This window comes from Nansenia antarctica, assembly GCF_963989245.1.
Source record: "Nansenia antarctica genome assembly, chromosome: 4".
NCBI lineage: Eukaryota > Metazoa > Chordata > Actinopteri > Argentiniformes > Microstomatidae > Nansenia > Nansenia antarctica.
The window spans coordinates 48,301,446-48,445,624 of record NC_137689.1 but is presented as its reverse complement, the minus strand read 5'-3'; the positions used below and the strand labels follow the sequence as shown (position 1 = coordinate 48,445,624).

Sequence of the window (144,179 nt, the reverse complement as noted above, 5' to 3'; positions counted from 1 at the left end):
GATCATCTGAGGCTGGCCTTTTAACTGTTCCAAGAGTGAGCACCAAAAGTGGCATTCACTCACTACACTTTTTTTTTTTTTTACAAACTGTCACATGCCATTAGGTCAGCCCCATCATCTTTATCAATAGGCTGAAGACTGCTATGTTCTGTTCAGACTTTAATTGACTGTATTTTAAACAGTTTAGTTTCAGTTTTTTTTTAACTTTTTAATTGTTATTTTATTGCCCTTTTTTATTTCTTTAATGTATTTATCCTTCTGTAAAGCTGAATTAGCATTCAGTTGAATGAATATGTGCTATACAAATACATTTGCCTTGCCTTTATTGTAGTCATCATGTGTGTTTCTAACCGTAGGAGAATCCTGTGGCTGTATCGATGTAAGACCACCCAGTGTCCATTTAGACCCCGTAAATACTGATACAAAAATAACAACCAGCTCATCTCCTCTGGCACAAAACAACACAGTTGCACAGTGGATGCCAAATAGTCCCCACCACCACCACCACCAACACCACCAATATCTAAGAATCCATCTGCTGTGTTACTTTTGACAAGCTACTACTACTAATATTCACCGCTTTCTGCAATTTTCCATGAGTGTGAGGAGAAAACAGCCTGAGGCTGGGATAAACATTTTACAAAAAAAACAGAGTGTGAATGGTACCACCAATGGTACCACCAATGGTACCACCAAGTTCATTGATTTTGAGATATTAAGTGAAATTCAAATCTCAAAGAAATGTCTCCTATGGAATGTGCAGGAGATGTAAACATTTACTAATGATATCAGTTTCAACACGACGGTTTGGCAGAGACTTTTGGCTGTAGTTTTTAATAGCAAAGCAAAAGCATATCTAATATTGATAATCTGACTCCAATGTAATTATCCCTATATGCAAAGAATTGTTTGCCTGTGCTGATTTAGTGCAAGAAAGGTCAAATAGAATCAATCAAACAAGTCTTTAATAATACTGTATACTTATACAACTACTACAAGGCAAATACTCGATAGAGAGAGTAGAAAGAGAGAGAGAAAGACAGAGAGAGAGAGGTGACCGCAGGTCATTCAAAACAATGCTACTCACAACATGTTGAGAACCTTACAAGAGGACAAAGGAAAAGAGAAACAATGCATCCCTTTGCCCTTGTTATATAGATTTATATAGGTTTTTATATAATCCTCTTGTTATATGGATTGTATTTAAAAGTATTTAAATTAGGAGCTGTTGCGCAAGGAGACCAATCGGAATTCAGTTTGACACAGAGCGATCGTAGCCATTTGTTATATTGAGGGAAGGACAACTGAAGAAGATAGTGGCAGAACTGAAATTCTCCCACTTCAGAGAGATACAGGGCTGCAGTGGCTGTGGCTCTCTGACTGCAGTGTGCACTGCACAGGTCATTGGTTGAGGAGCAAAGTACACAAGATGCTGATAGAGCATCTCTGAGCACACAACACGTCGAACCTTGAAGCAGATAGGCAACAGCAGCAGAAGACCACTCCTGTCAGCTGAGAATAGGAAACTGAGACTACAATTTGCACAGGCCCACTGAAATTGGACGATAGAATATTGGAAAAACGTTGCCTGGTCTGATGAGTCTTGATTTCTGCTGCAACATTCAGATAGTAGGGTAGGGTCAGTATTTGGCGTAAACAACATGAAAGCATGGATCCATCCTGCCTTGGCACACTTTGGGTCCCGTAGTATTGAGGATTGTTTAAACGCAACAGCCTACCTGAGTATTGCTGCTGACGCATGAATGATCGAGTACCTCAGGTGTGTTTTCCATGTGTCCTTCGGGCCATACTGTACCATCTATGTCATTCCCTTTATGACCATAGTGTGCCCATCTTCTAATGGCTACTTCCAGCAGGATAATGCGCCATGTCACAAAGCTCACATCATCTCAAACTGGTTTCTTGAACATGACAATGAGTTCACTGTACTCAAATGGCCTCCACAGTCACCAGATCTCAATCCAATAGAGCACCTTTGGGATGTGGCGGAACGGGAGATTCGCATTATGGATGTGCAGCCGACAAATCTGCAGCAACTGCGTGATGCTATAATGTCAATATGGACCAAGATCCCTGAGGAAAGTTTCCAGCACCTTGTTGAATCTAGGCCACGAAGAATTCAGGCATTTCTGAAGGCAAAAGGGGGTCCAACCCGGTACTAGCAAGATGTACCTAATGAAGTGTATAATACAGTATAATTGCAACACTGATTATTTCACACATTTACTGAATGTTAGCATTACATTTTTTATGATCTAATCAATGCAATGTTGTTCCTTTCATCTTGGTGTAAGACAGATCGACGAGAGCCATGCCTTTCTAATGGTTTGGTCCGTTTATGTGTGTATATTCTCTTTTATCTGCTCTCCGCAATGGAGGGTGGGAGGCAATTGAGGTAATTACTGTACTGAACGCCTATATCTGTCCTCATTAGTCATTGCACAGCAGTGGATGAGTGATTTGCAACTCAAATGCAGCCAGTTGTGAAAAAGACAATAGCCATCTGTGGCCTGTGGTGTTGGGGACTGCAGAAACCCCATGAATTAAACTAAGACAGATCACAGTAGGGCATTGGGAAAAAAAGAATGGAACCCCAAACCAAATCAATAAAAAGCACCGTTAGTTTTGTCGTCTTGCTTGCTCTTAACGTTTTTGAAGGTAAACAGTAGGTTTAGTCTCTTCAACAGAAAGCTTCTGTGCCCTGTCCTTGGGTCCTCTCTACTGAGGGCTTATAGTTGTCAGGCCCTCTCAGCTCCTATACTTGCAGGCTTTGAGCCAGTGGTCAGAGGGAATATCTTCAGTTTTAAGACAGGGGATTTAGGGACATAAACCCTGGGATGCTATTGGGGGATTCATCTGATTACATAAGAAACTCAAAGAACTCAAAGAAACTCAACGATCTTAAGTCTAACAACACTGAGTGTGCAGTCAGTGTATGCGGTTACAGTACACAACCAGAAATATGTGTTCAGATGAATCTCAAATGTTTGTCATATTTGTCAATCTGTATGACTGCATAACTATACAACCTAATTGCATTTTGCCCTTTTCCTTTCGGTCTGCCATGTTAGAAATCATTGACAATGTGATGACAAAGAATAGGTTGAACATCTGGTTTGCATCAGAAGGCCTTTCTCCAGGACCTTTTTTTATAAAAAGGTCAGACTGGTCCAGATGGTGGTGACAAATATAGTCCAGGCTTGCTTGGCTAAACATGTGTGCCTCAACACATGAGCAGGTATCCCGCATGAATGATCGAGTACCTCAGGTGTGTTTTCCATGTGTCCTTCGGGCCATACTGTACCATCTAGGCTTCATTACCTCACGTTGGACCAGAGAAGGTTAACCCTGAGTTTCTAGGGCACATTTAGGGAGACAGAGATGACAGTAATTATCATGTCACCCTCCTCAGAACAAAAGACTACCTGTGTCACCACACGTCACTCCAGCTCTGTAAAGGCACGACTGTAGTCTTATTTGCAACAAGTTTGGATTTCAACAGTCATTTACAACAACGTAACATCACAGGACAAGCATAAGTACACAGAAAGCTTTTGAAGTTGCCTGCTGCTGAGTGTTCTAGTATGTGTACAGTAGGACTAAAAATTATTCTAATGAGCTTCTTAGTCATGCTCACACAGCATGGCTAGACCAGGAAGCAATTTAGCACAGCATGAAGCAGGAAGGGGTTTTATTTGGATTTTTTTTCTTTTTATATCTTTTTTATTATTATTATTAACTGCAGCATGCGTTTTTTCTTTCACAGTTAATTGGATTCAGGTTGCAACATGGAGAAGTAACTTGTTGATTTATGTTCGAACCTGAATAACATGTATCTGCATGACATGAATGAATGAGTGATTATTCACTCACAGAGCCACGTTGTTGACATCAGTTTACCATGTTTCATTCTGTGTGGATCTATCCCCTACCTACTCACAGCCAGACTTGACCTGAGGGCATAAAAAATATTATACTTTATATATAATATTCTTCATAAATATGTTGAATGTGTCTGTTGTTTATTCCGTGTGCATAAAGGGGAAAGAAAGGGAAGACAAGAAAAAGAACACAGCGTCCGACCCAACTGGGTGGGAGAATGATTCACCATCTAAAACACCTGTCCTGCACAGAGGTGGAGACTGATGGATGTGAAGAGGCGCAGAGAGAAACTATTATACGTAAAGAGATGGGAAAGGTACATATAAAACGTAGCGATTTTCAAGTCCCATGTCATCCTGACGCTACACGGTTGGTCGGGGTCTAGGTGAGTGGTGAGAGTGAATGTTAGTCCCACGGATGACTAACAACATTCTTAATCTTAACATGTCAGCTTGGCCGTCCTAGATCATATTGATGACAGACCTTTTCCAGACTCTGGACTGCATCACTGAGCTGTGTAAACCAAGCCTTGACATGTGAGGGGCCAGCATGGAGTGTGAAGCAACAGGGCTGTTAGTCGTTGCCTGGAGCTCCAAGTAGACAGTACCTTTCACTTGCACCTGTGTGTGTGTGTGTGTGTGTGTGTGTGTGTGTGTGTGTGTGTGTGTGTGTGTGTGCGTGCGCGTGTCCTCCTACTATGAGTATTAGATCTAAACTGTTTTACAAGCTGCATTTCTGAATGTTTCTTTATTTTAAAGCACAGATATTACCTGTTGTTTTTGGTAAATGACATGGTAAAAATAATGGTAATTATACACAATGACATGCTACAAATGACTTGTTTGTGATTCATTATACAGCAACAAGCTCCACATGGTACCAAGTAGTTAATTATAGGATTATTTGAAGTACGGTAAGTAAGTTTTCCTAAATATCATGTAAATATCAGTAGAAACAGTAATGTAAAATAGAGTGTTATGGAGGTTTCTCTATTGAGCGCGGCATGAGAAGAGGATCTTCAACGAGAAGGATGGCTTGTACACTACCCCGCACTTCTTCCACTGTAGGACAGAGGGAAACTGAATGGAATAGTGGAGAAAATGTTGATGTGATCAGACAGAGAATGGCTTAAAAGGCTTTCTGCTGCATGCGCAGCGCATAGATGCTGTTCTTACGTAATGCACAACAAAAGCAGAGAGGAGAGCTGTTGTACATTTGCCAGCAGACTGCTCTCACTGCTATTTGCCACAAAGACATTTTTCCCAATGAAAGGAATAATAATAAATAAGAAAAGTTCCTCTGCCTCTGGAGGTTGTTCCATTGAGGTACATACTAGACTGTTCCATTGAGGTGTCACATACACATGTACATTCAGACTGTTCCATTGAGGTGTCACATACACATGTACATACTAGACTTTGTCCTCTCTTCTCTCTATTCCCCTCATTCCATCCATCTCATCGGTTCTCTCTCTCTGTTCCTCTTTATCGACTCTCAAAACTCTCAAATCAACTGATGAGTCCATGATATTGCCTGGCCTGCAGACCGTTACCTAGAGTGAATGTTATTACCTGTGTCCTCCGTTCTCCTGTTTGTGTTTGGGGTTCGTCTCCATTCTTTCACAAGCTCCAACGGGAGCCGGCGGCCTGCGGAACAATCAGATGTGATCAGGTGCAGGAGCGGAGAGAACAGGAAGACAGCAGGCCAGACATCAGAGAGCTGATCCTCATCACGCCACTAAACGGACAGGCTAATGAACCAATAAACAGGACCTGCCTGCAGAGTAATAGTGGTGTGACAATGCTTCTAATCCATCCATTCAGACGGGAGAATGTTTTTTCCCTCGCAATTAACTTCAGTGTGGTGAACATGTACTGTGTACAGACAGCTAAGTTAGAGGGGGCAAACATGGTGCACAACTGTATTGGATTCCATGTATTATTTAGGTTTACTGGCCTAGGAGTGATGCCAGCAGTGGTGGTGTCTACACCTCATACTGTCCCCTGTGTGTCATAGGTTATAGTTATCAGTGAGCAGAATGGGATATTCTCTGACAAGATACAGAAATTGAGGGAATCTGGAGACAGCGATAATTAGAGAGAAAGTGGGAGAGGAGGAGATAGGGAAGGAGGGGGGGGGGGAAATAGAGGGAGGGAGGGAGAAAGAGAGAGAGAGTGAGCGAGAGACAGAGAGAGGAGAGAGAGAGAGACAGAGAGAGGAGAGAGAAAGAGAGAGGGGGGGGGGGTTATCTCACACTCCAGCTGCAGTGTGCTCCATCTGAGGAGACACACTCCTCCTCCTTAATGAATCCTCAGGTGGACGTCTGTGTGACTGATCTGTCCCAGTCAGCTGCGTGCGTAAAAACAAGGCAATGAACAGCCAGAAGCAGGTCCCAGGCCAGTAGTTGTCGTCCTCCATCTAACCATGGAATGTCATTTTGTTCACTGTTTCATTCATATTGAATTGTCAGTGATTGTGTACTAATGAAACCTGTTGTGAATACGAGAGATTGATTTCATATAGGTCAGGACTGAGGATTTAGTCCATTGGACAACGCTTTGATGAATTAGAATTAGACTCCTCATTGACTTAACATAGGAAGACGATTTTGAAGAATTGCAAAAGATTAACTTTAATGAAAACTGCTGCACATTCAAACTTCTAGACATTCCAATGCACTGCTTCATGTTTTCGACAACATTTTCTAGGGGCCTCTCTGGTAAGCAAAAATATATTTTTGTCTTTGCTGTGGCGCAAAACATTTGCACCAAATAGAGGCGAGGACTTGGGTATATCAGCTTTTGTATGCAAGCATGCTAACATCGTCTCTGGAGGTAAAGGTCAAGCCCCATTTGACGTTCCATGCAGAAACAGACTGGGAGGGCTATTTATTCAGTAACCACACGTGCAACTGTTCACGTTTCTGGTTTAGCAGCAGGTCACATGACTGTGCTGACGGGTACGACACAGAACACTTAATCCTATTTATATCAAGGTCTCTCAAACACAGAAAGCTTTAATTGAGTGAGCAACCATTTACTATAGAATGTGGGAGCCATCTTAAAATGTCAATGCCAATTACCTTATAATCACTGCAGGGTATAGTAATATTACCGTTTTTTACGATTGCTAACTCACCATGTTCAATACTGAAACCACAGTTTCACAACTCTTCATACAGTCTGCATTCGTAACACTCATGTTGGCCAATGACTTCATTCATGTCTCAAAAGAAGCTCGTTCAACCACACACTGTCAACAATGTTCACTCAGAAGCATACACTGTCATTCATAACATTCTGACTTACAAAATACTAACAACAGGGAGCATTACATAGTTTGAATGATTTTCACAAGAATGAATATTTCATTATAAAAATGGTTTGATTTATAGTAATCATAGACAGAATAGTTCACTGTAAAACTGTAAAGTATTAGGCAACAAGAATGAATCAGAAATGCCACAATTTGCTTTTATCCTTTATCCTATCTTTTGCTTCTATCCTTTCTGTATTCTATCGTTTATCCTTTTTTTTCAGTATCTTTGCAGAAAGTAAGTTACGGTACATTTACTTCAAAGTACACTACATTTACTTGTGTAAAATGAAAAGTGAAAGATAAAGTGGAAGATGCAAAGTTCAAACAAAAAAGAAAAACTGAAATTCCAGGGCTACAATACAATAGCAATCACACCAAAAATGTCTCACTCCTGAGGGTTTTGGTCCACCCTCTGGTCTGCATATGGTCACATCTAATGTCTTCCCTGGCAATGCATCTAGTCTATTTCATTTCATTGTATATATTCTGCTACTGTAATATTTTCTAGACATTTCAATATGATTACTGCAAATAGTGAAAATACCACCGCTCATCCCTTATCAGACTTTGCTGAGGTGCTGGAACTGAAGAGTATCAATAGAGTGCAAAATAACAGCATCTGCACACTCAAACACTGTGCAAAAAAACAGTTTATTGCGAGCTTTCTGTCATATATGATAGGAATATGATTACTGCAAAATTGCACCAAATAATTCCGTTTTGAACGTGTTCTTCAGAGTTTTGAACACAGTATGTTAGCAATGAAAACATGTGTTGCAAATACATAGTATTTTGCAAGTGGGGGAGTTTGAATGAGAGAAGTGTTATGGCATTTGGAGAACGTAGTCATTGAATGCATTCTGTATGAAAGCAATGCACAAATCACAGAGAAAGAGTCACAGTTTTGTTCACATGGGTTTCTGCTCTGCTGACTGTATGAAGAGTTGTGAAACTGTGGTTTCAGTATTGAACATGGTGAGTTAGCAATCGTAAAAAACGGTATAATTATTAATAATAATACTCACAATGGAGTACTTCCTCTAGCCGACTAAAACATGCCTGTCTTCACCCGCTGATGCTTCCATTCACTGTGGTAATTTAACAAATAACAGTCGATCCATATTGCTCCATGCAATTATTGTTCCTGACTGACAGAAATACTATTACATGGGTATTGTTCCTTCAAACTAAAAACCAATCTGATTTTGAACAAAAAACAGTTTTTAACTACATAGGTAAATGGATTGCATTGACATTTGCAGTGAGTCACAAGCTTGCATCCCAGGGACTCACAATTGCGATTTGACAATAAAATAAGGAGTATTTACTACATAAGAAAGTAAGTACAGGGCAGGATGTACAGTACTGTACTTCTGTAGCAGTGTTAAGGAATCATCTCGGTCACTGACTCATGCTAAAGGTCTTTCATGAGAGCAAATAGAAAGAGTCATGAGTGATCCTTGTGATCCTTGTTCTGATCATTAATCCCTCTGTGTGTGTGTGTGTGTGTGTGTGTGTGTGTGTGTGTGTGTGTGTGTGTGTGTGTGTGTGTGTGTGTATCCTCAGGCACTAAAAAAGCAAGACCCTACAGCCCTCCTCACCTTTAGCCTAGCAACAAAAAAACACACAAATTGTTCCATTTCATAATACCAAGGTCGATAACATGTCACTGACAGCTCTCAGGGAGCAGACGTCTGATGGGAAATAAACACTATTATTGGAGGTTTGACCTGCTGTCCCTCTCAGACAGCCAATAATGACCTGTTTTCATCTATCTTGGGAGCAGCAGTTACACACAATGCCCTCCTTACAGGAGGGGTTAATTGTTTTGTTACAAGTGAATTGGGATCTAGCACAGGGAATAAAAGGTACACAGGGATAATAAGTGAGTTATTTCAAAATAACAGGCAACAGTTAGAAGAATGCAAGGGCTTGAAGTGGGTTAAAAAACCTGATGGGTAGAGAGCTTATGCTGTTCATGGTATCAAAGGCTAACGGTTTGGCATATGTGTGTGAGTGTGTGTGTGGGTGGGTGAAGGGGTTGGTTGGGAGGATGGGTGTGTGTGTGTGTGTGTGTGTGCAACCTGGTCTCACACGGCAGACGTCAGGATTCGACGTCTGTCGTTCGCATCCAAACGTCGAATTCCGACGTGACGTTTTCGTTCTGAAAGCGCAGGGGTGCGCCTGTTATGTGCGCCTGTCGGGCTGGCATGGGTGGCACAATTTTGAATTTAACACTTAATTCCCTGCATTCTGGTCAATTTGTATGCACCATTTTGTGCTTTTTATTACCATTTCTGTCTCCACTACCCATTGAATACTTTAATTAGGCTACTAACATTACAATCCCTGTTTAAAAGTCCCAGTGCTACCAATCACAACACAACAGAGTGGCACCATACAAATGTAATATTAAACTCCCATATTTATTCTTTAAACAAACAAATCTGGGGGAGTGGTCGGAGTTAACGAGATATTGTTCCAATCCATTACCTGGCCATTACCTGCCTGTGAAAAGTATGAAAAGTTTGCATTGCCTAGCGTGTGAGAGCATATAAATCACTAGATGCCTACAACTACGCAATCTGTGGTCATGTACAGTACATCAAATACCATGACATAGATTCAGACTTTTATGTCTTGAAATCAGAAGTCCTCCCAAGCCAAAGACAAGATAGGTTGTCTTACAATCCGTGCGTTTAATTGCAAACTTCCACATACAAAACCGCCAGTTCACCGAAGCTCTCCTTTCCTCAACGCAACACCCGCCCGCCCCGTGACCTCCACCAATCACAGGAATGCATTGGCACACAACACAGCTCACAGTAACAGTGCTAACATTGAATTTCTGAGCATTAATTGCAACATTAATGAACATATTATTACACGGTTGCTACAATACTTTACCTGATATAAAATGGGCGGCACATGCACAAGCATTTTTTTTAATCTTGTCCTCAGTCCAGTTGACGCCGCCGGTTGCTCTGAAATGGTCTGATCCTGATGGAATTCGGTAGAACTTGAGTCCGATAGTCGTGGAATATCGATTCTGACAACCGAACACGCAACAAGCAGACATTTCTTTATGCTAGTAGCCGTTGTAAGCTATTTTAAGCGTACCTAACTCTGGATCAAGAATGTTGTTTTTGTCCACGCTTCCGTTGTCTAAACACGCGCGACTGTAAAAGGGGCGGGGGCATCATTCACCGGGGTTCTTCTCTGGTGAAGATCAAGTGAGAAAGATTGCTTTACCTTCATCAGATCCACTTGCCTTTGGCTTACCTGTATATTTTGGTCTATACCAGGACTTGAGAAACGAGATGCCCAACATTGGATTTGACAAACTCTGGCCCATGTTGCGCAACAAGTGGAAGAGTTTGAAGCAGCGGAGACAGGGTTGCCAGATGGGCTGGTTTTTTGTGGATTTAGCTGTTTTTAGACTGGTTAGGCTCGAAATTGTCAATCCCATCTGGCAACCCTGAGCGGAGAGTCTACAGATAGTATGTTTACAGATATCGCACTGCTGGAGATGCACTCCACACGTTCTTAAAAGAAATAAAGCTTTATTGTACTTAAAACAATATTTTGTATGTGTTTTTTGAGAGTTCTTTACATCAAAGAGAGAGCGAGAGAGAGAGAGAAACAAAACATTGTACTAACGGTAGACTACACTATAACATTTCTTTATTATTTATTTTCAGTTCATCATGGCATTATTATTTTAGAGGGTAAGCCCTATTCACACGGGACTAGTATTATCTGGGGACCTCTAGTAATTTGTAATAATTGCGGAGGGCGCCTGTCATCTTAATCCTAATTTAGAAATCCCCCCCCCCCCCCCCCCCGACTTCTGTGTTTCGCGTGGCACATTTGCGCAGGAAGCAACAAGCGCAACAGGCATTGGTTAGTTCTCGAACACGCAGCAAAAAAAAGGGGCAGAGAAAACAAACTCACCCCAAATTACCGAAATGGCGATCCGCGCTAGACTATTATTATCCTATTATCCCATGACCTCCAGAATCATCGAAATAGGGTAGATCATTTGCGGTGGAATTTTTACTGACATTTTTACGGACATGGCAGATTCACATGGGATTAAGTACACAGACTATTATCCAGAATTATTACAAATTATGGACGTCACCACATGATACTAGTACCGTGCGAATAGGGCTTTAGTTGACTTGAGGTGTACCAACATTCAAATTTGCATATCTTCTAAAATAAATAATGACCGTGCGTCTTTTTTTTACCAGACCCTGCCACATATTTTGCCAAACACAGAGGTCCTGTGATAATATTATTCCCCTGCGAATTGGTATCTGTGATTTGGGGTCGTTTGCAATGTTTTTTGTTTTCTCTGCGTCTTTTTTCTGCTGTGGTTTTCCTGCTGCGGTCGAAATTACAAATTAAAGTTTTGACAGCAATTTGGGTGCAAATTTAGGAGGTATGAAGATAGATATGGGACTTTAATCGTGAGGTTGTAGGTTCGTTTTGTGCACTTGTATCTTGAAATTTGCACTTGTAAAATAAATATTTGCACTTGTATCTTGAAAGTTGCACTTGTAAAATAAATATTTGCACTTGCAGATTCGATTTGAGAACTTGTACAATAAATATTTGCAGTTGTATCGCAGTTGTATCTTGAAAGTTGCACTTGCAGATTCGATTTGAGAACATGTACAATAAATATTTGCAGTTGTATCTTGAAAGTTGCACTGGCAGATTCGCGACTTTCGCTGCTCGAGTTAAGTCCCATTTCTTGCAGTCGGCTTGGGACAAAACAAATCTGTAATTTGTAAAGCTGGATGTGAGAGCGCAGGGAAGGGCGGGCATGCAATGATTGATTGACCAATCACAAGAGAGCATTTTCGAGTGGGCATTGAGTGATTGACCAATCACAGAACATTTTCGAGAAGCTTTTGACGTAAAGATCAGTCCAGTGGTCTCACCTACAAAGGCATGATCTCACACTCCTCAGGTAAGTGTAGCTCTAGCTAGCTATATATATATATATATATATATATATATATATATATATTATTATTTTCTTTTTTCTTTTAAATGTAACTCTCTAAACCATATCAGTATTGTGCCTCGCTTGTTTTTTTTCTTTCATCGAAATACACGTGGAAGCTCATGACCTTCATGTAAGCTAGCTAGCTAGCTATGATTGTTGATAGTGTCGTGTTTTGTCCGTTAGAGTAACTTGCTCGTCTGATGTGCGTGGGTATAATGACTCACACGACAAGGAATTCTCTGTTTCTTGTTCTTTAGTGAACCTAGGTAACAAGCTATATCTCTCTCTGGGTGATCATGTGACATACAGTAACCAATCAACAATAACGGTAACATAAACAACAACAACAACAACAACAACAACAACAGGGAAAGCCATCCATGGTGGACTGTCTCACACTATCCCCCTCCAAGAGTACTGAGTCCCTTCAGTACAGGTGACTTAACATTAACATGTCTAGGAATAGAACAGTTGACTCAAATGAACATGTCTAAATTATTAGATTACTTACATCACAGTCTTTGCAAACTCGTAGGCCCTATAGCTAAACAGCAGTGAAACAATTAAAACACTTAACTACTTGGCAGTAAAACATTTTTCTTTTCTTTTTTCTTTTTATAATGCAAAACTTAGACTTCTTGGATGAAGTAACCAATCTGCAGATAAACTAAACAGTCTCTCTTTCAATAACTAGTTCCTGAATCTCTCTGGCTTATTAACCATGCGTCCCTTAGATGTTTTAACAGTATTTTTTGGAGTGTCCTCTTGTCTTTTTTCCTGCTGACACCTTGGAGCTTTGAGATGAGGTTTCTCCTCTTGATCACATGACTCTCGAGAAGCTCCTTCCCCTGCTGGATCTTTATCATTGTCTTTCTGTAGTGGCAGCTCTGGTACCAACGGGACATCCTCTTCAGGTAGCTGTGTAGCTGGGTCTTGGCACTGCTGCAGCACTTGACTCCTTTGACGTTTTATCCCAGCAGGGATCACCTCACTATTGTATGGTTTAAGCCGATCATGGTGCATTATCTTTCTGCGCTTCAACCCTTGAATATCGTAGAGGACAGGACCACGGCATCCAGCCACAATCAAGGGGCCCTTCCAAGGTGCTTGAAGCTTGGGGCTTAGTCCCATCTTTTTCTTTACATACACCAAATCTCCAACGCTGTAAGAATGTTCTCATGCTCAGACATCATACATCTTCTGATGTTCTTGTGCAGTGCGGAGGTGCTCCCTCGCTGTGCTTTGTGCCTCCTTAAGTCCTTTCCCCAGGTTATGAAGGAAATCTGCTACCTCCATTCGGTCAGATTTGAGTTCTGCAGCCCCAGACTGGATATCCTGTGGTTGATGAACTTCTTGGCCAAACATGAGCCTGTTAGGTGTGAACCCTGTGATTGCATGGCGTGAGCTGCGGTAGGCTGAGGTGAGTAGTGACAGATGCTCATCCCAGTTCTTTTGGTTCTGGTCCATGTAGCACCGGATCATCTGGAGTAAAGTTCTGTTGAACCTTTCCACCTGTCCGTTAGAGGCAGGGTGGTAGGGGGTGGTCCTTGTCTTTGTGATCTGTAGAGGCTTGCATACATTCTGGAACAGGGAACTCTCAAAATTGCGACCTTGGTCAGTGTGCAACTCGAGGGGGGCTCCAAATCGGGCGATAAAGTCATACACAAGCCTCCTTGCTGTTGTTTCCGCCCCTTGGTCAGGAACAGCAAAGGCTTCGACCCATCGAGTAAACTGGTCAATTATGACGAGAATGTACTTGTTTCCAGAGCTGGATACAGGGAATGGTCCGAGGATGTCTACATGGAGACGGTCCAAAGGTGCTCCAGCTTGGTAGCTTTGCAACTTGGCTCGTTTCACTGGTCCCGTAGTTTTGCATGCATTGCAGTGCTGGCATCTCTTCACAAACAGATGGACTTCTTCACCCATTCCATACCAGTGATAGCTCTGGCGCTCCAGTGTTTTTGCTTCCCCAAGATGACCAGATTGAGGAGGATTATGGCAAGCCTGCAGGACCTCTCTTTGCATGGAAGCTGGAACTAGTAGCAACACGGTTGGGTGTTGGGCTCCTACTCTCTCCCAGGAGTAGTAGAGAACTCCTTGCTGCAGCATGACCTGAGGCCAGCAGAGCCAGAACTTCCTCACTGCAGGGCTCTCAAGCATCACCTGATCTTTAGTAGGGAGTGTCCCTGATTCTTTCCATGTGTGGAGGGTGGAGAGGACAGGATCAGCTTTCTGAAGTTTGGCAAGCTCTTCCAATCTGACTGACTGCAGCCAGGCGTTGCAGAGCCCAAATGGCATGCGGGTGTATTCATAGAGGCCCCATTTGGTGATGAATGCTGTCTTCCCGCGGTCTTGGTCATCCACTGCTATCTGCCAATAGCCAGACTGAAGGTCAAGTGTTGAGAACATTGTAGCTTCCCCAAGAACATCAAGACACTCTTCAATCTTGGGCAAAGGATATGCGTCCTTTACCGTCAGACTGTTCAAGCCGCGGTAATCTACGCACCACCGTACTCCTCCATCCTTCTTGCGTACTAAGACGACCGGAGAGGCCCACTCCGATGATGATGGTGTAACGACACCGGCTTTAAGCATGGCTTGAAGATGTGTTTCCTCTTCACTTTGAAATCCAAGAGGTGCCCTTCTCACTCGCTGGCGCACAGGCTTAGCCGATCCTGTGTCAATCTTGTGAGTGACAGCAGACATGTAACCCAGGTCGGAATCACTTTTGGCAAAGAGGGATTGGTAGGTCACTAGCAGTTGGATAAATTGTTCTTGTTGCTCCTCACTGAGTGCCTCACTAGTAGCACCAACCAGGCTTTGGAGATGTTCAGGTAGTTCAGAGATTGCTGCTACTCTTCCAACCACCAGTGATCGCACACTCTCTGACTCTCCCTCTATGATGGGCTCTACACTTTGCTCAGGTGAACATGATGGCTCCTCAGGATAAGCTTCAACTAAGAGTCCAAGGCATGCTCCTCTTGGCAGGGCCGCTTTGCTGGTCGAGAAGTTGCATAGCCGGACTGGCACCCGCTTCTCCATAGTGGTAACAACACTCCCGGAGACTACATTTTCTGTGATGTTCAAAGGCTTAATACATGCTTACACTCAAATGAGGATTTTGTTAACTTTGTTAACAGCAAATGTACCCTTTTGTGAATTTAACCAAAACACCTGACATGTCTGCTTCAGTGCTATGGGAGAGTTTAAAGGCATATATCAGGGGGGAGATAATCTCCTACACAGGATATGAGAGAATACTTGGAAAAGAAAAACTCTCTACATTAGCGCAACGCATATCTCAACTTGATAACATGTATGCTACCTCCCATTCCCCAGAGACATACTGTATAAGGAACGTTTTTTAGGCAGAATTTTCTTACTACACATCGTACTACCGAACTTCTGCCCCAAACAAGGTCCACATTTTATGAACATGGTGATAAGGCCAGCAAACAACTAGCACACCAGTTCACAACATCAGAAATCATCATCCCATCAAATCCCCCAGATCCAAACAAATTCACGTATAACTATTGACCCTTTGGAAATTAATAATGCACTTATAGGTCCCTTTACTCATCTGATCAAGGTTCTATTCCCCCTAATTTCGATAGCTTCTTTGACAAATTAGATATTCCCTCCATTGAGCAGCCGGTTGCAGAAGAACTAGAGAAGCCTATCACCAGGGTGGAACTCCATACAGCCGCTTTAACCCTACAATGTGGTAAGTATCCAGGACCAGATGGCTTCTCCTCCGAGTTTTAATTTAAAAATTGGCACATTAATAGACATGTTTAATAAATCATTTGATTTTGGTTGTCTTCCTCAAACTCTAACTCAAGCCTCCATGTCCCTCCTCTTGAAAAGGCAAGGATCCCTTGGCCTGCAACTCCTACCGGCCAATAAGTTTGCTGAACGTCGACTTTAGATATTTACAGATCCATAACACAGTCCCTGTTTTAAACATACTATTTTAGATGGATTCCTGACACCAATCCTAACTCTGAAAGGCTCAATTTAAACTATTTATGATTATTTTACGTCCAGAGTTATTAAACTCTATAAATACTCTATGGGAGGTGGATCTGGGGGAGGCAATACCAGAGGAGGTTTGGGCGGAGATTCTGAAGCATGTACACAGGTCTTCTTTGTGAAAGACATTATTCAATGTAAATTGGTATATCGTACCTACTACTGCCTGATGTCTGCATGTTGTAGCATTTCTCTATTGTTTTTTGTCCTGTTATTTGTATATACTGTATATATTTGACATATTTTGGTGTTTCTCATCTCAATGAACACTTGTATATGTGGCTTTTGTAGTCCACTAAATCTAGGACTACAATTCCCTTGATGTCTAGCCACTAGGTGCAATATTTGACACAGGTGTTGTGCAACAAGTGATGTTGTTTGAACCTTGAATACTACTGCATTCACTTGTCACAAGAAGATCTATAATAATAATAATAATAATAATAATAATAATAATAATAATAATAATAATAATAATAATAATAAATTTATATAGTGCCTTTCACAAACCCAAGGACGCTGTACAAGGGGATGAAAACGGACAGACAAAACAGAAAACAAACAAACAAAGCAAAAACTAAAACAATGACTGGGGGCCAAATGCCTTGGAGAACAGATGGGTTTTGAGGGTTAGTTTGAAGGAGTCCAGGGTGGGGGCGTTGCGGATCACTGAGGGGAGGGAGTTCCAGAGCGTAAGTGCAGCCACGCTGAATGCTCTGTCCCCAAAGGTCCGTAGGTTTGGCTGATGTGTTGATTATTACGATGTAACAAATGTGATACAATGAGTATTTAAACCATCCTTGGCTGTTGTGTGATTGTCTAATGCTGATCTCAGATGCCAGAAGACGTTCATTCCGTATGCAGTTCCTTCTGTTTAATAAATCTGAGTGTTTATCACGACCCGTGTTTTGAATATCCTTGTCACTTCGTGTTTGCTGCACACCTGATCTATCCAGAGATGACACAACGCATTTAAGATCACTACTATCCCCTATAGATTGATTCATAACATCGTTATCGACAAGAAGATCCTTCACTGGAAATAATTCAGGTCTGAAGGGGTTAGGATCTCTTGTCAACAGCACAGCCATACAACTAGATCTTCCATTATGTATAGTAACAGGGTAACCACTGGGTCTCTGTTACTGTAACAATCCTCATGCCACTCTCGCTCCAGTGTTCCCAAGGTAGAAATAGATTGCTGGGAACAGGCAATTTTCTTAGATCAGTCTATTGCTCTTAAACGTTGTCTGTCAAGTCTGAAAAGCGACTCACAGCTGTTTCCATTTAGGAGAAACTCCCTGGAGTGAAGTGAAAGACCCCAAAATGGCATGCACTTAATGGCAGGTAGACAGAGAGAGAGAAGACAAATCAGCTTGACGAGAATCCGATCTGAAATGCCATGTAATCCTAATGCTAGTGTGGGGAGAGTGACATAATGGGTTGTGTAAGAGGAGAGGGTCCGTAGAGTACCTGTAACCTTACCTGAGTAGTACATCTTGGTTCTGCTGTCCCCATAGTAACAAAGTAAAGTGGCATTACTATTATTTGGCTCGAATCCAAGCACAACAGTTGCTAAGGGACCCTTTCATGCAGCAGTTCTTTCGAATCCATTGTCTCTGTGCTCAGTGGTGTATATCATGTTCAAATGTTAATTAGATTCTCGCTCAACGCCTTTTACAACAAAAGAGAGTGTCACAAACAATATGGGGCTATTGCTCTGACAGCTAGCTTAGCATGCTAAACACAACAGAGACGCACATACAGAATGTTAAACTCACAGCTGCTTAAATTGTATTTCTGTGTTCTCTGGTGTGTGGTTTAGAGCACACGTAAGTTTAACCTTGATGCAATGTACTGCAAATGTCCCATCTGTCTCAGTGTGGCTGATGATGAGAGCAAATGAGCAGAATTTCTTCATTAGACCTGGATCTCTTCTTGACCAACTGTCAACCTTCCACATCAGCCCAGGTGCAGGACAACATGTCTCCATGAGTCATATTACGTAGATTGATTTGTGCTCAAAACATCTGCAGTAGTTGCTCCCCCTGCTGCCTCCTGATTGCAATTATACATAGACAGTGAAATGTTAGCAACGTATTTCTTTTTTAAAATACAAAACACAAATAGAACATACAACTTCAAGGAGATTCATAAACAATTACATTTATTGTATTTTTCATATTTACACACAAATCTATATAAGCATACCGATACATACATTATCAACAATTGTTTCTGTAACATAAGTCGTCCTCAATGGTAATATTGTTATGTTATAAAGCAGCATATCAGATACTGCAGCCTAGATACTACGAACCAATGAGTTAATCGAACATGTAACCACATAGACTTGGTGTCATCTACTTGAGAGAACAATAAAACAAGTGCTATTCTTTTTTCTTTTCTTTTTTTTTATTAAAAAGCTAATACAAATAAGTCTAAAAGACAGGGGGGGGAAAGGAGGCGGTCAAAGGTTTGATATTGCCTGTATTAATGGTAATCATCTTTCAGCAAACAGGTCCATCTTACTGTAAGTTTCCCCATCATATATTTAGCAACATATTTCAAAGACCAATTATCATAATATAATAAATAATAAGATATACAGGTATACACAGCCCTTCCACAACATCATTTGAGTGTTGTTGTGGTAAAATGTCACACGCATGTGGTTTCCTAGGAGATGGGTATACAGTGTATACAGAGTGTTCTCAGATCTCAGATGTCATTGTGAAGGCAGTTGCGACCATTTACATTTTCATAGGATAAGATAAGAAAAAAAACATTATTTTCTATTCCATATTCTTTGGTACATTGACACAATAAAAAGGTAAAAACAGAAAAGGTAAAAACTCAAAATATATCATAGTACATCATTCAAGATATAGAAAATGTGGAAAGAAAATATACTTGAACTATATATATATACGTATATAACTATATATATGTATGACTTGCTCCACTTCCTGTCCTCTCTGGTTTTAGTGACTTTGAGGGAAATAAAACTATCATCAAACCATGCGAATCTAAATGGAATCAAATGAAAGAAAATAATGTTATTTTGCAACCTGCACGCCGCTGGTTCAAATCACTCAAAGTGAATGCCTAATACTGCTCAATGCAATTGAAAGTTCATAAAGATTAACTTCTGTAACACTTTCTGTTATGGGTACATACATTGACATGTATTTATTTAACCTTTACCAGGAAGTCCCATTGAGATACAATCTCTTTCCAAGAGAGACCTAGAGGTATGGGAGGGCCCGGGGGGGAGTCTAGGTGGCAAGGCTACCGCCGGCATTTTGAGTTCAGCAGCTTAACAGCTGCAGGGAAGAAGCTGTTCACAAGCCTTCTGGTGCGGGAGCCTAGACTCCTGTACAGCCTCCCATGTGGGAGGAGGGCAAACAGTCTGTGACTGGGGTGAGAGGTATCTACAATGAGGCCTCACGCCCTCCGCAGACACAGCTTTTATTGAAGGCCCTCGATGGCAGGGAGTTGGGCACCGGTGATGTACTGATGTAACAAACATTAATAAAGAATTCATAAGAATAATGTTTATTTATTTATTATTATATTATTATGCTCATATGCTATGTCAGATCACCATGAATGGATTGGTTATGTAGAATGGGGTTACTGTTACAGTCAACTGAGATATGAGTGATGCATATGACAATATATTCATTCATTCATTCAAACCTTTATTTATTCTCGAAAGGACAATTGAGGTCACCCTCATTTCCAATGTTGCAGAGACAGATTATTCAACAAGTTGATAATAAACATTGATAAATCAAAGAAGCAGTTTACACAGTAAACATAACACATAATAAAATATAAAGACATAGATAAAGTACAGAATAATGGGGAAAAATACTAAAAACTGTTCTAAGCCAGTCATTTGAGCGTGTCAAATAGGGTCCATAGTTACAATCTAGTAATGATGTAAGATAAGGAGGTAACTTTATGGTAATGGCCTTAAAGATGAATAGATACCAATGTTTATTTCGCCTATCTGCCAGAGAAGACCAACTCACTTTCTCATATAAGCTGCAGTTTTGCCTGCATTGAGTACAAGCTTAAGGTCAATGAGCTCATCTTGCACAGCATTAAATGAGAGTTGTAGGTTGTCAATAGCTGATTGTACTGAGTCCGCAATGCCGGCGTAGATAATTGTGTCATCCGCGTACAGATGAGCTTGACAGCCACTCAGGGATAAAATAATCTAGCTAGCTAGCTCAGAGGTGATTAGATGAGCTAGTCTGCTTGCCCTCTTGCCAGCTAAAGAGCTAACTAGATGCACTTTGTTATTTTAGTTAAAGTAGATATACAAATGTCTTATTCTGCTAGAATTGGGCTTTATGGTAATACCATGATGGTATATTTACAGTACATGGACAGTGGATTGAAGCATTGGAACAAACCCTCACACATTGGAAATGTCTGTTTTTCAGGTGAGAGAGTGAGAGAATAAGGTCAAAATGACATTATCTGACTGCATTGCCCACAGCAACCCAATATTCAATTAGAATGGATTATAAATTGACATGGATCCATTAATACCTCTTATTAGATTATAAATACTCTGGTTGTTAGGTTTGCCTTTTGGTTGACAGCAAAAGAGGGAAAGAGGAGGATAGAGAGGGAGAGAAGGAGGGAGAGCAGGATGGAGTCGGCACACACAGACACAGAGAGAGCAAGAACCAGGTGAGAAAGTGGACAAGTAGTCAAGACCTTATAAATAAGTAGCCTTGAGAACCGATGATTCTGGAGCCTAACGGCCCTTAGGGGGCAGGAGCCTATCTCCTGTTTCCGTAGCATGAGGCGGCTTGATGTAAAAGTACACCCCCTGGACATTGAGTGTGTTGTTGACAATCGTTAATGTCCTTCATTAAACGTTTAGCTTTGTCATTTGATACGCCGTCTACGACTTCCGTCTCTTGGCACTACAATACCCTCCTTAAAGCACATATTTTATATTCTCGCAATGTAGTTGGCATCTTGGTGACGACGGTCCCAATCTCTCCCAGATCCACGTCAATATCCTGTCTGTTCACCCTGAATTAAGTTGTCTGGAGCGGTCCTCCTGTACACTACACCCTAAACTGTTGTACCAAGTTGAACTCTTCTTTCATTGTGAGACTGCTAAATATCGTAGACCCACAACCAACCGCCTCCTTTTTAGGTTATGGAAAATTAGTTGATGCTCAGCAAGCTAGCTGTCTATGACCGAAAGACGCATGTAAAATGTATGCTCCAGTCTCTCTCCCCGTTATGGGTGACTCAATTAATTTAGATAGATACACCGGTTGAAGTTTCCCAATTTTCCCATTGTGACGTGAACCGTCGCACGGCAAAATTCGATATTTAGCAGTGCGACAGAATGTCCAGTGTGACTCGTCGCACGCCGTGTGCATTGTCTCATTCAAAACAATGGAAGCGCTAACATTTTGTCTGTCGCGCGACCCCAAAAAATCCATTGCACGACAAAATCGCACGCCGTGTGCATTGGGCTTAAAGCTATGTCAAAAAAGGTTGCCATCCAAAATGCTTCTGCAAATTGAAAACATTATTTAGATTGCTCTTGTGTGCTGCTCCAAACAATATTACAGTATGACACACGCAGATACATTACAGCAGTGGTGGGCCGAACTTTTCAAGAAAAGCTAGACATCGTGAGAAGAGAACGGCCAACCCCGACGCTAGTGAGGCACAGCCGGGAAAAGAGTTTGTCCGACGCTTTCAAATCACGGCTTTCAGCATTAGCATGTCTATAGAAGAGGACTTATTGGTGGGACTGAAACGCACAGATAAACTGTACAACAGAGTCATTGAAGTCTTCTTGAGGAAAGAAAGGAGGATGGATTTTGTGTTCAAATCATCCGTTTTTGTGAGTACAAAGCATTTTATTTATATAGAGAGCCGCTATAACAAAAATTGCAACGCCCGGTTATACTGCGTTTCTGTCTAAATGTATAGTTTCTAGGGCCATGGCGTCATAATGATGGAATTAAGAGGTGGAATAATTCAGGTAGGACTGTGTAGGACATCACTGAAGGCCTAGGTGTGAAATGCACGGCCCGCCACTGCATTACAGTACACTTTTACAATAATGTTCCTAGGTAGAAGTTCAGTTGATGCAGCCTTAGTCCTTTAAGCCCTGATTCTGATATGGAAATTATTCTTGGCATACATGTAGGTGCGTGGGGAGGGCGTTATGCAAGTTTAAAACACCCAGGGAAATGTGAGCATCCGCTTTGGACGCAGGCTCACAGTTTGATGTGATGTTCATTAAATCAATATGTTCTAATATGCTATTCCTCAGAGTTGTTGCCACTTCAGAAACTAAAGCATTCAACACATCCCCTTATTATCTGCTCTACCTGGCCCTGAGACTGCACAATAAAACACCTACTATTATTGTGCTGAGCATGTTTCTCTCACACAGTGCTAAAATCGTTTAATGAGTTCCGTCTTCTCAGGTGTCTCACTGTGGTAAAATCATTCATTCAACTGCAGTCCACTTCAACAAGTGCTGCACTCAAATGCAGGCAAAAGCTCTCCCATCTGTCACAATCTCAACAGTGTCGTCAAATAAATCACCTATAATAGCCACATAGCATGGTGGAGAAGATGGATTCTTGCTGTAAACTTTCCCTGAGTGGTTTGCTCCAGTACACCGGTACACTCATGTAGGTATCTATTGAGTATGTACACAGCTAGACAGCCTAATGCCTTGGGTATTTATTGAGCATGTAGACAGCTAGACAGCCAAATGCCTTGGGTAATTTCCTTCCGATCCGAAAAAGCCTTCGGGGGTTTTGGTATGTCCAAAATAAATGCTACTCAAAACAAACTTTTATGACAGTGGACTGGGCTGAGATTTCACACGCGGCGTGTGTGTGTGTGTGTGTGTGTGTGTGTGTGTGTGTGTGTGTGTGTGTGTGAGTGTATGTGTGTGTTTGGTTGTGTAAGGCGATCAACTTCTCCAGAATTGATTTAATTGAGTCGTCACTTACAAGCGAGTTCGTTTAATCTCAACGAGACGTCCTTGATATAACTTCTTAAGATAAAATGATCCAATCAAATATTAGGCACCACTACTGAACTGTTCATTAAGAGAATATTTATTCAAGCACATCAGCAAGCAATAATAATTCATTTCCATGGAAAAGTGGTCCCATCTAGTTTCACCTCCGCAGGCCAGTATCAGCTAGCCGTCAATAGGTTAACTGCAGAAGCTTCACCAGACAAGCACCCAGTTTCGCCTTGGTACATAGTACTTGTACATTTGATTTAACATTTGGGGCTGGGCTGTCCCTCCTCCCCATATCTGGTAGTTTTTAATTGTCAGCATTAAATCTGTTGCAGCTGTGACCATTTTGATTTGTAGCAAGTGTTTTAGTTAGTTATGTGGCCTTCAACTCCTTGTGTGGGTGCGAGTGTACTGTGTGTTATCTTCTTCTTCTGGCCCCCCCGGCCGTTAGTCATGGTGAGAGTAGTTGCACACTTTGTCGGCTGTATCCACCTGTGAGAGCAGCCTTAATCTTGCGCAATGTTAGACACATACACATTCTGTTATGTTTTTAAGAAAACAGTAAGCTTTAAGAAATCAGTAAACATATGCACACAGTTATATTTTTAGGATGAACAGACATTTTTATACAGTTAATTCTACGTGCGTTCTAAAGCACTAATTGGCCAGTTATTTGATCTTCAAACCCATTCCCTCATGACTAGGTCAGTGTGTCCTTTATCAGAATAGCTTGTGAAAACATAACTGTTGAAGTTACATAGTCCCATGACTTGGGATTCGATTAACAAGTTAAAATATAGTATAGAAGAATAGACTTATCATTAATCATTAGTTATGAAAGTATAAAATCAGTACAGGAAAATAGAATATCATAACAGCAGGTGTAAAATTATTGCGTGACCTTCCTATTTTTCTCAACTGACCTCAGTCACATATTATTTAAATGAGCACATAGTACATGATTTATCACTTCTAGTTATTTTAATACAAATTCCCAACAGTTGCGTGGTTCCATGCATGTGTGCAATCATAGCGTGAAGCAATATTGTGTAATACTGACAGGCAAAAACTAAACATACACAAATACACATTCAATGCTCTCCCTTTTCGCTGTCGGTTATCCTAAGAGGCAGGCTGTGCTGTGAACTGCAGTACCTCCTTTTCCTCTCATACTTTCTTGCGTTTCTTGTATTCACCCATTACTACACTAACCAGGGTTCCCACACCTTCTGAAACATCAAATTCAAGCACCTTTCAAGCACCTTTCAAGGACTTTCAAGACTCAATTCCCTCAAATTCAAGGACCCAACACGGCATAGTTTGAGACAGAACTAGTTGACGAGCTAAGAAAAACATTTTTGAATTATTTATTTTTGGGGGGAGAGAGAGAGAGGGGAATTCAAGCACTTTCAATGACTCATGTCTATTTTCAAAAACTTTTAAGACCTTGATTTCTTTTTCTCAAATTCACAAACTTTTGAGGATTTCAAGGACCCGTGGGAACCCTGACTAACTGCGTGGGTGCGTGCACATACTGGCTTCACCACAGTTGAATGCCTGAGTGTGATGAGATGGATATGATGCATGAAGCTCTTTCTCTCTGTGAAGATGAAAGAATATCTCTGCAATCACACTTGGAGCAAGGTGTCAATTTCCATGCACTATTAAAATCATTCCAACCCTTCAGACCTTCTGGGAACTCTTATTTGATGATGTTTAACGCAGAGGATCAGAGTACATTAAGCATGCTAGGAGTTGAATGACTTGAATCAGCTGTCATCATTCAGAAAGTGTTTGGCTTTTTATTAACCCCCAACGTTGAAACCGGAGACGGTAAATGGTCAAATGGACTGCACTTATATAGCGCCTTATTCCAAAGCTCTTTACCAGGGCCGTCCTAGGCATAAGCGAAATAGGCGGTCGCCTAGGCCAGTGTTTCCCAACCCTCTCCTCGGGTACCCCCTGCCGCTCCACATATTTGATCTGTTCCACCACCAGCACACCTGATTCAACTAATCAAAGCAATTATGGTTTGTACTTGATCAGTTGAATCAGGTGTGCTGGTGGTGGAACAGATCAAATGTGGAGCGGCTGGGGCGCCCAGAGGAGAGGGTTGGGAAACACTGGCCTAGGCCGCCAAATGCCTGACCAAGGAACACCCCCCCCCCCCCCCCAAAAAAAGCGTTTCTTTAAAAAAAAAAGTTTTTAATAATTTAATTCCATAATCCCTATTCTCTCTATTACGCTTTGCGATTGGTCACACTCGCCTCTTGCGTGAACCCCCCCGCCCCTAACGTGCCCTCTCTCCAACGGTGCCGCATCAATATGCCGACGGACCGTTGTGCCGACAGCCCTCCCTGCATGTGAATGCTCTCCGCTTCTCTGTTACGGTACATGTGGGGAAACTACGGTTAGGGTTAGGTGCTACGTCGACTTGGTACATGCTGGCATGTCTAACCCTAACCCTAATCCTATCCCTAAACCTAACCCCAACCTTAACCTTAACCGTAGCAGCCTAGCACCTAACCCTAACCCTAGTTTTTCCACATGTACCGTCTTGTCAGCTCTCGCAGAAATCCGCTAATAAACTGTCGGCATTGTGGTCCGTCGGCATCGTGGTCCGTCGGCACAGCGGTCCGTCGGCACACGTCCAACATACAGAATTACAAGCTAGATAAAAGCAGGGGAAGTTGATAAAACAGTAAAAAGAAGGTAAAGATAAAATACAATAAAAGAAGAGAAACAAATGTAAGGTTCAAGTGAGGTTCTATCCCCTAAACCGAAATGTAGGTTCCACTGCCTTAATAAAATGCTTAAGGACTTTGTACCACTGAGTCCGTTGCCTTGACAATATTTAAGAATTCACTTGCCTTGAAAATATTGAAGACTTGACGAAAATATTAACACTTGACTTGAACATATTTAATCTATAGATAGATAAACCTCACAGGTTGGTGAGAAAATATAACATAAATAGGATAAATGTATCCTTTTTGTCTTCAACTGCCCTAAGCACTAGTAGGCTTTCAGTATTTCTTAAAAATGTAAACATACAACACCAGTGCCCCGTTTGCCAGGTAAATCACAGGTGCTGCTTCTAGTGAGGTAAATGTCACCTGTAACTTATCCGTTTCCGCTTCCTACGACGTGGACGAGGGGTTGGATTTTAGGAGGCAACATTTTTTAGGCATACAGTATATTTACAAAAACATACAATACAATATACAATTACATCAATATAGTTACAAAAACATACAATATACAAAAACAATAAGAATATTACAATATACAATATTTACAACTCATATACACGCCATATACGCCAAGCCTGTCATGCTGGATGATGTTGCAGGTAGCATAACGTTCGCCACTGCATCACCAGACTCTTTCACGTCTGTCACGTGTGCTCAGCATGAACCTGCTTTCTTCTGTGAAAAGAACGGGGCGCCAATGACGAACCTGCAAATCCTGATATTCTCTGGCAAATGCCATTTGAGCTGCACGATTGTACTAGGACCCTTACTGTTCTCCCTCTATGCCAAGTCTCTTGGCTCGGTAATCTCCTCACATGGGTTCTCTTACCACAGCTAGGCAGGCGATACTCAACTCTTCCTGTCTCCCCCCCCCCCTCTGACCTACATGTGGCAACATGTGTCTCTGCGTTTCTCGCTGACATCTCTGCATGGATGTCAGCCCACCACCTCAAGCTCAACCTTAAACAAGACTGATCTCTTCCTCCCTGGGAAAGCCAAGACCTCTCCATCACACTTGAGAACTACTGTAACCTCCTCCCAGACAGCCAAGAACCTTGGATTGATCCTGGGCAACTGCCTATCCTGTGCGGAGAACATCGCAGCGACAGCACGCTCCTGCAGATTCTTTCTCTACAACATCAGAAGGATACGTCCATCCCTCACCAGAGAAGCAGCTCAAGTCTTTGTCCAGTCACTGGTCATCTCCCGCCTTGACTACTGCAACGCACTCCTGGCCGGGCTCCCTGCCTCCACCATCAGATCTCTGCAGTTCATCCAGAATGCTGCCGCCCGTTAGGTGCATGGTGCATGGTGCTGGGCTGTGAGCACAAGTCCCACTAGAAGATGTTGGGCCCTCATGCAACCCTCGTGGAGTCTGTTTCTGACAGTTTGGTCAGAAAGATGCACACAAATAAGCAGCTGGAGGTCATTTTGTAGGGCTCTGGCAGTGCTCCTCCTGTTCCTCCTCGCACAAAGGAGCAGATACCGGTCCTGCTGCTGGGTTGTTGCCCTTCTACGGCCCTGTCCAGCTCTCCTCATGTAATGGCCCATGTCCCGGTATCTCCCCTATGATGTTGAGACTGTGATCAGAGAGTCACGTGGGACGACGTCCGAAATGGCTGCATAGCTAAAGAGCTCCGCAGAGCTGAACATAATACATCTCTAAAAAATGATATCATATATTTATAAGTACCAGATTATAAGCCTGATAGTGCCATAAACAACTTGAGAACATGCCAGGTGACAGTATACGTGGAGGGAAGAAAATAAGGAAAAGAGATGGCAACGACTGAGGAGGTCAAGTTTGACACAGGTGCGGAGCTAGCTAGCATCAAGACCATGCTACAGGGCATCGTGACAAATATAGGTGGAATGAGAAGAAGCCTTGATTCCCTTCAGACAACGGTTCAACAGCTCGGAGGTACTATTACTGAATTCAGTCTCCAACGGAAGATGGGGAGTGACTGCAGTACTGACAGCGGTGGGAAGCTCATTCCACCAGCGGGGAGCGAGTGTAGTGAAGAGACGTGACCGGGCAGAGTGACTGCCGCATTGGCGTAGAGGTGGAGGAGTGGAGTGAACGGGCTTAAGTTTGAGGGGTGACTTCAACCCGTTCACACCTCTGCTGGCAGACTGGCCCCACCACCTCTACGCCAATGCGGCAGTCACGCTGCCTGGTCACGTCTCTTCACTATACTCGCTCCCCGCTGGTGGAACGAGCTTCCCACGGCTGTCAGAACTGCAGTCACTCCCCATCTTCTGTCGGAGAATAAAGACTCATGATAAGATAATAAGTTCTCTCTGAATCCATGCAGGTAATATTTTGAGATATTATTGTAAATACACTTTTCTGGTTGACTGTGTGTGGGATAAACTATCTGATAACAATGAAGTCTGTCATTTGTTGTTGCAGCGTGAATTATTATATTACGGTAAAATGATCCATGTTTTTATCTATAACAGCTCTAATTATCTCTAGAGATCTTACTGTGATCCTTTCATGGAAATGCTTTTAGGAAAGGCTTTACTGCTCTAATCTGTTATACCGGATTTCAGACACTCACAACTGAACCACTGGGATGAGGGTTTTCACCATGGAGCACTTAACCAGCTAATTGTTCCCACCCATTACCTCTGTGAAAAAACTCTGTGAAGACTTTGAGCCTGGTTTTCTCAAAACAGTCATTTGGAGGGTATCAACATTCAAATATGCATGACGTCTTCAACTTGTTTCAGATTTCAATGTATGACACATCATTTTAAAGCTAACAATCTACCCTTTCATAATCTGGAAAAAACAGAAAAATTATTTTGCCATACTTGCGGACTTTTTAACCCTGCCCTGTCACATATGGTGTGTGAGATTGCAGTGTAAAATGACACATTTGCAAACACATTTAGCCTATATTTGCAGCGAATTTATAGAGCTTGGATTATGGATCATAAAACTCATAACTGCTGCAGGTATAAGAAGTAAAAAGATGAAACAATATATATATATATTTTTAAAGATAATAGTAATGGATAGAAGGCATAGATAGAGTGTTAGTATTTAACCATAACTGCTGCAGAACATAGGCCTAAAGGTTTTTAGCTTAGTTTTAAATATTTGTAGGGTTTAGGCCTGTTTGTGTTCTTCAGGGAGTTTGTTCCAGGAGCATGCAGCAGAGTGACTGAATGCTGCTTTACTGTGTTTTGTTTGTTGTTATTTTTGTTTTGTCAAATGCACACCTTCCTCATCTACTGTCTAATGCACACCTTCCTCATTTACTGTCTAAAGCCCAATTTATGCTTCTGCGTCGAATTTACTCGCGGCTACGCCGTAGCATACGCAAGGGCTCTCCTAATTTATACTTCTGCGTCGCGTTGATCCGCTCCGTTGGAACGGTGTACTCATAGTGACATAATCGCGATTTTTCTTGTTATGCTTGTTGTAAAGAAAATGTCCATAATGCATTGAAATGACATTAAACTAAGATAATACGATGGTTATCATATAAAATCAAATCTTTATTAATAAGTAATTACAGAAAAGGTCAATTACATTTCTGTCATGGCTTCCGCATTCCTACGAGAGAGTCGGAATGTGACGCAACTAAGCGGACCAATCATAGTTCTTATAGATAACTTCCCATTAAATATGTCTATCATAAATATAATTTAAACCCAACGAACAGCCATGGGGCTCCCTGTAACTAATCATTTATTTCTAAATAAACAGGATTGTACATCTCGTAAATGTGAATCGTGCTCCTTATAGGAAGGCTGTGCCTGACGCTTCCATAGGGCGCTCCGTTGGAACGGTGTACTCAAAGCGGCATAATAGCGATTTTTTTGTTTGTTATGCTTGTCATAAATAAAAGTTCTATGATGCATTGAAATGACATTAAACTAAGATAATACGATGGTCATCATAATTTTTCTAATCTTTATTAATAAGTAATTACAGAAAAAGTAAATGACATTTCTGTCATGGCTTCCGCATTTTGGCCTACGAGAGAGTCGGAATCATATCGGAATCATGTGCTACCAAGCTGACCAATCACAGTGCTTAAGGTTGCGTAGGCACTGCCGCGTAGTTACATTTTTGGAGAGGTGCGCGTCAACCGACGGCGTAGGCTGCGGGCCTACGCAAGCAACGTAGCCTACGCCGTCGATTTTACGCAGAAGCATAAATTGGGCTTTATGCACACCGTCCTCATTTAGGAGATACAAGATACAAGCGTGAGATTAAGAGAGTTTGCAAAAGCAGGACTTCAGACGGGACTAGTATTATCTGGTGACCTCTGGTAGTAAGTAAGCCTTGAGAACCGATGGAGCCTAATGGCCCTTAGGCAGCAGGAGCCGATCTCCTGTTTCCGTAGCGTGAGGCGGCTTGATGTACATAAGTAAAGTGCATATACTTGTAATGTACAACCCCTGGACATGACGCTGGTATGTCGCAGGGTCTTACCCCCAATCCAACCCTTAATGCTGAGTGCCAAGACTTTTTATAGTCTTTGGTATGACTTAGCCGGGGATCAAACTCACAACCTCCCAATCTCAGGGCGGACACTCTAACCGCAAAGCCACTGAGCTGGTACTGACCTATGGTCATTTGTAATAATTACGGAGAACGTCTGTGTTTCCTACCATATTTGGCTGATTACGGAGGTCCTGTGATAATAGTAATCCTGTGCGAATTGGCATGTCTGTAATGTCCCTTTTTTGACGGAACGTGAGCTACCATATGGTTCATAGAGCTACCATACGGCGATGCTTGAAAGTATGTTACACCCCTTGTGCAATTACTGTATAGATTTGTTTTGTTTTTACCATAAAATCTTTATTTAATCAGAACCAATTGACATAACAGTTTATATTTACTAATTCCATATTTTAGTTTAGAGGGAATCATGCGTGTAGTAGGACAACTAAATTATAAAGAAATTAGTGCAGGTGCAAAAATAAGTGAACCCCAAATTGCCTTGGTTAAATCAAGTAGGTAAATAGAATCAGGCAGCTGTGGCACAGGAGGTAGAGCCGCCGTCTAATGATCGCTAGGTTGGCAGAACAGCGGTTGGCAGATGAGCGGTTCGAGCGCATCCCTGGCATGGTAGCTTGCCGCCATTGGTGTGTGAATATGTATGTGTGTGAATGGGTGAATGAGAGGCTGTTGTAGAGCGCTTTGGATAAAGGCACTATATAAGTGCAGTCCATTTAAATAATTGGGTACCAAATGAACCTGTTGAAGGAGAGATCTTTAGGAAAGAGTTCAGGTGCCTAAATAGAGATAAGAAACCTGGTCAGTTTTGTGTTATCCATACAGGTGAATGCAAAACACACCATGCAGAGAGGAAAGGAGATCTGAGGACATCTAGAAAGAGGTTAGTGAGAGCACATCAGTCTGCGGAAGGCTATGTACGATTTGAACTCCATTAGTCTACTATGAGGCAAATCATTTACAAATGGAGAGCATTTAACATGACAGAAACTCTGCCTAGAAGTGGACACCCTTCCAAAATATCCCCAAGAGCCACAAGAAAAAGAACAAATCAGATAAAAACCAACCCAAACATAATATTTAGAGATTTGCATACCTCCCTTGCTGCATCTCAGGTAACTGTGCATGCTTCAACAATAAGAAGAACACTGAATCAAAAGGGCATTCGTGGGAGGGTTTCTAGGAAGAAGCCTCTGCTGTCAAAAGAATAACCAAACTGCCCTTCTTTAACTTTGCTGCAGACCATCTGGACATGCCTGAAGTTTTCTGGGAGTACACTATGTTTGGTGAAAACCCAAAACTGCCTACCACCAAAATAACCTTATCCCAACAGTCAAGCATGGTGGTGGGAATAATAATAATAATAATTAATTCAATTTATATAGCGCTTTTCCGAGGCTCAAAGACGCTGGTCTGGGGCTGCTTTTCCTCCTCTATGACCCTGTAATAAACTACTTAAATAAAGTATTGCATTATACAGCCCTCGTTGCACTGTTGAGTTGAAGGTCATCTCGTCTACGCTCCCTCTCACATAACCTGCCTCTGGCCTTCATTTCCATATAGAAGGGCGTTGAATTGGATTCAAATATTTATACGTTTATCAAATGAAAATCTACCCATGATAAGTAATGTGTTTCTTATATTCACAAACACACACACTCAGTTATGTTTTTCATAGGAATAACAGGTTTTTGTTTATTTTGAAACTCTGTTCTCCATCATCAGTAATGGTCAAGGCAACACAGCATACAAATCAGTTACACAGAAGCCCAATAACACTTGAACGACATAGCACAGTCTCTGACATCATCAACAATTTTGTTTACACATAGACTTAGCAGCACAATGGGGTTGTATAGGTCAAAATTCAAAGGATTGTACAATCTTAGTAAATCTAATCTAATAAATGTGTTTTTTTCCCCCACACATTTCTTTAAACCAACACAGTTACCAAAAGTGTTGGTAAAACACTTAATCAAGAATGATACCTGTTTCCTTAGTGTTTGTGTATGTCAGTGGGCTTACTGTACATGATTGCTCTTAACTTACTACTGACTTTACAAAGACAGCATTGTGTGGGTGTATGTGGGTCGCATGCAGCGTCTGGCCTGTAGAGGGCGCCACAGGACTGTGGTGGAGCGTGGGCGGTGGGATAATTGGACACCGGCTGATGCCAATTATGCCATCACTATTGACATTAGGTTGTGTGTTTGCTCTTTTCCGGGGCAGTGACCTAGGAGCGAGTATAAGGAGTGAAGACACTATGCACAGCGAGCGACGTCTGAGTAAAGAACAGAAAGGGTTGGGAACCGGATGCGCCGCTGTGCTTTGAACTATTATTATTAATATTATTTGTACGCATTATATTCCAGCACACCTGGCGGGGGTGTGCTGAGGTTGCTTTTAGTTGACTGTAATACAGTTTTTTACGGTCGCTAAGTCACAGTGTTCAATAGCTCTGGCAGAGCTAACACCGTACTATGAAGAGAACCACCTACGTGCAAACCCATCTAAGACACAGGTGTGTGCCTTCCACCTGAGAAACCGTGAAGCCAAGCGCCAACTGAAGGTCAACTGGTCAGGAACCTCCCTTGAACACTGTGAGCACCCAGTCTACCTAGGGGTAACCCTGGACAGATGCCTCTCTTTTAAGACCCACACTGAGAAGACCAAGTGTAAAGTGAGTGCGAGGAACAACATCATCCGCAAGCTCACTGGCACAACCTGGGGTGCTAACCGACAGACTCTGAAGTCAACCGCACTAGCTCTCTGCTACTCAGTTGCCGAGTATGCCTGCCCAGTATGGGAGCGAGCTGCCCATGCCAAGAAGCTGGATCCCGCCCTCAATGCTAGCTGCCGCCTTATCACAGGCTGTATGAAATCAACACCAACATAGCATAGCCCCACCAGAGATACGACGAAATGCAGCAGGCAAAAAAGAGCGCCAACAACAGTCTACTGACCAAAGACATCCTCTCTTTGGCCATGTGCCAGCCAAAAGCCGCCTTAAATCAAGGAAAAGTTTCCTGAAGAGCGTCCCGTCCCTCGGAACACCGAGCACAAGCAGTGAAAGAGTCACTCGGTGGGAAGAAAGGCTGGACAAACTCCCACCAGCAACAACAATGGAGCTAAAGGCGAGCGAGGCACTGCCCCCTGGAGCAGACACCAACTACGCAGTGTGGAAATGCCTAAACAGGATGAGATCTGGTGTTGGACGTACAAAAGCCAATCTCGCCAAATGGGGATACCTAAATGACGGGGACGTTGTGTGTGACTGTGGCACTGAACCACAGACCATGCAGCACCTCCTGATATGCCCCCTGCTGGAGCAGCCCTGCACATCATCGGACTTGGCAGAGTTCAATGAGAAGGGACAGCAATGTGTTCAGCTGTGGTTGAACCACATCTAGCCAAGCCTTGTAACTGACTCTCTTGTGGACACGAAAAGAGGAAGTGTTCAATACTGAAGCCACAGATTCACAACTCTTCATACAGTCAGCAGAGCAGAAACGCATGTGAACAAAACTGTGACTCTTTCTCTGTGATTTGTGCATTGCTTTCATACAAAATGCATTCAATGACTACGTTCTCCAAAATCCATAACACTTCTCTCATTCAAACTCCCCCACCTGCAAAATGCTATGTATTGGCAACAATTTTTTTCATTGTTAAACCACTGTGTTCAAAACTGAATTATTTGGTGCAATTTTGCAGTAATCATATTCCTATCATATATGACAGAAAGCTCGCAATAAACTGTTTATTTGCACATTGTTTAAGTGTACAGATGCTGTTATTTTGCACTCTATTGATACTCTTCAGTTCCAGCACCTCAGCAAAGTCTGATAACGGATGAGCGGTGGTATTTTCACTATTTGCAGTAATCATATTGAAATGTCTAGAAAATATTAGCAGAATATATACAATCAAATGAAATAGACTAGATGCATTGCCAGGGAAGACATTAGATGTGACCAGATGCAGACCAGAGGGTGGACCAAAACCCTCAGGAGTGAGACTTTTTTGGTGTGATTGCTATTGTACTGCCCTGGAATTTCTCTTTTTCTTTTTTATTTGAACTTTGCATCTTCCACTTTATTTTACACAAGTAAATGTAGTGTACTTTGAAGTAAATGTACCGCAAAGATACTGCAAAAAAGGATAAAACATAGAATAAAGGATAGAAGCAAAGGATAGAATAAAGGATAGAAGCAAATTGCGGCATTTCTGATTCATTCTTGTTGCCTAATACTTTACAGTTGTACAGTCAACTATTCTGTCTATGATTACTATAAATCAAACCATTTTTATAATGAAATATTCATTCTTGTGAAAATCATTAAAACTATGTAATGCTCCCTGTTGTTAGTGTTTTGTAAGTCAGAATGTTATGAATGACTGTGTATGTTTCTGAGTGAACATTGTTGCCAGGGTACGGTTGAACGAGCTTCTTTTGAGACATGAATGAAGTGATTGGCCAACATGAGTGTTACTAATGCAGACTGTATGAAGAGTTGTGAATCTGTGGCTTCAGTATTGAACACTGTGACTTAGCGACCGTAAAAAACTGTAAATGGGTGACGTCCCAACTGAGACCGTGTTCCGACCTCCCTCTGTGTCTAAACCTGTTAGAGTATAATAATAGGCTGCCCAAAGAAAAATGTCTGCACTTTACCAACAGACCATTAGAGAGGAAAGCATGCATGAATACACCAAAATCAACAACCACTGACATGACAGATACTGTTGATTCTTACCTCCAATGACAAAGCAACGTGTCACCTTGAAGTTCATAACTGTCTTGTTAATAACAATAATAGCTTTGAGGTAATGACAAGGGACAACTCCTGTGGCCTGGCTCCAGATCTGTATGTGCTTTGTCCAACTCCTGCTATGGCAAACATGTAAGGCTTGACAACGATAGTTAGAATGGCTAGAGCCAGGCTAGAGGAGAATATTTTGGATGAAAATTAACCAAGCCTTGAGTCTTGTTCATTTTGGGCTTAAAATAAGCATGACACTCAATACTGAAAATAAACAAAGATTATTTTAGTCATTCAAACAGTCACTATTAAAATATCCCCCAAAAACACATGAAGTGAAAACAACAACACCAAGGTTATTCTTGATTTCATTCCATTTCCTTACATTCTGTTTGTCAAGTGCACAGCATGACACAACCCTCAAGTAGAAGATCCTCAAAGACCCTCTTTTCATCATCTGAAACCAGTCTCAAGGTGGTTTAATACTAGGCGCATGTCACTGTCACACTGCTCTCCCCTTGGTGTCACCTGACATTACAATACATCCACTCTGGATGGAAGAAAGGCTGTCCTCCACCCCTCGCTGCAGCCCAGCCTTTATGGATGAGAAACAGGAAGAGTCAAATGGTTCAAGTACTCTCCTTCAGAGAGCATATCTGTTTGGTGACAATGACATGCCCTTCAGTGACATACCCTTCAGTGACTTGTCGTTTCATTCTTCTCATATGTCACTCACCAGTCATGACCAAGAGTCAAGAGGTGAACGTCCACTGCACTCCCGATAAAAGGTTGATTGCACCTTTTTTGTGTGACATTCAGTGAGTCTCATAGGTCATAAATAACCTGTGAAAGAGAAATGAGAAATGGTTTGTCCCATAACCATAATTTAAAGATGTAAATTGGTGTGCAATGCATATTTTTGTCCTGCATGAGTCACATATGGCAGAAGCAGATAATAACTTGCACATATGAGATTCAAGAAAGCAAATTGTCTTCCTGTACTTTACAATCAGTATTTTTTACGCATTCCCCCATGGTTCACTAAACACAGAACCATCATGAAAATATATTCATGAAAACATGAATGCCTGACTATGTATCTATACATATATGTGTATAGGTAATCATACAAATAATATATAACTGTGTGCCCCTCGGATGTATTCTAGTATTCCCAGAGAGACAATTTCTAATCAAGTTCGAGCCTGCGTGGTTAGAGAATCTCTGCTAAACCCTATGTGGTGGCTAGGTGGTGAATGCTCAGGGTAGTGCCTGCGTGTACAGGTTTCTATGGCACAAAAACAGTTACATTTGGGATACCTTCTCAAGGTCCTCCATGATCAGGTCCTGCTCCTTGTGGTCGCTTGACGACCGGCCACCTTCCTGACTCTGCTCTTTCCTGTTCCCAACGACCAATCCCGATCTGACCAGCAGCCCTGATCCCGATCCGCCCCTAGAGGCGAGCTGCAGATTGGCCGGGAGTACGGCGTTCCCCTGGATCCTGTGCGAGTACGTTTTCTGGCGCTCCATGACGGCGGAGCACAGCTGGAACTTGAACGCGGCCTGGAAACCCCTGCGGAAGTTCTCGTTGAAGAAACCGTAGATGATGGGGTTCACACTGCTGTTGAAGAAGGCCAGCCAGTGGGCCATGGGGTAGACGTAGATGTTGATGACCCGGTGCTGGCGCGCCGTCAGGCTGGCGTAGTCGCTCAGCATCATCAGCGTCCACAGAGGCAGCCAGGACAGGATGAAGAGCAGCGCCACCACCAGGAGCATCTTGATCACCCTCTGCTTCTTCTTTGAGATCGTAAGGCGGTTCTCCAGGCCCGGCTTCCCCCCACCACTGCCACTCCCACCCCCGCTGCCGCCGCACGCCGGCACGGATGTCTTGAAGAGTGTGAAGCCGATGCGGGCGTACATGATGACGATGAGACTGAGCGGGGCCAGGTAGATGTTGGCGAAGAGAACGGTGGTGTAGATCTTACGCATCTCCTGATTGGGCCAGTCCTCCCTGCACCAGTAGAAGGGGCGTGTGTGGTTGCCGTCGCCTAGGAAGATCCAGACCCGCTCTTCTTTAGTGACCTGGAGCATGACCCCAGAAGGACACATGATGGAGATAGCCAGGACCCAGATGATGACAATGATCAGGGTGGAGGTGGAGATGGTCAACTTCTGCTTGAAAGGGTAGACAATGCAGCGGAACCTGCCAAGCAGAGAGGAAGGAGAAGGTATGAGAGTGTATTCTACTTTTGTGCTTGTTGTTATCAATATCTACTGCAACTGATGACTATTCAATCCACAGATAAGCATGAACAACCACGCACAGACAAGGACATCATGATGTAATCACTCAACCTTACCTGTCCACGGCTATTGCCACTAGAGTGAAGACTGATGCTGACACTGATATCCCTTGAACCATCCCACTCAGCTTACATACTAAACTTCCAAAAGGCCAACCTGTCAAAGGAGACAAGAAAATGCCTTGTTCAGATCTGATGTAATATTCAAGAAAAGTAAATGCGGACAAAATGGTTAGAAATAAAAGTATTTTTAATTGTGAGTTTATTGAATCAGTAACAAAAACAAAAGAGAATGCTTGGATAGATGGGTAGAGTAAATTAAAAGTGTAATAGATATTGAGTAAATTAGGTGGGAAAAGATCCTGCCTGAAACACCACCACTAGTGTGCTCTTGAGTAAGGCACTTAGCCCTCAGTTACTCCAGGGGGAATGTCCCTGTAATCTGTAATTGTCAAAAGTCACTTTGGATTAAAAGCGTCTGCTAAATGGCAAATTCTAAATTCTAAAAGATTATTTACCACTTAAATATTAAATATCTATTCATTGGGTAATGGAATCATAAAGAAAGTGTTTTAAGATACAAACGCAGAGCAGAGCAGGGGATTACCAATACAGCTCAAAAAGGACCTGTGGGATTGTTATCCCTTTGATATATTTTAGATTTACTAATTTATCCTTTATTTATCCAGGTCCCAGTGCCATAGAGATAGTAATATTGTTATGAGGAAGTCCTTCAGTGACATACCCCAAAATCCCAAGGCCCCCTTCCCCCAAACAACAATACAAATGTATTAGACTCCCTTATCAGATTTCTCGTGCTTCTACAACCCAAATAAGAGATTAACACAACAACCCACCACTGTATAAAAATCATTAACCAATGCTACCTCATTAGCATACCCAAATGTGGATTAAAATTAAATAATGGATTTTTTTCTTACCAATTAAACTTTTAGTTCGCAGAGCCAGCGGCTTGTTGACAGGCTACTATTGCAAAGTTAGACTGTGCTAGAAATGCCCTATTCATACGAGACTAGTATTATCTGGTGACGTCTGTCATTTAGAAATTCTCCGTCGTTGTCTGTGTTTTGTGTGCCGCTTTCGCGTGGGATAAGTGAAGTGTTTTACTGGAATTTACGCAGGGTTCGAGTTATAAGCTGAGCTTTGTGGGGGTCTCCAAAATAACAGTGCGAAATGTTCTCATGCACGCGCGCGAATCATGCCCACACAGCGTTGGGACTTACAAGCTTTAATTAGCCATAGGCTACTCATTTCACCACATCAACAGCACCACATGAAACAACAGCTATAAGCGATAGTCACGGGTATCTCGGCCAATAATTTGTTGTTTTTGCTATACAGTCCATTCACTTTCACTGTTAGCACGACACATTGTCCACATCTCCATTTCCAGTGACATCGCACCTGACATAAATAATCATGTATGCTCGTCCATGAATTGTGCTTTCATCTAATGTTATGCTACTACGGGAATCAAGTGATTTGACATTAGAAAGGAATTTGTTTCATCTCTTGTGCAATGTGCTCTACAATCTGGGCACATGAATGATCGGATCGGTGAGCAGGGGCCAACTGTCGCGCCATTCATCTCATGACTAGTCAAAACTGAATTACAGATATCTCTAACTGTCGTTTTGACTAGTCAGAATGACGTTATAGATATCTTGAATACAAATTTCAGAACCATAGTAAAAATCGAATTACGACTAGTCAAATTTAGCTAATAAATGTTAAAACGGCTTGCCATACGAAATATGTTAGGTAATTTGCGGTGGAATTTTTACGAACATGGCCTGGTATCGCATGGGATTAAGAACACAGACAACCATAATTATTACAAATTACCAGAGATCACAAGATAATATTAGTCCCGTGCGAATTCAGGAAGACTTGAGGGCGAAACATTGCCCTCTAGCTCTCTGATTTGTAAAGGTTAAACCCTTTGGTGTGCACCCACACAGCACTAGTCAGGGAGAACGGAGGGGGAGGAAAGAGGACTTTTGTGTGCGTGTGTGTGTGTGTGTGTGTGTGTGTGTGTGTGTGTGTGTGTGTGTGTGTGTGTGTGCGTGCGTGTATGTGTGTGTGTGTGTGTGTGTGTGCGTGCGTGCGTGTGTGTGTGTGTGTGTGTGTGTGTGTGTGCGTGTATGTGTGTGTGTGCGTGTGCGTGCGCACACGCGTGTGATCAGCTCAGCATACGCTAGGTTCTGGCCACTGACCTGTTATGATGTTATCCACCAGGGTGGTTGGCATGCAGAAGATGCCTACCAGGAGGTCACTAATGGCCAGATTCAGGATAAAAAGGTTGGTGACTGTGCGCATGTTCTTGCTCCGCAGCACGATGAAGCACACCACGCCATTGCCCACCATACACACTAGGAAGATGAGTAGGTAAGAGACCATGAAGACCGCTACCACGGAGGGCTCGTGCAGGTAGAAATCGACATAAGTGATGTTCTGTTGGGGGAAGGGGTTCCATGGAAGGGAGTCCACAGAGGAGTTTAAGAAGCTCCAGTTTGCCAAGGTGGTGTTGGGCTCCAGTCTTTGTGTCATGGTGAAATCTGTGGACATAGAGGGGTGGGGGGTCAGTTATCTTGACTATGACCTGACTGTGGCCTGGTTGGGGAAAAGTCCTCCTAGTTAAACCTTTTAATGATGTGTTATCACCAGAAGAGCCAGAGCACAGACACACATAGAGGCTCACTGTTTACTGGTCCTTATTGATTCTTTAGGAGGGTATTGATGGGTAATTAATTGCATATAATTGAAACCTCAATAAATCAACGAGGCCCATTTCCTTGGTGAGTGGTGTGTGCTTCAAAAAGCAGCAATTTCTCCACAAATATTTAACTGAAGGAATGACTATTGACTTTGGCTCTTTTTCATCATCCTGTGTGATTGATTTATCCTCTCCTTTAAGGCAAAGAGAAACTTTGAGAGAAGTCATTTTCAAAGAAAAAGGTTATACTGTCTCTGCTCCATCCACTTATCATAAGAACTCATATCAGTTTACTTCAGGGGGTAGGTTTAATTACTGTAAATCAAGTGCAATCACGTGCAAATCCACATGGGAAATCAACAGCAGCTTTAAAAAAAAAAATATATAGAAAATACCCTAACCCCTAAGTCATGTAGCCATCCATGATGGTAGGTAACTGTAATTGCTTGAATTTGAGTGAGCAATCAGGGATTTAAATAACAACAAAACGGTTACCCCGACCCGCTGCTTTTTTGGGTCAACAGCTGAGGGATGGAGCTGGCGAAATGTAACCACGCTCCAATTCATAGACACAGCTATGTATGCAAGGACTGACCATCCATGAGATCAAAACGATAGTTTTTAACCATGTTTTGAGTAAAATCATTTTGAGTTTTGATGGGGTAAGACAGTTGAATTTAGCTCATGAGGTAAAGTTATATTCTTCAAGAATGAATGGCTTTATCATTAATTTAAGAGTCCAATCCCTGTGTGTGTGTGTGTGTGTGTGTGTGTGTGTGTGTGTGTGTGTGTGTGTGTGTGTGTGTGTGTGTGTGTGTGTGTGCACGCATGTGTGTGTGTGTGTGTGTGCACGCATGTGTGTGTGTTTAAACAAAATACTTTAGTATTTAATCTGCTCAGGAGGGTCATCCTTGGCTAAACCCTAGGAAGATCATGTTCTCTTTAAACACTTACATCAACAGCTGGAGAATTATATATACATGTATATATATCCCTGTGATACAAAGTTCAAGAACTCTGTGCAGGACACAGCTCAAGCAAAACTGCCTAAATACCTGCCAGTATTACCTCTCTACACACACATACTGTAGCATTCTGATGATCTCTGATTGGATAATAATGTTCAAGGACAAGAGGATTGAAAAATAGCGGTCAGAATACAATTCAAAAGTGTTTTTCAAAAACACTTGATGTCTTCATAATTGAGTGCAGCAGGTTTTAGGTGGGCAATGTCATTTAATCTCCAGCCAATTATAAGTCTAATGAGAAGAGATGCAACTCATGTAATGAAATGCTATTAAGAATATGTTATGGGGAAACGCCATTAGTAGCTCCCTCTTATTAATTGCAGCCAAATAAAGCCTTATAAATGTATTAATATCAGATGCATTCACTAAGCTTGAACATATAAACTCTTATGAAGGAAAAGGTTCAGTATAATGAGGCGGGAACTGGGTTATCACATACATGATCACATACATTATAGAGTATAAGGCTAGGCTACTATAATGCTTCATATGAGGATAATTACCATGGTTACCATTGCTGATGGTTTCATGTCAGCTGCAAGCAAATGTAGTATTCCAATAGTATAAGGTACACAGCATAAACTAAAGTTTATGCACAAATAAATTCAATGTACAGGTACAGCAGGTAAACAAGATAATACTTGGTCAGTAGGCACTGTACTTGAGAATACATTCAATACAACATGGCAAACTCTTTGTCAATACAAAATTGCGTCCAAAAATACAATATTGATTTATTTATTTATAGTGAACAATTAATATGATGTCTTATGGTGTCGAGTCGACTTGTACCATAGCCTACAAACAGACAAAAGTCCATGGGATGAGAGTAAATCCATGAGATAATAGATGTGTCAATAAAAAGACAAAGACAGCATTCAAGAAAAACCTTACCTTTAGAAACAACTTGATATGTATGCCTCCCTGTCTACAACGCCCTGATATGTCCAAGGAAACTGAAATAGAGATCTCCACTGCAATAGGAACCCGCCACTTGTCATAAAAGCACTGTTGGAAAAGAGTGGTGTCGCCGTGCGCTCTGGCACCGAACTACTCGCCAGCGCAAGAGACGCACGAACGGAACGGTTGGCGCGTGTGGCGGACTGGTGGTCTCCCTCCCGACGGGCTGAACCAGAGGGGTAGTTTATAAAGGCGGGGCGTCGTTACACTCTCCTATGTGGTTTGAGTTGTTGACTAATCAAATTAAACGTGTTCTATAATACAATGTAATACTACCTATCACGTGCCAGAGAGAGACAGCGATCAAATAGAATTTGTTATGAGTCCGTAGGAATAACTAACCTATTTGGCTAGATGAGGTTTACATCGCGTTTTTTTTTCTCCTTTTATCTTGAAAGCAATTCTCTTCAAAGACACAGTGAAAACACAGTGACTATTTGCCCTTGGTGTTATTGCCTCATAACAGGCCTAGGGTATTTTTTGTACTGCTTCAGATATAGGCTATTTGAATGCAAGTCAAGCTTGTGGCTTGCACGTTTGAAGCCGACTTTCTCTCTTTGTCCCAGCCATCACATACACATGTGGAAGGAGCTTTTGTAATGTGATGACCTCCTGCTTGGATTTATAACGACTTGCATTGGCATGTTGATTAGATTAGATTTACCCTTTTTGTCATTGTACATTTTTTTTCTCTAGGCACAGCGTCAGCCATATAGTCAGCGCCCCTGGAGCAATTAGCGGTTAAGTGCCTTGCTTAACCCTTGTGTGATGTTCACTTTTTGGACCCTTTCGTAGTGTTCGGGTCCAGTTGACCCGGGACATCATTGGGGTTTTAAAAGCACTTGTCTTGACACGGTGCTCCTAGTCCCAAGGGTGACCCATACAAGGGGGTATACTCAGGGCGCAAGAAAGCCCCAAAATAGCCCATAATATTAAAGGGCACAAACAGGTACTGTACCCAATAATGCACAATAGGTACTGTGTACACATTCAAAAGTGCATATCTTTTGTTCTAGTGGATCTAGGGGGCTGCCCTTTGGAGAGGCTGGAGCAGAGGATGCTTAGTAACAACCCACAACGTGTCAGACCCCTGGGAATAGGTGGGGCCGAACGACAGCATGATGAGTAGAAGCGTTTTTACGCACATGATGCCCCTAACTTTGAAAATGCAAAATCCACTATAATAAAGACCTGGGTGTCATAAATCATACTTATCTAGGAAAAATGTTAATGAAACAATGTTTTCATTGCTGTTTATTATTTTGAATTTATATTCTCAATTGAATTTCACATTTATCTAATTATAATCAAAGCTGTAAAGAAAATACAGTTGATGAACAAGAATAGAAATGAAAGAACCAAACTAAGATTAGCTATGAAATACATCTTTAAAAAATGTCTGCAAATGCTGAATCACAAAACACGAACGGAATGTACACTGTTTTCACTGTCACTGTCGAAATACAGTATTATGTCTGAAAAATCCCAAATAATTCTGAAATACCACTGGCTACAATTGTGTGTGCATGGGTATGCCTGTCTACACAACACATGAAGCACAGAATGTGACAGTGTGTGTACCTCAAATGTACTTTTTGCAGTTGCTGCATACGTTCTGTACAGTGCAAGAAAATGTAAAAATGTTTACAATGTTGCACTTCAAAGGGTAAAAAGTGCGAGAGCAGATGGCTTCTTGGCACGGGAAAGCTAGAGCAGAGGTGTGTGAGTGAGTGAGTGAGTGTCAGTGTGAGTGTGTGTATGTTTCTGTGTGTCTCTGTGCATCGGGCCTAAATGACCCGAAGATCTTATCAAGGACATAAATGTGTTGGGGTATTGTAGGATGTGTAAAACATTTTTTTTTCTTCACTTTTACATGTTTTTCATAGAAAATAAGCCAAGGCCATGGAGTTTCATATTGATCAAATGTATTCTTGTACCATTTCTCACCAAGTAAAAATGTAAAACGGGTCCGGTTGACCCGAACACCACACAAGGGTTAAGGGCACAATGGCAGTGGTAAGCATCCTTAGATATGGTGCCAGCAACCCTCCAGTCACCAGCAGCTCCCTCCCGAGGCGGGGATCGAACCAGCAACCTTCCAATTGCTAGCTGGCCTCTCTAACCTCTAGGGTAGGCTACTGTCGCCGTTTGTGTCTGGAACTGGAACATTGGAATGTACTTAACCATAACATCTGGTTTCTCTGAAGATCACACATGCATCCAGCTAGCTACTAAAAGGTTACACTTGGACTCACTTGTAGGATCAGGCACATACAGTAAATGATCAAGCATTATCAATCTGATCCATCCTCCCCAGAGGCTGCTTATCCCTGAGGCTTTTCAGGCCATGTGCAAACCATGAAGATCCTTTTGTTATTGTTAGGTGTATGTCACCGTCTAGACTCGAGACAATTATGGCTTGTTCATTCCATTCTTTCCACTAGAGTGGCTTCATTTGTGGAGAAAGTGTACCAAAAAATATAACAGACTCGAAGCAAGCTCTACATGTAGTAATATAATGATGCCACATTTGCATATGACATTAAACCAGAGCCAAAACTCAGAGGCTAACCAACAGCTACTTCCCCCAGGCAATCAGGCTCATGAACAAGCCTACTGGAGACAATTGACTATCATCCCCAAGCACATCCCATGCATACAAACGACCTAAACCTTAAGCTCACAGTCACTTTACTACTGTCACTCATGTCCTGTACTATTGACACTTTTTTATTGAATTATGCCTAGTGCCTTATTGTCTGCAAATTGTCTGGATACCGCTAATTGTAGCCTGTCTTATTTGTCACTTATGTCTTGTACTATTGTCACTTTTTCTTTTGAATTATGCCTATTGCCTTATTGTCTTGTGCTGCAATGTCAGGAACCGAAGCCTAAGAATTTTATTCTCTTACACTTGTGTCATGTGACGTAACAATAAACTTGAAACTTGAAACAAACAGTGATGAAGTCATACTGGTTAACAAATAAGCCATCTCTCTCTGTGGTGTTGATGTGTCACAAATGAAAAGGGAGACATTGTTATCAAATCAAGTCCAACAAATGGCTCACAGACACATTCTATTATCCAAACCACAGTCTGTTTACTTAGATGTGCTGTCATGGATGAGGCAGAGATTGAGTCATCTGCGTCAGTTCATATTCTAAGGGCACCCATTTCTATATTTATTTTCCTTTTCCGCCACTAAAATATGATTCATCATCTGTTCAAAGTGAGGAACCTCTTCACCTCCCCCCACTACCCCTATGTACCACCCACTACCCCTCTGTACCCCCACTACCCCTCTGTACCCCCCACTACCCCTCTGTACCCCCCCCACTACCCCTCTGTACCCCCCACTACCCCTCTGTACCCCCCCCACTACCCCTCTGTACCCCCACTACCCCTCTGTACCCCCCCACTACCCCTCTGTACCCACCACTACCCCTCTGTACCCCCACTACCCCTCTGTACCCCCACTACCCCTCTGTACCCCCCACTACCCCTATGTACCACCCACTACCCCTCTGTACCCCCACTACCCCTCTGTACCCCCCACTACCCCTCTGTACCCCCCCCACTACCCCTCTGTACCCCCCACTACCCCTCTGTACCCCCACTACCCCTCTGTACCCCCCCCCACTACCCCTCTGTACCCCCCACTACCCCTCTGTACCCCCCCCACTACCCCTCTGTACCCCCCACTACCCCTCTGTACCCCCCACTACCCCTCTGTACCCCCCCCCACTACCCCTCTGTACCCCCCACTACCCCTCTGTACCCCCCACTACCCCTCTGTACCCCCACTACCCCTCTGTACCCCCACTACCCCTCTGTACCCCCACTACCCCTCTGTACCCCCCCCCACTACCCCTCTGTACCCCCCACTACCCCTCTGTACCCCCCCCACTACCCCTCTGTACCCCCCACTACCCCTCTGTACCCCCCCCACTACCCCTCTGTACCCCCCACTACCCCTCTGTACCCCCACTACCCCTCTGTACCCCCACTACCCCTCTGTACCCCCCACTACCCCTCTGTACCCCCCCACTACCCCTCTGTACCCCCACTACCCCTCTGTACCCCCCACTACCCCTCTGTACCCCCCCACTACCCCTCTGTACCCCCCCCCACTACCCCTCTGTACCCCCACTACCCCTCTGTACCCCCACTACCCCTCTGTACCCCCCCCCACTACCCCTCTGTACCCCCACTACCCCTCTGTACCCCCACTACCCCTCTGTACCCCCACTACCCCTCTGTACCCCCCACTACCCCTCTGTACCCCCACTACCCCTCTGTACCCCCCACTACCCCTCTGTACCCTCCACTACCCCTCTGTACCCCCACTACCCCTCTGTACCCCCACTACCCCTCTGTACCCCCACTACCCCTCTGTACCCCCACTACCCCTCTGTACCCCCACTACCCCTCTGTACCCCTCTGTACCCCCCACTACCCCTCTGTACCCCTCTGTACCCCCCACTACCCCTCTGTACCCCCACTACCCCTCTGTACCCCCCCACTACTCCTCTGTACCCCCACTACCCCTCTGTACCCCCCCACTACCCCTCTGTACCCCCACTACCCCTCTGTACCCCCCCCCACTACCCCTCTGTACCCCCACTACCCCTCTGTACCCCCACTACCCCTCTGTACCCCTCTGTACCCCCCACTACCCCTCTGTACCCCTCTGTACCCCCCACTACCCCTCTGTACCCCCACTACCCCTCTGTACCCCCCCACTACTCCTCTGTACCCCCACTACCCCTCTGTACCCCCCCACTACCCCTCTGTACCCCCACTACCCCTCTGTACCCCCACTACCCCTCTGTACCCCCACTACCCCTCTGTACCCCCACTACCCCTCTGTACCCCCCACTACCCCTCTGTACCCCCCACTACCCCTCTGTACCCCCACTACCCCTCTGTACCCCCCCCACTACTCCTCTGTACCCCCCCACTACCCCTCTGTACCCCCACTACCCCTCTGTACCCCCACTACCCCTCTGTACCCCCCCCACTACCCCTCTGTACCCCCCACTACCCCTCTGTACCCCCCACTACCCCTCTGTACCCCCCACTACCCCTCTGTACCCCCCACTACCCCTCTGTACCCTCCACTACCCCTCTGTACCCCCCACTACCCCTCTGTACCCCCCACTACCCCTCTGTACCCCCCCACTACCCCTCTGTACCCCCACTACCCCTCTGTACCCTCCACTACCCCTCTGTACCCCCACTACCCCTCTGTACCCCCACTACCCCTCTGTACCCCCCACTACCCCTCTGTACCCCCACTACCCCTCTGTACCCCCACTACCCCTCTGTACCCCCCACTCCCCCTCTCTACACTTCCTCTACTATACGCTAGACTGCAGTTGGTTCATAGATTGTTTCGTTATGATGATACTGTAGATCTACAGATGATTCACTTACGTTAGACAAATGTAATGTAATGTGTGTGTGTGTGTGTGTACACACATGTACATGTGTGTACATAATTATGTACTCTTCATAATTGTTTTGCTTCACTATTGCATTGACCTCATTTAACCGCTTCAGCTGTATTTAGATTCAGGTACTTTTAGTCCAAGAAGGTCTCCTAGTGTGATGGCCTTTATTTAATGCAATCATCTATTGGGCTAAAGGTCAGGGTTTTCCTATGTATACACACATATGAATAATTCATAGCATAATCCTCCATGCTCTTTCAATCATTTCTTTCCTTAATTAGATTTGTTTTATTTATTTAATCAACCTTTTTTGCAAGTGAGCTCTGGCCAAGAAAGCAGCTCACACAAGATACAAAAGACACAACACAGTATGTAACATATAGTATAGACATTGCTTGGTAAAAACCATTGCTTGGTAAAAACAGTGTCAAACACCGTTCATTTTTAAATGAAAAGAGTTGGCTTCCTAGTGATGATGGGTTAAAAAGATGGGTTAACAGCATGTGCACTCCATGTTCAACAGCCCTTCAATCTGGGATTTAAAATCATCAATCGAAATAAAATAGTCCAGTATAGTAACATTTTCCATGATGGTGGGGCAGCACAGCTAAAAGCACTCTCGTCAAATTCAGTTTGTGTTTTTGGGATGTTCTATAAGATCCATGTCTTGGTAGGCTGAGACAGGTCCTCATGTAAGACGGCAACAGTCCAATAATGACCTATACCTGAATATGACCTGAAATCACAGAGGAGTGCACAAGTTCTACATTCTTAACTCATCACTTTATACTTTATCAGACAGCGGGGTGGCTATCTTTAACTATAAGATGACAATAAGAAGTCAATCTCTGAGGATATTTCAAAACATATTTTATTGTTATGCCACTGATTATGTCTGCCTCTGGAGACATTGATTCAAAATGAATCTTGATTAAAGCGGAAATTTGTGATTGTGGCTCAGGAGGTCGAGCCGAGGTAGAGCCGGCGCCTAATGATCGCAAGGTTGGCGGTTCGATCCTCGGCTCCTGCTGTCCATGTGTCGAGGTGTCCTTGGGCAAGACACCGAACCCCAATCACCGAATCCCAATCAGCGGGCCGGCGCCTTGCATGGTATCATGCTGCCATTGGTGTGTGTGTGAATGAGAGGCGATTGTAAAGCACTTTGGATAAAGGCGCTATATACTGTAAGTGCAGTCCATTTACCACTTTTTTTGGTAGGAATAAGAAGGTGAGCAGAAGCTGGAGAAATGTAGCCGCTCTCAAATTCCCTCCAATTTAGTATTCTGATGATGTCAGATTGTTGAACTAAGCTCATGACGCAGTTAAATTCTTCAAGAATTAATGGCTGTACAACATTCTGCAAAGTGACCAACCAGATGGAAGCCACAAACATGAACTGTTTTGATGTGTTTCTAATGTGCAACCCTGTCTATGCCTGTTTGTGTTTTATGTTGTGCTGGTTGCCTTCTGGCTTCTTGTGTTGATTGTTCTGTTTGGTGAGCCGAAGACAATTTTCCACCTTGGTGGACAATAAAGTTATATTCAATTCAATCATTTAAATGTACAAATGGATGTAGCAATCCCTGACAGTATTCACAAGCTATTTATAAAGATACAAATATTTGATGATCAATTTGCCCCAGTTTCATATGATACGCATAATCATAATGTCAAAGTAGCTACTAGTGGAATTGCTACTCTACAAGGACAAGGCCCAGATTAGATAAACAACCACATCCACGCTCGCACAATGCTCTCGCCATGCAAAGTAGTACAACGGTCTGTGGGAATAACTCAAACGCACATAATAACTGCTCAAGTGAAACACAGAGAAGAACGTTGGCTCCTATGCATGACTGGTTATCCTCTGTAAGACAGAGTTTGTAAATCAACTGTCCATGACAACGTTGGTACTTCTGCGGATGTGCTATAGGCCCACAATTAAACAGCATGCACACAAGCCCATAAGGCCCAACATAATAATTTGCTGCTTCAGTTTCAAAGAGTCTCAATGGAAATGATGGGCTTGCATCCTTGACTTCTGCCAACTCTCAGTTTAGACAAAGAACAATAATTATATGTTTCTCTATTCCCAAGGAATCGCTAGATGCTTGCAGTTCCTGTGGTTTATTATTATTAGCATGTCTTAAGACCCCACAATCCAGTCACTATTGCTTTGCATAATATGTAGATGTCTGTCTATTATTTGCCAAAATAATGACTCACATCACGACTCACAAAATCAGACACAATACAAATGTATTTTGGGTGTGAGAGGAGGAAGGGGCAATTAAGTTACTTTTGTTTTGTTTCAGATGGGAAAGGCTTCCTCTTTGCAAGGACCTCGGGGAAGAAAGTTGGATTCACTGCAGCCATTTTCCAGTAGATGTTAGTCTATTCTGCCACCTAGTGTCTATCAAATGAATGCCAGGTAGGGCAGTGTAAGGCAAGGCAAGGCAAGTTTATTTGTATAGCACATATACAGGGGTAATTCAAAGTCCTTTAAATACATTATTAAAAAATACAGCAAGAGGAGGATAGTAAGAAAATAAAAATTACAATGAATAAAAGCAAATGTAAGAAGTAAATACCGGTAGATAAAACATTTAATAAGACAATAGTTAATGGATAAAAGACATTGATAGAAGTGTTTGTGTTTAATTATAACTGCTGCAAAACATTAAGGTTTTTAGCTTAGATTTATATATTTTAAGGGTGTGGGCCTGTTTGATTTCTTCAGGGAGTTTGTTCCAGGAGCATGCAGCAGTGTGACTGAATGCTGCTGCACCGTGTTTACTCGTCTACCTTGCCTGTCTGAAGACTGAAAATCAAAAATCATCAATCAATGTCAAGACTAAAGCAACACCTTTGCCATAAGTCTGTGCATTACTTTCCAGGGCAATCCTCAGTGTAGTTCAACCTCAGTTGAGATGGCTCTGATGGACCACAATCGCCTTTCATGATCTTTGATGTTTTTGTCAATATATATGAAATATTTAGACTTATTCAATGAGTGTACCAGGTGTTTCTTTTCATCACAATGAGCATCAAGCACATGTTTTATACCATTCCATGGATTGGAACACCTTACAGTCAGCCTGTCCTCCGATTTCCCCCTTCACCAGCCTCCCCTGTCCTCCCCTCTCGTGCCAGCGGTTCTCTGTATAAACTCAGTCACCTGAAGTAAGTTAATGGAGCTAGAATACACTATGTGCACTTTATCTGTCATGAGGAATAAAGAACATGTCCCTTTTTCAACTTATGGACAAATTGTTCTCACAATGAAAAATGCAGAGTGAATCAGAGGTAAGTGTGATAACCCATATTGTTGTCAAATAACACAGTATGATGGTAGTCACAGGATAAACATGTGAGCTTAGCTGCAATGTATACAACATGAAGTTCAAAACTTAAATTGGTCCTTTTGTGCCTCAGTTGGAAGACCATGGAGCCGACAACGCTGTGGGTTCGATTCCCGCTGGGACTATAGCCTACTGAAACATGCACTCACTGCTTTCACTAAGTCGAAAGCGTCAGCTAAATAGCATATATAAATGAAGTGCTTCTCTCTCTCACCCAACTCCACATATGCCCTGTTTACATATAGCCTACTGCTAGACACGGTTGTGAGTCCTAATTTTAGAGCTTCTGCTTACACACAGGCTGCTTGGCATTGACACTAGCGTGCTATTGGCCAATCACTTTCGGAGCGTGCAAGTTGCAACGTTCGTTCAAGAGATACCTGTGGGAACGACGTCTGTGGGAAAACATTAATGGCCTCCACGATCAAAGCAACGTTCAACTTTTTTTCGAAAAAATAATTGTCTTTTCCCTGGCAATGACAGGAGTGTACAGCGCATGCATGATCATGAGCGATTTGGTCTCATGCTCTGGTGATTCCGTCCCCGTGATCACCGGCCAGTGGGCAGGGTGCGAAATAAGGGGGAGCTCGGGGAGCTATAGCTCCCCTAGTGGTGACATGAGCTCCCCTGGAAACATGGTTTGTGAAATTTTGGGGGAGCTCTAAAATATTCCAAATTGCGATGGATTTATTCCAAGTTGTGACGGATTTTACCTGGTGTAATATGATTTGTAGAGGCATACAATCTATTTTGATGTTGGTATTAGGTATATGATATATTATAGCCTACATATAGGCCTTTATTGGCTACAACTATGCCTGACAGTAACAGAGCGGGGTGCACTGACGCTGAACCCCTCATAGTGATAAGTAAGTGGACAACGCGTGGTGCTGAAATAGCCGACATGCGGTGTGTGGTTTGAAAAAAGTAACGCCAGCTCAGTAAATAATTCAAACTTAATGTTTACTTATAGGCTATGTGACTGCACCACACATGTGAACAGTAACAAAGCAAATGCAGTTTAATTTTATGAAAAACATTGACAACTAAATCGGCGCAAAAAAAAAAAAAACTGAATCCGCTTAGCCTATATGCTCTTGAAATGACAGAGCAAACACGCTACATTACTAGGGATAATAATTACAATGAGCCATTCATTAAAAATAGAAAAAATTATATTAGGCTATTAAATCTCACTTAATGAGAAAACTGGCATCTCCCATCGGTCACTATTTGTTGGCTATCTGGTGATATGGACGTCTTTGAGTGTCTAGAAAAGCGCTATAAGTCTAATGTATTATTATTATTTATTATTATTATGGACGTCACTTTAACGTCCGGCAGTTATTATGGACGTCCGGCAGTTCTCAAGGTTTTTATGCACCAATCAATTCCTCTCGTGCGTCTTTATCACATTCATTGACGAAAAGGACGACTCGCATGGTGGAAGGGAACATTCATTGTGAGCACGGAAAATGTGAGTCTCACAACGGCTTTGCATTGATGAAACCAGGTAGGATGAACGCATAGTTCGCTGTCCATTCCTCTTTAAATGCCCTGTTTTCACCTTCAACTTTCCTCTTTAGACCTTTGGAGAGTGACATTATGTTTCTCTTGCTAGCTAGCAGGTTAAATGTTTAGCTAACTTCACCCGGCACGCAAACAACCAATCCAATAATAATGTGACCATGTAAGTCTGGGAGGAGGGGGAATAATTATCAGAATGAAACTATGTTAAATAATTATTAGAATAAGTTAGGCTGCGCTACATCGTCAGTCCACACATTTATTATTCAAAACTATTGAAAAGGGTGAAACTACGTTTCAACGTTGTTGAGAATCACAACACAAACTCGCTAGTCAAGCCAAAATACAGCAGCGAAATGGATTGGACTGCTACCTAGTTAACTATAACACTACTTTACATTGTTACCTAGTTAACTAGAACACTACTTTACATTGTTAGCAGGCTCACAAAACAAGCCGTGTTAGTTGACTAGCGATGTGTCATTGATTTTCGACAACGCGGAAATGTGTTCACATTTTTCGAAAGAAAAGTCAAAGCATTAGAACGTAGAACGGAAAATCGCACGCGCGCTTTGCGCACGGAAAGCCACCGGCCCCGATTTGGCCTGATTTTTTTTTTCCATCAGGAGATTTTTTGTTTGTTGCTTTAATCCCTGGGCTCCCCCGCACACCGTGATTTAATTCGCACACTGCCAGTGGGCTCGTGCAACGGAAACTATGCAGCCTTCACTAGCACTTATCTTAGCGGTCAGACTGTGTGATAGGAGGTCCTTTTGATTGGGCCCCATTAGTCCGCCGTAAACCGCACACAAACACGGCTTATCCGTGTAAAACACGTGTGGAAAGGGACCTTGCGTGCCTTTTCACCTCACTAGTCTTCATATCTCTCAACCCATTTAACCCGTTGTTGTCACCAACTGTGCGCTTATTCAAGACCGCTCAGTCGGGGAATAAGAGAATTGTAGTGATTTCAGCAAGGGGCCTGAATGGGATTCGAACCGGGTAACTTGAAACCATTTAGGCATCAATTCAGAAAAAAATGCTGTCAAACAACAGACTGACGCAACGCATTTTATATGAGTTTATTGTTGTCAATATACATTTCATTTGAAACATATACAGTAATGCCAAATAAATCATGTTCTGAGTGTCATACCCATTCAAAAGAGTTATGTTACACACAGTTGGAAATACCTTAAGATACGTATAACGTCAACTGTAGTTGTATTGCTTGCGTCACAAAGTGCTGTACCATTAAGGTACCAGATTCACTAATTGTTGACACCAGTAGCTCAGAGTGGCTTGTGCTTGTTCAATATCTACCGTGTTTGTAGAAAAGAGATCCAACACATCTATGAATACATTTGGATAAATCCTAAACTCATAAAAGTATATTTCCAAGAGACAGACAATGTATTGACTGGCATAATTTAGGTTAGATTTGTATATCTATGCATATAATAGAATAAGGAATAATAGAAAGAATCAAACAGTGAACCGGATTAGGGTGTGCCATCATTTTGAATCCACAATAATCTAATTTAATATTCCACTTACACATGGTAGGCTACATACAATCCAATCCTGTGTTTGACATTATCGCTAAACATTACAAATGTATATCTCTGCAGTATTGCAGTCTTGTTTGCGTTCAAATATCCCTGTATATGCATCTGCACAATAATATATAGTACACCTGTGTGGCGATAATGGCAAACAGAAACAGCATCCATATCATAGTGCATGTTTTACCATAATGATAATAGCTGAGATTAGACACTGGCAGATTTCAAATGTTTGACCTGCACAATTATAGTGAATAAACTACATAAGCAATAGCTCCGAATTCAATTAGAATCATTTCAAGCAACTTAGGTTGTGTAATTAATCAAAATCTCTTATTTTTTAAAATCCAAATGCATCATTTAGACCTCAAAGTGTACACGGTATAATAGGAACATGTCATGGAAGTTTTGAAGGTTGACTAGTTGAATAAGTGACACTTGCTCTTGGCATGGAAACTAAAGAAAGACGACACAAGAGTGAATTCAACATTGTCTCACAGTGATTATTGAATGATTTATGTCAGTTAGAAAAACAACCCTAATACTAAAATCATCACTTCATTTAAAAAAGGTCATAATAAAAATCTTTCTCACAGACAACTGTAAAATCATAGTCATCTCATTAACGGCTTAATAAGTAAATACACCTTATTATTACACTTAGCCATATCTCGTCACCATTATTGCTTTTTCGATTCACAAGAATAAAAATCTCTTTAAGTTGATTGTTACAGAGCAAAAGGAACTCAGAAAGTGACAGATTGAATGCCCCTATGCTGTGCCCTTTCAGAAAACAAATCAGTGTTGAGCACAAATCATTGCACAATAAATGCAAATCCCTGGCACCTACATAAAAGAAGAGGTAGAGCTACAAATACAGGTACATGTATATTTCCCTACTACAGGAAAATGTAGTTCGAGTCCTGTCTTGTATAAAGCTTGGGAAAGATACAGACATGAGATAACAGTTCAATCAGAGAGGTCAATCAGATTCACACACCCTGGGAAATAAAAATGGTTAAACCACCATTTTGGTTCAACGGCAAAAACATTTTGCATAGAGATTAAATAAATATGATAATACATTTGGGAAGGGTTGAGAGAGGAAAGGAAGAACAGAACAGAACCTATGATATGCTGGACGGTGGAACAGAAAAACAAAACTAGATGGTAGAATGGGTTTGATCTGGTCTGGCCGACATAACAGTCCCTCCTACTTCACAGCTCCAAAAGGTTTGCATTGAGTATTTCTAAATGACCCGATAAGCTTGAATTATGAATAAATTAAGCATAGCATTAGTCTGTGAATGCCTTATAAATGATTCATATCTTGGCCATGAATTAGCAATGTATGGGTCACACAGAGACAGAGTTCACCTTGATGCAGAGTGTGACGTCACTTTGTTCTGTACTTCTTGTTCTGTATTACAGAAGATGAATAATGACCAAATATATACCCCCCCTCCCTCCCTCACACACACACCTCTCCTTCCAAAGGGAGATGTTAGTCTCTCCTCTACATCTCTCTCATAACCAAGAATTCCATCAGACCATAAAAAAAAGATGTCCTAATTTGTGCAGGACATTCAAAAGAGTGCTCTAGAACAGTGCTACCGTAGAGGCTGATGAAGGGTTGTGGTGTAGTGCCGGTATTGCCGGTTCTGTTGGGTCATTAGGCGGGTGGGTTAGAGGGATGTTTCGGACTCCGGGGCTTTCCGGAAGAGACCATTGTCCTCTGTCTCCAGGTCTATTCGAACCTGAGACACAGCTTTCTTAAATGGATTTCTGTCCAGACTGAAAGAGAGAGGATAGTGTGTTAGCACTGTCATGTGATGACACACACACACACACGCAAAAACACACACACACACACACACACACGCACATGCACACACACACACACACACACTTACCTTGCCACATTCGGAGGCTCAAAGTAGGGCTTAGCACTGGGAGTGTGGGTGTGGGTTAAGGGTAGTGGAGAATTGACCTATGACAGAAGACCAAATGTACAACATTACAATCATTCACTGACAGAAAAATGCATCCAAAGTCAGAAGTGTTAGAGCAAGCCCTGCACTGCAAAGCCGTGATTTTCCCCAGAGTAACAGTTGTAAAACGAGAGGGCTCTAATTGAGCGTGTGCAAGAAGCTGAAAATAAAGAAGTAAGGAAAATAAGTATTAGAGAAATAAACAATTAAAGAGCATGTGTGTTAGTTGGCAGAATCATGCTCTTTGTCTGCAGAGTCCTAGGAAAGCATGAGACCTTATGACGTTAGTATTCCATGCAGAAGGAACAGAGAGAGAAGGTGAAAGAGAGAGAGGGAGGAGAAAGAGAGGGAGGGAGGGTACGGAGGGGGACACTTAAGACACACCAAAGACCCGATCCACTCTCATAAATATGAATTTATAGTGATGCCTCAGAATCACATAGTGTGTTGTGCACTTAAGTTCTTAAACAGTAGGTAGGTCAGAGTGAAACCTGCGAGACTGGAGACGGGTTTTTAAAAAGGGTAGCACTCAGCAGCTCTGAACCCCTCTGACATCCTGGGTCGGAGACTGCAGCCCGGTACTTACTGTCTGGGGACTTATCCTCTATCAACATAGGTTCCTGCTCCATCATATCCAGAGAGATTTTAATGCTGGGGATATTTTCATGGTAGGGGTATTCAGACTGTGGGAGGGAGAGGGAGAGATGATTCTTATTCTGGGAACATGGTTATGGAATGGATAGACTTGACGGAAAGAGACTAAAACACTGGAGATATTCTCATGATCTCAACACTTGGACTGTTGGAGAGATGAGGACACATGAGTCATGTATGCTTGTATTCTAAACCAAAAAAACTAAACAAGGATTAACCCTGAATATACTATGGTCGGGGTACAATAGTGGTACTACCGTTGCACATTGCACATACCTATTTTGATATAGCCACTATTTATACATGCCATACTGTACATAGCTCATAACTGTATATACCTTTAAACTACCGTGCTTGCCATACTGTAACTATCACTATCATTGTCATTTTTTTATACCACTATTTGCACTTCTGGTTAGATGCAAAACTGCATTTCGTTGTCCGGTACTTGCACTCTGCAATGACAATACATTTTAATCTAATCTAGTGGGGGGAAACAACTGGAATGACTAGATGGAATGATCGATTCCAGTCTGAAAACAACGTCAAAAGAAATGCTCACAAAATCAATGTCGCTGTCTATGCTGCCTTTCTTGTGTTTCTTCTTCTTCTCATCCTCCTTCTTCTTCTTGTCTTTCTCTGGGATGACGTCGTCCAGGTAGCTGAGGTCGTGCTGGGAGAAGACGTAGTCCATGGCCTTCCTGACCGCAACCAGAGCCAAGATCTGGAGCCACAGGAAATCACAGGGAAATGTCAACGGGTTTCAGTCTCCTGGGCCCTGTTGTTCCAAACTTTTCATCTGGATCAGAATGATCCCGATTCTTTTTTTTTGCTATCCAGGGTCAGATCTACCCGGCTGATTTTGAGTCATATTGGGGAAATCAGCCAGCCCGATCTGATCCTGGATAGCAAAAAAAGGAATCCGAATCGTTCTGATCCAGATTAAACGTTTTGAACAACTGGGCCCTGGTACAGCATGTTTAACACTTGTCTTCGGTGAGTATGTACTACCCATACGCATGGTACAGAGTGTGTGTGTGTGTGTGTGTGTGTCTTCATTGAACACTTGTCTCGGTGAGTATGTACTACTACTCATACAGAGTGTGTGTGTGCGTGTGCGTACTCGTGTTTGTGTGCGCGCACGCGTCTCACCATGACAGGGAAGACGATGGCTGCGACGGTGGACTTGAGGATCCACAGCAGGGCCAGACAGAGCGCCTGGATGAAGGTGAACAGGTGGATGCGGCGCTGGGGCACGTGGCGCAGGTAGATCAGGTCCGGCTGGTGCTTGGCTGGCATCAGGAGCAGCTGCAGGCGGTCCATGAACTAAACACACACGGCGGCACAGACGTGAGCCCCAAAATACAGGGGTGGGATGTGACTAGCAAAACAGCCATTTACATCCATCCACCGCAACCCAAAATAAGTGTTTATTTTAATTGTTTTAAATGATGTTCAGATATGTAATTCAGTGACAGGAAGTAGCACCGATGTGAGCACCAAAATACAGGGGTGGGACGTGACTAGCAAAACATCCATTACTGGTCGGAACGGGCAATTCTAGGAGCCCAAAATAAGTGGCTTTTTAAAAAATGATGTTCAGATATAATAGTAATTCAGTGACAGGACGGGTTACTGCAGGGTGTTAGCTGGTCTACGAGCAGTCTGAGACGAACGGTTAGGCCCAGGATAACTCACCTGGACGCCGTTAAGAGACGCGACGCCCATGTAGAGGAACACACCGTAGAGCACAGGCATGGGGATGAACTGGGGGAGAGAGCGAGGAGGACAAAACAGAGGCCGCATGAGACACACAGCCACACAAATGAAGTGTCTTCCTTTTGTCCCATTTCACAAAGAAAGAGTTTAAGAGTTCATCGATTAAGATGATGGTTTACCACAGTCACCACATCAGTGTGTTTATTATCTGCACTGGTTTGAAATAATGTTAAGAAATTGCATTAGCAACTTATCTAACATTACTCAAATGTACAGTCACCTACTCCATCCCCTTTCACTTTTCTCTCTCTCTCTCTCTCTGTGTCACACACAGGCTCCCTGATAAGTCTTCTCCTAGTAGTCTCGGCTCCCTGATAATAGTGTAGAGCTGTCACTACCTCAACTGTCCACTAGGGGAAGACCATTCACAACCATCAGATGTCAATGACTTAGCATTTACTGTACGACGGGCACCTTAACAAGAGGATGGAAACTTGAGAAGTCACTGAGCTGCAACCTGAGCCTAAGCCCCAATGAACATGCTTATTTCACATCACATCACTTCAATTACTTACTAATTGGATTTAAAGTAAAAGATTTTGAATTATTTTGAATTTGAAACAAGTAATAGGATCCGTCCCTAAAAGAGGAGGACAGTAATCCTTTTTCTCCACGAAATGATATTTGCAGAATTAAGAGGTGTTCAAAAACTACCTTGAGGATCGGAGCCATGAACACAGAGAGGCCAGTCAGGAGGAACACACACACACCAGTGACTCTTTGCTCCCTGCGATGAAATAAAAAGATGAAAAAAAAGAAACAACATATCACATAAACGCCATGCTGTTCACACACTCGCACACACGGTTTGACAACACGCACACCGCACACACACCGCACATGTTTAAACGTATTCAGTTCAAATACTCTGTTCTGATGAGTTATTTAACCCAAGTGAAGCACCCTGTCAGTAGCATACTGTGCTTGAGTGGGAATGACAAACAGTGAATGTCCAGGCCATTGTACAGTACATATGAAGCAGCTAATCTTTCAGAGGACATGTCTCACATGGTCTCTACGGTAGCCAACCCTGACACTCACCTGACACCCAGGAACTTGGGCTGTTCGCCTGGGGCAGAGCACTGGGTCTCCATCTTCAAACTGTCGATGTGGGCGATGGAGATGACAGTGGCGGCCACGTACCAGGGCAGGCCCATGAAGGAACACACCACCAACAGTATGGCCACCCAGAAAAGGTCCAAATGGTAACCTGCCCCTTTCTGTGGCGATAGGATAGGGGAGGGGAGGGGAGGAGACGAGAGGGGAGAGGAGGGGAGAGGAGAGGAGAGGAGAGGGGAGGAGGGAGGAGAGGAGAGGAGGAGAGGAGAGGACTGTTATTCTCAAATATGGGCCTGATATCAGTATCTAACCACATAGATGTGGCTTGGCTAGAGAGGCATGTTACACGTTGTTAGAGCCTCTCACCTTGAGTTTGTGCTCCTTTCTGTTGACGATGACAGCTGTGATCTGCTGGTCCATGAACACCAGGATGGTGACGAGGAGAGCAGGGAGCGCTGACGCCAGGTACACCCACCAGGGGTTGCCCCCGAAGGGTGGCACGAACCAGGCTCTGTCGGGGCTAGTTGGCTGGAGACAAACACCCACATTTAGCCAGTTAGATACAAGCACAGCGGTAGACTTTTAACTCAAACGGCACACGTGCACACACCCACACTTTACACAGCGCTGTACTTGTACAAGAGAAAAAGTGGTAACTATTGGAATATCATGCTGCTAATAACGTTGTTAGAACCAACAATATGAGCCTGAAGTTCAATACGTGTACGTGACTTCATAAACGCACGTACGCCAGACAACCACTTAGAAACCCTTTGTGTGTGGAAATACAAAGTCTTCCCCTCTGCTACTCTCTTAATAAAAGAGGCTGTGCGATAAGCTGAGACTAAAAGTATTGGTGCATCGATACGTGGCACAAAAGAAAAACCTCTGAATTAGCCTCTGTAGCCACACAAAGCTGAGTCTGTACTGGCCGTCATAAGGCCCCAGTGTTCTCCCCATCTCCTTCAATCACCCTGTTATTTGATGCATGTTCCCTCTGCTCAACTTCCCTCCCCCTTCAACCCCCCCCCATCCTCTCCCACCCCCCATCCTCTCTTCTAGAGAGAGAGCCTAAGGGCTCTTTCTAAGGTTAAGGTAAAGTCTTTGTAAGGTTATGGTAAAGGAAGGGAATAAACCAACTTAATAACTGACTTTGTGCCTGGAATTCAGGTTTGATGGGCTATGTATCTACGATCACTCCTTGGCATTACTACAAGGCCAGGTGAGGGTTACACAAAAAGACTAGACAAGGTCTAGACAGATTAACATAACAATAACATTGTTCCAGATGGGGGATCAAACTGACACACACCTGGCCCAATGTTGTCATTCTAGAAACCCATTTTAGAAATCGAGAAATCTATCACATCCGTCACATTTAAGGTCATCAGTGTCACAGTGAGCTTCAACAAATCAACGACCAAAGTATTCAACCGACGGCGTCGTTGCTTGCACTGACTTGCGATATACACAGTTGAAAGCACACACAGTAAAACCTGTAAAATACTTTTCTCTTATTGACATGCATTAAGTGTTCCTTGATGTTTATTTGAAACATAGATATTGACGGGAGTGGAACTATGTACAAGCCTTCTGGGCTTCGTTCCCTCCTTGCACAATCTCTCGTGTGCTAAATAAATAAACTAAACTAAACCTGCCCTGTTAACAACACACAGGGACGATTCACCTCACCTTGAATTCACTTGGCACAATGAGTTTGGGAGTGTCCACACCGACCAGGGCGTCCACACCGCAGAAGATGAGAATGGTCAGGATGATGGCAAAGTCACTGAACAGCTTCCTCACCTGCAGTAGGAGGGGGGGGCACACAACCACATTAGCTTTGGCTAACAGCCTTCAGCTGGGGGGTAATTACTAACTACTGTCGCTACAGGATTCTCCACACAGACTAGAGGGTGGATCATATCATGTGTCATCTGCTGCATCCACCTGATAAATGACCCTGTGTCTCTCCAACCCAGAACAGGAGAACAACCCAGAACAACCATGAAAGGTGGCGGACACAGAAACCCTCAAACTCATCCCATATAATCAAGTTTGTGAATGAGCATTTGAGTGTCTACGTGCCCACCCACCGTGCCTTGCCGTGCAGGCCCCAAAGATGAACCAGTTGGCAGGTGGAGGAGTGAGTTAGTGCGGGGTAAAGTGAGACTTGCTCTGGGCAAAACATAGCGCAGTACTGGACATGTGCCAGCACTACCAGTCTGTTCATCTGCTGGGGTGTGTGTGTGTGAGTGTTAAAAAAAAATCTAGGTTTACAACACAGGATCTTAAGCAGCGTCAGGAGGTGACATCTGACCTGACCGCTCTACACTCTTGATGGAGCCAATTGGACGAACCTGAGAATGTCACCAGTTCGTTACTTGTCCTGAACATCATGCTAACTTCCAAAACAACACCAGCACATTGCTAAACTGGATCACAGAGTCTGGGGCTAAAATGGGGCTGGTGGGCAAAGAAAAAAATCATTCAAGAGTACATCAGGCGTTTTTGAAAAATCTGCGTCAGAGTTTGCGTCGGCGTCACTCACGGTGGTGGGAAAGTAGCGGCTGGTCTTGAACTTCTTCAGAGACATGGAGCAGGTGTAGGTGCCGAAGAACAGGATGAAGGACATCAGCGTGATGTCAGGGACGAAGCCGCAGGTCGGACCCAGCAGCGTACCGCCGTACTTCATACACTCCTTCTTAGTGAGGGACTCCCACGTGGCGTTGATGGGCTGAATGAATGAATGAATGAATTTATTTGACACGTTTTTAAAAGAAAATGGGGTATACAGTTATCGGCTCCAAAGGAGCCTAAAAAGCATACACGCAGGTCACACACACGGACCATCGCATTAATACTGTACACTTAGTTAATAAAAAAACAACATGCAGATTGCAACATGCAGAATCCTCCTCCGGCAAGCAATAAACTCGACGATATGATTTGAAAAAATAACTGTGGTATCGCTAAGCCACAGTGTTTGTTATCCCTCAACGCGGTTGTAAAACAGCTATGAAAGTTGGTCAAAGGAATTCCTCATTAATTCAATTGAGACCCCGACTCGATGACTCGAGCTATGCTGGTTACGAAAGGAAGGGATACTGGGATGACTGCTCACCAGACCAGTGTTGTTGAACCAGTCGTCGGCGGGTTCACTGTAGAGGTCCGTTGCATTGCCTGGTTGGAAAGAAAACAACACCACACAACCACTTTGAGACACTTCATTCACCTAACCAGAACAGCAGCATTTACATCTGGTCATTGCCTTTGATACAAAACAAAAGGCTAATGGAACCTCAACGGAGAGGGATGCCAGTTGACCCCCTTGGGGGGGGGGGGACATGCAGGATTACCAACTCGATGAGAAACACTTGGCATAGCTCGTTCGTCACATATCTCATCTGAACTGCAGTCCTGCCAAGTCACTCGCTAAGTGGCGACTAATAGACTCGTTGAGAGAGCAAACAGTGATATTGTCGAGAGGGAGAGAGAGAGAGAGAGAGAGAGAGAGAGAGAGAGAGAGAGAGAGAGAGAGAGAGAGAGAGCACACTGGCATCGTTTGGTATCTATAGTGTGTCAATAAATCGCCACGTTGCGCAAACTCTTTCTTTCGGGAAGACAATGGCGATAAGATAATAGCTAAGACGTTAGCGTTGGGTGGTTTTGGCAGCAGCAGCTAGGAGTGCGTGACGGCGCGACGGCGCCAGCGGGGCCTACCGTGGTCCGGGGGCATGCAGACGCAGCCGTACTGTGTGACGAGGTCCGGGTTGTAGTCGGCGTTGATGGGGTTGTAGTGGGCCAGCTTCAGCATCTTCTTGAAGGCGTCGTAGATGAAGATGAAGCTGATGAGGGCGGAGAAGCCCTCCTCGGTGAAGCGGGTGAAGTACTGCACCAGGAAGCTGGCGTCCGTGGCCACCAGGACCAGGCAGAAGAACGCCGACCACAGGCCGATCCACAGCCGGAACTCCAGGTAGTCAAACTCGTTGTCTCTGCGGAGATGGATTAGAGATTCGATTTGATTAGATTCGACCTTGATGTCATTGCACAGGGTACTACGACGAAATGTATTTTTTGCTCTAGGCACAGGGTCATCCATAGTCAGCGGCCCTGGAGCGATTAGGGGTTAAGTGCCTTGCTCAAGGGCACAACGGCAGTGGTAGGCAACTCAGATATGACGCCAGCAACCCTCCAGTCACCAGCTCACATCACATGCAGCTCCCTCCAGAGGCGAGGGGGGATGGAAGCAGAAACCATCCGATTGCTAGCCGGCCTCTCTAACCTCTACGCTACCTGCCACCCCCCCAGATGGTTGGGGTCATGTTAGTTAAGTACAGTTAGTTAAGTCTTTTCATACTATTTCAATGCCATCCGACAATCATTTTGCATCTACTCCTCTGTAACTCCCTTCAGTGACAGTCTACAACCTGTTGACTACATAAGACAGGGTTCCCACACCTTCTGAAACATCAAATTCAAGCACCTTTCAAGGACTTTCAAGATTCAATTCCCTCAAATTCAAGGACCCAACATGGCATAGTTTGAGACAGAACTAGTTGACAGTAACATTTTTTTGAATATATATATTTTTTTTAGAGAGAGAGGGGGGAATTCAAGCACTTTCAATGACCCAAACCTTTAAGACTTTGATTTCTTTTTCTCAAATTCACAAACTTTCAAGGATTTCAAGGACCCGTGGGAACCCTGATAAGACTACTGTGGATTGTTCCAAATGTTCCCTATCCAAAATGTCATTGTTTGTATTAGCGTGACTCGGCACGTGTCCGTGTTGTGTGTGGAGTCGAGGCAGGACAGATGCTGGAAGGCTGGCAGGCGGACGCAACGACGTCAGCATACAACGCTGACTCGGCAACCGGACCCGGGCGATGGAAACAGTGTCGGACACGGAAGTGTTGGCAGGCCACATTGACAGTGTGAAATTAAATGAAAGTGAATTATTCATAACGGAACACAACCCGCTCAGTGTCCGGTCATGTCAGTGGATACTCCCTCGCTGCTAGAGTCCAACACGACGCCATAAGATAGAGGGAGTAAACACAAGGGTATAAGTGCAGGACCGCTTGGCCGTTTTAGTCAAATATCCAACCGTTATCTGCACTATTAATGTTATTACTGTATTTCGGGTCAGTGAGTTCGTGCAGGGGTTTTCCGTCTCCATGCTGTTAGGAGATTGTGAGCTTAGAATTATAAGGTTCTATCTCCGTTTAGGGTAGTTCAGAGATATTGAGCGTCAAAGTTTTTACATTCCATTATGTTTTGTGAGATGGAACCTTTGTATTTTATGAATTACTAACTGAAAAATTTCTACATTTTAAAAATAACACCACACAGGCATTAATAAACACCTAATGGATCAGATTTTGTAAAAAACACAATTTTGACAAATGGAGATAGAACCTTATAATTCTAACATCACGAGATCACACCACTCACACTTACGGTGGAGATACAGTTCATAACTCACGGGAACAGGTCATGTTGAGTCCTGCATCAATTCTCACAGAAGCCAATCAGATAAATCTCCACTCATGCTTTTCTAGCGAGGAGACAGTGAGCTTTTTTTTGGTCCCGTGTGTATGAAACAGGGTTTCCCTGGTAAATCAACAGGACCTGGTGGTGGTTCTCGTCCCAGTCTGACCCGTATGAGCAAGTCTGCACCGGGGTCACAAGTCCCACAGTCAGGACAGGAAGTGGGGAGCAGGACGCCAGGGAAATGAACAGACAATCGGGGCTGGCATTTGGGCCGTGGGCAGTTTTTGTTATTGCAAATACACTGAAGGACAATTTGTTCCACTGAAACAGATACAAATACACCAGCTGAAAACAATGTAGCCAATCTCCGATTGCAAAATTCATATTGTTTATCTTGATCACGAGTATTATTTGTATGCTTTTACTCCGGTATTTTGGTCCGTTAAACACAGAGACAGCATATATAAACAGAAAAGCAATAAGCTCTGCTCTCCGAGAGGAAATCTGGCCTTCTGGAGGAGGGTAGAGAGTTACCCTTGAGCCTCAACATAACACTGGCAATCCTCAGCAAAACACAACTCTGAAAACAAACTAGCGAAACAACAATCCCAGGACAGTACTGTCGCTCCTTGGGACTCTCGTCTGGCAAGACCTGACATTATTTCCAAGACATATTATTGTCCCCAAACATGATATTAGATATTAGGACAGATTAGAAGTGCACTGACTGTTCCCATCGTAGGACGACTAGATCCCTTTTAAACTCTTTAACCCTTTAAACCCGTCTTTAAATGATTAGCACACTGACTTGCTGAACTTGAAGAGGAGCCGCTCGAAGACGAGGACGGGGCCAGTGCTGCTGAGGATGGTGAGGGGCTGGCCGGCCAGCAGACAGAACACTGTCCCGGTCAGGGCTGTACCCAGGAAGCTCTCCAACACACCCTGCAGGGCCGGAGAGGAGAGGAGAGGAGAGGAGAGGAGAGGAGAGGAGAGGAGAGGAGAGGAGAGGACAGGAGGGGAGAGGAGAGGAGAGAGGGAACACAGAGAGAACAGTGAGACAATGACAGAAGTGAGCAATTGCCCTAGTTACACTTGAGAAACAAAAGTGCCGGTTACAATTGGCATACCGGTAATAAACACAAGACCCTTTTTTTCCCTTCTTTTTTTTTTTAGGTAGTTTGCATTTTAAGTGACCACACAGCACTGTATGAAATCCAGGTGGGGGAGTTTCTCCACTTTACAATTTCTCCAAGCTTCCAATTTCACCTGAAATGATATGAATCTGCCAATTCAGCAAGAGCTGTGTTTTCCCCCCCCACACACACACACACACACACACACACACACACACACACACACACAGTTAGAGCCCTCATTCTGGCCTGCCAGGACAGGCCTGTTCACGTTCACATAGTCTTGCTTGTTGTTGACACCAGGAGTCTTCTACAAGGCCTGGGAGAAGAGACATCTGGGAGTCAAAGCTGCATGCGCCCATGCGACGCTGTGCACCTGTGGCGAGCTGACGCCTCTAGGAAAAGGTCACAAGTCAGGGAAGGCGATTCCCTTGCCCACCGCCCCCCCCCCCCCGCCCTTCCACGTGGTGGGGGGTAGGAGGGTCAGGGGGTGGTGGCGGTGGAGACAGAGCCATGACCAGGCGAGCTGAGTAATCTGGATCCGTGTTTTTTTCCAGCCTGAGCAAATCCCCTGGGGACAGTCCTCTGGCATGCCTGCTACGAGTCCCCCCGTCCCCCCCCCCCCCCCCGCCGCTTCAAACACGACTCACCGAGTAATCTCTCTCACACTGAACCCCCCCCCCCCTCTAATCTGGCCTCTTCAGTCCTCGTAGCACCGGCGATCACAGGAGCATTGGAAGAAGACATTTGGCTGACAAGTGTCGGTAGAGTCAGAGAGACAGGCCCTGTTGCGCTTTGGGATCGGAGTGTGTGTGAGCAGAGAAGGGCTGTGTGTGTGTGTGTGTGTGTGTGTGTGTGTGTGTATGCGCTGAGCACAGCTGTGTGTGTGTGCGTGTGTGTGTGTGTGTGTTTGCACCCAACGCAGGTCAGCCTGGCCAGCCACACACCTAGCACAGCCTCATGGCCTTAACACCCTGGGGGACAGCCTCATGGCCTTAACACCCTGGGGGACAGCCTCATGGCCTTAACACCCTGGGGGACAGCCTCATGGCCTTAACACCCTGGGGGACAGCCTCATGGCCTTAACACCCTGGGGGACAGCCCCTCACACTACCACACTGGCCAGGCCGGGTCCCCAGAAGACCTCTGGCAAAGCCAGCACGTCTTGTCCCTGGTCAGCTAAGACACTTAAGTTAAGTTAAGATTATACTGTGCTGTACTGGACTGTACAAGACATGCTATATAGAGCCACTGAGATGTAGAACAGTAGCCTATTAATTTTAATTTAATTTAATTAATTAATTAATTACATTTTAATCCATTTAGCCATTTAGCAGACGCTTTTAATCCAAAGCGATTTACAATTACGAATTACAGGAATCGCTTTTATAACATCTTACCGTACAAGTACACAAGTAAAATTATTTGGCTTTGGTTCCTCAACATTGACATTGCGGCATTCAGATACAGGGAAAAAAACACAACAACAACAACAACACAGTAATAATAAGCAACGTAAGTAAGCAAAAACGTGATTACTGCTTATATCCAGTAATCCCTATGGGGGAAAAGATATTCCAACAGATTCAGTTTCCCACGAAAAAAAAGGATTTCAATGTCTAATAAAGCAGGAGGCTCACCTGCATGTTTTCTGTAGCGTCTCCTAGCAACCCTCCGAACGTGATGGCGTTGGTCACCGTCCCCAGGTAGATGAACAAGATGGTGGACAGAGACTGGATGTGCAAAGCGTCGTAGAAGTCGCTGGCGAAGAAGGGCAGCTTCCGCTTGATGTCCAGAACGAGGCCGCCGCAAAACCTTTCCAAGAATAGAAACCGTTTCAATGTTCTATCAAAAATCATATGAAACATCTCCTGATATCATTAATGCCACAGAAGCCCCCCCCCCCCATTGCCGTGTTTCGTCGTTATAGAGCCGCGTTCTTACTTCCCGGTCTTCTTGAGCTCGTCGCTGACTTGGTGCCCCCCTCCTCCTCCGTGGCCCCCATCATGGGGGGTGTCGCCATTCATCTGTAGCCCCTCCCCTCCAGAATACATGTTCTTCCTGCAACAGAAGCACACACGTTTAAAAACCCCACAGGCATCCGGCTGAACCAAATCTCGCCGGCTGTTAACAGTGTGGTGGTCCGTGGTGGTCCAGTGTGGTGGTCCATGGTGAAACCAAACACGGAGGACAAGCTAGGACACTTGAGCAAAGAACGCTACAGTCTAGCTTGAGAAAAATGACAAATCCAGTAAAATTATGGATTGTACTGTATTTCTCTCGTGAGGCTATGTCTGATTGCACCTCCACTGACTCAACAGCGACAGAGAGAAAAAAAAATAACTCAACGACTGTTTAACATAAAACAACAGACAGGTTACTTGAACTGGGGGGATAGGCGGTCAGGAGGGGTACCTCTTGTCGGAAGACGGCAAGGACTTGGGGGGCTCTATCCTGATGTCAGGGTCCCACTCCCCCGGGGGCAGGACGATGACCTCATCCAGGAACTCCTCGATGCCAGCCAGGAGGTCCTGCCTGTCCTTGGCCTTGTAGGCGATGTCGTGGAACACCTGCACACAACCAACCAATCATCATCCACGTCTGCTCAGACCTGCATACAACCAACCAATCATCATCCACGTCTGCTCAGACCTGCATACAACCAACCAATCATCCACGTCTGCTCACACCTGCACACAACCAACCAATCATCTACATGTCTGCTCAGACCTGCACACAACCAACCAATCATCTACATGTCTGCAGACACCTGCACATAACCACCCAATTATCATCCACGTCTGCTCAGACCTACACACAACCAACCAATCATTATCCACATGTCTCAGACCTGCACACAACCACCCAATCATCATCCACATGTCTGCAGACACCTGTACACAACCAACCAAACAATGATTGTTCTAACTGGCTCTGGGTCTATATAAAGCCTCTGTCATATTAGTAAACCGTCTACAGTCAGCATGTTGTCCCCCACAGATGATGTAGCACCTTTCCTGGTGTGAACTGCTTGTTCAAGTTGAATTTCCGTTGACACTATCGCATCCCCCTTGGGCCAATCAGCATATTTTGGGAATTTCAGTTGTTTGCGATAACACATCATAACACCCCTTGAGCCAACCAGTCTATTTTTGGGAACGCCTGACCTCTATGGCAAAACACATCATTCACCCAAGTTTCGCCCCAAATTGTCGCAGCGGTGTCTGAGGTATGGCATATCGTGCAGGACTGACGTATTTTTCAATGCAAACATCAAAAGGATCAAACCGATGGCAAAAGTAGAGTGACGGGATTACAATCATCACCATCATAATCTCTCTTACATAACATGTTTGTGTATCCCATATAAACATGCTATAAAATAGGATCTTCTGCTTCTGTTTTTTTTGTCAGTGGAGACTGCTGGCAGAGTGTGGGGCCGAGCAGGGCAGATCACTCACAGGGCAGATCACTCACAGCTCCTATCAGATAAGCTGTCTACACCAAGCTTTCACAGGGACGCTGAGAGTTTAGTTAAAGTGTAATTTATGGAAATCTGGAGAAAGAAAGTGCCACTGTGTAGACACAGGCAGAGGGTGTGTGTGTGTGTGGGGGGGGGGGGGGGGGGGGGGGAGGGGTGCTAGGTCCTGTAGGAATCGGCAGGCCAGGTGCACTCTGGGTAAGTGCAGTGGCAGAAGAGTACGTTTGTAAATATTCCTGCCGAAATGGGAGGAGAGGTCAGGCGAGGAGAGTCAACAACCCAGGGAAATCCTGCAATAAACTGACAAAAAGGAAGATAACAGAAACCCTAGAAGGAAAAACAAACAGTGCTAGTCTGTACTGGAAGGGTTCGAACGAAAAAAAAAAGAGATGACGGAATTTACACCCTCTTTGTGCAATTCTACAACTACCCTAATCAGTGGCCATACCCGACAGCTCATCGTTCTAAGGAAGTCAAGATAGGGGCCGACTATTGATATCACCAGGAACCCTTATTGGACAAACATTCCAAGAATTCTTTTTTAAGTTCCTTCTGTCTTTTTTATCTCTGGACTGCAGTGACCCACACACCGGGTGCAAGGTGTGGACCGCCGGGCAGCTTACTGGGTCAAATAATCTCTTAATACAACCTGCTCCCAGGCTCACATGTACTAAGCCTAGGCCAAACAATCATACACACACAAATCTCCTCAAGACCATATGGAATGGCCAGCGCCAACCTAATGTATACTTGCACACACCATTGCCATCATGGAGTGAATGCTGACCATGAATCTGAGCTGACCAGATATGGAACACACAAGAGAGAGAGAGACAAGAGGTCACTCACTTCATCTGACATCAGGGTGGCGATGGCTCGTCCAATCTCATGGTAGGACTTGGCTTTGCCCTTGGGTCCCAGCAGAACAAATAGGAACCTAAAAGAGATAGGTAACCACTGATTAAGGGAACAGGGGTTAGGACGCTCCTCAGGAAAGACAACACACTCCACCGTATCCACTGTAGTACCACTGGTTCTCCTGCAGTACATCTAGGATCACTTGATGACTTTATTATGACTGACTTCCTACTTTACTCTTATTATTGTGATTTTTTATTTTTGCTGCAATGCCAATGTTGAAGCTAACCTAAACCAGAGGATTTGACTGTGTACTTGAACATTGGGATGGAATACAAGCAATTCTGATTCTGATTCTGCAGTGAGGAGACGTGCAAAAAATGCCCTCATCGATTAGTGTTTGCTCCAGCTATAGTCAGTGATCTATCATTGATGGTGATCAATCTGTCTATATAGGTGGTGAGACTGTAGAGGTGGTACAGAGTGGCTAGGTTGTAGTGGTAGTACAGGGTGGTGAGAATAGTGGTGGTACAGAGTGGCTAGGTTGTAGAGGTGGTACAGAGTGGCTAGGTTGTGTTGGTTTGTAGTGGTGGTACAGAGGCTAGGTTGTGTTGGTGGTACAGAGGCTAGGTTGTGTTGGTTTGGCTGCGTTGGTGTACGGCGGGGGGCTACCTGGTGGGGACCGGGACCTCCGTCAGAGCTCCCAGCATGACCGCCTGCTGGAGCCGCACAAACGCCACAAAGGGGCTGTCCAGGAAGTCCACCTCCCCCACCAAGACGTTAGACGCCTCCGCGTCGCGAGGGAGCTTCTTCATGAACTTGTTCTTCAGCTGCAGAGTGAGAGAGTGTGAGAGACCAAGAGAGAGCGAGAGAAAGAGAGAAACATCCAGAATAAGACTCAGTAGGAGTACTGCAACACTGGTCATCCCACTACAGTGCACTCAATTCACTGCTGCGAAATGTTGCACAGTAGCAAGTTGCATTTGAATGAAAGGGAGTAGTACAGTCCGTTCCCAGCACATGAAGGTACTATATTCTGTACTATGTATTAGGCAACGGACATTCTTATGAAGTAGAACTATTTGAAAAGGTGTCTTTATCTCTCTCTGAGTCACCCATGTAACAAGCTGTTTGATAAATGGCCCAAAGAGTCCCTTATTGCTCATTACATAGCTGAGTCACAAAGAAACTAATGAACTACTGATGAGAATATAATGAGGTAGGAATAGAAACGATGAACCTCTGTACTCACAAGTGAATATCGAGGTCACCTGTTAGCTAGCGAACTGTAGAACACTCTTATATACATGAGTTGAGTCATTCTCCAGGGTTCAGATCAAAGAATCAGATTCTGGTTTCAGGAGAATCAGATTCAGATTCAGGTTATAGGAGTACTGAGAGTTTTTGCATTGCTTTTTTTTTGTCTTTCGTGAATGATCATGTTGTGTATTATGTCATTATTATGTACAATTTCAGCAATAGAAAAAAAAGAAGAAAAAAAAAAGACCTCGGGTGTAAGGCAATGATTAACCTGGTCCTTGGTGTTTTTTTCAAAGGCCACAGTGATTTGACAAATAGCCATGGTAATTAACTACAAGTGTCAGTGTTATTCCAGTAGTTACTATGTACCCGGTTCAGCTTTAACTTATTTCCATTTATGGGCCATAAAACCTATGTAGATATCCAGACACCACTAGATAGGGTCAACCAGGGCGGTTGACTAGGAGAACAGTAGTAGAGGAGGTTGTGGGCTTCAGGGGTAGCCATGTTGTTACTAAACATTTAAAAGAGAATCAGGGCTCTTATCTGTGTGTGAGGCTTGTACGCTTATCAGTAGAGTGAGGCCTTGTTCCTTTTCCCACATACACCCTTACACACACACACACACACACACACACACCTTGCACGCACACACATACATACCTGGTCCTTCTCAGGTTTGTCAGAGAAGTCATTGAGGCTGTTGGAGGTCAGGTTCCGATGGGCGGTGGTCGGGCTACCTGCACAGGCGAGAGCAGATTAGGGTCAGAGACCGGGGGGTGGGGGGGATCACTATGGTTCAAACTCACAGAGATGAAAAGAATAAGTCCCAGGAGGAAAAAAAACCAGAGGCCCAGACTGATTTCAGTAAAAAGAGATAAAGAGAGAAACAGAAACTTCAGAAGGCCTAAATGTGGCGAGGCTTAAGCTTTAGGGGGCTGATGGCAGCTGTAGTGGATCTGAGAGACTGAGCTCTCCCAGGGCTGCTGGCCCTGTGAAGTCCTGCCAGTGGGTCACTCACTCCTACAAGGGGTATAGACTTAGCCCAGAGACTGGGAGAGAGATAGCAATCTTTTCCTCTCCCTCGTTCTGCCAGCAGAAAAGCCTCATCAGCCTTTGGAGACTTTGGAGTAAGAAAAGCGGGCTTAGGAGCTGTGCTAACTCGATACTGTCAGCTAACGACTCGCTCAATGGTACTGTAGTAGATGTTTGTTTGGGCATAATGGTGTCCCTCCTATTTGAAGGAACATTAGTCAAAATACACGACGTTATCTGACTTTCTGTTTCTCTGGGCGCTTAGGGACTGGGTCCAGTTTGATGCAGCCACATAAAAACCTCCCAAAAAACTATTGTGGATTGATATCGCATGAGAGTATTGCTACCTGGGGTCCATTCACTCTCATTGTGTTTTTGTCATCAATGCAAATGTTAGCAAAATAGTGTCTGTATGTACTGTATAAGCCTAAGCATAGAGAGTGTGGGTCACAGTTACTCCTGGCCCATTGACTACTTCCAAGGTAAGGATTTCCAAGTAATGAAGTGGTTAAAATGAATGTTAGAGAGGGATCCCATGCTGTAGTGTGTCATATGAAGGTTACATATTGTGATGTTATCTGAAGATTAGGTCCTGACTTAGAGATATCCCATGCTGTAGTGTGTTATGAATGTTACATCCAGACATACATGTTGTAGTGTGTCATATTAATGTTTACATATCGGTAGCCTCATAGCAAAAGTCATATTTTGGCCAAATTGAGATATCTGCCTATCTCTACTCTCCTAACGCTGCTGATTCACTGTGCATTATTGCCTATGCCATCAGCCTATCAGAATGCTTGTTACATTCAAATCACTATCTGCCCAAGTCGTCTCTTTGACATAGGGCAGGCACTTTTGACACTACATACAAAGATGGCTCGGCAGTCCACAAGTGAAGCATGACTTAGGCAATTATGCTATGAGGCTAACGATATCGTAGCGTGTTATCTGAAGGTTACATCCTGACTTACAGAGGTATCCCATGCTGGAGCTCCTCTGAACCTCCTCTAGCGGTTCCTCTAAGTCTCGTGTGGTTAGTAAGGAAGGCACAGGGTGTTCAAGGGGACTGCGTGCTTCAGTACCCCCCCCCCCCGCATGCAGATAGAGAGATGAAAAACACCCAGAGGGAAGAAAAGGAGGAAGGGAAGACAAGGAAAAAGACGAGAAGAAGTGATGGGACTTCCTCACAAAGCCAGGGCAGAAGATAGACAGTGTTAGGTGATACACAAACCAAAACCATAATATACACATAGTGTATACTATACTGTATGCATTCCTGAAAAAGTAATAAGTGGTTACTAATTAGCACAGGCAGGCACATTCAAATGACGCAAGCCATCCAAGGTGAATGGACCTGTAGAGAGCCTACTCCATGTCTACATACGTAAGGAAGAGGAATCAACTGGATAGGGTAGAAGTGATTGAGAGCTAGGAGGTAGGAGGTCAAGGAAGGAAGGAGGCATAAAAGCGGGCTGCACCAAACTGGCATCTGCATTACCGTTCTCCTGGTTGGAAAACAGCCTACTTGCACTGGACACCGTCTTGCCGATGTCTGCAAGGGAGCGCAGGTTGGACTTCTTGGTCTGGTGGCGGTGTTTCCTGAGCAACGTGTACATGACCTTCTCCTTCAGCTCAGCCTTCAGCTGGCCACATTCGATCTGATTGTCAGTGATTGACTCTGAGAGAATGAAAAGGTGAAAAGGTGAGGACAGGTTTTTCCTTCATCCATGCTGACTTTTGCATCGTAAAAGGAGGATTATGGGAAACTGAGTTTTCTTACCAACCACCTGTGGGAGTGTGAGGGCCTCGAGGTCTAACATGATGGTGCCTTTCTCGATGCAGTTCTTGAGCTCAAACAAACTGTGGAGAGACAGGGTGGCCACGTGGGGCTTACTCCAACGCTCTCCCCCCTTCTCCACCTTCTCTTCAAACTTAATCCACCTGGGGAAACACACACACAAACACACACAATCACTGTAACATCATCACTCCTCTTGTACAAAATTGGCCAAAACAGGTTCCGTGAGTTAAATTACCTCAGGTAAAGGTCGACACAAACGACAAATAAAAACATCCAAACAAAGCCTTTCATATCGTTTTACAGTCAAATACGGGCGACGGACAAAAGGAGACAAGCAGAGTTTTCTTTTCTTTACACAACAGCCCCCCTCATGTTGTGCCTTCACCGCGGGTCATGGAAAAGATCAGGGGATGCGTGAGTCGACGCGACACAAATACAAACAACGCATCGTACGGAACGCTTTATGCCTTTCACCGGGGGACGTCACCAACGTCAAGAGACTTGAAAGAGCAGCGTCTCTCGTGAACACCAGTGGGACCCCCCACACACACACACACATATACAGTATATATATGTTTATCCCCACACACACACACACACACAGTAGCAGAGGGCAGAGAGACTGAGTGGAAGGTTTGTCCCTTCAGAATTCCTCTTATTTCTTCACGACAAAGGACCTTTCTTCTGGGCCAGGGGATGGGGTTTCCTCTGGGGATAGAGTGTCCCATTGGCCATGCTCCACCCGCCTCCATTCAACCCTCAGGAAGGGGAGAGGTGATGGGCTAGGGGGAGTCAAGGACACACAGGCAGACCCGTGGACACACAGGCAGACTCACGGACAAACAGGCAGACTCACGGACACACAGGCAGACTCACGGACAAACAGGCAGACTCGCGGACACACAGGCAGACTCACTGACAAACAGGCAGACTCACTGACACACAGGCAGACTCACTGACACACAGGCAGACTCACGGACACACAGCCAGACTCACGGACACACAGGCAGACTCACTGACACACAGGCAGACTCACGGACACACAGGCAGACTCACGGACACACAGGCAGACTCACTGACACACAGGCAGACTCACGGACACACAGGCAGACTCACTGACACACAGGCAGACTCACGGACACACAGCCAGACTCACGGACACACAGCCAGACTCACGGACACACAGGCAGACTCACTGACACACAGGCAGACTCACGGACACACAGGCAGACTCGCGGACACACAGGTAGACTCGCGGACACACAGGCAGACTCACGGACACACAGGCAGACTCACGGACACACAGGCAGACTCACGGACACACAGGCAGACTCACTGACACACAGGCAGACTCACGGACACACAGGCAGACTCACTGACACACAGGCAGACTCACTGACACACAGGCAGACTCACGGACACACAGCCAGACTCACGGACACACAGCCAGACTCACGGACACACAGGCAGACTCACGGACAAACAGGCAGACCCGTGGACACACAGGCAGACTCACTGACAAACAGGCAGACTCACTGACACACAGGCAGACTCACTGACACACAGGCAGACTCACGGACACACAGGCAGACTCACTGACACACAGGCAGACTCACGGACACACAGGCAGACTCACGGACACACAGGCAGACTCACGGACACACAGGCAGACTCACTGACACACAGGCAGACTCACGGACACACAGGCAGACTCACTGACACACAGGCAGACTCACTGACACACAGGCAGACTCACGGACACACAGCCAGACTCACGGACACACAGCCAGACTCACGGACACACAGGCAGACTCACGGACAAACAGGCAGACCCGTGGACACACAGGCAGACTCACGGACACACAGGCAGACTCACGGACACACAGGCAGACTCACGGACACACAGGCAGACTCACGGACACACAGGCAGACTCGCGGACACGCAGGCAGACTCACGGACACACAGGGATCTACTCTCCTGCTTATGTCTGATATGTGATATCTGCAGAGAGAGAGAGATATCTCCCCTAGACCCCACATTGGGTTTTGGAGGTAAAAAAACTAAACACCTGAGACATCCTGATTTCCAGTGGTATGCCATGCTGGAGGTCTCCATCCACTCTGTCACTGGAGACTCTCAACACGAGGATCAGAGGGGTGCTTATCGAGACATGTATGACTGAACATGTGACAAGGCATGTACTGTATTGTATCTCATGGAGAGAGGGGGGGAGGGGGTGGTATTACACTCCATTGAGTAGATGTGCGTGATAACGGCATGGTACTCACTGAAGCGTAGCGATATGAGAATTTGAGAAGCTTTTAGGGCGATGCAAAGGTGGGCGTCCCTGTGAGAGAATGTCTACAGTGGCAGTCAAAAGTTTGGACACACTTTCCCATTCAATTGAATGGGGGAGCGTGTCCAAACTTTTGACTGGTCCTGTAGATCCCTGCAAAAGCTAATCCCTTCACCGGTAATACTATTAGTGGCTCCATCAGATCACTTGTCTGTCTCAGCCAGGAACTCACAGGTGCCAAACACGAAACCGAAATGGAATTGCCCCATATCGTAGCCTATCGTCCTGATGGACAGGATTTTTTATATATGAATAATTACATTTTATAATAATAATAATAATTATTATACTAAATCATAACTTCATGAAATCCGTAATCAGAAGGATAAGATACAACATAAGGATAAGGATAAGATACAACACTACTTCATTTGGGCTATTCCTATCACCACAACAAAAGTAACAAAGCCCTCCGTTGACAGGCAGCTTTGCGACTGAGATTTTGCTCCACTAATCTTATCTCCAGATTTAATTCTGACACCCTGTGAGGCCTGCGTTAAGAAGCCCTGATCTGGTACGGTCACACTGTCACACCGCCTGAAGGAGGCTCTGTCCTGGGTTCAGCGAGGAGCCAGAGGAGCAGATAAGAGTGGGGGCTGGGAGTTCACGGCAGGACACCCCCCCCCCCTGCACGTTCGTAGTCGTACATAACCATATCCATAGGGGACATTTCTCCCTGGACTGCACCGAGGCACTGAAGACCGGAAACACTTGACTGTACGTACGTAAACACGAGCTCTCTTAAACTGTCGACATCAACTGCATTAGAGTTCCTGAAACACGCCCTTGTTTGGTATATTATCTGACTGAGGTACTGTATATTGACGTACTGTAAATAGGCGTTGATGTCTTGATGACGTGGGTGGGACTATAGAAGGCCTTGGCGCACGTCCTCACTGACTGACATGACGACTGCTTTCTATGTATAGTGAAAGCTCAGTGATTGAGTGTGAGAGGTAAGTGGGAATGCGAAGGGGTGAGGAAAAACATAAAGGGCATACCAGAGTGATTGTTCTGTGCTGGGAAGTGGGCGGGTGCGAGAGTGAGACTGACTGACAGACTGCTTGTGTGTGTGTGTGTGTGTGTGCGTGTGCGTGTGTGCTGTGCTACTCACCTGGCAGTCTCCTTCCACTCCATCTCCTGTCCGTCCACAGACAGCAGCTCGTCCAGCTCAGTAAAGAGCTGAGGAGGCGGGGGGCCGTCATCCTCCTCCCCCAGCATGAACTTGATCCTCTCTGCTGCAGGGGAGACTGGAGGGAGAGAGGGGGACATGTTCACATTTACTTTTTTACGTTTACTTTTTTTTTTGAAAACTTTTATTTATTTGTATAGCACTTATCAAGACAGCAGTCACAACATGCTTCACAGTCCATTTGGTAGTATACAGCATAACACAGCAAGTAAACAGCCAACAATTCAAATATAATTCATCAAATGTAAACAAGCACCTCACAAAAGCAATGAAACAAATGAGAAAATCAATACAGATATCAGAAGTAAAAAGAGAAAACAATTGATAAAAATGCCATCCTATATAAGTGGGTTTTTAAAATAATTTTTAAAAATGACATTCTAGATTCATACTAGTGATCTGAGCCCCAGTTGTTCAAAGCGTTTCATCTAGATCAGAACGATCTTGATTCTTTTTTTTCCTATCCAGGGATCAGATCTAATCTGGCTGATTTGGAATCGTATTGGGGGGGAAATCAGCCAGCTCCATCTGCTATCCTGGATAGCAAAAAAGAATCAGGATCAGTCTGATCCAGATTAAAACGTTTTGAAACCACCGGGCCCTGAAACTCTGACAGATCTGAAGGTCCATGACTTAAAGTGATCTCACACAGACATAACCCCTGCTTTGAGAATGAGGAGGTAAACGATAAGAGAGAACTGGAATGTCTGGCATAAGTGATTCAATACACCACCATGACAGAGTCATTTTCCCATGCTGCCTGGGTGTGGGAGCCCGTTTCAGGTAACTACTACTTCCTTCTAAGAAGAGGTGCTGACCTAGGACTAACACAAACACCAGGTGAGAGGGCGTGACTACGGAGTTACACATCATTCACAAACACCATCAATCACTGAATGTCTTTTCATGGTCAGAGGGAGAGCCTGAAGCCGAGCGACTGTGGAGATTTGCAAGGAGTAGTGTGTGTAGGTGTACTGACGTATCTGACATCCCTTCAAGGAAATGGAAAAAAAAAGTTGTGCAATCAGATGTTATGTCACACAAGTGGATGTTAAACTGGATTACGAGAGACTCCACAGTCTGACGCCAGATTAGCAGTCTCACACAGTAGAGTGTGAGTGTACTTTTTTTTTTTTTGTTCGTACTTGCCTCAGGACTTTGGGCTGCATTTATATTGTTTACGCTTCACGTAAGTGTCATGTTATAGTTTCTGTGAATTCTTGTCTGGGAGCAACCTCAGCGATATCCCCATAGTCAAACTGTCTAACCGTTTTCCAAAACAAATACTGTAAATAATTCAAACATATTTGAGACAAAGTGCAGGGTCACTAGTTCCTTTCACTCTCATATACTCACTTTCTTACTTTATCAATGTAGGGTTACTTATTATGATTGTGTTTTTGTATCTGAATGCTGCAATGCAAGTGTTGAAGAACCAACGCCAAAGAATTGTACTCTTGTGTACTTGTGTACACACAAAACTTGTGTTTTTCTTGTGTACAGTGAGATGTAATAAAAGCGATTGTGATTCTGATATACCAGACATACAGACCAGAGACTAGGGCATTAGTGCCTATAAGCCACCCCTAGAGAGATACTCCAAAACACACATCACCACATGGCATATAGGCCCCCTCCTGTCCTTTTGCTGTCTGGGTGTCAGACTTCTAGCTCTTGACTTTTAGGAGCCACTTGATGTCGACGCCGTACACTGGTGTACACAACACCACTTACCTCCTAAGTCTCACAACTGGTGTTATCAATGAACACCAGGCCTTTGTTGCTGTTAAACACAATGATTAAGTGGACGCCTTCACAGTGTTTGCCAAAATCAACAGGATTAAGGGGATTTAACTAAAGGGCAAAACAGCGGAAAATCCGCCAAGCGCAAGTTTATGTACGTTTGGGAGATGTGAACGTGTGTGTATTACTCCGATACCCTTTCCACTTCACACCCAGTATCCATTGTGTATGGATGTCATGTTGTCCCTTCAAGAATATACTGTAAATCCAGGGTTCCCACACCTTCTGAAACATCAAATTCAAGCACCTTTCAAGGACTTTCAAGACTCAATTCCCTCAAATTCAAAAGACCCAATAGTTTGAGACAGATCTAGATTAGAATTGATATAATAGGAACTATCCGCTCACAGACAACAATTAAAAAGAGAGGCTTGAATGTGTGAACACTAGATGGTCTCTTGCCTTCTCTACCACAGCACAGCAAAACAATATATTTTTATTGTGAAATATGTGTAAAGTTTATATATTTAGATATATTTTTCTTTTTAGAGTGAGAGAGAGAGGGGAATTCAAGCACTTTCAATGACCCATGTCTATTTTCAAAAACCTTGATTTTTTTTTCTCTAATTCACAAACTTTCAAGGATTTCAAGGACCTGTGGGAATCCTGTAAATCTCCCAAAGCGATGGTCAGATCAATGACATTGTCAACCAAGGTCCAACAACCAAATGAGTTGTAGTTTGTGTTTTTGTGTTGAACTGGTAGAAAACCAAAAACACCTCCAATACAAGTCTGACTGCACTGTTACTATGTGGTTATGATGCATTCTACATGTCAGGTCATTTCAATGCAGAGCCACTCTCACAGAATGAGTGTGACGTGAATGCTAACTACATGCTAATGCTAACTACACACAGTGTTGTGATTCAGGCCCTGGGTCAAGGCCATGGTACAGTGTGGCATTCCCCTCTCAGTGAACCACACAGGTCTATGTACTGTACTGGTATTTGGCAGGGAGACACTAGATAGTGTGTGTGTGTGTGTGTGTGTGAGTGGGGGGGGGGGGGGGGGGGGGAAGATCTGTAAACACTACACACCACCAGTAGAGGCTAGGCGCATGACGGTGACGGTTACAGCCAGAGGCCCCCCTGTCCTTGTGTCTGTCTGGGCTGGCTTCGGTTCTGTCCCACTGAGATAAGAGCTTCATGGATAAACAGCCTTGACTTTCTCTCTTTTTGTATTTTGAGTGTGTTAGTCTGTTTGGATCATACACACGTAAAAATGTTACAGGGCAAATCAAGGACAGCCACTGACTGGGTTGAGATGGATCCCAAATGTCAGAATCAAGAGATTATCTGTGTCTGCAGCTGAAAAGGTACTGGGCAGTTGATATTCCAATTGTAACTTCTTATATAAACACTAGATCACTTTACAACTGTCACTTATGTCCTGTACTATTGACACTTTTTTTTACAGGGTTCCCACACACATGAAACATCAAATTCAAGCACTTTTCAAGGACTTTCAAGACTCAATTCCCTCAAATTCAAGGACCCAACACGGCGTAGTTTGAGACAGCTCTAGAATTTTATAGAGAATTTATATAATAGGAACCATCCGCTCACAGACAACAATTAAAAAGAGAGGCTTAACGTGACGTAACTATAAACTTGAAACTAGACCAGGCGGAGAGAGAAAACCACAGCGTTGTCTGAGCCTCTCCTCCCAGTGAGGTCATTTACCACCGTGTGAGATAGTTATTCTGTCAGACATAGACGGTCAGAGCTGTCCTACGTCACGTCTCTGAGACCTGCGTCAACTTGACTCCGCCCTTTCCTTTCAACACACAGAATACTGTTGGTCATTTCCATGTTCATTCCCAGTGTCACACCGGCTTTCCAACACATCAACTGTTCTCTCTGTCAGTGACCGAAAAACTGTTAATCTTCAGCTGCTCCCTCTCTCTCCAATCACAAAATAGAACTGTGACGCACTGCGTGATCAGGGTCATCACCTTTGAGCCCCCAAAAATAAAACATTTAGGTCTATCAACCAGTGGATTAAAGCCGCCAACTGTAAGGAGATAATGAAGGGAAAGTCTTGACTGTCTGAAAAGTTTACACACTGGATTTCCCCTTTGAGGCTTATGCAAAAAAGTGTTATTGACAAAGCCGAAGGCCTTCAGCTCGCCTGGCCTCTTCGGCCTCTTACTGGTGAGAACGCCATGAGGCTCTGAGAGGGTGGAGATGTGGCCAGACGAGTATATGGTGCCTGGGGGTGACTAAGGACACCGACGCAGGCTAAAACAAAGCCTAAACACACAGTAGGCCTCAGTGAGGGACGAGGCTGCATGACTTCATAAAGAGGGGTGGTTAACCGCTTGAGAGGCGATTAGGGAAGAGGTCCTGCGGTATGACGAGCCAACCATGACTGTCAGCGGCTTCAGAATCACTATTGTAAGAGAACCTCTCCTCAAAGGATCACTGGGAAATAGTTTCACTGTTTCTGTGACGCAAGTTCGAACGATCCTCTCTACCCTTTCAATAGTTTTCTCCTGAATTAACACCCTTCCCCTTCTACAACATTATTTACCCTGACGACCGCAGTACATACGGCCTGAGGATAGGACCGACACATTCGAGTGGTCTAGTGTAAAACCAACTGGTTAGAACTACCGAAGATATGATCAGTAGGTGAGGTGAGGAGTTTTGGGGCACAACTAGGCCGTGGCATGAGTCAAGAGAAGTATCGTTGCCATATGAACAGCTTTCCCCATCATTTCAATACTCGGGCGTTTGGTCGAGCGATTCATTCGTTCGTTCGTCGATCGATCGATCAAGCCAAAGATCTGTTGACTGCTTCGTCCTATCGGAAACAACAACGTGACTTCAAAAGTTGCGTCGTCACGGGGGAGCGACGTCGACACTCACCGAGGGGTTTGAGGATGTTCGGGGTGGTTTCATCTGGGTCCGACTTGTCCGACTTGTCCCCCTCCGACTTGTCCCCCTCCTCCACCCTCTCCCTCCTCTCCTTGTGGCCGGACTTGCGTCTGTGGCGTCGCCTCCTCTGGTAGCTCTTGGGAACGTGCACGCCGACGTACACCGTGTGGTGACCTGCAAAGATTCAATGGACACAGGACCGCGGGTCAGATTACGGGCAATGATTTCCATTAATCCTGCTTCCTGATAATCTGCATCAAACGGTACAAATGTGCATGCACGTGCACACACACACACACACACACACAGTACTTCAGTCAGCTTGCTCAGTGACCGTGTTTGGTCAAGCTTTGGTTGTGGATCCTCTCCTATGGGACCATATCTGTCCTCCAATACAACACACGCTTAGGATGTAAATAAATGCCAACCTCTTCCTGTACAGCAGTTCGTACAGGAAATGGCTAAACATCTCCAGGAAGTTATTTCCGAGAAAGAAAGAAACAATTCCCAAACCAGACGCACCAGGGAACAGGTATCTCTCAGCTCCATCTTTGGCCAAATATTCTGGCCTGTACAAAATCTTCAGGTAACTGTGAAAGTTCAAATGTAGGTCTCGGTTGGCACGGACAACCTTACATAGAACAAAACTCACACCCACTCCCCAACCACTCTCTCACACTTGCTAACATGCTACACAATGTAACAATTCAGAGTTTTTGAGCAGCCTGTAAATAGTGATTTTGAAGTCTGACTTTCAGGGATTACCCACAGTAAGTGGTTTACTGAACCTACCGACCTAAACTTTATTCTAAATGTTCACAAACTGATCTGAAAAGGTGTCAGAACGGAGCAGTAAGTGTGACATTTAATACACACTTGTAGATGTTCCTCTGAGCATGGCAGGACCACAATGACGATTTAGTTCATCTAGGGGTTATCTACCAAAACCTCATGAAAGTGACATCGAAACATGAAAGCTGGTCTGAGTAATGGAGGTTAGAGTGTTGTCATCCACAGAGTGTCGTTGTGGTATTGTGTCATGTTTACTCTTCTCTGTGGAGGCTGAGGCACTGTGTCCCTCACACGTGAGGTGAACTCTGAGGTCAGGGGGTCACGTTTGATCTCCGGGGATGGTGAACACACTAGCACAGAATCTCACAGAGGGATGAGGGAGCTGGCAGATATCACTGTGTACACACACAGCCTGTTATAACTCTAACTGGGACACGATGCTTTAGTCACACACACACACACACACACACACACACACACACACAGTTAGAGTCTGAATGCGTGTATGTATGCATGCGTGTGTATATTTGTGTATATCTACCCATGCTTGCGTGTGTCTGTGTGTGTGACGTCAGTTGACGTCCAGACATTGGAGGATTAAAGTTGTAAACATCTTCACGTGGGGAGCGTGGCCTGCTAAACCTGTGTGCGCTATATCTTGATCTGCATTATTAATCCCTTTGACTTCATCCTCATATTACTGGGAAAACAACAACAACAACAACAACAACAACAACCACAACCACAACCACAACCATACAACCCAACTGGAACACCGCAAACCTGGAAAGAGAGAGTTATGTGATAGGCCAGTCGAGGGGGACAGCTGGCAGAAAGTATGACGCAGGAATGGAGAGAGAGGAAGAAAGAGAGAGAGAGAGAGGGGGAGGGAGGGGGGGGGGGTGGAGAGAATAAGAGGGATAGGGAGAGGAGAGAGGAGAGAGGAGGAGAAGCAAAGAGGAGTGAGGGAGTAAATGTTTGAATGATGGGTACCAAATCGCTAAGACAATCCGTGATCTTACCTTCCACCTCCTCCTCATCACAGACGTGTTTGACGAAGGACGCCCCTCGGTCCAGCACGGCCTCATCCTCCACTCTATAGAAACAGAGAAGAAAACGCTGTGAGAACAGGCTACAGAACGGACTAGAATCTAGTCCCTAGATCGTACAGGGGCTGCGGAACACATCAAAAGACACAACAGGATGTGTGTCAGTCACTGTGCACACCAGAGGTGCCGTCGAGCACACCATGACAAAGTGTCCTCGAAGAAAGACAGGGGCCTCACTTACACAACGAGACACACACACACACACACACACACACACACACACACACAAAGCCTGCTTCAGCTGGCTCACACTTGCTACATCTCAGCCCAGTGCCGAGCTGTCTGTCACGTGGGGATCTTACAAAGATCTGCCCTTCCAGGATTAGCTTGGCTTTACTGAAGGAACATAACACACACACACACACACACACACTCTCTCTCTCCCTGTGTGTGTGTGTGTGTGTGTCTACTGCAGATCGTGAATCTTGGCTCACTTAGAAACATGAGACCATGCCTATTTGTGCATTTACAGATATGTAACCTTTACAGCTTGTTGGTAAAGACTCAGACATCCTCATGCCATACACTATGTATGAAGAAGGCCCTCCCTGCAGGTAACACACTACCAGGTCTGTGTTCCCATGAAACACAAGCCTGATAATTACCTCTATTCAGCACCGTCTTATTGATTTACACACAATGTTGCTCATCGTCATGCCAGACATGGTCATGCCAGACATCCACTAGCTTCTTTCCTTTATTTTGGACCTGATTGTCTCGTCACAATAGGGGAGGGCAGAGGATCCAGCTAGGGAATATCATAAGCAGATCAGATTCACTTTGTATTATTCTACATTTCTCTTCAGTCTCTGTTGCTATCAGAAATAGGAGCTGCACAGATTTGGGAACATCGTGTGACAGAACACAAATCAATCAATCAAAACTTTCTATAGCACAAGTCATGCATTGAATGCAACTGCAAGTGTTGAACACAAAAACAATAGTAAATAAACAATACAATAAAACAAGAGGTAGGAGATACGAACTATTTAAAATAAATAGTCAGGGTCACAATAAAACAAGAAATAGAAGATAAGATAGGAGTAAAAGTGCAAGTTGACAGACACTAGATAAAAGCCAAGCTAAAAAGGGGTGTTTTAAGTTTTCTTTTAAAGATATTCACACTCTCAGCCACCCTCAACTCCTCTGGCAAGCCGTTCCAAAGTCTGGGGCCATAGTGGCTGAAAGCGGCCTCGCCATCGGACCCCTAAAAACAACCAGTTGTTGCTACAATTCTGCAGGACCATAGACACAGAAGTCCATTGGGTAGGTAAGACTTTCATCTTCCAATGAGTGACTAAGCACAGCACCAGTGAGAGTATGCACACTGCCCACCTCGATGCCTAGATGTACAGTATGTCTAGAGGTAGGTACTTCTATACCCATAGGTCCAACCCTAACCCTTGTTCGAGGTGCACCTTGCCACATGACAATAAATGTTCTTTGTTCACAGATTTGATGCAGTTTCCTGGTTCATAAGGAAGGGCTCAGGTTCAGTTCCCTGTCCCAGTAACAGATCACTTTGTCGGGTGGACGAGGGCTAGGAATGCGGCTTCTCCGGTCCAGCGCAGCTAGGTCCGTTTAGGCCTGCTGGAGTCAGTCCCAGTGAGAGGACACAGTGGACCACAGAGAGCTGAACAGGAAGGAGACCCATTCAAGTATTCCCAGCAGCACACTGTTCACTGTTTTACCGGATACTTGAGTTGTATTAGATTAGATTAGATTCAACTTTATCGCCACTGCAGAGTACAAGTACCAGACACCGAAATGCAGTACCAGACAATGAAATGCAGTACCATGTTATATCAGTAACATGTAGAGCATACAGTACCTTCTCTCTGTTTCTATAGCTCTATCCCCCTCTAATACACAAACAGATTAGAACGCCATTCAGGGCTTTCAAGCCTTGTTAAATACTTATGAGAGAATTTGTGAAGGTGTTCTTAAGGGGATCAGTTACCACAGTTAATCTGTGTACTAGAACTGGTTTCAACGATCCGGGTTGAAAAAAAAAAAAGAAAGAAAAGAAATTAAACAAACATTGACTAATCTGATGACACCAGCTGAGCTTTATGTCTAACCAAATACAAGCACTCCGGGTTTCAACACGGACAAAGTATAAGACTTAACAGCATCATATCAGAACTTTTCCTTACTGCCCCACCCCACATAGCAATGCACAGATTGGAAAGAGGGTGTGTGTGTGTGTGTGTGTGTGTGTGTGGGGGGGGGGGGGTGACATAAACTGCTAAATAAACAAAGACAGGAAGGATATAGGGTGACGTGTTCCTCTGATAGCACTACAAGCTCATCTGCATTTCCCCAGCGGACGACCTTATCTCTCCATATCTAGCCTTGAGATATGATTTGGGTATAACCATGACGTTGAGGCAAGCTCCAACATCAAACAGCGGAGAGGAGGAGGAGGGGCCTGGGTAGGGCTGGTGCTACCCAGCCTGCCAATCAAGGGTAGAACCTGACCTCTCTGTGCTCCTCTTCGGGTGCTTCTCTTTTTACTTTCCCCAGAGCAGTGTGTAGAGAGGGACCAAAGCGAATGCTGCTAGCTTTTGAGTTTTATTCTGTAATATGATTGGGTGGTGAAGAAGAAGAAGAAGAAGGGATAACATGGTGGTGGACTGTACCCTCCTTCCCACCGCTCTTCCTGTTCTGTTTCTTCTCTTCTTTTCTGTTACTTTCTACTTTCTCCGGAACAGTCTGTGCGGGTGCGCTTTCCTGGTGAGCAGCTACAGAGAGTGGTCTTTGTCACTCAGAGAGAGAGAGAGAGAGAGAGACGAACCACATCCCCGGTCAGTCAGTCACAGTCCCTGAGGTGTCGTTGACTACGATGTCAGCTCTTCCTCAAGCTCCGAAGCACCGTTTAAGGAAATAGTCAGATGTCTGCCCTGACAGCTGCAGGCGCAGATGAGAGAGCGAGAGTGACATCGGGTGTATCGGGTCAGAGGTCGTGTCTATTCCCACTATAATATATGGAAGGAGATCTGGGCGCTTTAAACTCTTGACTCACTCTGGTAGAAATGATGACCGCGACTAATTCCCTGCTACACTGGATAAAAAAGAAAGAAAGAAGGATGCTGTTGCTCTCCGTCCCTAGAAAGAGTGAGTGGAGGGGTTACACCTGTCGCTCATTCCTGGTAACACAGTTTTACTTGTAACCATGGTAACCGTAATAGGCTGCTTACAGAGAGATAAGGATTCTTTATATTCTCCAAGCATATACAGCTCTGGGGGGAAATTAAAGAGACCACTCCAAATGCTTCTTAAATCAGTATCAGTATGGCAGACATTCCATTCCAGTGTCTGTTGAATTCCAACACAGGCACTCCTCATTCTACTTAGTGAAGTACTGATTAGATGATTTAAAAGGGAAAAGTATAAAAACCACTGCTGTGGTCATCACTATCCTCTTGCAATAGCACCAGCTGGATACAGTGCTATTAGTGCTTCAAAAATAATTGGAATCAAAAAATAACTATTGACCATGCCAAAAGTTTTGAGTGAGGAAAAGCAGGGTTCAATGCTGGCCTTACTGGCAGAGGGATACAGTGAGCGTCAGGTTACTTTCATCCTTAAAATTGCAAAGAGGGCGGTTCAAAAGAACAAGGTTAAACAGCAGAGATTGGGGACAACAAAGCTACAAATCGGCAGAGGGCGAAAACGACTGTCCACTGACTGGGATGACCGCCATAGTCATTCAAATGTCTCAACAACCGTAGGATGACATCAAGTGACAGACAAAAAGAATGGCAAACGGCAGCTGGGGTGAAGTGCACGGCGAGGACGGTTTGAAACCGGCTCCTAGAGACAGGGCTGAAGTCGTGCAAATCTAGAAAAAAGCCCTTCATCATTGAGAAGCAAAAAAGAGTCAGGCTGAGGTTTGCAAAAGACCATAAGGATTGGACCATAGAGGACTGGAGTAGGGACATCTCTAATGAGTCCAATTTTCAGCTTTGCCCAACACCTGGTCGTCTAATGGTTAAACAGAGACCTGGAGAGGCCTACAAGCCACAGTGTCTTGCACCCATTGTAACATTTGGTGGAGGGTCGATGGTGATCTGGGGGTGCGTCAGGAAGGCTGGAATCAGGCAGATTTGTCTTTGTGAAGGACGCATGAATCAAGTCACATACAAGGTTGTCCTGGAAGAAAACATGCTTCCTTCTGCTCTGACAATGTTCCCCAACTCTCGCATAAAGTCACCCAACAGCATTGTGAAAGACCGGTGGAGAGCATGCCAAGATGCATGAAAGCTGTGATTGAAAATCAGGGTTATTCCACCAAATATTAATTTCTGAACTCTTCCTAAGTTAAAACACTAGCATTGTGTTGTAATGAATATGAACTTGGTTTTTTGCATTATTCGAGGTCTGAAAACACTTATTGTTGTTATTTTGACAAGTTGTAATTTTCTACAAATAAATGCTCTAAATGACAACATCTTAAACATTTTCATTTTACTCAAACACATACATAAATAGTCAAACTAGAGAAACTGATAATTTTGCAGGGATCTCTTTAAAAAAATCCTGATTTATTTATATATAAAGTAGCCTTGAGAACCAATGGTTTTTGAGCTTAGGTGGCAGGAGGAGGCCCTTAGGTGACAATCTCCTGTTTCCATAGCGTGAGACAGCTTGATGTACAAGTACACCCTCTGGACATGACGCTGGTATGTCGCAGGGTCTTACCCCCCAATCCGACCCTTAATGCTGAGTGCCAAGCAGGGAGGCATCGGGTACCATTTTTATAGTCTTTGGTATGACCTCACAACCTCTCAATCTCAGGGCGGACAGTCTAACCGCAAGGCCATATATATATATATATATATATATATATATATATATATATATATGAATGAGAGAGAGAGAGAGATTTATATAAATAAAGCTTATATATATTTATATACCTTTCATACAGCTTAAAGTGCTGTACAATAGGATTTACAATATGATTGACCAATACAATAAAAGCAGTGTCAATCAATCCAGTTGCATAGATAATTGATGGTCCCCAACCCATTTAGTGCTTTAAACTGGAGTAGAAGTCACTCTCTTCTACTACTGTAATGGACACTTTGGGATATCTGTAGGAAGTTGATACGGCACTGCCGCCTGTTTTAAGTAAATAATTTGGAGTACATTTGACCTGCTTAGCCTATGACTCAGACACGCGTTGTATTTCAGGGACATAGCCTTTATAGAGTCATGTAGCAATTAGCATAGCCTTTACCATCACCTTTTAGCATTGTAGGCGTGATGGAGTGGGAGTGGAGGCAGCCAGGTCACAGAACAGAGAAAGGGCCTTCAGACTAGCCTTGGACCCCTGGGAGAGAGAGGGCAGGTGGGTCATATTGCAGGGCTCCACGCTGGGGATAACGGGACTCCGGGACCCAGTAAATCACTGCGTGCTGAGGGCTCTGACAGAGAGGGCCTTATGAGGAACGTGTAGCACAAGGTTGGAGGTGCACCCAACGCCAGGGGTGGAGGAGAGGTGTGGAAAGTTTGGCATTCCCATTTTGAAAGGAGACCTCTTTTTTTTTTTTTTTTTACACGAATGGGGCTGACATGAGGGATTGAGGTATGTTTCCTGGATTCCAGATCGCTTCTTTTTTTTAAACTGTGACATTCAGAGCATTCACCCACTTCTTCTGACACCCCAGACAGAGATAACATATACAAGACTAATAAATGGCTGGGGAAATGTGTTTGTGATATATGTGAGATATGATGTGATATGTGATGTGTTTAGGTTATAACCAAAAACGAGAAGCAGAACAAAGCTCTACGTTGCAGTTAGAGAATTCAAATAAAAGGTGTGCACATTTGGCCTCTGTGCTCCGCCAGACATACGATGGGGGGTACTTAACACTTTCCACACCTTTGTCAAGCTGACTGCTTTGGTTTGGCTTCTCAGAGCTAGGCTTTGATACAGAGGTGTTGAATCTAACAATGACTGCCAGCAATATTGACTTAATCCTGAGAAGCTTTTTCACCTGTCTCGCCTGTCAAACATGCTGAACGCAGTCCCCAACCAATCCCTTCACAGAGAGTGCGCAGAGATCTAAATCCATCCAGTGGCGGACCATGGTAGGTTGCTTGAACCTCTCAATCTATCTAGACCATATAGGTGACCTCTTGATTAGTGTCTTGGTGCGTGAGGGGCTGGGATCAGCAGCTCAGGATCAGGGATGGAGATCATCCTCAGGTCCTTACATGACTCACTCAATCCCACCAGGGAGGTCCACCCTGAAAGCTCATCCTCCTGCTAGGAGTTTACCCTAATGCAGACAGCGCAGCATGATTTAGCCATTTAGAGTGGCGATTTTGATGTGTTTATGTAGATGTGAGGTCTTCAAGCGTCACAACTCAACTTGTATACCTTTTGGAATTTCCTTTCACAACACCTTTACAAGTGTGATAAAAAAAAAATACAAGGAAGTCAGAGAGGTTCAACAATCTGAACCACATAGCACCTGGCCGGTTCTACTCAAGGACAGACCAGGAAGTAACGCACTGATAAACAGATGACATGACGATGACAGAAAGAAGGATTTACATGTTCTATGTAACCGGATTACTATGTTATCCACAAAGATAAAGACTGAAGAATGAGGAATCATCTTGTTTTAAAGGTTCTTAGGTTGGCTAGGGTGTGCAGTTCCGGCGCCAGAACCAACACCTTGGAAGAACCATAGATTTTGTATGGGAACGGGGGACGTGGGTGCATGACAATTCATGGTGAGATGGAGGTTTTACGTTGCTTAAACGCTAAATAGATAGACATAGTATATGGACCTACAGTAAATACAAATATGAGATTAAACATTCAAACACGCCCCGCCCGGAATACCAACACTTCTTTTGATTGGGCGGTGGATCCAAATATTTGGTCAAATGTAGCGCATCTCTTTCATAAACATATTCCTTACATAGTACTTAATGTAGGCTGGCCATAATACATTTGCATCATAACCCATGATGATAATACTCAAAACTAAAACGCGGAGTGCATCTGAGGGAAGCAGGATACCCACAGAAACCAACTTTCCCCCTGGGCGCAAGTTTGCGCGTCTAGCACAGGCCAGCACACTGTTGAACAGGCACAGGACAGTGGACGAAGGCGCGTCAGATGAGAGGCAGAACACTGCAGCACACGTTCTGTGGAGTTCGGTAATGTAGACTAGTATTGGAAGGCCATATTCAGACTGATATAGATTAACCTGACGAGCGATACACCTGCTCCCTCGTGTGATTTAGACGAATCTAATTGATTGTGACAGGTTCTCGGAAAACAGATTACCGTGTCCGCTCAAACCTCCCAGGAGCGGCGGTAACCAGCGGCTTTAGCCCGACCTGAAGTATGCATTCAATATGTGTTGCTAAGAATCTAGAAAATAGCGTGCTGAATTGCCAACATTACAGATCATTCCCTACTACACCCTTTCTTACATGGTGTTACATTTTAGAAGTTACCATCTGCTCTTAAACAGGTAATGCAGTATGAGTAGCAATGAGCCTTTTTGCCAATTTACGCATTGGTCTATGATTCCAGAATGCCGGTAGCGCACGTTGGAACTATGCCTATTCAGCAGTAGGATACATGATATTCAATTACCTCACTTACTTACTGGAGCAATAGGCCTATTTGAAGCGCAACGTGCGCAGTCCACCGGACATCTCCAACTTGGCTCACAAAGTCATGTTATGAAAAATCTCACTTTCGGGTACGGTCAATTAAGAAAACTGATTCATACTCACTTGTTTTTATCGGTGCTCATTTTGCAATGGTTTATCCAGCCTCTCCTCAAGGATTACTCCAGAAAGTCGACGTCCAGATCGTAGCCTATGAGATAGCCTTGACCAAAGCGACGTCTGTCTCGAAGTACCAGGGTTCTTACTCAATTGAGAAACTAACTTGAGACTCACAGGAGAAAAAGTTACCTGTTAAGTTTATCCAGTGAAAATGCATAGAACTAACTATCTGGCAGGAATCAATATTTCGTCGAATCTACAATCTATTGATAAAACTACGCATAGATTATTCATATCGCGCTTGATTTTATCCCATCATTCTTTGTAAGTCCTCGAGGTGATCGTTGTTGTGTTTCGCTGGAAGCGAATGCAGATATGTGTGCGCAGCGTGTCTTGTTCCATATTTAAAGTCCCATCCCTCTTTCAACGTCACGCCACGAGTGGGAGGTAGGGGTCAAAAAGTTAGAGCTGTGTGTCGCCCTGAAATTTCTGTTCTCACACTTCGTTCCAATATTTCATTTGTCAACATCACTGTGCAAAAAAAAACGAAAAGAAAAAAACGAAAACATGATGCCAAGGTGAAACTGATAGGCTATGTGTCTTTCAACTTCTATTATCTATTAAATTATAGAGCATTCATGGGTGGAAATGAATTAATGGGTCAAGTGATTAAGCGAGAATGAGTTTAATGAATTCCAGCACTGACTTGAAAACATAATGATCAGAATCTTCGCTGCACCTACCTGACATTGTTTTTTTGGTAAACCATGATTTTTCTTAATCTCTCTACAAAGTTCATTATAGGGTTCAGCCAACCTATTAAGCCTCTTTGTTTAGATTGCAGGCCCACTGCTGTTTGTTACAGTAGATCAACCTACGCTGTGAGATTACCAATGGGTCACATCAACTTTCCTCCAGACAAATTGATTTTAATAAATCATCCACAGCGCATGAGACCGAACCTAGATTTAGATTAGACAGTAGAGCACCATCTTCTGGTCATTAACAGAGTTCATTTGTCCAGAATTCACAGGGGACTGACGGTTGTAGGTGGATTTGGAGAAGGAGACACATGCTTGTGTGTGGGGGAACATAACTCTTGAACACTATCTTCTATCGATCTATCTATTTTGCTTGTGATGGGGAAACGAAGCTTTCTGATGCATTCACGCTTTCCAGCCAGTTGTGGCGAAAATCGGTTCATTACTCGAGGCTTTGCTCAACACAGTGTAGGCCTACTGTCCACTAATGGCACCTGTTGATCACCTGTTTTAATCATTATAAATAATAATTTAGAGCAGCCAAATTATTATAGATGATGTCGATGATAGATGGGCTGTGAAAGTGCTTCTTATAACTTGGAATTGACCGTGCTTAGTTATATAACTGGGCCAAAATGTGTCCATGCTTTTTCTCTCTGGTTCCACTTAATAGAAGCACTCGGTCTCCTGTAGCCTACAGCTCTCGAGCAGCGTGAATGAGTGTGGTTTCGCTGCGACACTGATACCAAACCAATCAGGAGGTCGTGCGACGAAACGGAGCTTCGCTCGTCATTGATGACGTGGTTCTGGCAAAGGGGTACGAGCGTCGGAACACTGTTTGGAATAATCCTGCTGAACGAGTTCGACCCAAGGTCCGGAGCTTTGGTTTCGAACGTAACATCACTACTACTATGCATGTGTCTGATTGTAATGACAGTACTGTTTGGCGATCAATGATCTTCACACTAACGATCACATTGAAACAGGAGAGTGGCGACGCCCTGCAGGACTTTTCCTGCAGTATCTCTAGCCTATCCTGACAACATTGGATTGCAAATGCCATGCTATTGTATATGTATCGCCAGAATCAGCATCTTGGAAGGGCTATTGATTTTGTATGGGTTGGACTTTCACCACCCAAAAGGGCTTGCAATTGTAAACAACCACCATAACTTTTCCCCCTAAAAAGGGCTTGCAAATGCAATGTATCCGGTTCAATCAACACACACATGAATATGCACTGTGGTGCTAGAACACAATAGCATTCTTATTAGAACTGAACACATTGCTTTAAGTTCAAATTAACATGATCAATTCATTGCAGACATCACACAAAAAACGCTAAATCCTGGAGGACAGGTTTCCTGCATTCGATACTGGTCTAGGCAGGCGACACAATTACATTCGTTGAGTATGGTTTAGCATACCGCTATGTCCTAAGACTTGTGGTGAAATGTCCATTCAGTCTTGTTAATTATTTGTATTTATTTTTACGTTATCCTCATTCTTCCTATTTGCCACAATCTAATATCGTGTGCTACGGTTTTTTTCACCAGGACATAAGTGATCACGTTTTTACATAGAATTGACTTGATTTCTATTTGTTGATAGTTGGTAACTCGTACAGTCGTCGCATTTTAGGTATTGTTGCCTACTACCGTGTACCGCACGATTCCTTGCAACTCTTGCATAGCAATAGTTTCAGTTTCACTAAGTTATTGAGATTGTCGTGAGTCGCCTGGCTCAGGTATTACTGTCTGGAACGCAGGGCCGAGCACATCGTCAATCATACTGTTTATATTCTCTTTTGGAGTCAGATATAACTTAATGTTAACTTGTGTCACTAGGTCATGTGATCACTATTATAGCCATAACCCTCTTAATAAGGAATATATCATGTCCATAACCCTCTTAACATTCTCTTAAAACGCACACACACTTCCTAAAGAGGCACCTCCCAAACACAAATAATATTTATAGCAATATTTTATTGTACGTTAGTTAAAAAGAAGACAATAATTTTTGTCTTCATTTCCCTTTCAATGCATATTGGAAATGATAAATAAAGCACAGATATAACAGAACAACACATTACAAAAATATACCTTAAGGCTTGTGAACATTTAAAATTATTGAACATTTAAAATGATTGTTGTCATCAATCATAAAAAAATCAAGTGTCATTGTTTGACAGGTTCCACATTGGTATTCATGTGTCACCCTCTTCCAGGCACCGATGGTCATCTGCTGATGTTTACAGAGTGCAGAGGAAGTCTTTGACCTGGAGGAACACCAAGTATGACAGGCTGTTAGCACACCACAAATACTAATAGTACCATCAGCAGGGTCAAGTTCTGGGGTCAGTTTCCAAAACGCTTTGTATCTTAAGTAGTACTTAATTTCTCCCCACAACCCAGCAACCCACAACTCAGAGCCGCTGAGAGTAACAATTGTCAAATCAATGTGTCTAGTGTGGGTGAAAGACGTAGAAATTCGTTAAATTAAGAACTTTGCTGGTCTAGGACCTGGAGAATAACAGTAACTGCACGGCAAGCTGGTGCTGTTCAAGGTTTCATAGTACTGTTCTACTGACTGTGTTTGAGTGTGCACACTGCACACATGTCTTCCTAATGGGTTTTTGCTGGTGTTTACCATCAACATAAAACAGCTACATTAGCTGTTTTTCAGGCCTCATTTAAGGCCATTAGTGAAACCTGTGTGTGTGTGTGTGTGTGTGTGTGTGTGTGAGTGTGTGTGTGTGTGTGTGCGCGCGCGCGCGAGCATCTTTATCACCATTCCTCTACAAGAAGCTCAACAGTAGTCATAGAACAGGTTTTCTTTTTTTTGACAGAGTGCTCTATACAGCCATACAGCATGTTTTCAGAAAACAAAACAAACAAATCTAGCTAAATACAGTAGCATCTGCTCCTCAATAAAGACTATGTATTTAAAAAACGCCAGTACAAGTTCTCCTCCAAAAACAATGTTTGCAGAGGCTCACCTTTTCAACCAGGTCCGCACACCTGACTTTGTCCCCTTTAAAATCTTCATCCACATCGAGCGTCAAGATCGGCACATCGTTCAAATACTCAAACTCCATGCTGTGGGTGAGGGTGGAAATGGGACATGCAGTGAGTGACTTCTAACAATGCTTACGCAAGAAACAACATCCTTTCTTCTCAGCTAAGGTTATTTCCCTAAGGAGTGGGGGACTTTTAAAAGGGAAGACATTCATCTTTGTAAGGAAATCCTCAGCTCACAATTGACCTGAGAAACAAGGCCCTTTCCTGTCTGAGCCATTTATAACCCCCATTAGTAGTACTGACTCACAATGTTTCAGGTTGCAAGCCCAAATTCTCCCAACACACAAATCACACACATGTTAAACAGACAGGGATACAGTACATAACTGCAACACGGAAAACCCCAACGTATGACAGACAACATAACAAGCTCCCTAAACTCACGCTCTTTCACAAACTTTGCGCGTTTGCCGTGCGCACGCACACACATACGCACACTGCGCATGCACACAGTGAGAAGACCTACGAGGCAGTTTGTGTATGTCTTACCGCATGGTCTTGTGCTGCAGCCAGCTCTCGTGTTTGAAGTGGAGCTTCTCCAGGTACTCCAGAGGAATGCCCTGCTCCTCCTCTCTGCCTCTCAGATGCAGCCTCTCCAAACACCTCTACACACACACACACACACACACACACATTTATTTTGATCACTTGTCTTAATTCATGTCTGTTATAATCCAATTGAATAAAGAAAGCATTTGCACAACGGATATTGTCACTGCAGGTGAAAACAAAGTAATGCAACGCTGCTTACTTGCAAAAGTCACCGCGTTCAACGATCATTGAAGTCAGAAGGTTTTTTACAATCGTGGCGACTCTTGCAAGCACTAAGCAGTGTTCCATGGAGCTTTTCTCTACAGTGTTATATAACCCAATTGAAATGTGACAGTTTGGTAATGGGCCTGGAAGGCGAGGCTAGCTGGGTGCTTACCTCAGGTCGAGCTCTGAGGTAGATGATAGCGTCCAGCTCGATGTGTTTGCCAAACTGCTTGTGGAGCCAACCGTGCCAGTCCTGGTAGATGGCCCATTCCGTCTCATTCATACACTCACTCTCGTAGAGGTTCGCTGCAAATATGTACCTGAACAAAAAGGTACAGTGCAAGAGGAATCGTTAGAGGTTCACTGTTCAATCAATACAAATGGGAATAGTATCCTGATCCACGGCCTCTCCTTTTGAGAGTTTCTCCAATGAGAAAGCAGACATTTTCTTGGTTCCGTCCATTATACCTGTCGCTGTAGACCGACCGCTCAAAGAACTGGACGGGGTTCTCGGCCTCCCGGAGCTTCCCGTTGGAGGAGTTCATCTGGGCGCGCACCCTGCTGATGCAGGCGTAGCTCTGGAAGGTGTAGGCCCACCTCTCTGGCTTCTCGTACATCATCTGCAGCACGTTCCCCCCGCTCTTCTGAGACGTGGTCAGCTCCTGAGGAGAGAGAGAGAGAGAGAGAGAGAGGGTGAGATCACGGCTTGGAGGCGAAGAGATCCGGTGGAGAGATATCCTTGCGGACCACCACCACCGTTACAAAACCACAGAACTGTCTCAGGAACAACCACACAGAACAATGACATCACTGCCCACGGCCATTTTTAAAAATGTATGTGTGTATTTAAAAATGTATGTCTGTGTGCCCTTGTAAATATCACTGTGAATCCAGATACAGTGGACTATTTGTGCGTGTGTGGGTGTGGGTGTGTGTGTGTATATGTGATAATCATGGCCATAATCATTACTGAGAAATGTGACACAGTCTGATCATTTGGTGAGCAGTGAATGTGCCCCTGGCCTCTGAGAGTACCTCTCCCTCATGTGATAACCCTCGGGCCTTCAATCAACCGTCTGGGAGAACTGGGGGCGTCGGGAGGGTCCGTGCTCACAAACACTCACATTAAATGCCGTCAGTGGAACAGAAAATGTCCTGTATTGCGCCCTCTAGAGGTCCACCTAAATAATGGCGAGGCCAAATTCTCAGTTTAAATAAATCATTCTCAAGCTCATGGGGAATGATGCACTCTGTGGTTGTAATCGCACTCTGGACAGCTGTGGTTATGCATAGAGAGGAGCACTGAAGACACCAACAAGGATTAAGAGGTTACTGAGCGCCTTGAGTGGAACAGTGGGGAAAGGAGCCAAAGAATGTGGAAACTCTGCACTGAATGGTGGTCAAGCACTGGTTACACATCTGGTGTGTTTCACTGTGGAAATTTATCCTGTTATTTATAAAGTAGGCATCGGGGTGTAACAGCTAGGAATAGACTACTAATTGATACGATGTGCTTAAAATAAAGAGGGAGTGAGAGCGCCTTGACCAGACAGGGTTGTGCTGGTTGGGATTGGTCTGGGGTGGGTGTGGTTGGGGCAGGGTTGGTCTGGGGTGGGTGTGGTTGGGGCAGGGGCAGGGTTGGTCTGGGGTGGTTGGGGCAGGGCAGGGTTGGTCTGGGGTGGGTGTGGTTGGGGCAGGGCAGGGTTGGTCTGGGGTGGTTGGGGCAGGGCAGGGTTGGTCTGGGGTGGGTGTGGTTGGGGCAGGGTTGGCCTGGGGTGGGTGTGGTTGGGGCAGGGTTGGCCTGGGGTGGGTGTGGTTGGGGCAGGGTTGGTCTGGGGTGGGTGTGGTTGGGGCAGGGCAGGGTTGGTCTGGGGTGGGTGTGGTTGGGGCAGGGTGGTCTGGGGTGGGTGTGGTTGGGGCAGGGCAGGGTTGGTCTGGGGTGGGTGTGGTTGGGGTAGGGTTGGTCTGGGGTGGGTGTGGTTGGGGCAGGGTTGGTCTGGGGTGGTTGGGGCAGGGTTGGTCTGGGGTGGGTGTGGTTGGGGTAGGGTTGGTCTGGGGTGGGTGTGGTTGGGGCAGGGTTGGTCTGGGGTGGGTGTGGTTGGGGCAGGGTTGGTCTGGGGTGGGTGTGGTTGGGGCAGGGCAGGGTTGGTCTGGGGTGGGTGTGGTTGGGGCAGGGCAGGGTTGGTCTGGGGTGGGTGTGGTTGGGGCAGGGTTGGTCTGGGGTGGGTGTGGTTGGGGCAGGGTTGGGGTGGGGTGGGTGTGGTTGGGGCAGGGTTGGGGTGGGTGTGGTGGTTGGGGCAGGGCAGGGTTGGTCTGGGGTGGGTGTGGTTGGGGCAGGGCAGGGTTGGTCTGGGGTGGGTGTGGTTGGGGCAGGGGCAGGGTTGGTCTGGGGTGGGTGTGGTTGGGGCAGGGTTGGTCTGGGGTGGGTGTGGTTGGGGCAGGGTTGGTCTGGGGTGGGTGTGGTTGGGGCAGGGTTGGTCTGGGGTGGGTGTGGTTGGGGCAGGGTTGGTCTGGGGTGGGTGTGGTTGGGGCAGGGCAGGGTTGATCTGGGGTGGGTGTGGTTGGGGCAGGGCAGGGTTGGTCTGGGGGGTGGGTGTGGTTGGGGCAGGGGCAGGGTTGGTCTGGGGTGGGTGTGGTTGGGGCAGGGTTGATCTGGGGTGGGTGTGGTTGGGGCAGGGCAGGGTAGGAGTGGTGAGGCCTCCGCTCAGCTCCATGCTCAGCTGTTCACAGCAGGGCCATCTGCTCCCCTGGGTGTGTAATCTATACAAAGACACCAGTGTAGAGGGAGACAGATGGCAGCTGCATTCTCAACGCAGTTCAACATCCCAGCGTCATTAAAGGTGCAATGCCTAAATAACATGTACATGTAACGTGTCCACACATGCACACACATAATCTTATTTGTCACTTATGTAATGTAGTATTTTTTACATGTTTTTAATATATTATCTTGAATTATGCCTATTGCCTTATTGTCTTGTGCTGCAATGTCAGGAACCGAAGCCGAATAATTTTACTCTCTTACACTTCGTGAGCTTAGAATTATAAGGTTCTATCTCCATTTAGGGTAGTTCAGAGATATTGAGCGTCAAAGTTTTTACATTCGGAATCCATTATGAGATGGAACCTTTGTATTTTATGAATTAGTAACTCAAAAATGTCAACATTTTTTAAATAACACCACACAGGCATTAATAAACATCTAATGGATCAGATTATGTAAAAAACTCAATTTTTACAAACATTTTGATAGAACCTTATAATTCTAACGTCACGACTTGTGTGGTGTGACATAACAACTAAAAACTTGAAACACAGACACAGACAGGTCTCTTTATCAAAAGAGATTTTGCCAAGATGGCCCAAACAACGATTTTGGAATGGACCATACCCGTCTCATCTCCACAGGAGAACAGGGTGCATGAGGGACCATGGTTTGTCCACTCCTTCTGATCAGATCTCCATTGGCAGCTTAGCCATGACAACAGCCACAGTCCTTCTGACTCGTTCCACTGATGCAGCATCAATTCATTCCTCCAGGGATTAATGCACCTAATCTCATTTCAGATCAATTCCTGCTGTTTGCAATGCTGGACAAGACAGGGTCGGTCTTGTGATCCAGCTCTAAGCTCCTAGAGGAGGTTACTGAAGGTTGGCTATGACAACTAGGGAACAAATAAGACTGCCAGGTACTCCCATTTCAAGTCAGAATGATGGTGCTGAACCTAACAATAAGATGTGTTCAACAAGTCACTGCACATTGTCTCTTGTCAGTGAGTGTTTCAAATACATTTATCTACATTTCTGACATTCTAAAATGTGTTTTCTTTTTCCTTTCCTAACACCAGGGGAGCCACCCCTCCTAAATTTCGTTGTTTGGTACCTGTACTGTAGCAATGACAAATAAAGTCCATTCCATTCCATTTAACAGACACGCCTTTATCCAAAGCGACTTACAACAAATGCATTTGTCTAAGTAAATGAATCATCTATCCATCAGTCATCATAAGAAAATATAATCTATGCTAGGGCCAGGGGCAGTCATAATGCTAGAAAAAGGAAGATTTAAGATTATTTTTTAAAATGTATAATAGAGAAACTGTACAGGGGAGTAGAGGGGATGAAGAGGTCTAGTTAAGGGGGATAGTTAAGGTGTAGCCTGAAGAGATGGGTCTTCAGTCTACGGCAGAAGATAGGTAGTGACTGCAGTCCTGACAGCAGTGGGAAGCTCGTTCCACCAGCGGAGCGCCAATTTAAAATAATAATGATAAGATTTACTTTTAATTATTTAAAATTGTCCATGTTTAGTTTCTTAATCATTGAACATAAAAACTATATTTCCGTTTTTTGCTCTGCAATTTAAACTCACTTAAAATTGATATTGATAATAAACTTGCCGTTCTCCTTTGGACTCATTGCGGTGAATTGTCCTCATGGCCTTGCAGGGCAATAGCCTATAGTTATACCATGTAGCTGTCCATTTTCAATGGTGTCAATTTATGTATCAAAAATAAATACATAATAATACCTCTCAATAGTGCAGATAATATAAGGATAGGAATACAGTTCAAATAGATTAATAATAATACAGTGTGTGTGTGTGTGTGTGTGTGTGTGTGTGTGTGTGTGTGTGTGTGTGTGTGTGTGTGTGTGTGTGTGTGTGTGTGTGTGTGTGTGTGTGTGTGTGCTCCTTGAGATAGATAAGATAAAAAGTGAAATACTGTACCTCAAAATCACTCTGTTTTGTTTGTACGTTGCACCACCTTGCGATTGGTTCTGGTACTACCTCCCAGTCTCCACTCTGCTCTTCCAAAAGGCGCACAAATGTGGATTTGCCCGCCGCTGCAGAGAAAGAACGCGGAAGTTCAATCATTTCAACATCATCATTCTTAAGAATGATTTGTTCTCCCACGTTTGTTTAGTCATGTGTATATGTATTGCTCCATTAAAAATTACAGAAATTCCTTAATTAGCTATATGTATGCCTAAAATGCTGGCTCGCGACATGGGAGCTCATTTGTCACGTCGCTGGCTATTTTATATTTCAATGCAAAATGCGGTCGCAACAGGCACTTCCACTCGCACTCCATCTATATGTTCAGTAAATAATAAAAACAAAACTGCAAAAGGCAACAATCTATTTACTCGGTTTCTGTTGCAGTAGCCATCTCTGCAATCAAACTTGGAAGGTGGTCCTATGTGGACTTACCAATATTGCCTTCTACTGAAATCCGTTTTATTCTCTTCTCCGTGCTGTCGTTAGGACTGGGACATGATCTCTTCGTCGACGGCGACATATTTCAGCAATGAATTGTTCCCTGTTATGACTATTTCTGCAGCTCGTACAGTTCCTAGATAGCGCGTTGTGATGTTTGAAAAACGTTGGCGCCAACAGCTGTCATCCACTGTATTGTACGGTCATGTGGTGATAGCTCCGCCTTCATGCGCTCACCCAACTCTTAATATTATGAACACTTGTAGTACACCCACAGGAAAATGTCAATATTCGCGCGGACGTAAATAAGTGTAGCGCGTGCGCAGATAAAGTTCATTTTTACGCGTGTGGAACATAACTGCAAGCGCGCGAGATTGACATAATTCCTGCGTGTGAAATGTATGAGTTTATGAAACGTATGAAACTTTATGAGCGTGTGAAACTTATCTGCGCGCGAATATTGACATATTCCTGTCGCCGTAACAAAAGAACACCTTTGGTATGTGGTAGAATGGGAGATTCACAGCTTTAAAGTGCACCTGAAAAGTCTGCAGGAATTGCGTGATGCAATCATGTCATCATGGATCAAAATCTCAAAGGAAAGTTTCCAACATCTTGTGGAATCAATGCCAAGAAGAATTGAGGTTGTTTTGAGAGAAAAGGAAGGCCCTACCCAGTATTAGTATAGAGTTCCTAATAAAGTGTTCAGTGAGTGTAAACTGCAAAAACATCCTACTTTTTCTCATTCGAGACTATTTAAAACGAAAAAAATCAAAGAACACATTTTAATTAGCCTTATCAAACATCATTCAGTATCTTACAGTTCAGTAGCTTTGAAAACCCCCTAACCATGTCATTATTTACAACCAATTCATCTGACAGTTTTCTATATTACAGTGAGGGGAATATACAGGTATTAATTCCTACTATAAACAGGCATTTCCATATTGTGCCAGAGAGGCATAACAGATGGCTTTTCTAGCTTTCTGATCTAAACAATAACATCATGCTAATTTTCAGAAGTAATAAAACAAAATGACCAAAACAGGTTAGCCTAGTGTACAATATATGATAGGGAGGATTGGGAAGGACCATTATAGACATGATGTAGTGTGGTGTAGTAGGCCAAAAGCCCAAACTACTACTAAAATAGGATATCAACAAGATGTCTATCCATATGTATTTACAGTGTACTGTAAATGTCTAAACAGCAGCCACATGTCCATGTCATGTCTTTCTGAAAAGATAGGAAAATAAAATAGCATATCTGAACTACATTTCATTGCCTTACTGCATACTCTAGGTCTATTCAGGTCATTAAACAGCAATACAGTGTTTCATTCCCTACATAGACCAGTTAAATGTAAAATACTACTCTTAGAATTATGCAAAATTCCCATTTTGTTGGCATGGAAATAATAATTGTTTTGATATGACAGTTCTTTTGTGCAATATAAACCTTGGGGCGTACCGGGACAATCGTTGCATAGTATACATTTTCATAACGGAAAATGCATTTCATGCTTTTGCTGTCTGTAGCACAGCAACAAACAACTCATCAGACCCTGCAAAGGCATAAGAGATCACACAAGTGTGCGCTATTACATCTCACAGCACTGCAATAACATTCTGTGGGGGAGAACAATACCAAATTGTATAGTAAATGACATGATTCTCCAAGACAGTGGGGATAAACATTCTGGCAAAAGAGAGGTCAGGAACATTGTTACAAAGTGCTTCATGGCTGGTAAGACAAGTAAGAACAGATGTGCCCTGTCTGGGTTACAAAAGTACAGTAGTAGAGCTCATGACATGATGCATATCTTCCAGAGAGAAGAAAAAAAAAGGGCAGATGTTTATCATTTTTCAGCCATCATCATTAGCATAACATGTTTTGCATGTCTGTCCCTACTGTTCTGTTAAAGGAAGCGTGAGCCACGTCAGGCACTTGGGAATGGTGTGAGCTGTTGGTGGGTTCTGGGGACTCACTGGGGCTTTAAACAAGCCTGCATTCTACCAAATCCAGAGTAACCAAGACCAAGGGGCAATCAACCTGATTCAAAGAGTTGGTTTGCAAAATGATCACCAACAACAATCAATTATGTAAAAAAAAAACGAGAAAAAAAAGTATATACCTAGAACTCTCTTCCTTTTACATAAATGTCCCTATACCTTCACTTGTGGCATGTCTAAATATGAACATCTGAGTGAAATAAGTCCCTAGTACCTATAATGGCTGGATGTCAATGACAGAGCCAGACTACTCCTCACTCCTGGTCTTGGCTTGTAAAGAGCATCTCCCCAGATGGTAGCACATACTGCATGAATATCACCAAGGCATGATCGTAGACCACCACAGGGATCCCTCATGTTTTATCTGTCCTTTGTTGTCAGTTTCTCAATCAGCTCCTGTAGTGGGACTAGCTCTTTCCTGTCGATCAAGTTGAACTCCTGAATAAAACAAAACAAAAAATAAGAAAAACATGTTATTACACATTGCAGGTGTCCTTCTCCATTTACACAGTAAAACGGTCCTTCTCCCAAAACACATTGCAGCTGTCCTTCTCGTGAAATGACTGGCCAAGTGCATTGTGGGTGTTTTTTTTTACCTGAACAAAGAAGATGAAGTGTTTGAAGGAGGTGTTGAGGTGGGCCTCCTCCTGCAGCTGCATCACAGAGTCAAAGTGCTGGTGGTAGATGTGGGCGTAGACTCTGAACAGGCGCTTCAGGATGGTCTTCGCCACGGACATGAAATTCCGCCGGAAGGGGACACCTTGGGTACAATCGCAATTGTGAAAACGAATTAAAAGATGTGTGTTTGAGGGACACTTCGTTATTTCAAGAGCATAGCAGTGTAATGGAGATATTGTTAGCTATACGACATCTGAGAATAACAAACAAGTCCCATAGGACTAGTATCCTGATTAAGACCATAAACAAAGTAGTAAACCCTCTTCCAACCTATTGTTGTCACTTAAATGGACATCTGTGAATGTCTGGGGGGAGAAAACAATTGTTATGACAGAATGGCGGGCATGACTAACCTATCTTTGACGGGAACAGCGTCTCATCATCAAGTTGGTCTTGCACCCAGGTCATTAGGTAATCGATGTACTTGGGAGCTGAACATTTGATCGGCTTTTTGATATTTGTTCCATCTGCCCAATGATACTCATATCTACAAGAGAAGAGAAGTCACATGAAGACACACACACACACACACACACACACACACACAGACAGAGACACAGACACGCACACACACTTACTTAGGACCAGCAGACATGACAGGGCAGCTGGCCTCAGAGCAGAAGTCTGTCACTGTGCCGTACAGCATGTTGATCTGGTTGAAGAAATCTACGGCTGGGGAAATAGACAAACATCACTGTCATTAAATGTGCGCGGTGCGTCCTTCATGCAGAAAAAAGCACTCGCATAAGCCTACATAACTTACTATCTACTATATACAACAGCCCAGTATATAGTAGGGATACCGATACCAGTATTAATACTCATACTCCCTACCATGCTCATGTACTCGGAAAACTACTCCGATACATCCGCTCTCGATACCACGCCAACGTAACGCAACATCTCATAGCAGGTAGGCAGAGGAGGAGCAATGTCAGCAGTTTGGAGATATTTTAGGATAAGCGATGATGACGACAAGAGTAGAGCAGACTGCAAACTTCTGTATATCTGACAGGGTCTGGTGAAAGAGGTAACAACTAAGAAGTCGGGAATCGTCAAGTCGCGAAGATAATCTTTTTAGTTTTTTTTTCATACTTACAGCCCACTCAATATAACAAACAACAGTTTTAGGATCACTAAATACGTGTAATTTGTCAGCAAATTCAGCTTTTTTTGATTCACTGTATCATCTGCCTTCCTGCTTTGTACTCGGGTGAGTGTTAGTGATAAATGGCTTGTAAACAACGGTACGTTTTAGGACTGTTCAAAAGCAAGGACTGTGTGATCATCTAGTTATGTGTAGTTATGTGTTTTTAGCATGTTCATGTTCTATCAGCATGTTGTGATGTGCTAAACATGCAGTTAGATGTTACATAGCAATGTTTTTTGTCAGCTACTAGCTAGCTACCAAAGCAATGGTAGCAAACGTGTCTGTTTTGATTAAGAGCAATTTTCTCCAGTATTTGGTTTGAAGTGTACCAACATTCAAATAAGCATATCTTCTTCAAACTATTTTCAGATTTCAATGTATGACATCATTTTAAAGCTTACAATCTGCACTTTCATAATCTGTAACCTTGCCGACTTGGGGACCAAAACACCAGACCCTGTCACATATTTAATGTTACAGTCAGAAAGTGAGGAACAGCTGATGAAAAGTCATTGTTAGGACTATAATGGTATTATTAATTACTTGTATCAGTACCAGCAAGTACCCAGTTCTTGTACTTGGTCTGAAAAGTGGTATCGGTGTGTCCCTAGTATATAGTATAACATTAAAGTGAATAACAGAGCTAAGTGCCATCGATCAATCTGTCCTTCCCTGCTTGGAAACATGAGAACTAACACTCAATCTTCCGTGACAGACAGGCATCTCAGGCTCTGTTTGTTAATCTCGCTGCAGAAAACCAGACTGTCCACTGAGTGAGGTCATCGGATGTGTGCTGGAGGAAATAAGACATCCGCTGGCCGAGTCATTTGTCTTGATGTAAGAGATAACAAACAAAGCCTTGACTGAGCCAACAATCAGGTCTCTTTAACATTCACAGTTGGTTTTTACAGAGACAAGAATACATAGTCCGTGGGGTGAATGTTAAAATGCTGGCCTGATAGTTAAATTCACAGAAAGCTCCTGAGAATTGCAGATTCTTGCTGCATTAGATCAAAGCGATTGCCGGTTTGACTCGTATGTCCTAACTTCCAACGATTTATCAATCCCCAAGGTTAGACAAGGTTAGTCGATGGCACGTTGGTGGTTGATGGTTTGGGTAGCTTAGTGGGAGCTTATCCATAACAACTATGTTGTAGTAAATTAATGGCTTATATGGGAGCTAGAGAAGTGGACCTGGCCCTTACTGTTGACAGCCACCCATTCGTTTAGGTCTTCCCCATCCGGCAGCATGACTGCCATACGAAGATTCCCACTGCCCAGTGTAGCCTCAGCATGCTTCAACAATTCATACTGGTGAGAACCCTCTGGAATATTCTTCTTGGGCTTGAAGGTCTTCGACGGGCGATTTCCACTGTGAGTCAAAGAAAGGCAATACGATTTAATAACAAATAGGGAGGGAAATGAAGAAGGGAGTGACGGAATCAGATGTACAGTATACTTAATGTGGGGGGGAAATAGTAAGGAACTACAACTTCTCAGTCAAAAATGACAAAAAAACAAAAAGCTGATCTTTCACACACTCTGAATATATTATAGCTAGCTTCAGCTGGTAATCGAGGCCAATTTGACCTTTGCACTAGTCTCGCTGGTTGCACACACCCCTGGTCAATGTGAACACTCAATTACCCTGGGCACTACTGCTGTTTACATATAGGCTAGCTACTACCTTTGCACACACCTCTTTTTGACACAGCCTATATTTATACATCTGTATACACCATACTGTACATAGCTTACTACCATTTTCTCCTGTACATACCTCTATAACTACCGTGCTTGCCATACTGTACCTATCACCATCACATTCTATATCACTATTTACACTTCTGGTTAGATGCTAAACTGCATTTAGGTGTCTGGTACTTGTTCTCCGCATGACAATAAAGTTGAATCTAGACAGATAGACAGATAGACAGATAGACAGATAGATTCAACTTTATTGTCATGCGTAGAACAAGTACCAGACAACTAAATGCAGTTTAGCATCTAACCAGAAGTGTAAATAGTGATATACTAGCTAGTCAGAAACAACAGCTGGGACATGTTGGCATGGGTGCTACTAGCTAACTAGGGTGACTACGTAGGCTACCAGCTTACTTGACATGTTGGACATGCAGACAATATCATGGATCAGACAATATCATGGATCATGTCATATTTGCACTCTGTCCTACACAACACCTATACTACAGCCATGGTAGCGTAGCACTTACATACAATATATAGCTTAGCCTAGTAGCTAGCTAACTGAGCAGCAGCAGCTAAACTAGCCTATTCATATGCACGAAAAGGTCCGTTTAAAGACACAATAATAGCTAGAGATGGCGTTAACACATGACGTTACTCACAATAGAAAGTTCATATCTCTTGAAAGGAGGAGAACCTTCCGCAGTTGACTAACAGTGAAGTCAAAAGTGGACCAATACCAATGATTGTGTGGCTTTATTTTAGTGCACACTCGTCAAATTCGGACTCTTTAGCGGTCCCTAACAAAAAAGTCAAAATACAAAATGTTCGCTTCGCGTGAGATAGCTCTACAACATCTATAGCTTTCTAATAGTAGTATTCACAAATGTAAAACGCCCGAATTGCTGAGATGTGGCAAACTGCAGTCCGCGCAGCATTCGTTGTTGTCGCTTTCTTAAAACGACCCAGAATCATGGCTGCGTTCGTAAAGTTGCTCTGAGAGCGCCGGAGCGCACATTAGGTTCAACTTCATAAAGGGACCGTGTAATTTGATTGGACAAGAGGCATTCCATGAGTGCTGATCAGATTTCCAGAGCGAATTTACAAACGCGGCCATGGTTCGCATTCTCGCGAGTGCAGGATCTGGAACATTAGGCGTGTGTATTCATAAGGCGCAACCTTCTATCTACTCTGGGCTCAACCGTCAGATGTTTCACCATTCTTTAGTTTCAAAGAAAACACCCACTAATCTCTGGTTTCACCATAGGCACACAAAAAAGCAAGGGTTGAAGGTTCATCTAATCAATCTGATAATTTTGTAAACGCCACTCAATGATTTCTGCACATGGGGTCAACAAACAGCGTAAATAACAGCAACTTAATTTCCACATGCACAAACCTTCAAGTTTGAAGGTTTACACAACTTTTAACCAAACTGAGGGGGTCATTTTATTTCAAGGTGAGATGCACAGCCCTTAGGTGTTCTCTGGTTAGTGTATATTATTATAAATGAATCACAGCGCTAACACATTGATGGTTTTGAAGACTTGATTTCACCAGCAGAGGGCAGTCTGGAACAATAATTTGGAGATTGTTGTGTAAAAAGACAGAATTAACTACTATGAAATTAATTAGGGTAGGCCTTGACAGAGTACAAGGAATTAGATGCATAATGAGTGTTCCTTTCATTTGTCATGTTTTAATCTTTCAGAATGCATTTGTATTTCACCTCTCACTTAGTTGTTGGTTACAGAAAAATATTGTTTATCATCCTCTTTGAATGAATCAGAATTGGGAACATCATGGAGCCTACATGCGAGTGGGATATATTGGACAATATGATATGTGATATGCACGTGTTACGTGTTTAATAGACAGCCTCAAAAAGAGTCTTATCTTAATTCATATTGCTCGTGTTTGTATGCTCTGCTCGACAGTTCACCTGTTTTCCTCCTCAATAGAAAATAACCACTTCGGATTTTTTTTTTAAACGAATGGTTTGATGTCACATCTGAACTCATTGCATGACTGGACAGTGTAAATAGTTTTCACTGATACAGACAGGAACTGTGATTGACCACTAATGGCTTTACCATACTTTTAAAATGATATCATAAAATGCCTCTCAACCATTGATTGAGCTCTCGAAATGGAACGAGGCGAGCACTAGGACCTGTCCTTGCACATCTCAGCTGCCTGGGCTCTGTGGTATGATCGTAAATGCGCCATGAATCCGAATGAGAAGCTTGTTGCGATAACGGTATGTCCCTCCGCTGACAGGCCTGTGTCTACACATGTCACACAGTAGCCTCTGAAGTGGAAGTCAACTACTGGATACATCGGGTAGGTGAAACATACTAGAGCTATTGTCTATGTAGTGACAAGTCACACGGTCTGCATGGTGTCGTGTCTGGCGGAGAGAGAGAGGATTATCGAGCGAGGCAGCAGTGTTGACAATTCATTCTCCGTTTCATCTCAGTGCAGCAAAGCAAGATGGAGTGTGAGTGGAAACCAGACGAGCAAGGACTTCAGCAGATCCTACAGCTTCTGAAGGAATCCCAGTCTCCCGACACGTCCACTCAAAGATCCGTCCAGCAAGTATCCTTTGGCCCTCGGCCGAACACGGCGACAGACACGAGTGTTCCCCGGAGGGTTAGGCCCCGCTGGGTTCGCTGTCGGCTGGCTGGTTGGTTAGCTAACTGTTGGCTAATCTAGCTAGCTAAAACGACACACAGGGGTGCGTTCGTAAATTCGCTCTGAGGGCGCCGGAGCGCACACTGGGTTTAACGTCATAGAGCGACCGAATCGTTTGATTGGACAAGATACATTCCACGATTGCTGATCAGATTTCCACAGCGAATTTGCGAACGCAGCCAGGTTGTGTTGTGACCTGCTAACGCCGTAGGACAGCTAACGACCTAGCTAGATTCTAGATGACGCTAGTGGCCATGTAAACGTTGATGTATGCCAGCTATAACGCAATGGCCCTGTTGAGTCTAGACTCTGGGTTTAGTAGCCACGGACGAGGTCGAAAACTAGCCCATATATAGGGGGTGCGTTCGTAAATTTGCTCTGAGAGCGCCGGAGCGCACACTGGGTTCAACGTCATTAAGGGACCAAGTCATTTGATTGGACAAGAGGCATTCCGTGAGTGCTGATCAGATTTCCAGAGCGAATTTACGAACGCACCCAGGGTGTCATGACAGTCCCCTTCAAAAAAGAATGTCATCATTATTTCTCTGACAAGCTCGACATCCTGACCTACCGTCCTAACGGCTCGTAACTAAGCTACAGTTATTTCGAGTGGTGGAGATAGTTTCCTCTCCTGTCTGGACAATGTGAACTATGTGATGTTTTGCGGGTGGTGTAGCTTAGCGTTATAGGTTAGCCAGCTGACCAGCTACTGTAGAGATGTTGCTGACCCTTTGGACGATGGAACAAAGAAAGTGCAAGCTCTGCAAGCCTCCCCAAACTGTGCTGGGAACGTCATAGCAGCAGCCCCATGTCACTCCCCTGGCCCTCACTCACTCAATCTATTGAATTGAACGAAAACGGTGGTTGACATTCTGGGAGTAAAGTAGACGGCCGACGGGCATCATCTCGTCCCCCAGGCTTACAGTCCCCCAGGAGCATCCGGTCCCTCAGTGCTGATGTACATTCAACATTATACATCGGCAGCTGGTTTCGGAGTTCCATCCCTTTCACCAAGGCTTAGAACCAGACAACCTGATACGTGTGAGAGGCCAAAGCAGCTCAAGTCTTTCATTTGGTTGGTGTTCATATAGGCTGTAGTTTTAGCCATCATAAGTCAGCCAAGGTGGCCCAGTCAATATAACTGAATTGTGTAATAATGGGTTAATCATGATTCATTTATTGTAGGCTACATACAAACAATTCCGTTTGGGCAATTCAAAAACAAGAAGTGCTATAAACAAACTTTATTGCTTGTGATTACAGCCAAGATTCTGATTCTGATTCATGCCCAATGGTTGTGTGGAGTAGACACGTTCACTTCCTTAACCACATTCTCTACAGAGACTCGAGCAACTGAACCAGTACCCGGACTTTAACAACTACTTGATATTTGTACTCACAAAGTTGAAATCGGAAGGTAAGTTTTCTTCTATCTGTCCCTTCTCTCTCATGTACTCCTGTACTCATGACTGCTCATCGGAGTCTAATGCTGCTTGTACAGTGTGGTGTTTAATCAACTAGTGACTGGGCCGATTGTTCTGACCAGTGGCATCTCGCCAACGACATCAGAATATGGGTCAGTCTAAGTTTAAACCTAATGCCCGTGGGTCACTCAACTCCTAACCTGACAGTCTGTCCAGTAGATGACCCCATGATTTTGTCTGTAAGGTCATTCGTAGCCCCTGGAAATAAAATGTGTGCCATTGCTCTGGGGCGAGAGAGGTGCATAAAACATCTGAGAAGGACGTAGCCCTGTTAAAGGGAAGTATCCGTTTTATACTACTGATCAAAAGGCAGCACAAGAAATGTTTAATTTCAATCCGAACTTCATCATATGCTGAAATGACCTTTTGGTATAAAAAACAAAAAAAACAATCATTATACTGCCTATGACTGATTGTTTATGCTTCACTAAGCACATATATGTAGTGTTAGTGGATTGTGTCGGTTACCGTTTGGCCTGCGTAGAAGATTGGAGAGGAATAATTCCTCATTGGCTGTTTTGCTGTTGCTATCCAGATTTTCCAATCCGTGCTCAGCCTTTTTCTATGAGGTCACATTCTCTCCCCTCCCTGTATCATTTGCCATGTAGAACTACAGGGGGATATTCCATCAACTTCGCTAAAGTTAAATCTAGGCTTATTTAGTCTTGTGAGATTGATCAAAATATGCCTGTTGTTTTCTTGGTATTTTGTTGGTTTGTTTTTTAAGTTTCGGGGAGACTTATCGAAATAAGCCTAGATTTTCCTTTAGCGACGTTGATGGAATACCCCCCAGGTTTCCCATTATGTATGTGTGAGGGTATGAGATTGATGATGTGTGTTTATTTTTGCTTAAAGCATTTGGAAATAGAGCAGCACACTCCAGTACCATTAACGAGGCCCACGTTTTAACTCCATGAATACATGAATTGGATTTCAATTAACGTTTTGAAACCCCCTCATCTAAACTGACAATGTTGGGGGGGAAATATAATTGACATACATTGTGGCATGGCCTTTTCTCCCTCCGCTCCTCTCCCCCCCCCGCCTTGGCAGACGAGCCGACCCGCTCCCTGAGTGGACTGATCCTGAAGAACAATGTGAAGGCTCACTACCAGAACTTCCCCAACGGCGTTTCCGACTTCATCAAGAGCGAGTGTCTGCAGAACATCGGCGACGCCTCTCCTCTCATCCGGGCTACTGTGGGTGAGTCACGACCCCAAGTCGTCGAGAGAGTTAACCGGCCAACAGGATTTTGTTCTCGGGGTTAAACGTGGCGACGTCCAGGTTGAATAGTCAGAGAGAGAGTCAGGTAACAGGTTCGCAAGCCAGTAACCTTTGCCTGAAGTAATTGTTGTCCAAATGTATTACATTTTAGGCTGTGATACTGCCTGTTAATGTCACTGTTAAAAATAATAATAAAAAAGACCCAGAGATTGTCAAGAGCTGTCCTCTTTTGTGGACGTACATATTTGCTGTGGACTTACAGACTGCTCTGTAGATGTGGCATACCCCAATATTCCGATGTGTCTGGTGAGGTAACATGTATGTTTGTTTTTACTCACCCTTGAAGAGTGTAGCTGTACAGGAAATGAACATGTTTCTGATGCAGAAAGGACGCATCGATCATCTTTCACAACAAGGCAAGCAGCCAGAGTCGCATAGCCGAGCTATAATTCATTATTTACCATGCGACGTCTTTTGTACCGTGTGACATATTCAGGTTGCTTTACTCTACAGGTGTTTTACGACCTGAGAGCTATGAATTATACGTTCTTGGTGTCTGCTCGGATTTGTCTAATTTCGAGCGCTCAGATTGGCCGGCTGTGTTGTCGAGATAGCCTATGGGTGTCTTCTTATCAGGGCGAGCCAGCCGCGCTGGTGCTGGGTTCTGTTGCCATGGTTACAAAACACCTGACAGATGGGAGTGGGGAATCACCTTATAACCGACTCAGAAGTGCAGACACGGGCCCTGACAGTCTGGTGATGAGGCAGCAGCCGTTTAGAAGGGTACACTCATAATACCGTGGCTCCAAGCTTCATGATTTGAAACCAGCGATTTATTTTTGCACCCCCCCCCCCCCGTCCTTAGAGACCCAACTGGGTGTGCAGACTATTGCTCTATCCCAGGACCAACACACCTGATGTTTAACTCATCAAGGGCTTGATGACTGAATGATTAAGTTAAATCAGGTGTGTAAGAGCTGGTCTAGAACAAAACCCTGCACACTGAACTGCACACCCAGGAGTAGCCCCCCCCCCCCCCCCCCCCCAAAAGAAAAGAAAACAGACTGCTTAGTGTTGTCTGGCAGCACTGAACCCTTGCTCTCCCTTGCCCCCCCCCCCCCCAGGTATCCTCATCACCACCATCGCCTCCAAAGGGGAGCTGCAGAACTGGCCCGAGCTCCTCCCAAAACTCTGCCTCCTGCTGGACTCGGAGGACTACAACACCTGTGAGGTGAGGACAAGACGGGGACGGGGACGGGGACAGGGGACAGGGGACACCAGGGGTGGACCGCCGCTGGCGTTTACGTCAGCCAGGCTGTGTTACCTGTACTACTGACGCCACTAGCTAGCTCTGAGACAGAGCCACACCGGAGGAAGTGTCGTCTTAGTATCCCCTGGGTTTTGTTTTGGCGCGTTCGCCAACACCAGGTCCGCTAGCGATGTGTTTACGGCGGAGCCGATTCGGTGTGCCCTGATCTGTCTGTGCGTGTTTGTGTTTTTCGGGAGGGGGAGGAGGAGGGAGGATGGGGGAGGGGGGGATGGTCAACAACTAAAGTAGCATCTGGACGGCGCCCTGCTTGCTCGTATCCACCGAAGGCAAATACTCCCAGCTGGATTTGGAACACAGAACCGGAGCTTATTCAGCATGAAATCATTTATTACTCTTTCCTGAAAAAAATAATCTGACCCTATTTCCGGAATTGGCTCACACTGTTAACCGGAATGGCTTTTATTATAGCGAGCCCCCCACCACCGACATCAATAACAACACAGTCCTTTAGTGCCCGTTGAATATTCCTGGCAGTTACTCCTGCTTGTTATGTCAGCCCTTAGTTCTCCTACTACTTAATAAGAATTGTTTTATTGCCATGCAATCAACTTGTCAGTCAATTGTTGGAATGTGGTATTTTTTGCTCTAGGCACAGGGTATCAGCCATAGTCGGCGCCCCTGGAGCAATTAGGGGTTGAGTGCCTTGTTCAAGGGCACATGCAGCTCCCTCCTGAGGCGGGGATCGAACCAGCAACCTTCTGATTAGCTAGCTAGCCTCTCTAACCTCTAGGCTACCGCCGCCGCCACCGTACTCCCCTCCGCTCCGTTGAGGACGACTAGCTTCTCCGGGAGGCTTCTGGGTAAGATGTTGAGACTGGAACAGCCGCCTCACGTGGTCTCACACTTTTATCCCGCACCGCATGGTGTCGGTCGGCCCAGCTGAGCTCTCCTCTCCGCCTGTCACACGCCTGTAGTAGTGATGGATGTCTTCTGAGCTGTAGCCCACAGCAGGACACAGCAGGGACATTGTGTGTGCGTGTGCCTGTGTGTGTGTGCGCGAGTGTGTGCGTGTGCGTGTGCGCGTGCGTGTGCGCGTGTGTGTGTGTGTACATGTGTGTGTGTGTGTGTACGTGTGTGTGTGTGGAGGCAATTTTCTCATAGATATTCCAGTCCGGTAAATGCTGTGTATGTGGCTGTGGTGTGCTCATGTTTAGAGTGTGAATTGTGTGTGTTTTTCTTTTGGTACGTAAGCATAATGATCACATCATGCAAGCATTAGGATTTCTATGCACTTTAAAAAAAAAAAATGCAGATGTCGTGCTTTCTCGTTGTATCGAGATCCGGATTCTGTTTCTCGTGCTAGCCGCATTGCATCCTGGGTACACGCTCCCCCCTGCAACACAACCCCTAAAATAGCCTGGCTATCCCATGATGCTTCACAGAGGCCCCTGGCAGCTGGCCAGCAGCGGTAAATATACAGCCACACATTTGTGCTTCACCAATGAGCTGATTGATGGTGCACACACACACACACACACACACACACACACACACACACACACACACACACACACACACACACACACACACAATTTTCCCTCCTGGGCTGTTCTCTGCAGCCTCCATACAGATGTTAGAGTTGAGATCAGTGTTATGAGGGGAGATACACACAGATACTCACACACACCTCTATGATGCTTAGACATCAATGACTTGGGTACAGTATTTTCAGGCCGCACATAAGAGTGGCAGACGTTTAGAAAGAGCTCTGATGTCTCGACACAGAAGCCAGATGTATGACTGGCAGACCTCCAGAAGGGACACCCGATGAAGCATTATAACACGTGTGTACACCCCTCTCCCCCCCCCACACACACACACACACAGTGTACATTAGCTCTCAGTGTTGCCACTCCCCTTTCATAGACAGAGATTTAGGTCAGTTATTTTTTGCAGGCAAGATCTTGAGGTGTGTGTGTGTGTGTAAAACACTCCTGGCACAGCAGGGGTGTTCCAGTGTGTCGTGGGGGTGCAGAGCTAGACGTCTTATCGCAGTACGACAACCAAGCTTCAGCGCGCGGACGCCAAGCGACACTACGCTCAGCGTTTCTCTCGCCGTTGTCGTTTGTAAAAAAAAACAAAACAAAAAAACGCCGCGTTTATCTGAGAATAAGCGTTTACGTCGAGGCAGTTGGACCTTCAAACCTTTTAGCTGACCGCTGGGTCTCTGACTGCTGGGTCTCTGACTGCTGCTGTGTCTCTGACTGCTGCTGTGTCTCTGACTGCTGCTGTGTCTCTGACTGCTGCTGTGTCTCTGACTGCTGCTGTGTCTCTGACTGCTGCTGTGTCTCTGACTGCTGCTGTGTCTCTGACTGCTGCTGTGTCTCTGACTGCTGCTGTGTCTCTGACTGCTGCTGTGTCTCTGACTGCTGTGTCTCTGACTGCTGCTGTGTCTCTGACTGCTGCTGTGTCTCTGACTGCTGTGTCTCTGACTGCTGTGTCTCTGACTGCTGCTGCGTCTCTGACTGCTGCTGTGTCTCTGACTGCTGCTGTGTCTCTGACTGCTGCTGTGTCTCTGACTGCTGCTGTGTCTCTGACTGCTGCTGTGTCTCTGACTGCTGTGTCTCTGACTGCTGCTGTGTCTCTGACTGCTGTGTCTCTGACTGCTGTGTCTCTGCACGTGGGGGTCTGTATGTCGCACGTGTGTGCGAGACGGCATTCCACCAAACCGAGCTGGTTTGGCAGCCGTCCAGACGGCTCCGCGGGGTCCCAGGGCTGCAGATCGGGTGGTATGAGACGAGTGATCCCCCCCCCCCGCTGAGTGGACCTGGAGGGCTTGGATCGGCTTTGGTCAGAGCCGTGTCTGTGCGTGTTTCTGTCTGTGTGTCCATCACAGCCTGTCAGTCGGTTTATCGTCATCATCACATACTCTCTCTCCGCTCTCCCTCTGTCTTTCTCTCTGTGTCACACACACACACACACACACACACACACACACACACACACACACACACACACACACACACACACACACACACACACACACAGTTCCCTGTTATGTATTCTATTTCGTACCGCAGACTCCCATCCAGAGCTGCTCTGTCCTGCATGTCTGTGATCAGAACTAGACTTCTGCAGTGTGGAACGGAACGCCCCCCACACCACCCCCCCCACTTCACCACACACCACACCACCGCACACACACAGGTGCCTGAGCGTCAGCGGTCACTGCCAACGCACACCCTGTCCTGGGGGGCTCACAGCGGTTACAAGACCCCCCCCCTCACCCTCACCCCTCCGTGCTGCACCCTCGACTCTATAAAAAGACCAGAGCAGGTGTGTGAGATGCCTAAACGCTCCTAGAACGTGGCCCGGCGGCTTTATTTAGGTTTTGCTGGAGAGCGGCTTTGCTCTGGTGATTCCGAGGGGGGGGGGGGGGGAGTTTGCGGACCTGGTTAAACTTCATGTTTTAACGGTTCGCAAGCTTTCAGCTCACCGGGACACGAGGCCGCCGCCGTTTCGACGTAGCGTTGGAATCGACGTGAGGAGGAGGAGTGGAAGGGGGTTGTTTATTTAACCCTTTTCTCTCCTGAAGCAGGCCCCCGCGCTCTCCTGCATAGTTGGCATTCTTGAACTTAGCACGTTTTCCACAGCGGTGCCCTAACGGAGGGCTATCGAAGTTCATCGCTCTGCAAACACACACACACACACACACTTTCCTCCTCCCATACCTGTCCGTTGATCGAACCTCGGGCCAGGACGAGCATGCACAACTGACAATCGCAAAGGTCGACGGTTCGATCCCCGGGCCTCCTCCCGTCCGCGTGTCGAGGTGTCCTTTGGGCAAGACACCGAACCTCAAATTGCTCCCCGGGCGCCTTGCATGGTAGCTTGCCGGCCATTGGTGTGTGAATGTGTGTGTGTTAACGAGAGGCTGTTGTTAAGAGCTTTGGAATAAGGCGCTGTGTAAGTGCAGTCCATTTCCCATGTCTCCCTCTGTTGACCCTGGGTTTTGACCTTGGTAGCACCACACCTAGACCGCTCTTATCTCATATAGACAGAACCCCCCCCCCCCCTCTCCTCCTATCTTCCCATGTCTTTAGTTACCGTGCATTATCTGTCTCCAAGCCTTCTGGAAGGGAGCACCCGCCGTGGAAACGGTTACCAAGGAAACGGCCCTCAGACAGCCCTTCCGTCTCCGCGGCTTCTTTGTATCCGCTCTTCAGTCTCTTCTCTTCTCTTCAGTCTCTTCTCCTCTTCTCTTCAGTCTCTTCTCTTCAGTCTCCTCTCTTCTCTTCTCTTCAGTCTCTTCTCTTCTCTTCTCTCTACTCTTCAGTCTCTTCTCTCCTCTCCAGTCTCTTCTCTTCTCTCCAGTCTCTTCTCTTCTCTTTAGTCTCTTCTCTTCTCTTCAGTCTCTTCTTCAGTTTCTTCTCTTCTCTTCTCTTCTCTTCAGTCTCTTCTCTTCTCTTCAGTCTCTTCTTTTCAGTCTCTTCTCTTCTCTTCTCTTCAGTCTCTTCTCTCTTCTCTTCTCTTCAGTCTCTTCTCTCTTCTCTTCTCTTCAGTCTCTTCTCTTCTCTTCAGTCTCTTCTCTTCTCTTCTCTTCAGTCTCTTCTCTCTTCTCTTCCGTCTCTTCTCTCTCCTCTCGGGGGCGTGTGTACATGTGTGTGTACGTGTGTGTGTGTGTGCGTGCGTGCGTGCGTGCGTGCGTGTGTCCATCCACATTTCCATGGATGTATTGTATTTTTGATGCAGGCTTGCAAATGTCACTGTAGATTTGGATCGACGATGATGTCGATGAGGAGCTTGTACATGGGTGTCACTGGTGGTGTTGTGTGTGGGTGTCACTGGTGGTGTTGTGGGAAACAGCAGTGTGGAGGGTTATTTTGGTTAGTCGTAATCCAACATACTACATTGTTGCAGCCATTATGTCTGCTGGATGTCATTTTTACTGTTGACCACTGAGTGGCGAGGGCAGGTGAGCTCACCGGTAGGCTACAGGTGTTACTGATTGAACTGGTGAGCACACAGTCTTTGACTGTGTTGCCACATGCGAAACATTGTAGTGTATCATGTTTTTTATAATAAAGTAAACAAATGATTGCAACGTACAGAAGTCGTCGGTGTTGGTATCACGAGTGCAGTTCAACAGTCGCGGTGACTAAGGAGGAAACAGTCACCACATACATCTTCTTTAATCAAGAAACTTGATTCAGTTATTCAAGTTAATTCAGAGCTAATTTTTATTATGCCAAGTTGATAGAAACTCTACACACGACTCAGAGCAGAGAAACATCTAACTTCTCTTTTGGTTCCCCAAATCACCTCTTAGCAGTGGCGGGCGGTGCATTTCACACCTAGGCCTTCAGTGATGTCCTACCTGAATTATTCCACCTCTTAATACCATCATTATGACACGCCATGGCTCTAGAAACTATACATTTAGACAGAAACGCAGTATAACCGGGCGTTGCCATTGTTATTATAGCGGCACCTAGTCTGGGTGTATTCAATTCATTGCATGAAAACGAAAGCGTCAGTTATTTCCCGAACTTTGCGGTCTGTCGATCTCGATAGGAGAACCGTATCGAGGTTCCATTTAAGGCCGGTTATCTTCCTCGTGTTCATACGGTCACGGGGGTGTGTCGTTTTCCATGGTAGCAGCCCGGGAAGTGGTTAAAAGATCGCATTGAAGCCCCACTTTACTCACACAGCTGAGCCAGTGCACCGCACCACACCACACTCTATCTACGAACCCCAGTGTCTCTACGAACCCCAGTGTCGCTCCGTATGTCTACATCTCTTGCAGAAAACATTAAATGCTTTGTACTCACCAAAACAACTGATTATTTGAACACAAAATCCATCCTCCTTTCTTTCCTCAAGAAGACTTCAATGACTCTGTTGTACAGTTGATCAGTTCCAGCAATAAGTCCTGTTACATGGATAGTGTCGCTAACGTCGGGGTTCGGCTTGTAGAACAACAGCTTCCATCTACACAAATTAGCCAGATCAAGTTCAGTGTGTTAGCTCCGCCTCCCAATAGTTTGTATCCAATCAAAAGACGTGCAGGTGCTGATCAGGTGCTCCGCCATCCAGAAGGCCCCTTCGTCGGATTTGCTTGGATTTGCTCGCCAACTCGAGATCTGACCACGGTACGCCACAGCTCTTTTCTCGCTCACTTTAAATTACAATCTGTACTCGCGCCACTGTTGAATCTGCAGGCGGGCAGATTTCTTGGTACCCTGGCAACACATTATGGCTGAATTTGATTGGATAAAAGCTAAAGGCCAGCCCTCCAAATGTCTGGAAGCAGCGCAACCAAGAGGAAAGCTATGAAATGAAGAGAATAGACTACGGGAATAATTTAATACATATTTGTAGAAAAAATATATAAAAATTAAATGTATATTCTGATGATGTTTAGGCCAGCAGAGAAGGCCTTGCTGGCCCTGACGGCACACCACTGCCTCTTAGTTCCCATCTTTCCTCTCGATCTCCAAACCAGATGTGACCTTTCACCCCTACATACTCTCAGGAATGTGTCATTACAATAACAGTAGCCAGAACAACGTAAACACGAGTCTCAAGTCAAAAGTTCACTATGCAGTTATGTTAAATGAGGTCAAATGATCTGCATCCAATATATCATAATTACGAGTTGTAAAGTTGAAATTGAAAGTAGGAATATTAGCATTAATAATCAGTCAACCGATGATCACAAGCTTCCACAGCAGTAGGACCAGGGGCAGCTGTGGTTCAGGAGGTAGAGCCGGCGTCTAATGATCGCAAGATCGGCGGTTCGAATCACGGCTGGCCACATGTCGAGGTGTCCTTGAGAGGCCGTTGTAAAGCGCTTTGGAATAAGTCGGTCTATATAAATCAGTCTATATGAATCAGTCCATTTACCGCAGAGTGTGTTTCAGCTGCTCAGAGACATTGAGCAGACACACCAGTAAGGCTACACAGCGCGCCGGAGACTTCCGGCTGCTGCCTTTACTGCTCCGTTTAACGATCGTGACCTTTGGGGCGTTCGGTGGCGTAGCACGCTAAGGCAGCTGTGTCATCGCAGGGTCCCCGGTTCGATTCCGGCCACGGACCTATCCTGCATGTCATCCCTCCTCCCTCCCTCTCTCTCTCTCTCTCACCCAATCCTTCCTGTCATTCTCTCCAGCCTCTATCCTTCTCTTAAACTTGAACTGTAAACGTAGGCACTTTTTATGTATGTCTTGGAACTGTTCATAAACCTGAACTGTTGGACTTGCACTTGTGAACCGTGGACTGGGTGCTAAGCTCCAGTGATGAGTATTGTGTTGTGTGATCGTGCATTATTTGTAGCCATGAACTGTGGAAACGGAATTGCCCTTCGGGGATAAATAAAGTATTCTGTATCTGTATCCCAATAAAGCAGAAATGCCCTACAAATAAAATAAAATAATTCTATATATATTATTATTAATAATAAAGCATTGAATAACAAAATATGTTTTTTGAGTGTGGAGTGTGTGTGTGTGTCAGTCAGTCATTGTCTGGCGTGTGTGTGGGGACGCTCCAGTGACATTTCTGAAAGTGTGTCAATTTCCGACCTAGAGGGGATGACTACGTTGTAATCATCCCGTTCCATCGCCCTCCGTGTCACCCCTCTTCCGCCTCGGAATGAACTCATCCAGTCACTGCTACGTTGTGTTTCCCCGTCAAAATCCCCCCCGTTAACCTCTGGTGGTTCGTTCCTGAAGTGTGGTGCTGGTGATGTGTCTATAACCTGGTGCCCTGTTAAAGATGTGCCCTGATGAAAGCTTTTCACACCTAGACAGCCGAGGACTGACGATTTATGGGTTGATGGTATGTCGTTTTTTTTTTTTTTTTTTTGATCTTATGCTCTGACCGTGAGGTAATTTATGTCCTCTCTCTCTCTCCCCCCCCCACCCTCTTCCCCCCCTCCCACAGGGATCGTTCGGCGCCCTCCAGAAGATCTGCGAGGACTCTGCGGAGATCCTGGACAGCGACATGCTGGACCGCCCGCTGAACGTCATGATCCCAAAGTTTCTGCAGTTCTTCAAACACAGCAGTCCGAAGATCAGGTCCCTGCGACGTCTGCTCAGAAAAAAACCTTTTTGACGCTTTTAATCCAAAGCCACTTACAATTATGAATTACAGGGACATCATTACCCCTGGCGTAACTGACAGGGTTCCCATGGGTCCTTGAAAGTTAGTGAATTCGATTATTTTTTTTAAATCAAGGTGTTAAAAGTTTTTGAAAATAGACATGGGTCATTGAAAGTGCTTGAATTCCCCACTCTCTCTCTCTCGCTATCTAAAAAATAATGATATATTCAAAAATGTTTTACTTAGCTCGTCAACTAGTAAATAAGTCTCTATTGCTTAACTTTACACCTATTTCACAATATATTGTTTTGCTGTGCTGTGGTAGAGAAGGCAAGAGACCATCTAGTGTTCACACATTCAAGTCTCTCTTTCTAATTGTTGTCTGTGAGCGGATAGTTCCTATTATATATATTCTCATCTAAATCTGTCTCAAACTATGCCGTGTTGAGTCCTTGAATTTGAGGGAATTGAGTCTTGAAAGTCCTTGAAAGGTGCTTGAATTTGATGTTTCAGAAGGTGTGGGAACCCTGAACTGAGGGCTAAGTGCCTTACTCAAGGGCACACTAGCGGTGGTGTAGCACGACGACTGCTAATGGCCCCTGGCTTGAGCATAGAGGACTTGTTCCTGCTGTGACTGGTGGATAGATGATTCAACTCACTTAGTCAACTGTATTTGTTGTACGTTGCTTTGGATAAAGGTGCCAAAAATTTAAATGTACCTCTCCCCCTGTCTCCCTGCCACGCTGCTCTCTCTCTCTCTCTCTCTCTCTCTCTCTCTCTCTCTCTCTCTCTCTCTCTCTCTCCCTCCCCCCCCTCTCTCTCACTGTCCCTCCCCTCTCTATCTCTCTATCTCTCCCTCCCCCCTCTCTCTCTCTCTCTCCCTCCCCTCTCGATCTCTCCCTCTCTCTCTCTCTCCCTCCCCTCCCTCTCTCTCCCTCGCCTTGTGATCTCTCTCTCTCTCTCCCTCCCCTCCCTCTCTCTCTCTCCCTCTCACTTCACGTTCACTGGAGCCTACAGCCGTTTCACTTTGTAGTCCTCTTGGCACGTTCTTCCTCTGTCCTCTCTGGTGTGTTTTTTGTCTGGGCGGGACGGAGACAGAGAGTCTGGCTACGTGTCAGAGGTGGGGACACCCAGGTGCTCCTCTCTCTAATCCTCCTCTCTCTCTCTTCTGTGTGTCGGCAGGTCTCACGCCATTGCCTGCGTCAACCAGTTCATCATCAGTCGGACCCAGGCGCTCATGCTGCACATCGACGCCTTCATCGAGGCGAGTCTGGACACACACACACACACACACATACACACATGACCCCACCACAACCTCTATATACTATGAACTCACTGTCACTCATAGCACCCCCCAACACACACACACACACAGTGTCTGGTGACCGACCATCACACAAACCCAACGGCCCCTCCTATATAACATCAGAGGGGCAGTAATCCGTTTGCAGGAGATCAGGTTAGCCACTGATGGGCTTAGGTCCCGGTGAGGCAGCAGCACAAGGCAGGAACACTTATAAGTAGCCTGACTAAGCACTTCTACTGTTTATAGACCTCTGGGGCTTTGGCTCTGAGAGACACAGAGGATACCATACTATAGAGACAGAGAACACCCCATTATACTATAGAGACAGAGAACACCCCATTATACTGTAGAGACAGAGAACACCCCATTATACTATAGAGACAGAGAACACCCCATTATACTATAGAGACAGAGAACACCCCATTATACTATAGAGACAGAGAACACCCCATTATACTATAGAGACAGAGAACACCCCCTTATACTATAGAGACAGAGAACACCCCATTATACTACAGAGACAGAGAACACCCCCTTATACTATAGAGACAGAGAACACCCCATTATACTACAGAGACAGAGAACACCCCATTATACTGTAGAGACAGAGAACACCCCATTATACTGTAGAGACAGAGAACACCCCATTATACTACAGAGACAGAACACCCCATTATACTGTAGAGACAGAGAACACCCCATTATACTGTAGAGACAGAGAACACCCCCTTATACTACAGAGACAGAGAACACCCCATTATACTACAGAGACAGAGAACACCCCCTTATACTACAGAGACAGAGAACACCCCATTATACTGTAGAGACAGAGAACACCCCATTATACTATAGAGACAGAGAACACCCCCTTATACTATAGAGACAGAGAACACCCCATTATACTGTAGAGACAGAGAACACCCCCTTATACTATAGAGACAGAGAACACCCCATTATACTATAGAGACAGAGAACACCCCATTATACTATAGAGACAGAACACCCCATTATACTGTAGAGACAGAGAACACCCCATTATACAATAGAGACAGAGAACACCCCCTTATACTGTAGAGACAGAGAACACCCCATTATACTGTAGAGACAGAGAACACTCCATTATACTACAGAGACAGAGAACACCCCATTATACTATAGAGACTGAGAACACCCCATTATACTATAGAGACAGAGAACACCCCCTTATACTATAGAGACAGAGAACACCCCATTATACTATAGAGACAGAGAACACCCCATTATACTATAGAGACAGAGAACACCCCATTATACTATAGAGACAGAGAACACCCCATTATACTATAGAGACAGAGAACACCCCATTATACTATAGAGACAGAGAACACCCCATTATACTATAGAGACAGAGAACACCCCATTATACTATAGAGACAGAGAACACCCCATTATACTATAGAGACTCTAGGAACCTGTATTTGATTACATCGGGTGTACACAAGAGTAAAACATCTTTGACTTGTAAGGTTCTTCAACGTGGGCATTGCAGCAGGATCCAGAATCACGCTAAACGAGTACAGTAGAACAAGGGAAGTAAGTGGCGATAGTGACGGTAGTCCTACTACAGCGGAATCAATAGTGCAGAAAACGCTACAGAGGCTGGTCACAGTATGACCTCCACTTGAAGACGTTAACGGTGGCCTTATCACTAGGGCTGTGTGTTAGGTGGTGGAGGGACACGAGGCTCTTAACCAGGAGGTTGACAACAACAGGAGTGCTTCCCCCCTAGATCATTTCCTAGAGGCTAGCATCCAAGCTAGCACCGAGCTAGTCAATGCCAATCAATGTCGGAAGTCCCTTTTCTCTCCCCCCTCCCTCCCTCCCCCCCTCCCTCCCTGAGGTTTGACCCTGGTCTCTCTCTCTCTGTCTCTCTCTCTCTCTACTCGTCCCCCTGCAGAACCTGTTTGCGCTGGCCACCGACGAGGAGCCGGAGGTCAGGAAGAACGTGTGTAGAGCCCTGGTGATGCTGCTGGAGGTCCGCATGGACCGCCTCCTACCACACATGCACAACATCATAGAGGTGAGGCTCCTACTACCACACATGCACAACATCATAGAGGTGAGACTCCTACTACCACACATGCACAACATCATAGAGGTGAGGCTCCTACTACCACACATGCACAACATCATAGAGGGGAGGGGGGGAGGAGGGAGGTAGGGGAGGAGAAGGAAGGAGAGAAGGGAGGGGGGAGGGAGAGAGGGAGGAGGGGAAGGAGGAGGAAAGGGAGGGAGGCGAAACGAATGCATTGCCTTGATTCAAGGGAGTTTGCTATTTCAAGACGTTTCAAGGTGACCCCTTGTGGACAAAAGCGTGGCGTCACACCCGGCGTTGTTTGAGGTTTTTATCCTTTTGATCTGACTGCATCTGCCCACCTGGCAGCCTCTGGAACGACTCAGGAAGATTTGAAGATGAATTCATTATGGTGCTAATAGACTCTTGTTGGGGTTTTATATCATTTTATACTGAGAATTGACGTCTCTCTACAGTTTGGCGAATCTAGCACTCAAGGAAGGCCCATTTCCTTCCTGTAAGAGCTGTGGCGCAGTGAATAATTCTGACTGTGGACAGGGCCAATAACTATCACAGATTTGTATAATATGATTGGTTCCCAAGAATAGTGACCTCGTGTCCAAGGACAGTTCTATAAATATGAGTGCCGCCCAATATTGGGGGCTTTTTTTCAGCAATTTTCTCTCTGCGCTCATGTGACTGCTTAATAAAAGGCCTCTTTGGAGACAATTGATTTAAGCTCTTTGTGCTTTATAAGGTTTAATACCATGCCCTACCCTGGGTTTCCGTTAACCGGCAATTACCGGTCATTGTCCGGTAAATTTTGTTGAAGTCCGACATATTGAAAAGTCGTCGGACATATTGTCCGGTGAAAATAATTCCCTTTGAATACAATTCGCTAAAGTTCACATTCTGATTCCTTCTATTTTAAAAAAGACGAATATATAGGCTATGTATTTCTTTTATTATGATATGATTTGACACCGGCATGATGATGACTCCTAATGTGTAGGCCGGCCTATGCGAAACAGCGCACAGGTGCCACATGGGATTGATGCCAGATGGGATTACAGCTTAACCAGTCTATTACCGCTTAAACACAGTAGCCCATTCGGCGGTAACGCATGCCTATCTGGCAACCCTGCCAACCCGTCCACCATAGTAATACGGTTTCTTGATTTCCCATCTATGGGTGCGTTCGTAAACACGCTCTGGAAATCCGATCAGCACTCGCGGAACGCCTCTCGTCCAATCGAACGACTCGGTCGCTCTGTGACATCGAAGCCAGCGTGCGCTCCGGCGCTCTCAGAGCGTGTTTACGAACGCACCCCTAGAAGTTTCTAGCCAGCTAGCTGAAGCTGCTACACACACTAGAGCCATGGCGACCGAACGGCAAGTTAAACAACATACTATAAAAGTGACATTGTTTTACTCATTACTCATACATTTGTTGTCATTCAGTTATACAGTTATGTTCTTCCCATTGTCATACTCCCGAGCTAAACGAAATGCCTTCCCAACCAGCGAGACTTATAGAAATGACGTTGTTTTATTGATAAAAAAAAAAAGGGTAAAACTGGAAAGAGAAAATAGAAAACACACATTAATCCCAAACAATTTAACAAACTTCAGTTAACGTAATGTGGAGTCCGTTCATTGATCGATGCTGTCTGTTCAGTTCCCAGTGAGGCGCCCGTTCAGCGCTGGACCCGTTCAGCGCTGGATTTGACGCATGGCATAGCGCGCATCCGTCAAATCATGTTATATTATTATATATTACGGTATATAGCTCGCATCTAATCGTATCGGATGAGAAATAGACATTAAATGGCATATATAAATGGCATATATAGGCCGCTACACAACAGTAATCACCGCGACAAACAGCTATATTAGATTTGGAGCAAAAATATATATGATTTTGCAAAAAAAAAAAAATGTTATATTTTAATATGATGACCGGAATATATCACGTTTGTCCGGTAAATCGAATTCTTCCCGGACACGATGTCCGACGGCAAATTTTTCTAACGGAAACCCTGGCCCTACCCCCACCCCCCCTCCTCCTCCTCAGTACATGCTGCTGAGGACCCAGGACCAGGATGAGAACGTGGCTCTGGAGGCCTGTGAGTTCTGGCTCACGCTGGCAGAGCAGCCCGTGTGTAAGGATGTGCTGTGTAACCACCTGGCCAAGTGAGTACTCCACAACACACACACTCACACACACACACACACACACACACACACACACACGCACACACGCTCTCTTTCTCTCCCCTACAAAGACACATTTTGACACCCCTACCCCCCACCACACCGTCTGTCTGTCTGTCTGTCTATCCGTCCGTCTGGCCAGTGACTGATTAAGAGGCAGAGCTGTTAGGCCTCAGCTGGATGGTGTTGACCCCCCTGGCTGACGCATTAATCTGGGGGTAGAGTAGTTGACTGACGGCCTGTGGGCCCTGACCCCTGACCCGGCCTTGGCTCTGTGTTCCAGGCTGACTCCGGTGCTCGTCAACGGGATGAAGTACTCTGAGATAGACATCATCCTCCTCAAGGTCAGTCACCCAGGGCAGCCAATGAACGGCTGATTTATAAACTGTATTTATATCTCTGTGTGTGTCTGTGTCTGTGTGTGTGTGTCTGTGTGTGTGTGTGTCTGTGTGTCTGTGTGTGTGTGTGTCTCTGTGTGTCTGTGTCTGTGTGTGTGTGTGTGTGTGTGTGTGTGTGTTGTGTTTGGGTGTGCTGGTGGTTCTGGGCGGAGGGTTGTGTCAGGGTCGTGTTTAAAGGTCATGGACATGCAGGTGGTCATGTGACTCCACCAGGGCGCTACTGACTATTGACAGTCTGACAAATGGCAAACATGAAATACTACACTGTGTATGTGTGTGTGTCTGTGTGTGTGTCTTCAGTGAGTACGAGGTGTGTGTGTGTGTGTGTGTGTGTGTGTGTTTCTCTCTCCAGTGAGTAAGTAGGAGGTGTTTGTGTGTGTGTGTGTGTGTGTGTGTGTGTGTGTGTGTCTCTTTTCAGTGAGTAAGTAGAAGGTGTGTGTGTGTGTGTCTGTCTCTCTCTTCAGTGAGTAAAGCCCAATTTATACTTCTGCGTCGAATTTACGCGCGGCTACGCCGTAGCCTACGCAAGGGCTCTCCCAATTTATAGTTCTGCGTTGGTTGGTCTGCGTCGCGTTGGTCAGTGTACTCATAGCGGCATAATAGCGATTTTTTTGGTTATGCTTGTTGTAAAGAAAATGTCTATAATGCATTGAAATGACATTAAAGTAAGATAATAAGATGGTTATCATAATTTTTCAAATCTTTATTAATAAGTAATTACAGAAAAAGTAAATGACATTTCTGTCATGGCTTCCGCATTTACGAGAGTCGGAATGTGATGCTACCAAGCGGACCAATCACAGTTCTTATAGATAACTTTACATTAAATATGTCTATCATCATCCGCTGTCTATGCTATGCCATAGATTTTACGCAGAAGTATAAATTGGGCTTAAGTAGGAGGTGTGTGTGTGTGTCTCTTCAGTGAGTAAGTAGAAGGTGTGTGTGTGTGTCTCTTCAGTGAGTAAATAGGAGGTGTGTGTGTGTGTGTGTCCTCTCAGGGTGACGTGGAGGAGGATGACGAGGCCATCCCAGACAACGAGCAGGACATCAGACCCAGGTTCCACCGCTCCCGTACGGTTGCCCAGCAACACGAGGGGGACGGGATAGAGGAGGACGAGGACGATGATGACGACGACATGGACGATGACGACACCATCTCTGACTGGAACCTGCGTGAGTCCTGCAACTCCCTCCTCTCCTCTCCTGTTTCCCTTCTTCTCCCCCATCCCTCTCTTTTTCTCCCCTATCCCTCTCTTTTTCTTCCTCTCTTTTTCTCCCCCTATCCCTCTCTTTTTCTCCCCCCTCCCTCTCTTTTTCTCCCCCTATCCCTCTCTTTCTCCCCCCCGATCCCTCTCTTTCTTGCCTCAGGCATTACTTCTGTCTCTCCCTCTCATCCGTCCGCCTCTTTCCCTCCCCCTGACAGACTCACCTACCTCACACATACGACAACATGCTGAAACTGGATCATTTACCTGTATGCGTGTACATGTTTGTGTGTGTGTGTGTGTGTGTGTGTGTGTGCCTGTGCCTGTGCATCTCTATCTGTCTCGTGTGTGTGTGTCTCTGTGTGTCTCTGTGTGTGTGTGTGTGTGTGTGTGTGTGTGTGTGTGTGTGTGTCTGTCTCTCTCTGTGTGTGTGTGTGTGTGTGTGTGTGTGTGTGTGTGTGTGTGTGTCTCTGTGTGTGTGTGTGTGTGTGTGTGTGTGTGTGTGTGTGTGTAGGTAAGTGTTCGGCGGCGGCGTTGGACGTGCTAGCGAACGTGTTCCGTGACGACCTGCTCCAGCCCATCCTGCCTCTGCTGAAGGAGCTGCTCTTCCACCCTGAGTGGGTCATCAAGGAGTCGGGCATCCTGGTGCTGGGAGCTATCGCTGAGGGTGAGGGCGGGGGGGAGGGGAGGGGGAGGAGGGCGTGGAGGTAGGGGAGGAGGGAAGGGAGTGGTAGGGGAGGGTGGAAGAAAGAAAGAGGCAGAAGAGAGTTGAGTATTATAACATCTTTTTAACATCTATTCGTTCTTGGAGTGACATCACCTCATCCATCAGGTGTTTTGGGGCTAACCTCATCCATCAGGTGTTTAGGGGCTAACCTCATCCATTATGTGTTTTGGGGCTAACCTCATCCATCAGGTGTTTTGGGGCTAACCTTATCCATCAGGTGTTTAGGGGCTAACCTCATCCATTAGGTGTTTTGGGGCTAACCTCATCCATTATGTGTTTTGGGGCTAACCTTATCCATCAGGTGTTTAGGGGCTAACCTCATCCATTAGGTGTTTTGGGGCTAACCTCACCCATTAGGTGTTTTGGGGCTAACCTCATCCATTAGGTGTTTTGGGGCTAACCTCATCCATTATGTGTTTTGGGGCTAACCTCATCCATTAGGTGTTTTGGGGCTAACCTCATCCATTAGGTGTTTTGGGGCTAATCTCACCCATTAGGTGTTTTGGGGCTAACCTCATCCATTAGGTGTTTTGGGGCTAACCTCATCCATTAGGTGTTTTGGGGCTAACCTCACCCATTAGGTGTTTTGGGGCTAACCTAATCCATTAGGTGTTTTGGGGCTAACCTCACCCATTAGGTGTTTTGGGGCTAACCTCATCGATTAGGTGTTTTGGGGCTAACCTCACCCATTAGGTGTTTTGGGGCTAACCTTATCCATCAGGTGTTTTGGGGCTAACCTCATCCATCAGGTGTTTTGGGGCTGACCTCATCCATCAGGTGTTTTGGGGCTAACCTCATCCATCAGGTGTTTTGGGGCTGACCTCATCCATCATGTGTGTTTTGGGGCTGACCTCATCCATCAGGTGTTTTGGGGCTATCCTCATCCATCAGGTGTTTTGGGGCTAACCTCATCCATCAGGTGTTTTGGGGCTAACCTTATCCATCAGGTGTTTTGGGGCTATCCTCATCCATCAGGTGTTTTGGGGCTAACCTCATCCATCAGGTGTTTTGGGGCTAACCTCATCCATCAGGTGTTTTGGGGCTGACCTCATCCATCAGGTGTTTTGGGGCTATCCTCATCCATCAGGTGTTTTGGGGCTAACCTCATCCATCAGGTGTTTTGGGGCTAACCTCATCCATCAGGTGTTTTGGGGCTAACCTTATCCATCAGGTGTTTTGGGGCTATCCTCATCCATCAGGTGTTTTGGGGCTGACCTCATCCATCAGGTGTGTTTTGGGGCTGACCTCATCCATCAGGTGTTTTGGGGCTGACCTCATCCATCAGGTGTTTTGGGGCTAACCTCATCCATCAGGTGTTTTGGGGCTAACCTTATCCATCAGGTGTTTTGGGGCTGACCTCATCCATCAGGTGTTTTGGGGCTGACCTCATCCATCAGGTGTTTTGGGGCTAACCTCATCCATCAGGTGTTTTGGGGCTAACCTCATCCATCAGGTGTTTTGGGGCTAACCTTATCCATCAGGTGTTTTGGGGCTAACCTCATCCATCAGGTGTTTTGGGGCTAACCTCATCCATCAGGTGTTTTGGGGCTAACCTTATCCATCAGGTGTTTTGGGGCTGACCTCATCCATCAGGTGTTTTGGGGCTAACCTCATCCATCAGGTGTTTTGGAGCTAACCTCATCCATCAGGTGTTTTGGGGCTGACCTCATCCATCAGGTGTTTTGGGGCTGACCTCATCCATCAGGTGTTTTGGGGCTAACCTCATCCATCAGGTGTTTTGGGGCTAACCTCATCCATCAGGTGTTTTGGGGCTAACCTCATCCATCAGGTGTTTTGGGGCTGACCTCATCCATCAGGTGTGTTTTGGGGCTATCCTCATCCATCAGGTGTTTTGGGGCTAACCTCATCCATCAGGTGTTTTGGGGCTAACCTCATCCATCAGGTGTTTTGGGGCTAACCTCATCCATCAGGTGTTTTGGGGCTGACCTCATCCATCAGGTGTGTTTTGGGGCTGACCTCATCCATCAGGTGTTTTGGGGCTGACCTCATCCCGTCTTCTGTGTCCTGGTCCCAGGCTGCATGCAGGGGATGATCCTCTACCTGCCGGAGCTCATCCCTCACCTGGTGCAGTGTCTGTCGGACAAGAAGGCCCTGGTGCGCTCCATCACCTGCTGGACCCTGAGCCGCTACGCCCACTGGGTGGTCAGCCAGCCGCCCGACACCTACCTGAAGCCCCTGATGACCGAGCTGCTCAAACGCATCCTGGACAGCAACAAGAGGGTGCAGGAGGCCGCCTGCAGGTGAGGGGTGGGGGGGGGGGGGGGGCTGTGTTCAGGAGACCAGGGGAGAGGGGGGGTGGGGGGCTGTGTTCAGGTGATGTGGGGGGGGGGGTCTGTGTTGCGGCTGTGTTCAGGGTTGCCTAGATGTGTTCCAAGTAAGGCTTCGTTACATTTTTTTAGACCGTTAAACAGTCACCCCGCATTTTCGGATGGTTTTATGACGGTATGTCAAAGATGTCAAGAGGTTGAACTGTCATGTGTAGCTACTTCCTTGCTCTAAACCCCCTTCTCTTCCCCAGTGCCTTTGCCACCCTGGAGGAGGAGGCGTGTACAGAGCTGGTCCCCTACCTGGCCTACATCCTCGACACGCTGGTGTTCGCCTTCAGCAAGTACCAACACAAGAACCTGCTCATCCTCTACGACGCCATCGGCACGCTGGCTGACTCTGTGGGACACCACCTCAACAAGCCTGTACGCGCGCACACACACATACACACACACACACTCTGTTGTCTTTACACGATGAGTGATCACAGATCTTTTATTGGTTGATGGTATGATATTTGGACTTCTGACATCTGTCTCTGCCTCCCTCTCTCCCTCCCTGCCTCTCCCCTCTCTCCCTCCCTGCCTCTCCCCTTCCTTCTCCCCTCTCCTTCCCCCTCCCTCATGTAATGACTTACAACAATGGGATGGGGGAAAATGTGTGTTGTATGCCTCCCCTCTCCAGGGACACAGTGTGTCAGGCTGACTAGCGTGTTGCTCTGCCTTGTGTTCAGGAGTACATCCAGATGCTGATGCCTCCGCTGATCGCCAAGTGGAACCAGCTGAAGGACGAAGACAAAGACCTCTTCCCCCTGCTGGAGGTGAGTGTCACCACCCTCTAACAGCTCCCCCTGCTGGAGGAGAGTGTCACCACCCTCTAACTAACTCCTACAAGAGCCGCCTCTTAACACTAGGACAGCCGTGCCTATTGTACCTACTATATGAGCTGCCTCGGGGGTTCAAATGACCATAGTCTTTACATGGAAAGCTGCTATTTACACACAACGACCACTAGTTGGCCGGCCTTCAAATTAGCCTGCCTCCTACACAGAAAAACTGCAAAATAGCTTCATACTAGCTTATCCTGATGTGATTTTGAAACGGTAAGGATACTGGGTGGTAGAACGCACATATCTAGGAAAAGTCATGAAAGGAGGGTCCTGAAATTGGATCGAGTGCAAAGATAGACGATTTTTTCCTCACAGGGTCACGGCTATTCTAGTGTTAATTACAACACATTTACATGAATGACATTTGAACCATTTTAGCAGAGGCTTTTATCCAAAGCGACTTGTCTCCCTGGAGTAACTTAGTTGGTGTTTACTTGGTGGTGTTCCCAGGTGGAATTTGAACTCACCACCTTCTGATCACCAGTCCAACTCCACTATCCACTAGACCACCACTACCCACTACTACAATTACCACTGACTGTAGATTACTTCCTGTTTTCTCTCTCTCTCTCTCTCTCTCCCTCTCCCCCCTCCCTCTCTCTCCCTCTCCCTCCCTCTCTACCTCTCTCCCTCCCTCCCTCTCTCTCTCTCCCCCTCCCTCTCTCTCTCTCCCTCTCCCCCCCTCTCTACCTTCCTCTCTCCCTCTCCCTCTCCCCCCCTCCCTCTCTCACTTTCTCTCTCCCTCTCCCTCCCTCTCTCTCTCTCCCCCTCCCTCCCTCTCTCTCTCTCCCCCTCCCTCCCTCTCTCTCTCTCCCTCTCCCCCCCTCTCTACCTCTCTCCCTCCCTCCCTCCCTCTCTCAGTGTCTGTCCTCGGTGGCCACCGCCCTGCAGAGTGGCTTCCTGCCATACTGTGAGCCTGTGTACCAGCGCTGTGTTAACCTGGTGCAGAAGACCCTGGCTCAGGCCATGGTGAGGCTGGGGGGGCCCCTACACACACACACACACCCTCACCCTGTAATACTGACACACACACAATACTATTGTTTTTAACATACAAAAACAAAACACCAAGAGCATCCGATACACGAGAACACACAAGATACAATCAGAATACAGTTTGTCGTTCCGTACACAAAAGTGATGCTTATCAGTGTGTATGTGTATGGGTAGGAGTGTGTATGACTGTGTGTGTGTGTGTGTGTGTGTGTGTGTGTGTGTGTATGACTATGTGTGTATGTAAGCGTGTAGGCTAGGTGTACCCATTGTATAGTTGTGAAACCAAAGCCTAATGCCTGTGGAAGACCTTCTTCCAGAGATAAGACATGCACACACACACACACACACACACACACACATATCCAGTGAGCCAATGCCAGGCCGTGGTGAGCGTGTGGTGGTGGTTTGTCTCACCTGCTGGTTGACCAGACGGTTGCGTGAGAGAGTGTGTCGGTGTGTCTGATGTTTCTTGTTAACGTTGTCTTCCTGCCTGGAAACAACAATGTGTTGTTTAGGATAATCGGCTGCGTGAGGAGAAGCGCTGTGTGTGTGTGTGTGTGTGTGTGTGTGTGTGTGTGTTCTGTAGGGTGTCACACCTGGGGAATGTGTTTCATATCCCTTCTTCACCCCCTCCCCTCTCTCTCTCCACCCCCCCCTTCTCCCTCTATCCATCCCCCCCTCGCTCTCTCCATCCACCTCTCTCTCACTCCACCCCTCCCCTCTCTCTCTCCACCCCCCCTTCCCCCTCTCTCTCTCTCTCTCTCTCTCCATCCCCCTCTCTCTCTCTCCACCCCCCCCCCCCCCCTCTCTCTCTCTCCAGCTGCACCAGTCTCAGCCAGACCAGTACGAGGCCCCTGATAAGGACTTCATGATCGTAGCTCTGGACCTGCTCAGCGGATTGGCCGAGGGGTTGGGAGGCAACATCGAGCAGCTGGTCGCCCGTAGCAACATCCTCACACTCATGTACCAGTGCATGCAGGTACGCTTACTGTTTTATCTTTCAACTGTTTTATCTTTTGTAACCGGGGCGGCTGTGGCTCAGGAGGTAGAGCCAGCATCTAACAATCGCAAAGTGCGGCTCCTCCTGTCCACGTGTCGAGGTGTCCTCGGGCAAGACACTGAGCCCCCAAATTGCTCCCAGCAGGCGGGCCGGCGCCTTGCATGGTAGCTTGCCGCCACTGGTGTGTGAATTTGGTGAATGAGAGACCATTGTAAAAGCGCTTTGGAGTGCAGTCCGTCAATTATTATGACTGGTCCTGACCCCCCCCCCCCCTCCCCCCTCCATCTTTCCTTCCATCCCTGTTTCTCAGGACAAGATGCCGGAGGTGCGTCAGAGCTCCTTCGCTCTGCTGGGAGACCTGACCAAGGCCTGCTTCCAGCACGTCAAACCCTGCATCGGTACGTAGAGGACCCTGTCAGTCACACACACACACACACACACACACACTGCCTTCACGCCTATAGGAACACACTGCCTTCACGCCTATAGAAACACACTGCCTTCACGCCTATAGAAACACACTGCCTTCACGCCTATAGAAACACACTGCCTTCACGCCTATAGAAACACACTGCCTTCACGCCTATAGAAACACACTGCCTTCACGCCTATAGAAACACACTGCCTTCACGCCTATAGAAACACACTGCCTTCACGCCTATAGAAACACACTGCCTTCACGCCTATAGAAACACACTGCCTTCACGCCTATAGAAACACACTGCCTTCACGCCTATAGAAACACACTGCCTTCACGCCTATAGGAACACACTGCCTTCACCCTTAAGCCCAATTTATACTTCTGCGTGAAATCTACGCCGTAGCCTGCGTAGGCCCGGAGCCTACGCCGTAGCTTTTCGCGCACCTCTCCAAAAATGTAACTACGCGGCACACCTACGCAGACCGTAAGAACTGTGATTGGTCTGCTTGGTAGCACATGATTCCGACATGATTCCGACTTTCTCGTTGGCGTAAATGCGGAAGCCATGACAGAAATGTAATTTACTTTTTCTGTAATTACTTAATAATAAAGATTTGAAAAATTATGATAACCATCTTATTATCTTAGTTTAATGTCATACACACTGCCTTCACGCCTATAGGAACACACTGCCTTCACGCCTGTGTGGAAGTCCTGTTGTCAGACAGACGCTCAGTGTTCTCTCCTCTCCTCACAGCTGACTTCATGCCCATACTAGGCACCAACCTGAACCCAGAGCTGATATCGGTGTGCAACAACGCCACGTGGGCGATCGGAGAGATATCCATACAAATGGGTGAGTGTCTCGTCGTCAAGACGACACGGAGAGCGTTCAGGTGGGAGCGTCATTGACGTATCTGAAATATCTGCACATGTATACTTTGTACTAGAGGGGGGGGCGGCAGTACCCTAGGCCGGCTAGCAATTGGAAAGGTCGCTGGTTTGACCCCCGCCTCACGAGGGAGCTGCATGTGCTCTTGAGCAAGGCACTTAACCCCTCATTGCTTCAATTTAGCCTAGAGCAAAAATACAAAATTCCAACAATTGACAATAAATCTATAAGTAGTCTTCTCATGCTCACAATCTCAGCCTCCCTTTTATACGCACACACACACACACACACACACACACACACACACACACACTCTGATATGTATTTTGCCCCCCCCCCCCTTCCCACATAGGTGCTGAGATGCAGCCTTACGTCGCCATGGTGCTGCACCAGCTGGTAGAGATCATAAACAGACCCAATACCCCAAAGACCCTGCTGGAGAACACAGGTACCACACGGGGGCGCTGCTGAGCCAGCCAGCCCAGAGCACAGGGAGGTGGTCACACGGCCAGGCCGCAGCCCCATTAATCTCCACCTGAGCCAGCCTTCCCTCCGAGCCCTGGGCCTTACAGGTTTCGCCGGTTTCACACAACCATCCCAACTATTTGAGCAGCTGATTTGTGACTTGGCAGTTTTTGGCTCGTCGACTACGTCGTGCTTAAATGAGAGCGAGGAAAAGGGGGAGAATACATCTAGAGACTAGGCCTCATTTGCTTTCTCCTCCGCCGCTCGGCGAGAATGTTTAGAAACACTGAACCCAGCGAACCCTGTAAAGTGCTCAGGCTCGGCCTTAACTGATATGATTGATTCTCTGCAACTGTTGTCAGAATTTTCTAGCTTTTTTTTTTTCTTTTCTTTTTTTTTTTCGAGTGTTGAGCATCAGACAGTGAGTGAGACAGATGAGTGGAGCCCCAGTCACTTGGCTAAATGAACGTTTCTAACCTTTTTTCATACAGTTTAATTGGACAAATGTAATGTTTTACTGAACACTCCAGACTATAACTTAGTGTTTGCTGAATGAGGAAAGAGCTAATCCCACTCTTAACATTTGTTGTGGTGTTGAGAAAGATGTCCAGCACCTATATTTAGCAAAACAACCCCATGGTTACACTCTGCTCTTGTTCCTAAAAACCTATTGTAATTGGACACTGTGCTTGGACGAGCCAAAATGGTCGTTCAATACGAATCCAACCTTAAAAACGGAACCAAAATGAGGGTGAAGCGTAACCTGCTTAACTAACCCCCAGGGAAACTATGGAAATGTGTAGATGTGTTCCTGTTTGTCTGTCAGTTTATTTATTTGTTGTTTTTTAGTTGACTGTTTTTTAAATGTGAATGCATATCTGCCAATAGATGTTGAATGTTGTTTAGTTAAGGATGGCAAACGTTTGATGCAGGATACGTGACAGAGCTATAACACCAGGTTACGGAGCTCAGACTACGGCCATTTTGTTTAAATAAGATAAAAAAGAGAAAACATGATGTAATTGAAAAGACTTGAAGGCCTACATTGAGCTTTGTTTTTTTTTTGCTTTATCACAAGTTTGACCTAACCTTCTTCGACCATCACAATGTTCCCAAAATTGATAGAATTGAATTGAGCTACATTTTGAGTTGCATCGAACTCTTCAATTTCAAATTCAAATAACTTTTAAACATAAACACTAGCATAAAAGTCTCACAAAAGAGGAGGAGGAGGAGGAGGAGGTTGTACCCCTCCCCTGTAGATTTGCCCACAGCTCAGCCTATCCTGCACTGAACTCTGTTTCTAATGAGCCTATCATCTGCTTTCTGCATGTGTCATTGGACTGTTCATAAATGCCTGTTTCTTAATGAGAATGTTGCATAGTTTTGTGTCTTTTAAACTTAGGTCCTCCCTCCTCTCTGCCTCATAAGAACCTGCTGTGCTGGATACTAGTCTCCTTCCATGTAGTTGGCTTGGAGTAATCTGTCATTTCTTTAAAAAAAGTTTCTGTTTCTTATGGAAAGATTAACCTTTTTGTGAGTTTAAGGGAGAAACCTCTGAAAGCCCAATTCAGCTGTTCACATTTAGCCCATGAAGAATAGCCACGTTAGACACCTCCAACTGTCAGCTAGCCATTCACCTGACATTCACATAACTGATGAAGAACAATCACCTCGATAAGACGCTAGCAAAGGAACAGTGGGTCAGTCGATAACTCTTAACTCTCACCTCAGGAGGAGAGGTCCCAAGCAGACATTTGCCTTTCGCTTCATATTGTGTTGTCAAAGTGTTCTCCCTTAAACGTGTTGTTTGTTAGTAGAGTGTCATACTTTTACATTCCTCCCCTTTAGCGACGGGGGCAGTAATAATCAACACTAGTGAAAAATCTTCTGTTTATTATCATACACAGATTCTGTTGATTTATGTTTCTGAGTTGTTTGTTTGTTTTTTCTTTATGTTTTCTCCTCCCCTCCTCATTGCTCATGTCTTGGTTGGCGTTTGGTGGTGTATAACCGTGGTTGCGTTACCTTAGCAATAACAATTGGTCGTCTTGGTTACGTTTGTCCTCAAGAGGTGGCACCCATGCTACAGCAGTTTATAAGACCCTGGTGTGTATTATTCAATATTTTTATTTAATTCATTTTCCTCTCCTCTTTCTTCTTTCTCTTTCTTCCCTGTCTGTTGCTTCCCTGTCTCTCTTGTCTCTTTCCTCCCCTGTCTCTCTCTCTCTCTCTCTCTCTCTCTCTCTCTCTCTCTCTCTCGCTCTCTCTCTCTCTCTCTCTCTCACTCCCTTTCTTTCTAAAATAAGTATTTTCTGTTTCTTCTGAATCAGTCCGTAATCATTGCCAACCATGTGACTAATCCTGTCCTCTTTTAGGTCCTATTTGTGATTTATTTTGCCTTTAGTAGCACCTTCATGTATTCTATATTGATTTATTTGATTTCCAGTTTTTGTCGTTGTTAATTGTCGCTAACAACTAATTAGTGCATGGGATCAGACTGTCACATGCCTGCTGGTTCAACCCCCCCCAAAAAAAGAAAGGAAAAAAAAGCTTCCCTATAAAAGAGCATTCCCAAATCCCTCTGGTCAAGTAGAGCTCCAGGTGCATGTGCCTACCCCCAGACCGCTCCCAAAGTTAATCTTTAAAAAGTAATTGGCATTTCTAAGGTGCTATAGTTGAGGTGTTACTGAATGCCGTGCCCTTGCCCGAGGCCAGAGTGAAGTTATTGCTAGAGAGTACAGTGATAAAGTAGTTATGTCATAAACATAGTCAGTGTTTTCAGAAAGACTGACAGGTTGGTTTGGTTACAGTTTTGATGTGCATGCTTAATTCTGCTACCGTTTTAGATCGCCCTAGAGAAATCATTTTCTCCCCACAAGAATGTTTGAAATTGACACCTAGAGTTAAGATATGGGGTAAAGATGGCAAATTTACATCGAATTTGAACCTCGAATTGAGGTTTGAATTGTTTTTCAGTCAATAATATTCAACAAAACAGTTCTGCGTACAGATCTAGTACTCTAGTCTCTCTACTAGAAATGTGGTTTATACGTAGGGATGCAGCGTTAAAAAGTACACTTTTGACCCTTGACATTCATGGTTTGCAGTGCAACTGATATATAATGTATCTATGTATATAATATACAGTTCCGTTTAGTGACTAGTCAATGGTAACCTCAGACCGCCTTGGGTGTTGTTGTGTATGCTATGCTGGCCTTGCAATATTTGAAGGCAACTTGTTGACTGGCTGGTTGTAAAAGTGGTGTGTCCCTGTCGGCAGGTGCACATCTCTACGGAACATAAGGGACAACGAGGAGAAAGACTCAGCATTCCGAGGCATCTGCACCATGATCAGTGTCAACCCTGGTGGCGTGGTGCAGGTGAGGCCCCCTCTAGAGGTCGATAGGAGAACTGCATTACTGGTTAGACGGCTCCAGCATTGGAGGACATTGAGCTGTACTGTTGTCTCAACTCTCTTTCTCCCCCTCGTATTCCTCCAGGATTTTATATTTTTCTGTGATGCAGTGGCCTCATGGGTAAATCCAAAGGATGATCTACGAGACATGTTTTGCAAGGTAAAAACGGAGAATGACTGTGCCAATTAGGTCCTGCTATGGTGTGTGTGTGTGTGTGTGTGTGTGTGTGTGTGTGGGTGCGCGTGTGTGTATATGTGTGTGTGGAGGAGGGAAAGGGAGAAGACATCCCGGCTCGCCACAAAAAAACTGTGTGTGTGTGTGATTTCAGATTCTCCACGGGTTTAAGAACCAGGTGGGAGAGGAGAACTGGCGGCGGTTCTCCGACCAGTTCCCCCTGCCTCTGAAGGAACGCCTGGCAGCCTTTTACGGGGTGTAACTGTTTCCATAGGAACGGGCCTGTTCTAAGGGGTGAGTGAAACTCTAGCTGCAGACACCAAGTTAATGTCAGCCTCCAGATTTAACACTAGAACAGCCAAAACACACAGTTTCTCTGTGTAGGAGTCAGGTCACATTTACAAGGCGGCCAACTAGTGGTCGTTGTGTGTAAGTAGCATCTTCCCATTGTAAAGACTATGGTCATTTAACCCCCGAGGCGGCTGTTATAGTAGGTAGAAAAAGGCACAGCTGTTCTAGTGTTAAGCTAACACCAACAAAACGAAACAAAATGGAGATGCTCATGTCTTTGGAAGCATGAAAATGTGGCGGTGTGTCTGTTAGACTAACGTCAGTCTCCCTCTGTTTCTCCCCCCAGGTCATTCACTAGGAGACGACGGGGAACCTCTTATACCCAGGGAACATGTTACCCTTTACTGGGGGGTAGGGTCTGCCAGCTGGGCGGGGGGGGGGGGCGGGGCTGCGGACCCCTCCTCAGCCTTCTGGACGGGGTGGGAGGGAGGTGTTAGCCATGGCACTCAACGCCCCCCTGCGCACAGGCGAGGGGGGGGGAGGGAACCGGCGGGCCAACTTTATCAAGGGAGGAAAAAAAAATGTATTTAGCCTAAACATTTCACATCTCAATCAGAAATGAAGAAGTTCAACGTAGCCATTTTTTTTGTTCTGTTCTTTTTATTTTATTTTTTAATTTTTTATAAACAGTTTTCTTCAGAGCTCTCCAGTGCTACTGAGTGGACATTGAAACAACAATAACAAAACAAAACAAAAAAGGAAAAACATCACAAAGCTTTTGTCGTTTTAGTTTCAGTAAATCTGTGAGTTAATACATTATTGAAGGGGTAAGTGCAGAGGATCACTCTTTGTTGGAAAAAAAAAAAGAGAAAAGGCTTTGAAAATCCATCTGTTTCAGCCGGAACTCACCCCTCAGTGATAGGTGTGGGGGGCGGGGGGGGGGGTATAACTAGACTGGATAATACCATAGAAGATGTGTGTGTGTGTGTGTGGGGGGGGGGGTGGAGGATATAAAATCAGGTAATTGCATGGAAATTAAGTTTAAGGTCTCTAAGAAAATACTTTGTCCCCGACACCAAGGGCAGCTGCTAGCTACATTGTGGACCAGCAGTGGATGGTAATAAAGTAAACGCTGTTAACTGTCATATTTAGAAGAGGCTCTGATCAGCAAAAAGGTTTCGTTTTTGTTTTGTTTTCCGACACTGCCACCACATATCTGAGTAAGAAATAGCCTGTCTTTTCTTGTAGTCAATCAATCCAAATATATTAAGTTGAGTTGATTTTGGAGAACATCGGCAGTGGTGTCCTTAGAATAATTAACAGTGTTCTTAAGCAGGTCAGAGGCTGCTGACTTACCAGCCAGTCCAACATGTCACACAAGTACATATGACTTTTTATTTGTTGTGGTTGAAAGTGACTTGTCTTAAAGCGGGTGGGGGTGGGGGGTAGGTAGCATGCTTGCATCGAGGTGGGGAGGGTGTAAAACCGTAGAGTGATGTGTGTGTGTGTGTGTGTGTGTGTGTGTGTGTGTGCGTGTGTGCGCGTGTGTGCGCGTGTGTGCGTGTGTGTGTGTTGCATCAGGTAGTCGTGACGTGCATAGCCCTGTGGTAAGGTTCCTCAACGAGGAAGTCTCCATATATGTTTTTTCTGCCCCCCCCACCCTATGTTTACCAGAGTATTTCCAGTGTCTAACACAACTGGGTTGGTTTACGTACTGATGTGTGTATTCTGAAGAGATGTTGATATTCCATAGGTGAATCAGTAGGATGGTGGTGGTGACAGTGAGAGAGACCGTGAACACTGACCCCATCTGTGAATCTCTTCCTCTGTTCTGTGCTGTGGATGTGACGTGCTGTTTTGCATGGCCGTTTACCAGCCAACATATCAAACTCAGATGCTTACATGGCTCCATATTGTTCTTGTTTATCGCTAGCGGTCGGAGGAGGGGTGAGGGGAAATGGCATACAGGGCTTTTGCTGAAAACGTGTTTTCATCCTTTTTGTTCCTCGAGTATTACTAGGACAATGACACAAGTCCTGTCTTGATGGTGTGTTTGTGACCTTGGTTGTCAATCCCAAACTCAACAGCAATTGTTTTAGATGATTTCTTTCTTATTTTTCTTCTTTTTTTTTGTACCGTGTTTTTTGTTGTTGTTGTTGTTGTTGTTGTTGGTTTGCTTTTTGTGTTAGAAGCATGATCTTGACTGGGGATGATTGTGACTACTGTTGTGAATGGTTGTGTATGCAAGGTACTCGAATGCTTGATCCCTTGCATGTTGGTGGCCCTTTCCGACCCAAAGTAGACTGGGGGGTACTTCATTTTTACCGAACAAAAAGGAAATTAAAGTAATTTCTTTGCTACCCATTTGCTGACTACAATATTGGACTTTTTAAAAGTTTAAACGTTCTTATTTCACCCAAACGCGCAGGAGCATTTCCTCATAGCTTTTTACCTGTACCCCACACCCAAATATATCTTGTTAAATACTGTGAAGCTAAGACTAAATATTAGTCATGTACTCATTTTGGTGTGTATTGTTTTGACTACGTAAAGTGTAAAAGTCTTGGAAGTCTTTGGTTTGCCTGAATGTATCCCATGAT

General features: G+C 44.9%; 5 protein-coding genes across 5 annotated transcripts; 1 reads left to right on the top strand and 4 right to left on the bottom strand.

Moving 5' to 3' along the window:
* Positions 1-36,139: 36,139 nt before the first annotated feature.
* Positions 36,140-40,188, bottom strand: LOC308156030 (neuropeptide FF receptor 2-like; the record flags this gene model as incomplete). Its single annotated transcript, XM_080529392.1, has 4 exons — positions 36,140-36,157; positions 36,635-37,517; positions 37,675-37,774; positions 39,855-40,188. The coding sequence occupies 4 exons, from the start codon at positions 40,186-40,188 to the stop codon at positions 36,140-36,142; spliced, it is 1,335 nt and encodes a 444-aa protein (XP_080385518.1).
* Positions 40,189-56,179: 15,991 nt separating this feature from the next.
* LOC308155592 (electrogenic sodium bicarbonate cotransporter 1-like) lies at positions 56,180-92,725 on the bottom strand (the record flags this gene model as incomplete). Its single annotated transcript, XM_080528955.1, is given in 25 exon segments — positions 56,180-56,240; positions 56,828-56,924; positions 57,458-57,619; positions 58,048-58,221; positions 58,594-58,662; positions 59,329-59,401; positions 59,716-59,894; positions 60,100-60,261; positions 61,426-61,539; positions 62,285-62,460; positions 62,463-62,549; positions 63,457-63,728; positions 66,038-66,171; positions 68,003-68,177; positions 68,307-68,423; positions 68,778-68,932; positions 70,693-70,780; positions 71,374-71,531; positions 72,625-72,701; positions 74,498-74,677; positions 74,780-74,940; positions 78,272-78,407; positions 83,023-83,205; positions 84,846-84,919; positions 92,706-92,725. Coding segments are annotated over 25 exon segments (3,270 nt in total). The 3' UTR covers positions 56,180-56,193.
* Positions 92,726-95,642: 2,917 nt separating this feature from the next.
* On the bottom strand, positions 95,643-102,596 carry dck (deoxycytidine kinase; the record flags this gene model as incomplete). The annotated part of the gene is made up of 7 exons (XM_080528966.1): positions 95,643-95,741; positions 96,462-96,561; positions 97,033-97,148; positions 97,472-97,619; positions 97,768-97,961; positions 102,026-102,141; positions 102,509-102,596. 7 exons carry the CDS (start codon positions 102,594-102,596, stop codon positions 95,715-95,717), a joined length of 789 nt encoding a protein of 262 aa, XP_080385092.1. The 3' UTR covers positions 95,643-95,714.
* Positions 102,597-103,291: 695 nt separating this feature from the next.
* LOC308155602 (MOB kinase activator 1B-like) lies at positions 103,292-108,980 on the bottom strand. The gene is made up of 6 exons (XM_080528967.1): positions 108,725-108,980; positions 107,561-107,727; positions 105,784-105,877; positions 105,559-105,692; positions 105,124-105,287; positions 103,292-104,965 (listed from the first exon to the last, which is right to left on the bottom strand). The coding sequence occupies exons 1-6, from the start codon at positions 108,736-108,738 to the stop codon at positions 104,888-104,890; spliced, it is 651 nt and encodes a 216-aa protein (XP_080385093.1). The 5' UTR covers positions 108,739-108,980; the 3' UTR covers positions 103,292-104,887.
* A 1,410-nt stretch (positions 108,981-110,390) lies between these two features.
* On the top strand, positions 110,391-141,972 carry tnpo1 (transportin 1). Its single transcript, XM_080528970.1, has 25 exons — positions 110,391-110,405; positions 110,547-110,660; positions 112,098-112,173; positions 113,294-113,443; positions 114,589-114,695; positions 122,679-122,812; positions 124,020-124,101; positions 126,083-126,205; positions 128,274-128,392; positions 128,697-128,757; positions 129,813-129,987; positions 130,534-130,686; positions 132,782-133,007; positions 133,286-133,457; positions 133,766-133,852; positions 134,783-134,890; positions 135,738-135,896; positions 136,228-136,315; positions 137,096-137,194; positions 137,583-137,678; positions 139,729-139,804; positions 140,979-141,078; positions 141,199-141,273; positions 141,443-141,582; positions 141,926-141,972. The coding sequence occupies exons 2-24, from the start codon at positions 110,556-110,558 to the stop codon at positions 141,548-141,550; spliced, it is 2,679 nt and encodes an 892-aa protein (XP_080385096.1). The 5' UTR covers positions 110,391-110,405; positions 110,547-110,555; the 3' UTR covers positions 141,551-141,582; positions 141,926-141,972.
* The last annotated feature ends 2,207 nt before the right edge of the window (positions 141,973-144,179 follow it).

Bases quoted from the DNA above. Each gene is read 5' to 3' on its own strand.
- LOC308155602 (XM_080528967.1), bottom strand. The intron at 105,878-107,560 runs GTAAGGGCCAGG...CTATTTCCCCAG, and splicing joins CGAATGGGTGGCTGTCAACA to CCGTAGATTTCTTCAACCAG. The intron at 104,966-105,123 runs GTAAAAAAAAAC...TGTTTTATTCAG, and splicing joins ACTTCATCTTCTTTGTTCAG to GAGTTCAACTTGATCGACAG.
- tnpo1 (XM_080528970.1), top strand. From the start codon at position 110,556: ATGGAGTGTGAGTGGAAACCAGACGAGCAAGGACTTCAGCAGATCCTA. The intron at 128,758-129,812 runs GTCAGTCACCCA...GTGTCCTCTCAG, and splicing joins TAGACATCATCCTCCTCAAG to GGTGACGTGGAGGAGGATGA. The intron at 133,853-134,782 runs GTGAGTGTCACC...TCCCTCTCTCAG, and splicing joins ACCTCTTCCCCCTGCTGGAG to TGTCTGTCCTCGGTGGCCAC.